This window comes from Suncus etruscus, chromosome 12, assembly GCF_024139225.1.
Source record: "Suncus etruscus isolate mSunEtr1 chromosome 12, mSunEtr1.pri.cur, whole genome shotgun sequence".
NCBI classification, from domain to species: Eukaryota; Metazoa; Chordata; class Mammalia; order Eulipotyphla; family Soricidae; genus Suncus; species Suncus etruscus.
The window spans coordinates 85,264,083-85,365,293 of NC_064859.1; the positions used below are offsets into that span (position 1 = coordinate 85,264,083).

A 101,211-nucleotide genomic window follows, 5' to 3' on the forward strand; every position below is an offset into this window, starting at 1 on the left:
GCCAACACCCTACTCACTGTGCTATCTCTCTTCAGCTCTTGCACCAATGTTTTCTGATTCCTATGCGTTCTGAAGCCCTCACTTTCCTGCTGCTTCTGCAGGACAGGTCTGTGCCCCTGGAAGACCTTTCCATACCTGGAAAGGGACGATGGATATGGACCATAAAAAAACAAAGCACCAACCAACCAACAAACAAAAAATAAATGTTTGCTTGACCTTGGTTAGCCAGCACACAGCCCGTTTGGCTGGTCAAAGAGAGGCTGTGATGATGGGGAACAGAGGGGCCATTGGCCTCTTTCTTTAGGATCGATCCCTTCATGGGGCTCAGAGAAAGGCAGTAGAGACAGAAAGAGAGTGAGTAAGGAGGGAGAGACAGGCCTGAGAGCTGAGGAAAACTGAGCTGGATAAAGAAAGGAGAGGACTGGGGCCAGAGAGATAGCACACTGGTAGGGTGTTTGCCTTGCACGCAGCTGATTCAGGACAGGCAGTTGTTTGAATCCTGGCATCCCATAAGATCCCCCCTGCCTGCCAAGAGCAATTTCTGAGAGCAGAACCAGGAGTAACCCCTGATTGCTGTCTTGTGGGGAAGAAAAAGAGAAAAAAATAAAAAAGAAAGGAAAGGACAGAAACTCGGATGGGTGAAGGAAGGAGAGGACAGAAACTGGGATGGATGAGGGAGAGGACGGATGTGACTTAGAAGCAACTGCCCGTCTGCTTGAAGAAGATGATCAGATTATCAGAGATGGTCCATTGGTGGGGGGCAGTGCTGATGTCAGACTGTGTCCTCCATCTGTGGCTTGTGACTCAGTTCTGGCCTCTGAGGAACAGCCTTCCTTGGATAGAAGCCTGGTAGGGATCTTTCCCAAAAGCAAAGGTGCCACTGCCAGCTACACCCTCCCAGGTGCCCGCAGGCTTATTGCTCCTGAGCCACTTCCTGGAGTGGAGTGACTGGTCCCTGACCCACGCAGCTGTCACTGCCGCCCTGGTGTCTGGGAAGCTCCTCCGTTCTGATTCAGCCTACGGTGGAAAGGGAAGCCGAGCTGGTCACACCCCCCTTCCCCACCCGTCCTCTCGCTTAGCCAGGCCCAACTTTCTTCTAAAGGTTCCTTGGGAGGGGGCAGAGAGGTAGTCCAGCGAGGAGGGCCCTTGTGTAGCTGATTCAGGTTTGGTCCCCACCATTTTATATGGTCCACTTAGCTTGCCAGGAGTGACTCTGTGCTCAGAGCCAGGACTAAATGTTGAATATAACAGAGTATGGCCCCAAAATTAAATAAAAAAGAAACAGAAGGGGCCAGAACGGTGGCGCAAGCGGGAGGGCGTTTGCCTTGCACGCGCTAACCTAGGACGAACTACAGTTCGATCCCCCGGCGTCCCTTATAGTCCCCCAAGCTAGGAGCGATTTCTGAGCACATAGCCAGGAGTAACCCCTGAGCATCGCCTGGTGTGGCCCAAAAACCAAACAAACAAAAAGAAATAGAAGCCTCTTGGCTCTAACAACTGCACTATGAACTGATGAACTGAGACTATACTACCAAAGACTACAGCGAGAAGAAAGCCATTGTCCCCCTAAACTTGACCCATGCATTAGTGACGCTAGAGACAATCCCTAGACCTGGGAGGCGACTTGCTACTGACCTGTTCCCAGGTGACCTGGTCCTACAGACTTGTTCCCAGGTGACCTGATCCTTTAAATATCCTGAATGCAGGTCTAGAGCACATGCTACATGGACATTTCAATCTCTGCCCCAGCACACTTGGGTCGCATACTACAGAGAGTCAGATGCCAAGGGAGATGACAAGTGCAGTGCTGTGTACAAACCCCTGTGTGGATCATGCGCACATTCACCCACATACCAGGTGAGTCTCTCCTCCAGCCTCAGGACACACAAAGTCAGACCCAGACAGAAGGTGGCTGGCATCCCCAATGACTGCACTGCACCTGGCCTGTAGAAGATTGTTTTGTTTTGTTGGATCCCACATAGCAGAGCTCAGGGCTTACTCCTGGCTCTTTGTTCAGGGATAATTTCTGGTGGGGCTTAGGGGAACTCCAAGGAGTGTTGGAGATCAAATCTGGGCTGGCCATCTGCAAAGCAAGCACTTGCCTTCTGTACTAGCTCTTCAGTATCACCATAGAAGGACTTAGTCCTCTGTGTTTCAATTTCTATTGGGAGGATTGCATGTCTGTTTTTATCCAGTTCATCATGAATAACATAGGAACAGTTCCCTTAAAAATAAATATCTATGGGCCAGAGAAGTAGAACAGTGAGTAAGACGTTTTCCTTGCACATGCCTGACCTGGGTTTGATCCCTGGCATTTCATAAGGTCCCCTGACCTCTGCCAGGAGTAATTCCTGAGTGCAGAGCCAGGAAAACCCCTGAGCATTGCCAGATGTGACCCCAAACCAAAAACAAACACAATGAAAAGGTAAATTAAAACAAATACATAATAAATAATAAAATACGTAATAAACAATAAAATTAAAAAATCCAAAAGATAGTATAAGGGTTAAGGTGCATGCCTTGCTTGCTTACATGCAGTTTACAAAAGTTTAGTCTCTACCACCATAAATGGTCCCCTGAACACTACCAGGAATAATTCTGAGCACAGAATCAGGAGGAAGCACTGAGCACCATTGGTTGTGACAACAAAACAAAACAAAAAACAAAAACCAAGCATGTGTATTTTTTGGGGGTTTTGGGCCACATCCGGCGGTGCTCAGGGGTTACTCCTGGCTGTCTGCTCAGAAATAGCTCCTGGCAGGCATGGGGGACCATATGGGACACCGGGATTTGAACCAACCACCTTTGGTCCTGGATCGGCTGCTTGCAAAGGCAAACGCCGCTGTGCTGTTTGCTTGTCATCATGAACTCAATTAGCACTAGCACCTGCATTAATATATAACTTAGGTGGCCAGAGCAGTGCACAAGCGGTAAGGCATCTGCCTTGCTCGAGCTAGCCTAGGACAGACCGTGGTTTGATCCCCAGCGTCCCATATGGTCCCCCAAGCCAGGAGTGATTTCTGAGTGTATAGCCAGGGGTAACCCTTGAGGGTCACTGAGTGTGGCTGAAAACAAACAAACAAAACTTGGTAGCTCCCTTTTCTTTAGCCCACAAGGACTCCTTAGGAGTTCCCACTATGCAGTTTGCTCTGGATCCTTCCAGATGTTTCCTATTTGCATATGCAATTGCAGGTAACAATGCTATTGACACAGATTGGGCCTGACTCTACATCAACATAGATTCATTACTATTTGTGTGTGATCTCCCCTGGTAGTTGGGAGACGGAGCCAGGGTCGGAAACATGCACACCAGCCCTTGCTAACTCTGTCACCCCAATCACGTTATTTTAGAATACAAACAGTGCTTGCCCACATTCAAGCTACAAAGAAGTCTAACAATGCAGAGATGAATGAGGAAGAAGTAAATAAGGAAGTAAAAAACCCCTTTCCCCTTAGTGAGGGGGAGCAGGATCATCCAGGCTTTTCCTATGTATTTAAATAATGCTATGACACATACATACAGCCATGTTCAGACAGCAGAGTGTATGTGTGTTTGTGTGTGTGTGTGTGTGTCCTTTTCCTTTATGAGTTGTCTTTGCTATGCTTGGGGTTGTACACCAGGCTGTGGTCCTGGCATTGGGGGGTTGCAATGCTTTCGGGGGGTGAGGTACTGACTTAGTGGTAGACCTTGATGACATTCTCCCACATGTACTTAGTGGGGCTCACATGTTGGTTGAGGTGCTCACCTCCCTGGTGTGCTCCAGAGACTGTGCAGTTCATGTGGCCGCAGAGGTCCAAGACTGTTGAGCTGTACTGCACAGGGCAAGCTCGGTACATGTGGGAAATGCTGGGAACTGAACTCAGAGCCTATTCCTTGCAAGGCAGAAGCTCTCTGCCAGGAGCCAGCTCCTGAATGAGCTTTTTGTTTTGGTTTTTGGGTTCTTTTTTTTGTTGTTGTTGTTCTTTTTTGGCCATACCCAGAGGTGCTCAGGAGGTACTCCTGGCTCTGTGCTCAAAAATCACTCTGGAAAGGCTCACAGGAACATGTGAGATGCTGAGAATCGAAACCAGCTTTGTCCCAGGTCAGCTGCATGCAAGGCAAATGCCCTACCGCTGTGCCATTGCTCCAGCCCCCTGAATGATCATTTTTGTTTTGTTTGTTTGTTTTTGGGCCACATCCCGTGACGCTCAGGGGTTACTCCTGGCTATGCGCTCAGAAATTGCTCCTGGCTTGGGGGACCATATGGGACAGTGGGGAATTGAACCATGGTTCGTCCTACGTTAGCTGAGTACAAGGCAAATGCCCTAACCCTACCACTAACGCCATCACTCTGGCCCCATTTTCAAGATCATTTTTAAGATCTTCTCATCACTTACCTTTGTGTCTAAACAGAGTGCTGAGAACTGCTGTGATCCATCATCACTCATGCAGTTTGTTTATTTCTATTTAGCTCCACCTTGAAGCTCAAAACATTCTCCTCCTTGGCTGGAGGGAAAGCACAGCAGGTAGAGAGGCCAACCCGGGTTCTATCCCCAGCATCCCATATAGTCCCCTAAGCCAGCAGTGATTTCTGAGTGCAGAGCCAGGAGTAACCTGAGCACCACCAGTGGGGCCCCAAAACAAAACAAAAAAACTCTTCTGTGAGGGCTCATTTTAAATATAAACCTGCAATGAGTGGGTTCCTCAGTGGTTCTTTTTAGGTCAGGGTGGTAGATGGGCCACATCCAGTGGTGCTCAGGGATCAACAGGTTGCTCCTGTTTTCTTGCTCAGGGATCAATCCTGATGGGGCTGAGGAAACCATGAGGTTCAGGGGATCAAATTGGAGTCAGTTACATACAAGGTACATGACTGAATTCTGTACTGTTTCTCTGACCCTCCCATAGGCTCTTCCTGTAGGCCTTTTGCAAACCTTCCTTGGGACACAGTGGACAACAGCCTAGGGGGACAGAAATTCTGAGAATGCTGCTAAATTGTTCTCTGCAAAACTGGTGATTACTGTTTCTCATCAGCTAATTACAGCTTTGGAGACAGCAGCATAGAAGATGAGCCTGGTATATTTTGCATTATTGTCATGTGTTTTACTTATCTTCTACAGTGAAAGAAAGCATTGGCTAAGCAGTGACTGGTTTTGTTTTATTTAGGTTTGTTTGGTTTTGCTGTTTAGTTTTAGGGTCATGCCCGGCAGTGCTTGGGGGCTACTCCTGGTTCTGTGCTCAGGGGACCATCCGGTATTGCGGATGGAACCCAGGTTTTCTGCATTTAAAGCATGGCTCAGCCTGTTGAGCTCTCTCTCCAGTCTTTGCTATTTTTTGGGAGAGAGTTATGTATAGTTTTTTTTTTTTTCTCTTAGATTAGCAAGAAGTATGGTAATGGCTGTTTGCCTGCCAGGGTGGCTGAAGACTGAGCTAAAAACAATCTAGGCACAGAATGGAACTTCCTAAATATCCACATGGCCTGTGGATGTTGCCCAAGGTTCCTCGCCCCTCCAAGAAGCTAGAGGTGAGGGAGAGACACCCTTTCCCCTGCAGTCAGTATGAGTCCCCGTGACTCTCCAAAGATCTCCGGCATAGATATTTGTTCCACAGATGTGGGGGCAGAAGTGGGTCCTGCAGTGGCCCTTCAAGGTCAGGGAGGCCTTTGCTCACTGTAAAAGATTATAGCAGATGATATCAGATGAGGGGTCAAAATGGGAGCTAGTTGCTCCATGCAGTATTTTGTTTATCCCAGTGTGCTGTGATTTGTGTATCAGCACCGGAAGGCAACTTTCCCCGTGACCCATGATCATGCTCCTAAGAGATTCGCCCTAGTGAGTTGAAAATATTTGCACAAAAACCCCACACACGGGTCTGTGAGATGGAGTTCACATGACTGGCATGTGGGAGGTCTTGAGTTCAACTCCATGGCTAGAAGTGGCCCAGCAGTCTAGAGCCCTGCAGTGGCATGGCCCATTCGCAAGTATTTATATTTATAAAGGGGCCCGGAGAGATAGCACAGCGGTGTTTGCCTTGCAAGCAGCCGATCCAGGACCAAAGGTGGTTGGTTCGAATCCCGGTGTCCCATATGGTCCCCCGTGCCTGCCAGGAGCTATTTCTGAGCAGACAGCCAGGAGGAACCCCTGAGCACCGCTGGGTGTGGCCCAAAAACAAAAAAACAAAAAACAAACAAACAAACAAAAAAACCCCAAGTATTTATAAAGACTTTTGTCCTAATTGCCAAAGCTTTGGGACTTCTCAAGCTGCCGTATAGGAGATGAATGGACAAATACAAAGACTTAGTCAGGTAATGAAATTTAATTCAGACCCAAAGAAATAAGCCATGAGGAAAAAGACATAGAACATCTAGAGCACTTGCCTGCCTCTCCTCTCTTGAGATGGCCCATTTCCATACTTGAGGGACATTTCTCCACTAGGGCAAATGACTGCACATCTCTTCTTGAGCTGTGTACTTTGCCTTTGTTAGGGAAGGGAGTTTGGGTCACACCCGGCCACACTCAGTTGTTACTCCTGGCTCTGTGCTCAGAAATCTCTCCTGGCAGTCTCGGGGGACCATATCGGATGCCGGGAATCAAACTGGGGTCCATCTGGGGTAGGCCTTGTGCAAGGCAAATGCCCTACCGCTGTGCTTGTGCTATCGCTCTGGCCCCTGTACTTTGCCTTTTGAAGCCCATGTTTTCTTGAGCATGTATCTTTCTCTCCTTACCTCCATTTATTTCCCAAATACATTTGTTCTTTAAAAAAGAAAGAAAGAAAAAAAAAAAAAAGCCAGGGCCTGCAGTGCATGTTTGTAAGCAAGAAGCCAACTAAAAAACATCCAGTGCAGTTCCAGCCGTGACCTCCAAAAAGGCTATGTGGGGCTGATGAAGAAAAAAAAAAAGGCAGTTAGCAGTTGAGGGTATGAGTCAGTGGAGCACAGCGTCCTAAGGCTGTGAAACTTTTGACTAAAACCTAGCTTCAAGTGTCCATCACCACCCTGTCTAAGTCACTGAGGGTGTGGGGATCAAGGCAAATTGGGTCCTAGTGAAAGATTTCTCAACATACAATGAATGACCCAGAATGAAATCAGATTCATCGTGGATCGGTGTTGCTGGCGGCACTCAGCCAGGCTGCATTTCTCTGGCAAAGGAGTCCAGAGGAGCGTGAGAAGACCAGCTCTGAAAGGACGGTGGGTGCACCGCATATTTGCCGTGTCCTGACTGTGCCACACCAAGAGCGCCCCCTGATGGAAGCCTTGGGCTTATGCTCTTGAGAATGCATCATTGATGCAACAGACTGGTCAGTTGACCATAAGGGACACTGGAGGGAGCAGAGGGGAACTCTCAGTGGTTTCTTGTTTTTCTGTAAACCTAAGTTGTTTTGTTTTGTGTTACACTTGGCAGTGCTCAGGGATCACTTGTGACAGGGGCTCTGAGAACCATATTTGGTGTCAGGGATTGAAGCAGATTCAAAGCAACCCTATACTTTTTTTTTTTTTTTTTTTGTGGTTTTTGGGTCACACCCGGCAGTGCTCAGGGGTTATTCCTGGCTCCAGGCTCAGAAATTGCTCCTGGCAGGCACGGGGGACCATATGGGATGCCGGGATTCGAACCGATGACCTCCTGCATGAAAGGCAAACGCTTTACCCCCATGCTATCTCTCCGGCCCCATATATACTCTTAACCCTTAGTGTTTTGTTGGGGGTGGGGGGGGCACAACCCCTGGTGCTCAGGGCTTACTCCTAGCTCTGCACTCAGGGATCACTCTTTTGGTTTTGGGGGCCACATCCAGCAATGCTCAGGGGTTACTCCTGCCTCTGCACTCAGAAATCGTTCCTGGCTCAGGGGACAGTATGGGATGCCGGGGACTGAACCCGTGTCCGTCCTGGAGCAGCCACATGCAAAGCAAATGCCTTACCACTGTGCTACCATTCCATCAGGGATCACTATTTGCAGCCTTGGAGAACCCTAAGTTGTGCTGGAAAATTGAACGTGGGTCAGATGCACGCAAGACCAACCCCTATCTGCTGTACTCTGGGCCCTAAACTTTTCCTTTTTTAATTAGAAATACTTTAAATATAGGGGGAAAAAAAACTGTTCAGGCTTGGTTCTTGGAGCATGCTAAGTGGATAGTATTATTCCCTCCACATATCCACCCTCATGACACCAGCTACATTTGTAGTACCCCCACCAGTTGCTGCTGACAGCCCAACCCCACTTCAGAAGCCTTCCTAGACCAGCCTGAAACTGGGACCTCCCAACCTCAGAGTTGGGGTTCCCTGAGTCACCCCATCAATGGACCCTAACATAATATCCCCACCCAGATCTGTCCCAGGAGCAGGTTAAGGGTGGGAGTTGAGCACCATCTGAGAACCCCTCTTGAAGAATATGGAGCCAGCTTTAGACTAGTCTGAACACCCCTGCAAACTGACTCCTGTTAGCCGAGAACCTTCGACACCAGTGTCCCATTCAGGAAATGTCTATATTTATCAGACTTTTCATTTATCATCTTCCAGTAATTATTTTTATAGCTTGTTACTAACACAAAAAGTCCAAAACTTTAAACAGGGGAGGGCCGACAGATTGTAGAGCTCAAGGCACTTGCTTTGCATATGGTGGTGCCCAAGCAAGGCCAACAGTGATCTCTGAGCAGAGCCAGGATTAAGCCCTGGCAAGCACTGTTGTGGCCTCAAAGCCAAATAAAATAAATGGATTCCCTGGGAGTCCTGAGAGAGGTCAATGTGTAGAGAACAGGTTCTGCAGTGAGGGGCTCTTATCAGTTCCAAGAACTATAGGATATTATCAGTGATTTTTAAAATGTTCCCGCTTACCATTTCATGTTGACAGATACTTAGAAAACCTTAAAAAAACGTTTAAAAATGATAGAATCAAAGGTTCCTATACTAGTTAGTGAAAATGATGCAAGGGAGAAATAGGAAAGCTCAAGGGGTGGGCTTGAATCACTTTCACAAAACCATAGCAGCTTCTCTCAATCTGTAAAACATGCTTTCCAAGTGCACTTAGGCATACGGAGGCATGCACGTATGATCACTTTTCTGTCCTGGCAGCTGTATGTACACATCAAGGCAAACATGTGACTTATCACCAGGACAAGAAATGAAAATGCTAAATCCCATAAATGTGTCTTAGCAGCTCCCCAAAATAGCACATTTTCTTCAACTTGAATTGAGCTCATTTGCAGAAACATAAGTGAGCTCCCAAAGAAATGTTTTCAGGATGTTGGTAGGCAAACTCAGGAAGTACACATGGCTTTAATTAAGCCACTGTCTACGCCATTCCCAGTCTTCAGAATTTTATGAGATGGTACCATTTCCTTCACTGGAACACCAGGAAACAAAGACTTAAAAGATGAAACTAATGTGAATCTAAAGGGTTTTTAAATATAGAGTCGAACATCCTGAATCATCATACTTGGATGATGTCCTGAACAAAATAATCCTACATCAACTTTTTAAAACCTGTTGAATATAGGACTCTAATCTTCCTTTTACTGAGCTAACCTGCCTAGGTCATAGTATCTCAGATGGTCTGGGAATTAGGGTATTATATATTGTAGTATCCAATTTAAGAGACCAAGAGGTCAGATTGGGCCAAGGTTGATCTGTCCACACAAAAACCTTCCCTGGCACACCTGCCTCTAAGGGGTCCCCCTAGGCCATGGCCCTCTGTTCCTCAGCAAGGAGATGGAAGGGTTGGAATCAATCACAGGTTGAACTGGATTCTTGTTGTTGGACCAGGGAGACCTTGCTACTGTTTGATTCCTTTGTGGCTCCTCTTCTGTCTTTAAGAAATCAATCAGGAGCACTGGAGGGAGAATAAACACTACTCAACAAACTTCAAAGGAACTGCTTTCTTGCAGGATGGCTCTAATCACTATGAAAGTGGGCTAAGTCAACAGTGCCACAAGGGTTACTTTTTCAGAATACAAACTGATAAAAAAAAGGGGGGGGGATAAACAATGTATAATCCCTACATAAGGAGTTATTTGTAGTATAGTTTTCTTTTGGGGGGATTGGGGTCAACACCCGGCGGTGCTCAGGGGACCATATGGGATACCAGGATTACCATTGGTCCTGGGTCTGCCACTGCAAGTTAAATGCCCTACCGCTGCATTATCTCTCTGGCCCTAATTTTGTTCCTTAAGAGAATAAAAGGGAGGGGGCGGTGAGGTGGCACTAGAGGTAAGGTGCCTGCCTTGCAAGCGCTAGCCAAGGAAGGACAGCAGTTCGATCCCCCGGCGTCCCATATGGTCCCCCCCCCAAGCCAGGGGCAATTTCTGAGTGCTTAGCCAGGAGTAACCCCTGAGCCAACGGGTGTGGCCGAAAAACCAAAAAAAAAAAAAAAACCAAAAACCCACAAAACCACTGAGCCACATCCCTGGCCCACAGGGATATATATAAATATAAATCTAGCGAGTCAATTCTCTCACCAATACAGATGAAACAACAGGATCTTCCATGACAAAGGTGAAGCTAAGATACAGGTTGACACCCCAAAACTTGAATGGCTTAATAGAGGTAAACTATTTTTATATTTTGGCCACACCCAATGGTGCTCAGGAGACAGTGCTGGGATTGCTACTACAGAACCAAGGACTTAACCTGGTCATCTTACTCAAAAAAAGCAGCACTCACTGTTTTGCTCTCTTCCTGATGAGCCTGCCAGGTAAACATTATATCTAGATCTTACTATAGGTTCTAGGAAACAATACCAAAGATGTGATTTCATTTGGTGAGGGGCTGGAGATAGCACAGTAATAGGGTGTTTGCCTTGCATGCCGCTGACCTAGGACGAACCTGGGTTTGATTCCTGAGCAATGAGCCAGGAATAACTCCTGAGCACCGCTGAGTGTGGCCCCAAAACAGACTAACAAAAAAACCCCCACAAAACAACCACCTTGGTGAAGTACCCACTTAAGAAGGAAATAGTCCATTTCACGCCGCGAAATGCAAAATAACTAAGTATTCTCAGTATTAGAGGGAACTTATATCATCAAAATGTTAGTGGTGTTAGAGTCCATGTGATTAAAAGTATTTTGTCCAAGTAAATATGCATCGACAATCTGAATTATAATAAGAGGGGTATTTTATCTAGAGAAAAACACAAGACCAGGTTTATTTCATACAATGTTATTCACACATTTCATTTTCTAATTTATACATAATATACAAAGAAATGAACACATTATTTCATATGAACCAATAGCCAGGACTTAAGACAAAATGGTCCAGAAACAATCCATACCAAAAGGAAATGCTTGAGAAAAGCCTAAGTGGTTCTACCTAATTAAACTTTATTTTAAAATGTAATTTTCAGATTTTACCAAAACTGCATGCCAGCTTACTAAAAAGTGGAACACTCAGTAAATGGGTACCAAAAATATCAGACCATAAATTTTCCATAATAGGCCCCAAAGTACTGTGACCACAGGACTAACTCTGGGAGCACTTGGGACCATCAGGATCCCAAGAAGAAGGTTCAGTTTCCCAACATACTATTTCCTAGGACTTTCTAAATTCGCAGAAAAATTTGCCTGTGCCAACAGAGGATTAAAAATAAAGGAAAACTAGAAATTAAAATTGTGCAAGTGCGAGAAAATCACTACACCCATCTTCAACAAGGATAGCTTTGATCCTGAAGCCATGAGTGGATGGATACTCAGAACTGAAGTTGCAAATGGGACCAGCCAGTGAGACTGGTAAACAAAGGTCAGGAGGGAAGAGAGCACCCCTGTGATGGGGGCATGCTGATGAAGCTGGGTGACTCTGAGATGGGACAATGGTTGAATTTTAATAGCCTCAACATGAAATGTTGGATTAGAAATGTAGAATAATGCAACATCAAACATGAGAAACTATGCCTGGCACCCCAAACCTCATGCCTTTATTTTTTAGATTCATGATATGAAGAGCTAAGTGATTTAATAAAAATAAAAACAAACCCTTCCTATTTAATATTGCCCCTAAAAGACAGAAGACTGCTTTTCTTCTGCAGATCTCTAATTAAAAAAAAAAATCCTTTACATATTCAATTAAGAGATAGCATGGTTCATTTTAGTCTTCAGCACTAAACGTAAGTGGGTCAACATAAATGTTTTATACAAAATACTGACTTCAACAAAATACAAAGCACTTTCTTTATCTTTCAGAAACTGAATATACAAAGCAAGTTTTTTTTTTCCAAAATATCTTCATAGGCAAAGGATTAAAAACGATTTTAATTATACACATATGGTCACAATTTTGCCTTAAAAAGATTGTTGGGAAATGTACATAAGGCCGCTTGTAAATGTACATCATGTTACTGTTATAATGTCTTATGTCCAGAAGAAAATGTTATCATACAGATTTGATCTTACTTGGGAGTAGGCTATTCAAAAATACAGTACTCTTCTGTACAAAAAAAAAAGTCAGATCACTATTAAGATGGAAAAAGCATTGGCCTCCATGGTGAAGTATCTTAGTCCAATACTTTCTATTATGCACAATACCCTGACTTCTTGAAAGCGATCCAAATCCTAGCATGTCCATATTAACAGAGTCAACTATGTTATAAAACAAAATGTTTCTCACAATAATAAAAAGAAAGCTGGTTCATACTTCTGAAACGATATAAAGATAAAAAATTTTAAAAAATCACTCTCGATTTGGAGAAATAAATTTACATTATACAACACTATATAGCAGGTCAAAGAGGGCAGGGATGTAAATGTACACTAAAATGCAATTGTTTTCCAAAGAGATAAAACAGATTCCATTTACAGCATGAAGGTTTACAAATGTACACCTGTACAACCAAGGAAAGCGTCACTACTAAATTAGCAAGGCTTTTATAATAAACATTGAAACAAGATTTGCTTTCAAAGTGTAAACTTACATCTATTACTACACACACACTGCATATATTTATAGGAAGCAAAAAAAGCTATCTGAATATGTAATCATGCTTAAATGTTGAGCTAACAAATTCACTTTCAGTGGCCCCTTTTCACCTGTTTCCTACTTTCTGAACCTATTATAAAAAAAGTAAAATAAAGCTCAACACTTCCTCAACATGTCCACGTAATTCTATAAGCAAAATACGAATATCCACTCTTTCCCATTGCAAATCAATCAGAAATGTTAAAAATGGGACTTCACTTTCATTTAGTGTACATAACTGGATGAAAATGTCACCATGATATTTTTTCCTATCTCTTACAACAATTACATATGTAAGTATATACAATGCTTCTGTACATTGCCAGATGTGAGAGGGCATTCAATATAAATCAAACTTTAAGTCCACTTCTTTTCCAATCATTTCATTCTTTTCTTGCTGAGATTTTGCTTGCATGATAATTGGTGAATTACCAAAGGACAACTAAACTTTCTTTTAAAATACTAATAATATTTATGCAGTTGATTGTTAATTTGTTATAAAAATTTCACACAAAGGAAAAAAAATAGGGACTATTTCTATATACATCTCTATAAACCTGTTGTGCTATGGGGTCCACAGACCTACCAGACCGCAAGCCAGTTTATTAAAAGAATACTGTACTTTTTCCTTTAAAAACTATTTTTGTGACTTTACAAGGTAAAAATTTACAAAATATGTGACAGCTTTTTGATACAGTTACATCATATACAGGCATTCTGTGCTTTGCCAGCAATTCAATCTGATAGGTCTCCACTCAGGGTTGAATATAATTTATAATCCATACTCCCACCCCCCAAATATACACAAGAACCTTAAAAAATTTACAAATGGATGAATAAAGTCAATAAATAGTTTTGCTTTAAAAAAAATGTGAAGATTCATAGTTGAGTTGTGTTTTGATAATTCACACCAAAAAAAAATCATTTCACGTGGTCAAATCATCTTCTTACAGCATTCCATTTGGTGGCCCTCCAATAGGTCCTAGATCTGGGCTATTTTTCAGGTAATATTTTTCCAACTTGGCCAGTATATGCTTCCCATATGTGTATTTGCGCAAAGTAGTAATGTGAGGTCGGATCTGGAAAATAAATATCGTTTAATAATTTTCAGTTTCTCATTTCTTAAAAAATACATTTCGGTGACTTACAAGAGTAACAGCAATCTAGTTGTATAAACAGTTCTGATGGACTCAATCCAAAGCTTGCTGGAGAGCATCACTAGTGAGTCATAAAATTCTTTTTTGGGGGGGAGGGGGGTGGGAGGTGCTGTATATACTTCATGCACCCTTGGGTCCTGAGCCTATCTATCTCCTGGTATCTAAATGTTATGGTTTAAAAAAATTTTTTTAAGTAAATCACTACAAGATGAAGATTTTTTATAAGTTGCTGATGTCTGAGTTTGGTCACGCAATGTTCCAACACTCATCTCTTTACCAGTGAGTGTTCATTTCCCGCCACCAATTTCCCCAGTTATCCTCTCTTCTTCCCATGCTCACCTGACTTTATAGCAAATTCATTCTTTCTTTTCTTTTCCTTCCTTCCTTCCTTCCTTCCTTCCTTCCTTCCTTCCTTCCTTCCTTCCTTCCTTTCTCTCACTCTCTCTTATCCTTCCTACCTTCCTTCCTTCCTTCCTTCCTTCCTTCCTTCCTTCCTTCCAACACTCATCTCTTTACCAGTGAGTGTTCATTTCCCGCCACCAATTTCCCCAGTTATCCTCTCTTCTTCCCATGCTCACCTGACTTTATAGCAAATTCATTCTTTCTTTTCTTTTCCTTCCTTCCTTCCTTCCTTCCTTCCTTCCTTCCTTCCTTCCTTCCTTCCTTTCTTTTTCTTTCTTTCTCTCTCTCTCTCTTTTCCTTCCTTCCTTCCTTCCTTCCTTCCTTCCTTCCTTCCTTCCTTCCTTCCTTCCTTCCTTCCCTCTCTCACCTGCCTGCATGGTGGTATGCAATACTGTTATTGAAGGGGCATCATGCATATCACTATTTTCTTTCAATTCCAAGTTCCTGTCCAGTGATAATCTCCAATTATTACAGTCATAGTGGTCTATTCTATGCCCTAACTGCACCTCCCACCCTTCATTTTTTTTTCTTTTTTTTTGGTTTTTGGGTCACACCCAGCAGTGCTCAGGGGTTATTCCTGGCTCCAGGCTCAGAAATTGCTCCTGGCAAGCATGGGGGACCATATGGGACGCCGGGATTCGAACCGATGACCTCCTGTATGAAAGGCAAACGCCTTACCTCCATGCTATCTCTCCGGCCCCCCACCCTTCATTTCTATTGTCTTTGGGTACTGTTCTCATTATACATTTTAAATATATCCCACATATGTGTGAAATGTTGTGGTCTTATCAGATCATTTTTTTCTCTACAAGCATTTAAAAGTTATAATTTGTAAAATAATACACTTTAAATATACAGCTTAACACTAGTGATTATATAAAAACATGTACAAGGCTGAAGAGATAGTTCACAAGGCTAGAGTATGCTTTATATGTCGTAGTCCAAGAGTCAATCTCTGGTACAAATGGCACAATGTGCCCCACCCCGCACTTTCAGGGGTTAACCCGAGAAAGGAGAAATGAAATGTTGTGTTACCCTCTGCCACCTCAGAATGTCAGCTAAGATCCTTTACAGACAGAATAACAACACATTTGCAATTTGAGGGGGTTATGAAAAGTCCAAATAAAGCCAGAAGAAAACACAAGTATTGAATAATTTCATTCATGTGTACAATATAAAGATGACAGACAAAATAAGTCTAAAGCCATGGACAAGGAAAACAGACTACATGAAAGGGAAGTATAGAAAAAGGGGGTAAAAAATGACAGGAAAAGAGAACTTTGTTCATTTGTACAATGGAAAAATATTGTGTACTTTTCCCTCTTCTTACATCAATTTAGAAAATTATTAAGTGCAAATATTCAAATATTTCTTCAATGTCATTACTCTTTGAGGGAGCACACCTAGGGTTGCTTCAGGAAACTATGCTATGAATCAACTCTTGGCCTCCTGCATGCAAACTATGTGCTCAGCCAGTTGTGAACGAACTTTCTGACCGTCCAGTGGTCTCTTAATAGTTTCCCTAAGAAAATGATTTCTTACGAGATCATCGGATTCTAGGAAGAAAAAACAACTTCAAAGAAGTTATTACTATAAGAAAAAAAATTTTCTTTTCTTTGTGTGTGGTTTTTTTGGGTCACACCGGCAGTGCTCAGGGGTTATTCCTGGCTCCAGGCAGGCACGGGGGACCATATGGGGCGCCGGGATTCGAACCGATGACCTCCTGCATGAAAGGCAAATGCCTTACCTCCATGCTATCTCTCCGGCCCCCAAGAAAAAAATTTTCTAAGAAAAAATACTTGGGGCATGGAGGTAAGGTGTTTGCTTTTCATGCAGAAGGATGGTGGTTCAAATCTCGGCATCCCCTATGGTCCCCCGTGCCTGCCAGGGGCGATTTCTGAGCATAGAGCCAGGAGTAACCCCTGAGCGCTCGGGTGTGACCCAGTGTAGTGGGAAAATGTAATGGGGCCTTAAATTAAGTGTTCACATTATATATTACGGCAAGTCAAACACACCTAAGGGAGAAAACAACGATCAAAGTGATCTGACTGAGTTAATATAAGAAAACACTGTACCAACCCTGTCTCCCCAACTGCCTTCACTTTTTTCCTTCAGCAATAATGTGAGAAAAGTAAAATCTAGGAAGTCAAGTACATAAAATAAAAGGTCTATATGTTGTATTACCTTGTGCATGATTATCTTTCTCTGAGCAGGTTCAGCCATATCAATCATCTTCTGAACTACATAATTGGCATATTGGTCCTTCATCATGGTGTATAAGGCACTGTGAGGACCATCATTCTGGCAGCAAACTTCATCTATCAGTAATGCTCTCTCAGCACGGGAAGCATGAGTAACACATTTTTCTACTACATTGCTAAAAAGTAAAGTATATACACAAAAATTATTTTTATATATTTTTCTATCAAGATCCCCAAACCTTTGGGGAAAATGACAAACTTAATAAACTCGCAAGAAGACATAAATAAACTTAAGAGAGCATACTCATAACTGACTTTTTAAAATTGGGAAGTGGGGAGTCCAGGAATTAAAAGCGATGGCTTCATACATGCAAGATATTCTTCATACACGGTAAGATATCCCTATCTTTTACACTTATAAAATAGTAACTGTAGCAATAGCATAGATGCCTTGCCACAAGGCCAACCTGGATTTGATCCCCAACACCCACCCGGTCACCTGTGCTCTGCTAGGAGTCACCCAAGTGCAGAACAATAAGCAACTCCTGAGTATCACTAGGTGTGGCCTAAAGAAAACAATAAAATTATTTATAAAAAAAATGTCACGTGAAAACCTGTACTTGAGTCTCGTAGATTAGTCGTTAGTTAGTGCCTTAAAATTAACATATACACCCACTTATAAAATAAATTTAGACCACCAATTAGGTCCAACAAATGAAAACATGCACTATGCAAATTTGTCAAAATTAAATAATAAAAGCAAAACTTAATATATACGCTTTTTACCTTTACTCAAAAAACATGATATCCTATATGCATTTCTGATGGAAAGACAAGAGTTCAAAAACTAGACCCACTGGCATACCTGGCAAATTTGTGTTGACTCAGGGCTAAGACTTTCCCTCTGATTTCAGAAACAATTTTGCTTTTGTCTTCAGGTCGACCATGTTCCAGGACATGCTGAATGACATAATTGCCATACTGATCCTAAGTGTAGATAGTTAAAATTAGTCACTAGAATGGTTCTTTAAAAAGGTGTTCATCATTTAACTGAAAATCTAGTAGTAGATTAGTGTTGTCTTTCTGAAGTGTTAACAAAGAAACAAATCAGAAGAATTACATTCAGAGGTATTTAAACATTTGAGACTAAAAGAGTTTATACCTGTACCAACTGTTCTGTATGTTGATGGAGTTCTTCCAGGATAGGCAATGTCTGTTCTGCAGTGCAATGCTCCAGGATGCGCTGGATTACTCTGCAGCCATAAGGATGGGTTGAAAGCACAAATACCTGAAAACAATTGGTAGAATAAAATGTCATTCTCCCCCCTGACATTTCTTCCCAAGTTGCATGAGGCTTGAAGATTTTTGTTTGTTTGCCATATCCTATCAATGCTCAGGGCTTACTCCTGACATGGGAAAATCCTAGCATAAATAAATTGGGGGACCATAGGTGGTGGCGAGGACCAAGTTCTGGTCAGCTGCATGGAGGACAAGTTTTCTTACCAGTGTTCTATCTCTCTAGCTCAGAGGCAGATAGGTTTTGAATGAGGTGCTGAATTATTTATAATAGAAGAATTTGAATATGACCAAACTAGTCAAGAATAAAAGGTAGGGTGGTTACATTTAGTAGTCAAGAATTGACAAAAGAAATCTAACTAGAAGATGGAGACATGTAAAAATGTAGAGGGGCCTGAGAGATAGTTTAAGGGGTTAAGGATCTTGCTTGACTTGCATACTACAGTTCTCATCACCACGCTGCAGAGTGTGACTCCTGCACAGAGAACCACCAGCAGCCTAGGAGCAACACCCAGTGTGGCCCAAACCCCTCCCTATGGGGGCAGTGCGTGTGAGAGGAGAGCAAAGTGCTCAAGTGTACATTATGATTAGAGGTTATTAGTTACTAATTATTATTTTGTCTTTTATTATACTTAGGAAGGCTCAATTAATTTCTCCTCCCTATTCTCAGGAAGTTTGCAAAACATTTTTCTAATAGTAGATATTTTTACTTCTGCCTCCAGGTAATTTTTACTTCTGCCTAATGTAATGAAACTCATTATGTTTTTAAACATTGAAAAATTAGTCTACTCTGTGAAAGAAGCAGAAATAGGCATTTACTATTCTGCCTACCTTTGTATAAAAGCACTGATGTAAGCTTGTGACTTATGAAAAATAATAAAAGAAAGTCACGTGGGTCTGAAGCAACAGCACAGTAGAGAGGGCACTGCCTTGTATGGGCTGATCCAGGTTCGATCCCCGGAATCCCATATGGTCCCGATTCTGCCAGGAGTAATTTTTGCGTACAAAACTAGGAGTAACTACACCCTCTGAGCACCGCTGGGAGTAGCCTAACCCCCATCCCCAGAAAGTCATGTTAACTTAGCACAAGAAGAAAGCATTCTCACCTGGCCTTTAAAAGCATCAATGATGAACTGCAGTGACTGTGGCTGAACACATTCAATACATTTTTGTACAACATGGTTTCCATTCTGATCTTTCACACATTTGAGTACATGACCATCTAGCTCCTTTACCATTTCACTCTGTAAGCAATGACATACAATTACAGCAAGCAACCCAAAAGGAATGAAAATGCTGATGAGAACTGTAGGCAATTAAAAAAATACAAATCAAAGTTTTACTGTGACCAGTATAACTAGCATAAGCAATTGAGGTAAGAATCACTAAAAATTTGTGTTGGGTTATAAGAATATTTGTTGATGTTGCTTAGTGATGCTAAATTTATTTCAACTGTCTCACCACGAAAATCTTCCACTCTTCTTTCTCAGCTGACAATGAACATCATTCAGAATGTCACAATTTCTCTAATGGCCGCATGCATTTTTCAAATATGAAAGGGAGGAAAATTAGTCCTTACAGGCAGATTTTTTATGTTAAATACCATGACTTTTCTCAACTTTAAAAAAAAATTAGACACTTTTATTCTTCTCATTAAGGGCCTGGTGGGCATTTAAGAGACAGACTCGCCTTGAGCCTTTGTGAAGCCCTGTGTTCAATCCTGGAAAAAAGCACATAAACACCTTGTCTCAACATAACTTTTCATTATGATTTAGAGACTAAGGTTTTTTTTGTTTGTTTTTGGGCCACACCCGGCGGTGTTCAGGGGTTACTCCTGGCTCTGTGCTCAGAAATCGCTTCTGGCAAGGCTCGAGGGATCCTTTGGGATGTCGAAAATCAAACCCGGCCTGTGCAAGACAAATGCTCTACCGTGTGCTATCTCTCCGACCCTGGTGACTAAATTGAGGTGTAACAGATATAGGAATATCTTACAATTCTTTCATTACTACAACCAAGATTCACAAGGACTACTAGGTATGGTCCCTAAAACTATGTAAAATACAATTTATCACTAAGTCTAAAGCCATATTCTGATAAAACTGTGGTTATCTTTATCTTTGGGTAAAATTACAAAATATACTAAAAAATCTAAGATATTACCATTACTCATAAAATGATTAATCTAAGATTTATTTCTAATGTTCTATTTTAGATATGAAATATCCTTATACTCTTCATAGAATTTACAGCAACTTCAAATTTATTACAGACAGGTTCTAAATTGCAAAGTAATGCTTACTGTTTCTGAACAAACAATGAGCTGTTACTGGGCTGGAAGTACAACTCAATTCCTTTTTTTGGGGGGTGGACACATCCAGCAGTGCTTAGGGGGTTACTCCTGGCTCTACACTCAGAAATCACTCCTGGGGGCCGGAGAGATAGCATGGAGGTAAGGTGTTTGCCTTGCGTGCAGAAGGACAGTGGTTCGAACCACGGCATCCCATACGGTCCCCCCAAGCCTGCCAGGAGTGATTTCTGAGTGTAGAGCCAGAAGTAACTCCTGAGCACTGCTGGGTGTGACCCAAAACCAAAAATAAAAAAATAAAAAAAAAAAAAGAAATCACTCCTGGCAGGCTCAGGGGACCATATGGGATGCCGGGATTTAAATCATCATTCTTCTGCATGCAAGGCAAACCCCTTACCTCCATGCTCTCTCTCTGGCCCCTCAACTTCAATTCTTAACACTGCCTGGACTCCTTCCCTAACGCTGCATTCCCAACCATCCTTGAAAGGAACCTGAATAACCTAACAGCGGCAGCATTTAGCTCTACTAGCTCTACTTTAAAATTCAGATGTGCAGGGCCAAGGCCAAGTACAGTGGGTGGAGTGCTTTCCTGCAAGTGATAACTCACCCAGGTTTGATCCTGGGCAACCCAAATGGTTCTGGGCCCAAGCACCGTCAGAAATGATCACGGACTATTGCTGAATGTGGCCCCAAAACAAGACAAAAAAATAAACAAAAAACCCCCAGATTTTTCTCTGAAAAAACAATGCTATCTTTCCAAAGATTTCCAAAGTTGTAGTTAGTGCATACCCATAACCATTCACATATATCATGGAGGGTGAGGTGTGTGTGTTGTGCGTGCTCCCTAGTGAAGTTCCTCAGTATAGTAGTACTTATGATACTGGAAAGTAATCTTTGAGAGTCATGTATGCAAGACATACACTACATCCCTTTGAACACTTTTCCCAGCCCTACATTTGCTTTTATTTGGGAAAGGGGTCACCCGGCAGTGCTCAGGGGACCATATGAAATGCCGGGTTTCGAACCACCTTCCTTCTGCGTGCAAGGCAAACGCCCTATCTCCACGCTGTCTCTCTGGTCCCTACATTTGCTTTTATTCTAGATTTGCTTCAATATGTATAGGTTGAGAGTTACAACAGATCTAATTTACTAATATGTTAACTCAGTCATACAAAAAACACTCCCTACTTGGGCTTATAGTAAAAGTCAATGTAATTTTATCCAAAATTTATACCAAACAGTGTTGTTTCACATTTTAAAAATCCTTATTCCTCATGCTTAATATTCTTGTCTATGTCAAGTAAAACAATATTTTCTTCGTCAGTTACTCCTTCAAAATTCAATGAATGTGACTGGAATTATAAAATCATTTCAAAATTCAAATATTTAATACTGGGACCTGTGTGATAGTGCAGTGGTACAGTGTTTGCCTTGCACACGGGTGACCCAGGACGGATCTCAGTTCAATCCATGGAGTCCCAAATAGACCCCCAAGCCAGGAGCAATTTCTGAGCACATAGCCAGAAGTAACCCCTGAGCATCACCAGGTGTGGCCCCAAAACCAAAAACAAACAAAATCAAATATTAATACTTTTCTAGTTCAGAGCATGCCATATTTACCAAGTAATTTAATGTTCCCTTTTCTCTTACCACCCCCCCTTTTGAAAATTTTAGGCTATACCTGGTGGTGCTTGGGGAACAGGCACTGTGGCCCTCTTTTTCTCATTTAAAGAACCAACCATAAATCCAAGGAGGTTGGAGGTTTTTAAGTCTATTAAGATAGTTAAGATAAAAATAGTAACTTTAGGGCCCGGAGAGTTAGCACAGTGGTGTTTGCCTTGCAAACAGCAGATCCAGGACCAAAGGTGGTTGGTTCAAATCCCGGTGTCCCATATGGTCCCCCGTGCCTGCCAGGAGCTATTTCTGAGCAGACAGCCAGGAGTAACCCCTGAGCACCACCGGGTGTGGCCCAAAAACCAAAAACCAAAAAAAAAAAAAAAAAAAAAAAAAGTAACTTTAATGATATATTTTAACAGCATTTGGAATGCAATTCATTTTCATTTTCTGATTTTTACGTGATAAAATTTATACTACTTAGTATTGGGATCGTAACATGCATACATACAGAATCATACAACAGAAAATAAAATAAGCAATAGCAAATACCACCTATTATTAGCAATTCACTCTGCTCACCACACAAAAGGCAATCAAATAAATGCTAAGGGCTACGCAGCTGATCCAGGTTCAATCCCCCGCATCCCATAGAATTCTGCAAACCCACCAGGAGCGATACCCGAGCACAGAGCTAGATGTAATCCCAGCACTGCCAAGTGTGGCCCCCCAAACCAAAAAAAAAAAAAAAAAAAAAAGGATGTTAAGGAGAAAGAACTCAGTAACTAACTGCTGTATAGCTTTTAATAACATACTATTTGAGGCATTAAAAAAACCACAGCAGTATGTGGAAACAATTTACTCCAAGGTTACTAAAAAATAGAGTAAGATACAAAAAATTCGTCTTAACTTACAATTACCTGCTGGTCAGATGAAATAGACTCTAATGCTTTCTGAATGACACGGCAGCCATACATCTGCAAGGCTAAGGGTAGTACATGACCACGAATACGAGTAGCCAAGGCTAATTTTTGATCCAAACTCCCAAACTAATAGAAAAGAAAAGGTTATTAGTAAAAATTCTTATTACTCACTAAGAACTCGTTTGCAATCTATTCAAATCTTAAAACACCACATGCAGAAGAAATTACTGAGGTAAAAATTAAAATACTCAGATGCTTAAAATCATTACTATACTTTTTAAAAAAGCCTCATTATCTAAAATTTCCTTAATTAACACGTTTTTATTCATGCCAAACTAGAAAACCAAACTCCAAAAAAAAAAAAAGAAAGAAAAAACCCCTCACAAACCAAACTGCATCCTCAATATAATAAACTTATGAGTCATGTATTTAAACCTTATGCTCATTTGTACTGATATAACTTTGAAAGAAATTCATTAAGTTTAGTTATAATACAGGTGTTCAATTATAAACTAAGTTAAGATGAATTTATAAAACACACACAACAAATCCAAGTAAAGGCTATGTTATTAATTTCTTCCTGAAGACTCAATCTCAATGCTTTATATTCTAAGGTCCTAAAAAAGATTAACATTAATCTCATTTAGTTTAAGCCTAGAGAACAATCATAGAACACAGCAATACCACTTTTGGCATTTACTCCCAAACACAAAGTCATTAATTTGAAAGGATCTAAGCATACATACGATGGCTGTGACATTAGTACAACAGCCAAGATACGGAGACAAACCAAACGCCCAACTACGGGTGAGTGGAATAAGAAGTTGTATACAGGGGGATGGAGCGCTAGTACAGCGTGCGTGTGTATGTGTGTGTTTGTGTGCTTGCTTGCTTGCATGGGGCCTAGGGTCCAATCCCAAACAGAGCTTGCAAAGCCCTGCAAAGCCCTGCACATAGCCAGCTCTAAACTTTCTTCCTCCAGCTTCTAGGTAAAGTTTAAACTACTCTCGTCTCTAATTCACACAAATGGAATCCTATGACTGTAAAAGTTTCTGGCTTTTTCATTCATGCTGTAGCATGTATCAGATCAGAACTTCATTCGCTCTTGTGGATGAGTAAAAATGCTATGCACAGACCACATTTTGATTTCCATTCACTTACTGGACACTTGCGTTATTTGTCTTTTTGCTTATTATGAACAATGCTAAAATTTACAATGGGGCTCTAAGGCTACTCCTGGCCTAGCATCTTTCAAACCCAGGATTTCTGCATGTGGAATAATAGAGTTCAGTCCATAGAAAAGCCTTTCCTATCCTTAAACCTGTTTTTAATTGTTTGGTCTAACTACCTGCTGGGCTGTATAAACTTCAGTTTTCAGAGAAACTGCCAAATGTACTTCACAGTGATTATACTTTACGTTCCCTATATAACAACAGAAAGCGTGTCCATTTTTTTCGCATCTCTAACAGCATTCATAATTTTCTTTCCTTTTCTGTTTTTGCTCCTGGTCTATGCCTGATAATGCTAAGAAGTTCATGCAGTGCCAGATTTTAAACATGGACTTCTCATGTGCAATGCATGCACACAGCCCATTTAATTCTCTCTTTCCAGCCTTCAACATTTGTGGCTTTCATTTCCTTGTTATAGTGGAATCTATGGTTCGGATTTGCATATCCCTAATGAGAAAGAATATTGTTATCATATCCTCAAATACTTTCTAACTAATTTTAGATGCAAAATTATCAACCCTTAGAGCTTTTTAAAGCATCAAGCAGAGTTGAATGGATACAAAACAAACCATGAAAGCTTGCTTACCTCAAAAAACTTCTGTATGACGTAGTTGCCAAAAACATCTGTCATTAATTGGTAGGCTGCTTGTAGAATTTCATTAAATACCATCTGCCGCTCAGCTGGAGTAGCTCTCTCTAGCTTTTGTTGTATGAATCTACGTGGGAAAAATTTTTAAACATTAAAACAAAACAAAAAAAAAACCTAAGGCTCCTGAAATATCTGTCTCTGACTTGAGTATTTACACACCCTCAGTCCCACATATGGACATGAAAAAAATCATTTCCAAAAATATTTTGTAATACTTCTACTACAAATAAATGACAAGTTTAAAATGAGGTCTCAAATCATACCTTTAAAGTACTGCATTTAAAAATAATGGCTAAGTAGACTGATAAAAAGAAATTTTGATATAAAGATGTTTTGTTTTTTTTGTTTTTGGGCCACACCCGGCGTTGCTCAGGGGTTACTCCTGGCTGTCTGCTCAGAAATAGCTCCTGGCAGGCACGGGGGACCACATGGGACACCGGGATTCGAACCAGTGACATAAAGATGTTTAATCCTACTAAAGCTAGTTTTAGTTGCATTGAAATCAACAAGGAAAATTAAAGGCTTTAAAAATTGGGTATTCTGGGGCTGGAGAGGTGGTGCTAGAGGTAAGGTGTCTGCCTTGCAAGCGCTAGCCAAGGAAGAACCAAAGGACCACGGTTCGATCCCCCAGCGTCCCATATGCCCCCCCACCCAAGCCAGGGGCAATTTCTGAGTGCTTAGGAGTAACCCCTGAGCATCAAACGGGTATGGCCCAAACCCCCCCTCAAAAAAAGGGGGTGTTAAAAAAATTGGGTTTTCTGGGGAAAGGAGAGATAGCACATCTTTAGGGCATTTGCCTTGAACGCAGCCGATTCAGGAGGAAAGATGGCTCGAATCCTGGCATCCCATATGCGCCCCCCCTGCCTGCTAGGAGCGATTTCTGAATGCAGAGCCAGGAGTAACCCCTGAACGCCGCTGGGTGTGACCCAAAAAACAAAAAACAAAACAACAACATCAAAAAAGGTATTCAGGGGCTGGAATGATAGCACAGCAGGTAGGCATTTGCTTTGCACACGGCTGAACCTGGTTTGGTCCCCAGAGCTTGCCAGGAGTAATTTCTGACTGCAGAACCATCAGTGTGAGTGCCATCAAGAGTAGCTCAACATCCCCCAAAGTATTTATTTAAAAAAATGTACAATACTGCTAAGTATTTTAGAACGTACACAATACACACACATTTACACAAACAACCCTCTTAAAACAGGGTGAAGTTTCTAAGCTAGCCACTATCGTGGCTAAGTGCTTGCATTTGTGGGGCCTAGGTTTTTGTCTCAGACCACATGAATCTCTGTGCAGAGCCAGTACTAGTTCCAAAAACCAACAAAACACAAATAAACCTAGAAAAGGGGAGGGGGGTCCTCAAATTTAATGTCAGACTTGTACTGTTGTCCTTCTAGAGCTCCCTTTAGAACACTCATGTCTACCTCAGCCATTATAGCTCCTCTCTCTCTCTTTCTTTTTCTTTCTTTCTTTTTTTTTTTTTGGTTTTTGGGTCACACCCGGCGGTGCTCAGGGGTTATTCCTGGCTGTCTGCTCAGAAATAGCTCCTGGCAGGCACGGGGGGACCATATGGGACACCGGGATTCAAACCAACCACCTTTGGTCCTGGATCGGCTGCTTGCAAGGCAAACACCGCTGTGCTATCTCTCTGGGCCCTATAGCTCCTCTCTATATATTCGTTGTTGTTGTTTTTGGGCCATACCCAGCAGTGATCAGGGGTTACTCCTGGCTCTGCTCAGAAATTGCTCCTGGCAGGCACAGGGGACCGACCATATGGGATGCGGGATTCGAACCACAGTTGGTCCTGGGTCAGCTGCTTGCAAGGCAAACACCCTACTGCTGTGCTATCTCTCTGGCCCTCATCTATATTTTAACATACAAAAGCATCAGATTTTCCTGTAAGTGAAATGTTTAGACTTAAGCCAAGTGACACTGAATAATAATGGATAAAGAAACACACACACAAAAAAAATCTTTTATTTTTGGTTTTTGGGTCATACCTGGTAGGACTCAGGGACCACTCCTGGCTCTACACTCAGAAATCGCTCCTGGCAGGCTCGGGGGACCACCTGGGATGCCAGGATTCGAACCACTGTCCTTTTGCATGCAAGGCAAACGGCTCCATGCTATCTCTCCAGCCCCCACAAAATTCATTTTTAAAAATTTTTTAGAAAAAGCATACAATAGGAGTAAGTTCACAAAAATAATTCAGACCTACCTAGAACCATGCTGGTCTTGAGAGAACTCCACTATGTGTCCAATCAAGTCTCTAAGTTGAAGGTTTGGGAAGCGGTTGTTTCTGAAATCTTCCAATAATCTACTTCTGCCAGAAGGCATAATATCGGACCTATTATAGCGGAGTCGAGAAGGAGGAAAGAGCTGGCTGCTGGAGCTAAAGAGACTGGAAGTGCTTGAGGCACTTCGATATTTTGCTTCTGCTCCAGGTGCTGCAGAGATATATCGACCACTACCATTTGTCAGTCCTCCTACAACAAAGCAGCTGTGGTCAGCAAGTCATTTGGACAAGGTCATTCTGCAAATAAGAGTTACTTCAACTAAAAACAGCACAGAAATAGTCATTCAAGAATTCCTAATTTGTTACAAGCGAAAACTAAAATCAGAGGGAAACTCAGGTATAACTTAATGTGTGTAGTTTATAGGGAGAGTAGGACGAAAACATGAGAAAAACAAAACTGTATTAATGCTATATCTAATGTCATATACAAAAACTGCTTCTTAGAAAGAAGACTGGTTCAAAACATAACATCTAATGCCATACATACAAATATCAGTAGCATAGTATCAGCAACAAAAATTTCAGTTATGCTCACAAGCAAATTAACAGCTAGCAAATGCAGTTATTTTTAAGTCATTAAAAAGTTTAACTGGTGTTAATATCATGTGCTACATCTGTAATTATTTTAAATACATTTTAAAGTGTATTAACATGTATACTGTGAAAAGAAAAAAAATCTTAGTTAACCCACTGATCAAGATTTGAAGTTAAAAGAACCCTATAGTATTAGACAATATAATCCAGATTAGTCACTTTAAATTATTAAAGAATTTTTAACTATTCATAAAAGAATTATTTTTTACAGTTTATGGCAATAAATAGCACTTATTCCTAGAGCTTGAGCCCTGATCACTGAATCAAGTACATAAAAAAAACTCTCACATATCCTATTCCAAATAAGATCATCCAAAGCCAGTCAACAGAAACAAAAATTTGTTACAAATAACAGCTTACAGGTACTTGACAGTGTCCTTTTAAAAAAGAAAAATGTATAGAAAATGGTACAAGTGAAGATTTTAGTCGTTCATATAAACAAAATCCATCGTTAGCTGTTTACTATTACATAAGCCATTTTTATGAAGAGTAGTGAAATGAATACAATACGATCCATGTCAGTGGGTACTGATGATGCCAGGACACACTGTCAGTGCAAGTTACAGAGGCACTGAGGCCAAAAGAGTTACAAACACAATGAGTTTAAGAACCTCAAGAGTGAGCTGAACGCAGTTCTCTTTTACTTTTTCTCCCTGCTGTCCTGTTTCTTTAATTTCCAAGAATCCAGTACAATGCACTTTATTATTAATCGAGTCCTCAGTCTTTTCTCCAATCTAAGTACCACAAAACATCACAACCACCTACATGCAAATTACATGGTGCCTAAAACAATGTCAGCTAGATAACAGGTACAAAATAAATATGCATGGAAAGACAAATAAGAGACCTAGAGATGACAAGTATCTATTTCTTAATAGTTCTGAGTCTTCCCAGCAGTGCCTTGAGGACCTGAAGACCACTCTTTACTAAAGTTGGTCCAGTTATAAGGATAAAATAGCTTTAATGCTTGGGGCCATGCAGTAAAGGACTCCACATACAATATGTATTACAATAAAGTATAATCTATTTCTTTAACCCAGAGTATGAGTATTTTTACATTCAGTTTTATACTTCTTGGTATGGTTCAACAAACTATTTTATACATTAAATTCAAAATTTCAAAATCATTCCAATGCTAGATTGTATTATCACTACTTCTATTTATCTAGTTCCATCAGTGTTTACAAGTATCAATCGAAAGGGTGCCCTGTTCACCACTTGTTTTCTTATAAACTGCAATTCTATTTCCCAGTTTAAATACCACTTTGAAAATGCTATGTTCCTCTCGACATTTCCAAACTTGTTTGGTCTACCACCCACTTGTTAAGGAGAGGGGAAAAATACACTCACTGTCCCCTGGAAATACCTTTTTATTGCAAATAAACAGAAAGGATCCCACCCAGCACTTGAGGTTACTACTTCCCCATCATCCCAGTGTGTCTTCTGTGGTAGACTGACCCATTCCCTCAATTTCTCAATAACTACTTCAAACCTATTCTCTTAAAATTTCCTATAAGCTAAGTTTTTACTACTTGTTATCATCTCTGCTCTATTGTTGATCTTTACCTCAAATATAAAGCCTAATTGTCTCTCTTTATCCTTAATGCACTAAATTTTTCCAACAAAATTCAAAATATGTTCCTCAGATAATCACTGTCTGTTTTATTTGGTATCTTGTAAGGAATCTTATCACAATGACACAAGAATTTCTTCCATGATAAGTTGTCTTTAATTATATTCCGCCAACTAACATCAAATTCAATGTACCCTGATAAATGATTTAAAAATAATTTCAGGGCCAGCGCAATTGCACAGCAGTAGGTTGGTTTTACCTTGCACGCAGCAGATCCAGGATGGACCTGGTTTGATTCCTGGCATCTCATATATATATACACACATATATATATACACATATATATATATATACACATATATATATATACACACATATATATATACACATAGCCAGGAGTAACCAACCCCTGAGCGTTACCGGGTATGGCCCAAAAACAAACAAAAAAAACAGAGATGGAAAGAATTCAGCAGGAAAGGTGTTTGCCTTGCATATGACCAATAATATTTCAATCTCCAGCACTCTATCTGATAGTGGAACCCTGAGCTCAAGTGAATACTGAGCTGGGAGTAATTCCTGAACATAGCCAGGGCTTGTTAATAGTGGCCCAATCTCCCTAGACTGCCTCAAATTCACCAGAATACCTTCCCTTACAAAGTAAATGAACATTAAAAACCCAGTTCATAATATACAGTAAATATCTACTTGTGAAAGAGGGCACACTTAAGCAGTTCATAGGAAGCCCGGACCTGGTTCAAAGCTGAGAATGTTACTGCTTGAGCACGTAAGCACCCAGGATCAAATCAAATCCGGGTCAGATGCATTCAGGCACATGCCCAACAACTGTACTGGCCCCACATATAGTAAATATTTTTAAATCGGTTGTCTAACATTGATTAGCATTCAAAATTTAATTGGAAGTTAAGTAGCATTCCTCAAAACAAAGAGTCAACACTTCAAACCAGTTATAATTATCAAAACACACAGTTCAAGATCAGCAATATAGTCTCAACTGAATGGAGCCCCTAATCAATTCATTCTCATTAAGAAAACAAACAAAACCAGGCTGGAGAGAGCACAGTGGTAGGGCATTTGCCTTGCAAGCAGTCGACCCAGGACTGGCGGCATTGGTTCGAATCCTGGCATCCCATATGGTCCTTCCATGCCTGCCAAGAGCGATTTCTGAGCAGAGAACCAGAAGTAACCCAAGTGCCACCGGGTATGGGCCAAAAAAAAAAAAAAAAACAAAACCAACCAAACAAACAGACAAAAAAAAAACCACTACCACCACCACCACCCTGGGGCCGGAGAGATAGCATGGAGGTAAGGGCATTTGCCTTGCATGCAGAAGGGCGGTGGTTCGAGTCCCAGCATCCCATATGGTCCCCTGAGCCTGCCAGGAGCGATTTCTGAGCGTAGAACCAGGAGTAACCTCTGAGCACTACTGGGTGTGACCCAAAAACCATTAGATAAATAAATAAAATAAATTAAAAAAAAACAAAACAAACAAAAACAACCAAATCAACAACAACAACACACCAACACTATTGAGGGGGCTGGAGAGATCGTATAATGAATAAGGCGGACCCAGGTTTGATCCTTGACAGCAGAACCAGGACTAAGCCCTAGGCATGGTCTCCACACCAAAACCAAGCATCAGTTACCTAAACCAGTCATGCAAGTGCAATCAGCTGATTTGACAGTTGTGTGCCATTATAAAGCTCCTAATCCTAATAATTATAGAAAAGAAATTTCGGCAATTATATCTAAGAGATACTGTGTTTACAAGTTCTTTACAAAAAATATGAATATAAAATGTGTATGAAAAAAGGAGAGGCAGAATGTGGCAAAATAACATGGGACACACATTTGTGTTTGTGTGCACATGCATGCGAGGGAGCTAGAGACCCAGGGAGATAAAACTAGTGTTCCTATCTGACACGCAGGAGGCCTGGGTTTAATCCCAAAAGCATGGCCCAGAGCGACCCCAGCAATGCTAATGTTCACTGCTAATGTGAATCAACAATTTCAAAAAAAAAAAAAAGGAGGGGGGGGGAATATGGGTGAAAGATACTCTGGAATTCTCATCACTATCTTGTTTCTTAATTTATTCCAACATTTAAAGCAAATATATAAACAGTTCAGCTATATTTGTACTGCAATTATGCTATTAACAGTAGGAATCAGGAACCCTTCAATTTAGCTCTTAATACGCTGTATCATAACCACATCAGTGGGCAGATTTGGGGCAGTGAAGGGGGCATTGCCTATAGGATGTGTGTGGCAGAACCAATTATGTTCTTGTCTCTGTATTCAGGAATCAATTTTGGTGGATCGCTATTAGAGTGATAAGACAAGAATTATCCCAAACCTCTAAAAGGCAAAGAGGAACAGACCTACAGTGAGGGGGGTTATCTAGATGCTATCTTGAGGTGACTTCCATTCTTCAGATTTTTTACCTCCTTCCCAAGATATGCTTTCCATTTTACTGTGACAAGTAGGATAAGAGAAGCTAAGTACCTTATGAAGGACTCATAGTTAATAAATTATCTATTTAAAAAAAACCTTAAATGTGAACTTTCCATTAGACTTCATGAGTACTTAATGCCACATATCAATCTTAAATCAGGGACAAATTTGATATTTCATAAAGGAATAAATACCACCAAACTTATCTGGTTACATTAACTATTTTTAATATGAAGAAACATTTTAGTGGGGGGGGGACTTGAGATTTTCATGAGCTTAAAAACCAAAGTGATGGATGCAGTTAGAGAAATAACTAAATTGACAACAAGACAATGTGAATGAATGAGGGAAGTAGAAAGCCTGTCTCAAAAAGGGGGGAGGGTTAGGGAGGTGTGAGATTCGGGGCAATGGTGTTGCACTGGTGAAGGGGGGTGTTTTTTTATATGACTGAAACCCAACTACAATTATGTTTGTAGTCAAATTATATAAAGATATTAATGAAATAAAAACAAAGGAAAACAAGTACAGGACACCAAGGCAGCATCTGCCTGTAAGAGTTAGTCACATCACAGATTACCAGTCCACATACAATGTGTGAATATAGGTCAACTAGGGCACAGATAGACTGGTAATAAAAGAGTGCTCTCGTGCACGCGCGCGCACACATGTACACACACACACACACACAGTCCACACACGAATGTGTGAATATAGGTCAACTAGGGCATAGCGAGACTCGTAATATAGAGCACGCGCACACACACACACACACACACACACACACACACTAACCCAAAATGATATTAGATAAAAAACAATCTTCCACATAACTAAAGTCTAATATATAAAGGTTGGCTGTATGCAAGGTAAATTAAACTGAGCAAGGTCTATCCTAAATATCCAGGGCCTCAAATCATTAATCTTTAGAGAAATTTAAAGAATCTTTGTGATGACTATATATTTAGATATCTACCCAGAAGAGCAATAGTGTAAGATCTATATGAGCCATGAAGCCATATTCAGCCATCCACATGGCCAGAAGACTTGCCCTGCATATATCAAATCAAGTCATCCTAGCAAAATTGTCCTTAGTTTTTTTGTTTGGTTTTGATTTTTTGGTCATACCCAGTAGTGCTCAGGGTTTACTCCGGGCAGGCATGGGGGACCATATGGATGCCAGGATTCGAATCACCATCTGTCCTGAATTGGATGCGTGCAAGGCAAATGCCCTACCACTGTGCTATCTCTCCAGCCCCTAGTTTTTGTGTTTGGGTGGGGAGGTGGTTTGATCATATTTGGCAGCATTCAGGGGTTACTCCTGACAGGCTCGGGGGACCATATGGGATAGTGGAGATCAAACCTGGGTCAGCAGTGTGCAAAACAAACATACTACCCGTTGTGCTAAGGCTTCAGTCCCTCTGCTATTCTTTCAATTATAACCATCAAACTATATCTGCATTTATTTTTGAATACTCTTGTGGAGATTTCATAGCCCTTCCTAACTGGGGTGAATAATAGGAAGAATTTATGTAATCCCAATATCTGCTTCCAGTTAAGAAATTGGGGAGATGGGGCCGGGCGGTGGCGCTAAAGGTAAGGTGCCTGCCTTGCCTGCGCTAGCCTTGGACGGACCGCGGTTCGATCCCCCGGTGTCCCATATGGTCCCCCAAGCCAGGGGCAACTTCTGAGCGCATAGCCAGGAGTAACCCCTGAGCGTTACCGGGTGTGGCCCAAAAACCAAAAACCAAAAAAAAAAAAAAAAAAAAGAAATTGGGGAGAACTTTGATGCTAGCCAAACTATATTATAAGCATCTTTATTTTTTCTCTTTTGAAGTGTTAAGTATTGTAACATACTGATTACAGAACAAAGTGACAACAGTCAAATAATACTTTAATATAAAATATCTTCTCTAAATTCTACTTTTTCTTCCTCCATCTCTAAAATATTTTTAAGAGTAGCAAACATTCATCAAAAACATAAGCAGATCACTTAAGCAAGTGCAATTCACTAGCAGTTAGTGAGCTCTGAAAACTTGTGAAGCCAGGGAAAAAGTCTTCTTTCCCCTAATCTAATGGATAAAATAAACAACAAAAAAAAAAAATCTCTGCTAAATTTGGCATGGGGGTAAGAAGAGACTAATGGGAGGGGGGTTTGTCTGGGTCATACCACTTGGTGCTCAGGGGTTACTCTTGGCTCTGTGCTCCAAAATCACTTCTGGCAGGCTGGGGGACCATATGGGATGCTGGGAATCGAACCAAGGTCTGTCCAGGGCTGGCTGCATGCAAGGCAAACACCCTACTGAAGTGCTATCACTTCAGCCCCAAGACTATAATATTTTTTTGGTCTCTAGCCACACCCAGTGGTGTAATCAGAGATTACTCCTAGCTTGCTCTGGAGACTATAGGGCAGGGGTCTCAAACTCAATTTACCTGGGGGCCGCAGGAAGCAAAGTCGGGGTGATCCTTGAGTGCAAAGTCAGTAGTAAGCCTTGAACACTGATTGGGAGGTGTGACCCAAACAACTAAAACAAAACAAAACAAGATTCCTCTAGGGCAGGGCCACAAAATGTTGTACGGAGGACTGCAAACGGCCCGTGGGCCGCAAGTTTGAGACCCTGCTATAGGGGATGCCAGGGATGGATAGAATCCAGATCAGCCATGTGCAAGTCAAGCACCCAAACCACATTACTATCACTCTGGCCCCAAACGATGGTAATTCTAATGTGGATAATGTAATTACTAAAAAGACTATAGTAAGGCAATAACAATCATATTGTAACTGCTAGTTTTTGTGTCTACTCATTTACCACAAAACCATAAATGATGATGGTGGGTAGGGATGGTATGTTTTTTCCCTCAACACTATCCCAGACAAGCAGAGAATTTGGCATGTAAGCATGCTATATGAACTAAACTTTGAGTAACACACAAATTCTAAAATGGAGTCAATAAAACTATATACAAAGTAAGGATCAGTCTAAATACAAGTGAAACATTCCTACTATTAGCTAAAAGAAATCTGTCTTGGTTTGTTTATGGGCCATACCAAACAACCTTCAAGGGCTACTCCTTTCTGCACTCAGGGGCCCATATGGGATGCTGGAGATCAAAACCCAGATGGCAATGCATAATCCCTATGTGCCCTACTATCACTCTGGCCCTGAGTTAAGTATTTTAAAATGTATCACGATGTACAGTCAGTTAATATAAAAACTAGTAGTAGGCACAGACAGGACTGGTATGCCATGTCCTGAATACTGCTGAGATGGTCAAGGACGAGTATTATAGTTGATGCCTGACCCAAGCAACATACCTCTTAGCTTGGTTATCAAGTACTGTTTAGGGCTGACTTTTTACCCTGAGCATTTACTTGGGAGTTCCCTTATCCTCAAAATAGTAATGAAATATTTTAAGAGGCCCTGGGGGTAAAATTTTGGGTTAAAAGGTAAATTTTATTAATTAGGAAGTGAAAACCATGAAGATATCAGTCTAGTGACAAACTTCCCCATCAACTCAACAACAGGCAACATTGAAATTGGTCCCTTTGAAAAAAATTCACAAATGTAAGCCAAGAGGAAAAGATCAGGAGCAAGCAGGAAAAGATCTTATTTGGCCACACCCTGTCTCAGCACTCAGGAAATCAATCATTTAGGATTCCAAGTTAAGTGCCCTACCTGCTGTTTCTATAGCCCTAACCCCAGGAAAAGATTCTTTGATCAGACAGAAAAAAAAATTAAGCATTCTGAGAGGCAGCAGTATTATTTCTTAGAATAATTAATATAAGGGGCTGGAGACAAAGTACAACAGATAGGGCTCTCTTGCCTTGCACACAGCCGACCCAGGTTGTGCAAGTGTGGAGAGGGGAGATTTGCTCAATCCAGGTAAATGACAGGAAATAACCTCACAAAATACATTTCATGATCAATTCCTGAGACTTCACAGTTCCACCGTCCTTCTGCATGCAAGGCAAACAACAAGCTAGGAATGCAAACAGACAAGACCCTAAAAACTAGGGCTGGAATGAAGCTCAAAAGTAGAGTGCTTGCACGAATGAGCCCTGGTCACCACACCCCCACCTCACAAAATATCCCAGTAATATTTTTCTTTCTTTTCTTGTTTATGGGACACATCCAACCATGCTCAAGGATAACTCCACTCCTACCCATAACCCCACTGCCATGTGTCAATGGCTAGAGACCAGCTCCCTGGACTTAGCCGGCTCGGAGAGGAAGCAAGACAAGTGAGGAGCAGGGTCTAGTGCTCACATCTCACAACAATGACATCTGCTGATGCTTCTAGCACATGGTGACAGGAATGGAGGTTTATTGGGCACGTGTCAGGAAACAGTGCTGGGAAAAAAGGGAAATTAAAAACAAAACAAAAAACCCACTCTGGCTCTATGCTCAGGAACCATATGGAGTAACGGGATAAAACCTGGGATGGGGGCTGGAGCGATAGATCAGTGGGTAGGGCGTTTGCTTTCATGTGGCTGACCCAGGCTTGATCTGCAGTATCCCATAAAGTTTCCCGAGCCTGCCAGGAGTGATCCCTAAGTGCTACTACTGGGCACTTAGGCCCAAAGGCCAAGAGTGTAAGTCAGTCACTCTCGTTCCCCAACACCCAATAACACCACATGCTGCCGGGTGTGACCCAAAAACCAAAAACCAAAAAAAAAAAAAAAAAAAGAATTAAGTAGTATACTTAGAAGGTGATTTACTAAAAGCACCCTCATTCCAGTGCGAGGACAAGAATTCATCACTAGTTCAGTCTGAATGCAGAAACCAAGACCCTAGCAGCTGTGAGATCTGTGATCCCAAACAATTTCTAACATTGCAGCCTGATGCTTGCCAGCACTACAGCTAAAGTTCACTTCTAGCAAGTCCCACAACTAAATGTTTGGACCACTTTTAACTGAATGCATACAAGCTCCAGTTATCACGAGAGTGAAAATAAGGTGATGAAGAATGGATGTATCACATTATCAATAAATGTGACCTTTTTGTTTGTTTGTTTGTTTGTTTGTTTTTGGGTCACACCCGGCAGCGCTCAGGGGTTACCATTCCTGGCTCTATTCTCAGAAATCATGCCTGGCAGGCTCGGGGGAATTATATGGGATTGCTGGGATTCGATCCACGGTAATTCTGCATGGAAGGTAAATGCTTTACCTCCATGCTATCTATCTCTCTGGCACCTAAATATGGGCTTTTTAAAATGCATAAGGAAATAGTCCCCACTTAATTAGTTCTAAGCAACTGTAATAATAACTTATGCACGCTAAGATTTTTAAAACGGATGTGCAATTTTATTTCCACAGGTGTGTGGATTATCTCTCAGCTGTCTTGATCCTATGACTCCTGAAGAAACCAGCTCCAAAGATATACAATCTAGCATATTTTAAACACCAGAAAGCATGTTAAATATTGTATAGACGCCGCCAAAGGAAAAGTACAGAATAAATTAATTTCATGAACAGCATGCAAAAATCAAGTCTAAAAATTTACTGTGGGACTATACTTGTTAACCATGTTATCCAACACTCACAAGAATTAAATAAAGTTAAAGAAAATTAAGATTGCTAAGTTTTTTTTTAATAATCTACATTTAATTACAGAGATATACTAAAATATTGGTTTTAAGTTATGGCCAAAATCAGGTATTATAGATACAAAATTATTAGGGCCTGCGGTCACAAACAGCACAATGGGCTGTAGCAGAGGGTTAAGTGCTGCATTTAGTAGACTAGTATTTCATCCCTGGCATACTCAGAAATCCACAAGCACTGAGCCAGGACTCATCCCTGAGTACTATGGGGTATGCCTCAAAGAAACCCCCCCTCCCCAAAAAAGAATTCAGGTTATAAGTATTGAAGTGCTGGTCCAAGTGATAATTCCCCGAAACTATTAAGAATCCTTCCTGAAGCACCTATATGCTAGATTCTACAGTCTGAAAATAAATATCTAGACTGCTGTTTAATTATTGAGATATCTAAAAAGCCATTTATAAACCAATATCTGAACAACACAGAATAATGCCTAACAACACAGGATGGCTCTAAAGCACAACATAAGCATCAAGAGTTGGCAGGATTCTGACCTAAAACTTACTTATGAAAAAAAATGACAAGACGTGACAAATATAATCTTAACAAATAAAACACAAAAACTTGATCAAAATCTATTCTTGGGTTAAGTGTTCCACATTTCTATGTTTATTTCCAAGTTGCAAAGGTATGTCTTTTATGGGGTGGTGGGAGTGAGTTTGAACACAAAATAACAGAAATCAGAAGCTGAGTAGCTCCTGTGACTAAGAACAAAAGATGAAAAATGAAGGACGGTGCTAGGCTAAATATGATTGTTTATGCAAATAGCAGACCTAAGTCCCCCCACACCAAAATAAGTTAATTGGTTTAGCTAATTGAGTGTGCCAGAAAACCAAAGGCACAAAATTTGTGGCTGAGAGTAGTGTTTAGAGAAAAGCCTAGCCACAAAGATACCTTTGTTACACATAAGCTAATTGAGCACTGGGAAAAAATAGACAGCAAAATTTTAGTTTTTGTGGAGGATTATAGAAATCCAAAATATAATTTACTTAATTTGATGTCTGAAGATTCATACACGTTTGATATCTAAAACCTTTAAAATATGCAGTAAATGACATGAATAAATACCTGGGGGGGGGGGAGAAGATACCCACCATTTCAATTAACTTGGGCGAAGTTTTAATATGCAGATATAAACCAAAGTTCTTGTCTTAAAATAGCCCAACTTTAAGTGTACAAGCCTAGAACATTTTTGCCCCCTTACATGTAGAACATGTTCAAAGGTAAGAGAGTAGATGGAACAAATTTATAAGAGTCTCTAATTAAATTCACATACCCTGATAAAAATGCCTGGTAAAATGATCAAGCTTTCCAAGGCCAGAAAACCTGTAAACTAAAATTGTCTAAGTTCAACTATGTGACTTTTAAAAAATGGTGTGCAAAAACTTTTGATAGTGAAATTTCATTGGCATGTATAAATTGACTTTTCAGATGACCTAAAACACACACAAATCAAAATCACAGACAAGAGAAAACACACCACTGTTATTTCATAAAAGAACATAAGTAGAATAGGGTCTTTACCTCACTGTACATTAGACCCTCACTTAGAATTTTCACAACACAGAACTTTTAAAAAAGGCAAATTATCTAAAAGCAAAAGCAATTTGGCATGTTTTATCCAACATCAAATATTTTACACATAATATAAACACACAAAAAACACACTTACATGTATACATACAAATAAAAAGGGTTTTGGTTGTTTTTTTTTACCTAAATGCAAACTGGATGAGGATCCATGTGATGAAAGTGATGGCGGTGGCGTAAGTGAATGTCCTGGCGTTTGGCTTGGCAGAGGCATGCCTATTGGACTTGGAGAGGAGGAAAATCCCAGACTATTGTAAAATGGTTGCCCTATGGGTGCTAGGCTGCTACTAGATCTTTTGTACAAGTCAGAGCTAGTAGATAGAGACTCTCTCCTTGTGGCACTACTACTTGCAGAACTGCCAACTGAAGAAGAAATAAAAAAAACCCTAATTACATACAGTGTTAACTGAATAAAACCTATCCCCAACTCTTGCTGGGAAATAACAGAAGTGATCACAATAATTATTTTGAGAAACACTGGAGAAGATAATTACTGTGATAACTATACATACTAGCTTATTAATCATAAAAGGGTATAAATGCACCCCAAATAAAGTAACCAAATACTTAACAGCGTCATATTTTCATTATTTCACACAGATTTATCACTGACACATGATTACTGTGCTTTAATACCCTGGTATGATTTTTAACCTAGAATTTTAATTGTTTTCATTAGGACATACTAGAGATAAATTTCAAGAAAGTTAAAAGTTTGGTAATATTCTAGTCTCTGGAACTAGGTTTTTTGACTTCAACTCAATGTTGAAAAGATCATTCTGATAAACACTAATATATTGCCCTCACCATTCTTACTGATTTAGAGGCTTCAGTTTTGTGTTCAAATCATAGTCCATTAAGCTCATATTGGCCCGAATATTAGTTAACTGTGAACTATAGATGGTAGCTTACTCCTTAGCACCTTTTGCACTATATTGTCCCTCTTCACCAACTGAAATGCTATACAAAATTTTTTTGAAAATAAGCTTTTGCTTATCCCTCGGCTCTCTAAGTAAGATTGTTCTTTTTTGGAAGAGGGGAGGGGGCTTGGGGGTAATAACAAGTGATGCTCAGGGATTACTCCTGGCAGTGCTTGGGGACCATATGGGATGCCAGATATTGAATCCAGCCAGGTCCAAGGTTGTGTGCAAGCAAGTGCCTAAACCCCTGTACTGTTGCTTTGTCCTTTCTATACCTAAAATTCCTAACACTCCCTAATCTAATTAAAAACTCCCCTAATTGGCCCGGAGAGATAGCACAATGGCATTTGCCTTGCAAGCAGCCGATCCAGGACCAAAGGTGGTTGGTTCGAATCCCGGTGTCCCATATGGTCCCCCATGCCTGCCAGGAGCTATTTCTGAGCAGACAGCCAGGAGTAACCCCTGAGCACCGCTGGGTGTGGCCCAAAAACCAAAAAAAAGAAAAAAAAACAGAAAAAAAAACTCCCCTAATTAAGACTGGTCAGCAACTCCCCCCCACCCCACAAACAACTCTCTAACAATTCCTTACTGCCCTACACTGTAAATTTACTGTAAATTTTTATTTAATCTCAAATTACAGTATTAATCTTCTAGCACTTTTATGGTTCACAAAATTCACAAGAAAAATATGGTAGAATTACATTACCATGTAGTTATGTTTGCTCAAAAGTGCAACCCAAGACTTGACTATCAACATAAGCATCAAATTATTTACCAGGTGTTAAAAAGGGCTGTTCAAACTCCCAATTCTTCCCTCTCACTTTTCCTCCCTTTGGCTTTTTAGTTCATACCCAGTGTGCTCAGGGCTTACTCCTGATAGGACTTGGGATAATATGGAGTACATACATACTAGGGGTGAAGTTCAGGTCAGTTGCATGGAAGGCAAGAAAGAGTCTTTCTTGTTTTACTACCTCTCCAGCCCTTCTTCCCTCTCACGTTTAGTCAAGTAAGCTCAGTTAGACCACACTGTTAGGCATGCTTCTTTCCTTTCCTAAGCACTGGCCTCTCTCTTTTTGTACTGAATTTTGTACTGAAGGGAATTTCTCACTACATGTCTTAACTTTTCAATATTTTATAGGACAAGCTCTATATTCGGACCAATATGGTAATTCTTTTTTTAAAAAAATTTAAAGCTTCTGTCTGGTCTTAGTTTTCTAAACACAGGTCAATTTTAAGTAAGTCATACAAGTTAAAGAGAAAATTAGGTAGAGCACATGATGGGTAGAACAAGTTGAACTTGCAATACAGATAGGAAATAATTACAATGATTATGTCCAATTAAAAATTCTGTACAAAACAAAACAAAAACCAGGCTTACACAACTACACTAAACAAAATTGATAATGCTATTCAACCTTTTATTCAAGTCAATCTGTGAATTCTGAAAGAATGGCTTTACTGAAATTTTCACACATCTTTTAAGGTATATTATGAAAGTAGTAGGAAGCTACATGCATTTTAATAGCAAAGACAAATATAAACACCAATGTAGTAAAAATAGCTCTTTTTGAATTTGGCAATACTGTCAATGTATACATTAACTAAGCTCATTTAAAAGGACACTGTCAAACTAATTTTTCTAAAGCACAGCTCTATTTTAAATTGCTATTTATTTCAGAAAACATTTTAATTGACAAGGAAAAAACATCAGCTCTCCAACAAGAGCAGCGACATTATCATTCCCCTAGCAAATAACCAAAGAAACAAGAATTTTGACACGAGATTATTTTCCTCCGGAAGGGAAAAAACAAGTCAAATATTTAAAAATAATCCATAACAGTTCTTTTTTTTTTTTTTTTTTTTTTTTGTGGTTTTTGGGTCACACCCGGCAGTGCTCAGTATTACTCCTGGCTCCATGCTCAGAAATTGCTCCTGGCAGGCACGGGGGACCATATGGGACGCTGGGATTCGAACCGATGACCTCTTGCATGAAAGGCAAACGCCTTACCTCCATGCTATCTCTCCAGCCCCATCCATAACAGTTCTACTCTGAACATAAGCTGGTTCGTGTTTTTATAGATGCCTAAATAATTTGCAACAGTCTATGAAATAGAAAGTACAACTAAAATATCTAAGAGGCTAGACAGACAATGAAGTCATAATCACTATCAGTTGTAAAATATTAAGTTACAAGCTTTCAAGTAGAACATGATTAGTCATATAAAAGGATGAGTGAATCACTATATTGCAGTGGCTAAGTTTCCTAGACAGCTGTACTACAGACTAGGGTCTTTGATAATTTAATTATATGGAGATGGGAATAATGTACTGTGTGCATATAATCAGATTTCAGATTTCCTATCATTTTGGAATTATGATGTAAAATGGAAACAAGTAGACTTCTAAGACTAGCATAAGCTAAATGCTCACAAAATGTCCAAGAGGAGAGTGATTATAGACTATTTACTTGCAGTCAGTGGTGGCAAATAATGCCCTCTGAAGCAAGATAAAAACAAGATACATACTTGACAAAAGAATGAATAAGGAAGGCATGAAGAGGACCAATCTTTGAAAAAGAGGCAGGTTATTTATATAAGGAAATATACCTTTCATGCCAACCTGTTTCTGGATATTGAGGGGTGGGATATTATTAATAAAGAACAGGGGCTGGTGAGGTGGCGCTAGAGGTAAGGTATCTGTCTTGAAAGCGCTAACCAAGGAAGGACCGCAGTTCGATCCCCCGGCCTCCCATATGGTCCCCCCAAGCCAGGGGCGATTTCTGAGCGCTTAGACATGAGTAACCACTGAGCATCAAACGGGTGTGGTCCAAAAGACCAAAAAAGAAATAAAGACCATTTGAAAAATAACTATGGGGCTTATCAGAGATCTCTATTTTTTCTAGATTACATTTATTGATAATTTACAGTGCCCTATTTACTTTAAGTTTGGAGGTTTTTTATTTTTTTTAAAGAAACTATCCATTCTTTATTGCCTCAAAAATCTGTGTACAACCTTTTCAAAATTTTATGTTGAGTATGTTATTTCCCTATTATTATTTCATTAAAACTACAACTCATTCTGCATCTAAAGGTATACTGTCATTTTATTCCATTCCTCGATTATAAATATGTTAACAGAAACTGTACCAGGGCAAAGGATATAGCTCGGTGGTAGAGCACATTCCTTAAATGTGTGAAGACCTAGGTTCTGTGCCTGGAACTATCAAAAATGGGGTGGGGGGGAGGGAATTGGTAACTGATATATATTGCCAATCTCCACACCAGAAAATTGATGAGTGGGAGACTTTCTACATAGTTAAATAGAAAATTTCTCGAGGTCTTAATAAACAGCCTATACCTTAAGAAGAAAGGTCAATTTTGTCAACAGTACTAGGGTAAACTATTTTTTTCCTTAATGCATCCCGAATGCTCTAGGTATCTTTAAAAAATGGTAACACAATTGTCAATACGGAGCCAACATGGATCGTTTGCTTTCACTCAGCTCTTCCTCAGCTAAAAAATTAGTTTGTAGAGCCAGAGATATAATAGCAGGTAAAGTGTTTGACTTGTATAAGGCTGATCTGGCTTCTATCCCCAAGCATAGAGCCAAGACTAAGCCATATGCACCACTAGATATGGCCCAAAAGCAAATTATCAGGTTGTGTGGCTATCCTTTTATTTGGTGAAGCTTTAGATTTAGGTATTAACTTCACTATGTAATAATATGTCAAGCTATTAATTTTTTTGGCAGAAAAGTGGGATGCAACCATCATTTGAGGCTTTATAAAATTACGGTATTGTTTAAAAATAGGGTATGACAATTATATAGTGGCTAGGATTCTACACTGAAATATGTTAGACTTATAAAAATGGGGATATGAAAAATCCTTTTGTGTAAATTTTAGCAGTAAAATCCAAACTGTTAGATTATAAAGTGTATACTAGTACTTTAGAGATATATTTTACTTATATTGCAAAACTAAAAAACATAACCACTAACACTAAAATACTAGAATGAAATACTTGATAAAGACAGAGATCGTTAGTTTAAATTAGAAATTTATGTGAATATTTACTTCTTTAAACATTATTTTTAAACAAGGAAGACCTTACTAATTAGAGCACAACACAGCTTCCAATACCTTAGTTATAGGTATTATATAGGATATGTATAATATAGGATATATATATAGTTAGATATTCTATAACTTAGGAAGTTGTAGCCATGTAACTCTTGAAGTCAAGGGAAATATTTAAATATAAAGAATTTAAGTATGTGAAATTAGTAGGAAATAGTTTTCCTTTGATATAATTAAACCAATTAATGAATAAATCCTTCCTGTCTTTCCTAGACTACAAACTGCTGTTTATCTTAATATTAAACACATACACATATCAACGTCCACTTGTATACTGCCTTAAAAAGCTTACCTGACGAACCAAATCCACTCAGGGCTGAGCCTATAGCAGCACCCAAAGAGCTGCTGCTTCCAAAGCCAAGAGATGTACTTCCAGGCTGGCCAGGTCCATGAGAAAATAAAGAACTGCTCTGGGAGCTATTAGTCAAAGAAGTGCTCCCGTAAAATGAATTAGACTGTAGATTAGTGCTTGGTGGCTGCTGCTGCTGTTGCTGCTGTGGTGGCTGAGTGCCAATTGGCCGAAAAAGACCATTTGTGCTGCCTGTAAGACTATTTGCAGTTCCTCCAGCTGCTGCTGCTGCTGCTGCTGTAAAGTAAGTTTCAGGTGCTTAAAATTATACCGAAAAGTAGTGCCTATTTAAAATACATCCAAAATAAATCCAGAAAACCAGTAGTATCCCCTACACAACTTCGTGTGCACTTACCAGCTTGTGCTGCGGCTGAACTAATTAGAACAGGTGTTGGAGCCATTAATCGAACTGGAGCTCCAAGGCCAGTTCTTGCTCCAGGGCCAACCACTAAGGCACCAGTCTGATCATAATAGGCAGTTGGAGCCAGTACTTGATAACCTAGATAGCATTAAAAGGAAAGATTTTGAAGAAAAATAATTACCTTAGAAAGCATGTTTATTTTCACTATTATCTGTATTTTTGCCAATTTTAAAAAAGTGATAGCTATTAATATAAAACTTGAGTTATCATAGCAAAAGCAAACACTTCAGAAGGTATTATATCAAATGTATGAAAACATCACATTAAGGTATACATGTAGATACAGATGGCATTTACTTTAAGAACTTCAAAACAGGAATTTTCTGAAACAGAAAAGTACAGCCTACCAGGGGTTGATATTTAAAGTACACTACCATCTTGTCAATTGAGAGATATGAAAGACTAAAATATGTCTTCAAAAATGTAAATTATGGTTTTAAAAAGACTATAGTAACATCATAATGTAAATAGTATTATTTAACATAGCTGGAATTATCAAAATAAATCAACAAAATAATCATAAAGAGATTAGATTTAATTGGGGCTGGAGAGATAGCACAGCGGTAGGGCGTTTGCCTTGAACGCAGGTGGAAGGTGGTTGGAATCCCGGCATTCCAAATGGCCCCCTATGTCTGCCAGAAGCAATTTCTGAGTAGAGAGTTAGGAGTAACCCCTAAGCACCGCCGGGTATGGCCCAAAACCTCCCCACCCCCCAAAGAAGGAAATTGTTTTGGGCTGGAGCAACAGCACAGGAGCTAGGGCTGATCCTCTGCACACCAGAAGGTCTTCTGAGCTTGCCAGGAGAGATTCTGGAGTTCAAAGCCAGGAGGGACCAGAGCACAGATAGTTGTGGCCCAAAATCAATCAAACAAACAAAGAAATAAAAAATAAATTAGTTTTATTATAACCCTGAGCTCAAAATAGGGAGGAATGTGCATTTTTCAGAACAACAGGTACAAGATTATGAAGCTCACCACAAAGAGTGGTGAGTGCAGTTAGAGAAATAACTACGCTGAGAACTGTCATCATAACAATGTCAGTGAGGGATGTAGAAAGTCCGTCTCGAATACAGGCAAGGGTGGGGGAGGGAAGAGATGGAGGCATTGGTGATGGGAAGGTTGCACCGTGAAGGGGGATGTTCTTGTTAGGACTGAAACCCAACAACAATTATGTTTGTAATCACGGTGTTTAAATAAAGAAATTATTAAAAAAAAAAAAAAGGCACAGTACATGAACTAAATAAAGGTACTTTACCTTAAGCTAGAGACTAGCACGAGATACAGTTCAAAGCAGAAAGTAAAAGATGAAAGCTTGAGAGAGAGTATTCCACCTCTCAAAACCCCGTTTTTAAGACATACCAGGCAGTTCTCAGGGCTTACCCATGACTCTATGTCATGGGATCACTCCTGATGGGTTTTGGGGATAGAACCTGGGTGCAGGGCCCAGAGACATAGCACAGCAGCGTTTGCCTTGCAAGCAGCTGATCTAGGACCAAAGGTGGTTGGTTCGAATCCCGGTGTCCCATATGGTCCCCCATACCTGCCAGGAGCTATTTCTGAGCAGACAGCCAGGAGTGACCCCTGAGCACTGCCGGGTGTGGCCCAAAAAAAAAGAACCTGGGTGCAAAGCAAACACCTTATCCCACTATACTACCTTCTCAATGGCCCCAGTATTTTTCTTAATCAGAAAGCTATTTTACTTAGCCAATTTTTATAGGAGCAATTTACAAGTATTTGAAGTTACTCTGAGAAAATGAATGTGTAGAGTACAAAAAAACAAAGGTAGTTATAGAGTACGGTCAAAAGCAAAAAAAAAACCCTGCTTTCTATCCTTCAAATGTTCCTGCTCCTCAATCACCTTCTCTTTCCATGTGTTAAACACTATTATCCATAAATGTCTCTAAAGCTTTAAATATTAAAATAAATAAATTTTTGGTGATACCTGGTAGTCCAAAAGTTACTGCCAGAAGTTACTCCTGGCAGGCTCAGGGGACCATATGGTGTGCCGGGGATCAAACTAGGGTCAGCCACGTGCAAGGCAAACACCCTATCCACGTTGCTATCTCTCCAGCCCAAATGTCTGTCTCTGAACAATTATTTGGTAAGTAAAAGGGATCAGGCACCTGCTTTGCATGTTATCAATCCCAGTATAATCCCTGCCACTGCATATGGCCATGGGATCCCTGAGCAGAGTATAGAGTGTGCCTCCACAAAGTACTATTGATTTTTAAAATTCATATATTTATCAGGGCTGGAGTGATTAACACAGCACTATAGCATTTGCCTTCTACATGGCTGACCTAGGATGGACCTTGGTTTGATCCCCAGCATCCCATATGGTCCCTGAGTCAGGAGAGATTTTTGAGTGCAGAGCGATATATACCGTATTTTCCAGCATATAAGACGACCCCCTAATTTTGCAGTTAAAACATAGGTTTAGGCCTATATTCGCTGTATCAGACAGAACGTTCATGTGCTGCATGTGTTCCTGTGCTGATGTACCAGTGAGCCAATCACAACAAGCAAAGGTTCAAAGGTTATACTGTAATAAACTTCCTCTCTGACTCAGGCCAATCTGAGCAGGCTTTTGACAGTGTAGATTGGGGTGCAGAACATTGTCTAATTTGCATTCTTTTTTTCTTTTTTTTTGGTTTTTGGTTTTTGGGCCATGCCCTGCGGTGCTCAGGGATTACTCCTGGCTGTCTGCTCAGAAATAGCTCCTGGCAGGCACGGGGGATCATATGGGACACCGGGATTCGAACCAACCACCTTAGGTCTCGGATCAGCTGTTTGCAAGGCAAACACTGCCGTGCTATCTCTCCAAGCCCTAATTTGCATTCTTAAAAAAAAAAAGGCAGTCTAGGGGCCTAAGAGATAGCACGGAGATAGGGCATTTGCCTTGCATGCAGGACAGTGGTTCAAACCCCAGCATCCATATGGTCCCCAGAAACAGTCAGGGGTGATTTCTGAGCATAAAGCCAGGAGTAATCCCTGAGCTCTGCCAGGTATGACCCCCTGCCCCCCCAATCTCTGCCCAAAGGGCAGTCTTCAGGAGTTCAGAGAATTAAGTATTATCTACTGATATTCAAATGAAACTTTATAAATTATAGAAGGGCTTTTTTTTTTTAAGCTTAAAAAGTGAACTCCCATGTTCAGCATCTTGCTGAATTCACAGCACTATACCAGGGGACACATGTGAGCAGAAACTGGCTCCTGAGCACAGCAAGATGCTCCCTTGCCTCACCCCCAAAGCTTCCTTCTATCATTATTCAGCAGTAATTTTTATATCATCCATTAAAACCTATCAGACATGCAAAACTCTCTTTGCAGACTGACTAAAAGTATACCATGGCGATGGGTTATTTAAAATTTTTCTCTACATTAGATTTTTTTTTTTGGGGGGGGGGGGGCCACACCCGGTGGTGCTCAGGGGCTACTCCTGGCTATCTGCTCAGAAATAGCTCCTGGCAGGCACAGGGGACCATATGGGACGTCGGGATTCGAACCAACCACCTTAGGTCCTGGATCGGCTGCTTGCAAGGCAAACACCGCTGTATTATCTCTCCAACCCCTCTACATTAGATTTTAATGAACATATTACTAAAGATATTATTACATTAATAAATATCTATAGTTTAAAATAGTATAACCAGCTGGGTGTGTCTCCCCCACTCTAATCACAGCAAAGCATTCTTCTTGGGTCAGGGAGAGTTTACATGTGTTCCATTTGGGAGGCCTGGGCTAGATCCCTGGCACTGCATGATCACCTGGGCATCTCAAAGGTGCACCCGCTTAAGCAGAGCTAGAGTTTCTGAACAATGTTGGAATGTGCCCTGACACCCCCAAAAGCAAATAAACAAATTAATATAACTGGGCTAACCAAGACTGAAAAATAAATGTCCAAAGTAGACAATGCCAGATGCATTCTTCTTGGCATTAACTACATGATCACTTGTTTAGCTGTGAAATGACAAAATAGGCTTTTGTCATTTCTAATGAACAAGCTAAAACCTACTGATTCTACTTTAATGTTCTTGAATTGAGAATTCCAAATATAGTAAGAATAAATAGCTGTGTGCCCAATTCTATTAATTTGTTATATCATAACAGTCTCACACAATTATTGATTTTAACTATTGGTATCCTAGCTCTAAATAATTTATCCTAAATAGGTAAGATTTTAAAGACATTTCTTGGTGTTTCCCATTCTTCAACGTTGAGTCTACATTCAGCACTTTAAATCTAATCAGATTTTAATATTAATCAACTAATATTAATATACCTGGCATGCCGGTAGCAAGACCCTGACCAAAAGCCAAAGTTGGATTTGCTGCTGCAAGTGATTCTGCTTGCTGCCCTTGCTGGCCCTGATTGGGAGTAAGAGGGCGCTGGCCTGCTCCAGCACGAAGAACCTATAAAGTACAAATGATTTCCTTAAAAATAAATAATATACACTTATATAAATAAATAGTCTTTGGATATTCTTGAAACATTCAATGAAATGTAGACTTAAGCAGGAAATAAAAAATATTTAACATAAACAATTACTTATAATAACCATAGGAATCTATTAAGAGGTTCTACAGAGCCTGGGAAAAAATACTGTAACAATTATATTCTAACTTCTCAAAGTAGAATTAAAAAAAAAGAATTATTTTGGGATAAAAAAGGCTGATGGAAGCAAATACTCAGATGAAGAAAAAACATTTATATTTATTATTTTTTAAGATTGAATGATAAGGGAATAAATTATGATTCTTTAGTCTGTGATGAGATGTGTGGGCCGGAAGTGAAAGCTCAAATTAAACTAAAATTTCAGAATGAAGATGCTGTTTTTTAAAATAAAACTTTAGGGGTGTGTGAGTGTGCGTGTGCGTGTGCGTGTGTGTGTGTGTGTGTGTGTGTGTGTGTGTGTGTGTGTACGTACACACACACCTTAGGGGTCATATATTCGAATCAAAACACAAGAGTACAACCTTGAAAAGGTGAAAACTCTGTAGGCTGGTCATTTGATTACTTGTGATACACTGATTATATACAGGCTATGGTACTCATTACACTAGTGTGATAGACATTTCACAAAGAAATATACCAAACAATTTCGGATAAGGGAGAGGTGAATTTTAATTACATCTGTCTGTCTGTCTGTCTATATACTATCATAATAGTGTGATTTATTTTTTCCATATGGGTACAGTTGAAAAGAAAAACTGCTGATACTGTAGTGAAATCTAGAAACAAATGGAGAACTTTAACAATAACACCGTATTATACATTAAAGAAAAATCAAAATATTAAAGAACATTCAGAAAAGATAATTGCACTCAGCACTACAATATGACAAATTAGGAAGCCAGAATTCTGGTTATTTATCAAAATGACTCTACGAGATGAACTTAAGAGATTTCATGAAATTTTAATTTAAAAATAAAGGCAATCTTTTTTTTTTTTTTTTTTTTTTTGGTTTTTCAGGCCACAACCGTTTGATGCTCAGGGGGTTACTCCTGGCTAAGCGCTCAGAAATTGACCCCGGCTTGAGGGGGGCCATATGGGACACCGGGAGATTGAACCGCAGTCCTTCCTCTGCTAGTGCTTGCAAGGCAGGCACCTTACCTCTAGCGCCACCTTGCCGGCCCCAATAAAGGCAATCTTCTGTCAAAAAAATAAATTTCTCCTTAAAGAAACCAGTCAGTAGTATATTTAAGTTAAAATTCTGAATTGTGATGTAAATACTAAGGGAAAATGAACTAACAATCACTTTGTTATGGACAGTTTCAGCATACTTTAATACATTAAAATCTTTCAAGATTATCAAACTATTTCAGTAAGACAAAACATGAAAACAATTCTTATTTAGTTAACACTCTCCACTCCCACATCATGATCTAGGAATAGCCCAGGGATTTATGATTAAGATGGCCCGGGGCAGTGACCAGGTTGTTAGGAATCATATCTAGGACTCTCACAAGCAAATCAAGAATCTGGCCTTCTGAGTCATCTTCCCAGCTCTACTTTTTATCTTTATAGTTGTCAAACCTGGAAGTTCTGGGGACCTAGTGCTACTCCAGGCAGAGCAGTGGTTCATAGGAAGCTGTGCTGGGGAACCACCAGTGCCACACCCTATAATGCTTCAGGAAACCATGTCTGCACCAGGTGATGTTCAGGACTATGTGGTGCTCGGATCAAACCCAATGTCTTGCACATGATAGAAAGATGCTCTAATACTTGAGCTATCTCCTTAACCCCAATCAAAAATTTTAACTGGCATAGGACTCATTAGAAAAAAAGTCCAACTTACTTAATGCTTAGGTACCAATCTTATGTTAAGTATAGAGACATGAATCGTGAACCCAAGTTGCTCACGGAATATCAAGGCCCCATACGGTACTACTAAATGAAGGCGGGTCTATACCTGTTGCTGTCCAGGCTGAGCTTGTGATGCGGCTTGCTGATTTGCTGTGTTGTTTGCCGCAGCTGCAGCTTGTTGCTGAAATAAATTGGCTGGATACACCCCCCAAGGAACTCCGTAATACTGAGGTGGAACCACTGCGGGACCTAAATCCACCCAATCAAACAAAAACAAAGTGTCAGTAAATTTGACAGATAACAGAGATCAGTTATATCCGGCTAAATTAAACATTACTAAAAACTATTTTCATCCATTTTCTACTCTTATAAAGTGACCACTAACATTCTTTTTTGTGTTTACTTATATTTCTACTTTACAGTACTTTGTGTCCAGCCATTAGACCTTTTTTGTACAAAACTCTACCCAATTTACACCTTTCTGTTTTTCCTGATTCTGAAAAATAGGTTTCATTTAGGTATTCATTTATCCATGTATTTCTGCATTGCCAAGGATCAAATTCAGGACTCCAATATATAAGGAAAAAGTTCTACCCCAACCCAAGTATTATTTATAGACAAAATATTCAAAAGTACAGTGATGGAAAATAGTGAAAATCCAAGAGAATCAATTAACTGAATGGGTACTTAACCAGCTATCCAACAGTAAATGTATGGATACTGGCAAACACATATTCAACAACTATTAGACACAATCAAACTCTTTAAGATTTATAATGACTGATTTATAATTATCCTTTTAAAAAGATTTTATTTTGGTTTGCTCTTCAAGCCTGTGTTCTCCCTTGTCTCCAGTTTCTTTGCTTGTTTATTTCTAATCTCAGAAGTCTTTTTTTTTTGGTTTTTGGTTCACACCCGGCAGCGCTCAGGGGCTACTCTAGGCTCCATGCTCAGAAATTGCTCCTGGCAGGCTCAGGGGACCATATGGAATGCCGGGATTCGAACCAATGATCTTCTGCATGAAAGGCAAACGCCTTACCTCCATGCTATCTCTCCGGCCCCAGAAGTCTTTTTAAGTTTCAATAAAAACGACCTGTTTCACCAAAGAAGTTACTTCAATTATTGAAAATTACCAAATAAATAAAAATAAAACCTCATGTTTTTGCCTTGCAACTGCTAACATACAACTAACATTCTTATTTTGTTAGTTTTTTATTTTTGGGCCACACTTGGTGTTGGTGGTGCTCACGAGTTACACCCTGGCAGGCTCGAGGACCCTATTGAGATACCAGGGATGGAAGAGAGGATGGCCGCATGCAAGGCAAAAGTCCTATCCACTATGCTATCTTTCCAGTCCCATGAATATTCTTATGCCAAGTTTGCTAGAATTGTGTTTGAGCTGCAAGCTCAAATATATAGTTATTCTTTTTTTTTCCGGCCACACCAGTTTGATGCTCAGGGGTTACTACTAGCTAAACGCTTAGAAATTGCTCCTGGCTTGGGGGGACTATATGGGGCGCTGGGGGGATCGAACCGCGGTCCTTCCTTGGCTAGTGCTTGCAAGGCAGACACCTTAACTCTAGCGCCACCTCGCCGGCCCCATATAGTTATTCTTTATGAAACGGAATTATATAAAGTTATTCTTTATATAGGGCCCGGAGAGATAGCACAGCAGCGTTTGCCTTGCAAGCAGCCGATCCAGGACCAAAGGTGGTTGGTTCGAATCCCGATGTCCCTTATGGTCCCTGGTGCCTGCCAGGAGCTATTTCTGAGCAGATAGCCAGGAGTAACCCCTGAGCAGCGCCGGGTGTGACCCAAAAACCAAAAATAAATTAAATAAAATAAAGTTATTCTTTATATATATGAGAAAAAGAATCACAATTTTCATAAAGTAACTTTAAAAAAAAATCACACAGCAAACATCAATGTGCCAAGAAATGAAGTTAGTGTGTCTATAGCAATGAAAGCGAACATATTTAAGAATTGAAATTATAGGGCCAGAGAGATAGCATGTATGTAGAGCATTTGCCTTGTATGAAGAAGGATGGTGGTTCGAATTCCGGATTTCTGAGCATAGCCAGGAGTAACCCCTGAGTGCTGCCAGGTGTGACCCAATAACCAAAAACCAAAAACCAAAAAAAAAAAAAAAGAGCTGGAATTATAGCAGTTGCAGCGATAGCACAGCGATAAGGCATTTCCCTTGCACATGGCCCACAAAAGATGGACCCCAGTTCAAATCCCAGCACTCTATATAGTCCCCGAACCTTAAGGAGAGACTTTTGAGCGCAGAGCCAGAAGTAGGCCTGAGTGCCACTGGGTGTGACACAAAAATGAAAGAAAAAAAAAAAGAAAAAAAAGAATTGGAATTGTGAGCATAGAGGAATGAAGGCATAAAATAAGCTAGGAAATATTGATAGATTAATCTTGCTCAATTCTAAAAAAAGTTTAATTCATAAAGACTAAAATAGCATCAAATGTAAACAAACTTCATTAATGACAAGACATCATGATTTCTGACAGATTCAACACCTAATTTATGTTTTTTTGTTTGTTTTGGGGGAAATCACACCCAGCAGTGCTCAGGGGACCATATGGAATGGCATATTCAAACCATCATTGGTCCTGGATTGGCTGTAAGACAAACGCCTTACTGCTGTGCTATCTTTCCGGCCCTCTGATTTAGTATATCTGATTTGAATGCCCGAAAAAGTTAATTTCTTAAGTTTCAAAACATGACAATTTAGGCATAGTCTGCAGGGAGCATTCTAAAATACAGTAAAAGAGGCCAGAGCAGGGGGCCGGGCAGTGGCGCTAAAGGTAAGGTGCCTGCCTTGCCTGCGCTAGCCTTGGACGGACCGCGGTTCGATCCCCCGGTGTCCCATATGGTCCCCCAAGCCAGGAGCAACTTCTGAATACATAGCCAGGAGTAACCCCTGAGCGTTACCGGGTGTGGCCCAAAAACCAAAAACCAAAAAAAAAAAAAAAAAAAAAGAGGCCAGAGCAATAGCACATTATAGGGCATTTGTCTTGCACGCGGCTGACCTAGAACAAACCCTGGCTCGATTCTCAGCATCCCATATGGTAGTCCCCCGAGCTGCTGGAATTGATTTCTGAGCACAGAGCTAGGAGTAATCCCTGAGCATCACCTAGTATGGCCCCAAATCTTTTCCCCAAAACCAAAAACCACAGTAAAGGAATTATGAAGAAAGGATACACTGTCAGAAAAAACGAACAAAAAAACACTACTCGAATTATTCCCTCTCTAATATAAACTTTCACTGTCCAACCAGCAGCCAACAAAACATAACTGAAGTGGGCTCTAAGTATAAAATACAGGATTTTGAAAACTTAGCAGGAAAAAAGGGCGCACTCAGTTAATTTTTAAAAAACTGATAGCACGTGACAACATTTATAAAAGAAATGGATGAAAATAGTTTTAGTAAAAGTGGCCACTAACATAATCGTGTTTACTTATATTTCTACTTCATAGTACTTTAAGTCCAGAATTTATCCAGAATTTTATTTCAGAACTGCCTAAATGTTATAAAATTTCTAACTTGACTAAATAATTTATGATACCTCTTTAAACACATTTCTGAAAGATAAAGGTGGGGGGGGGGGGGGGAAACAGTCCTAAGATGTCAGACTTCAGTCTAACTGAAGGGACTAACGATTCCTTTCTTGCTCCAATTAATCCACATGCTTTAAAGTAATACCTAAAACTAATCTGTTTTTATCCCTGTAAGCAATAATGATCAGCATCCAACTTTCCCTGAAGTGGCTTCAATTTGGGAGAAAAGAAAAAATTTTTTTAACTGAGAAGCAACTAATATATAACATCTTATAAATCTTAGGAGAAGGTGAGGAATTTTGGGGTCACATTCAGCAGTGCTCACATTACTCTAAGTTCCTACCTCAGGGCCTGACTTTAGATTTTTTCCTTTAGATTCCTTGAGTTATGAAGCGAGAAGTTTTAAATAAGCAGAGTGCAAGAAAATACATCATGCACCAACAGGAGAGGCCCTGAGCAACACTCGATGTGGCCCCAGTGAACAAAAAACATTTTGGTATAGTCTTGTTCATTGATAGTTTTCCCCATCTTTTTGATTTTTTGTTCATGCATTCATTTTAGTATTATTAACTGAACTTTACTTTCCCTCAAGAGACTGTACAAGCTCTTTAGCTAACACTATCCTTTAACAGCAACTACACCTCATTTTGAGAAATAACTTTGCACTATTTTTATGGGTAATGGGATTGGTCACAATGCAGTGATAGTATTTCTTAAAAATAAGATGTAAACCATGTAAATATAAAATAAAACAACTATCATGCTTAGGCTTTCTCTGATAGTATTACAACTGAAGTTTCTCTGGATAGATTTTTTTTTTTCCTGAGGAACATCAAGTTGCTCAAACAGACAAAAATAAACCTGAAGCCAAATAAAACAAATCCATACCATGGAGCAACAAGGATGAAGAGTTCAGTTACCTGCTAATGTTGCTGCTGCGGCCAATCCTGCTGCAGTATATGGATCAGTCCCTGGAGGAGCAGCACTGATAATATATGGATTGGGCACAAACGCAGCTGGAGCAAGGCCTGCTGAGAATACACCAGCTGTTAAAAAGGGGAGAAATCATGAATAAAAGTGTAGAGTATAATTTTCCTTATTAGGTATGAACATCTAAATTCTTTTGGGGGTGGGAGAGCATAATGTGTGTAAGCATTCAAAATCTTTTACTGGGGGAGGGCTGGGATGGGGTGCTCACAACCAGTTGTGCTCAGAGATCACTCTTCAAAGGGCCCTACCTACAGTAAAATCAATCTCAGGTCCCAGCATTCAAAATCTTTTTTTTTTTTTTTTTTTTTTGTTTTTGGTTTTTGGGCCACACCCTGTGACGCTCAGGGGTTACTCCTGGCTATGCGCTCAGAAGTTGCTCCTGGCTTCTTAGGGGACCATATGGGATGCCGGGGGATCGAACCGTGGTCTGTCCTAGGCTAGCGCAGGCAAGGCTTACCTTACCTCCAGCGCCACCGCCCGGCCCCTACATTCAAAATCTTAAAGGGCATTGAAGATTCAACTACACAACAGGCTTATCAACCAATTGCCTTTCAAGATTTTGGCAGAAATTAATGCTGCTGCAAAACCCCTAAATATTGAAAAAAATTTCAAAGTTTAATAAGGAGCTACATACTTTTTAAATTCTAATGCAAGCATGATTTATGTATTAAAACATTCAAAACCAGGGGGATAGCTCAGAGATCAGAGTATGTGCTTTGCATACAGAAACCCTGGGTTCAATTGCCAGCAACCACAGCATTGCATGATCTCCCAAACACTCGTAGGTATAACTCAAAGATGAGTAAAAAGAGGGGGGGAAGCATTAGCCCCCCCCCTTTGTTTTGTGGTCAACCCAGGGGTGCTCAGGAATTACTCCTGGCCCTGCATTCAGAACATTCCTGGTGATGCTCAAGGGACCATCTGAGATGGGAATTGAACCCAGGTAAGCCAAATGGAAGGCAAGCACCCTACTCGTTGTACTCTCCCAAATCGTTAAATCAATCTCTCGTATCTGCTTCCCTCTTCACCCCTCCAGCACCCCAAGAGTTCCTAAGCCCCACTAGGAGCGATTCCTCAGTAGTAAGCTCTGAGCACCCTTGCCTCAAAAGAGAGAAACACTTTAGAATATATGTACATGCACATAACACAAAAGAAGATAAAGCTTTTTCAAAAGTTCAGAAATAACTTTTTTTTTCCCTTTTTAATTTTTTTTGTGTTAAGCGGGCGGTACTCAGGGGTTACTCCTGGCTCTGCACTCAGAAATCGTTCATGGCAGGCTTGGGGGAGCATGAGATGCCAGAAATTGAACCCAGGTCCATTAGGGTTGGCTGTGTGAAGGCAAACACCCTATGCTCCAGTCCCCACAAGCTTCATTTCTAGAAACTGATTAAGCAGATCCTTGTGTTCATTTGAAATATCAAACAAAACTTATAGGTTCAAAATAGAAACTATAATGGGTATACAAGATTGCCAAATGGAGACAAACTACAAAGTCCAAAGAAATAAAAACAATCATATTGATCTATGTAAAAACTGGCATAGGTAAATTCTAATAATGTACTGAGAGAACTACAGAGAGAAAGGAGATTGAGAAAATGAGAACTGAAACAAGTTCAGAGAACATGCTTCTGTGAGAAGTAATCGAGAAACATGTGTTAATCTTTGCATAAAACAAAGAAAAATATAGTAATCTTGGAACCTCTATGAAATGATTACAAAATGTAGGTTAAAAGTAATCACCAGGGGGCCGGAGAGATAGCATGGAGGTAAGGCTTTCATGAAGGAGGATGGTGGTTCGAATCCCGGCATCCCATCGGGTCCCCTGTGCCTGCCAGGGGCGATTTCTGAGCGTAGAGCCAGGAGTAGGCCCTGAGCGCTGCTGGGTGTGACCCAAAAACCAAAAAAAAAAAAAAAAAAAAAAGGAGTAATCACCAGTTTTCTTAAAGGAAATAAATCTAGGCAAAATCAAACAGTAAAAAATTTCATAAATCTATACATGAAATTATGTGATAATAGAACTACACATACAAAATTTACTACTAATAAATCTAGTTTGAATTAGTAGTAAAAATTACTTAAGATTTTTCATTAGAATAAACCAGAAGAATGTTAAACACAGGATGATGTCACTTATATGTGGTATTTAGAATAACTGTATGAGGGAATACAGTGGTTCAAAGGAGAGGATTTGCTCCCTGGCACCACATAAATTCCAGAGCCCACTGAGTAATTCCTGGGGCCAGAGCAGTGGTGCAGAGGTAGGGCATTTGCCCTGCATGCAGCTGACCCAGGACGGACCACAGTTCGAACCCCTGGCATTCCAGATGGTCCCCCCAAGCCAGAAGCAATGTCTGAGAGCATAGCCAGGAGTAACCCCTGAGCATCACCAGGAGTGGCCCAAAAACCAAAAAAACAAACAAAAAAAGAGAGATCCCTGAGCACAAAGTCAGAAGGATGGCCTTAGCACTGCTGCGAATAGCTCAAAAACAAAAATTAAGCCTTTTGACTTCTAATAAATACAATAACTACATTAGAATTTTTTTTTTTTTTTGGTTTTTGGGCCACACCCGGTAATGCTCAGGGGTTACTCCTGGCTATGCGCTCAGAAGTCGCTCCTGGCTTGGGGGACCATATGGGACGCCGGGGGATCGAACCGCGGTCCGTCCTAGGCTAGCGCAGGTAAGGCAGGCACCTTACCTTTAGCGCCACCGCCCGGCCCCTACATTAGAATTTTTAAGTATTTAATTTGACATGGAAGGACAATGCTCATGTTGATAGCTTTCAATGAATTTATAGGTTGTTTTTCATAACCAAAGACACAAACATCATCAAAAATAATATTTCACTAGTTATTATGCCCTTATCAGCATCTCTCAGGGAGGTATTTTAGAAATAAGAATACTAACATTTAGTAAAAAGAAAATGAAAGGGCCCGGAGAGATAGCACAGCGGCGTTTGCCTTGCAAGCAGCCAATCCAGGACCAAAGGTGGTTGGTTCGAATCCCGGTGTCCCATATGGTCCCCCGTGCCTGCCAGAAGCTATTTCTGAGCAGACAGCCAGGAGTAACCCCTGAGCACCGCTGGGTGTGGCCCAAAAACGGAAGAAAAAAAAAAAAAAAGAAAAAGGAAAAAAAGAAAATGAAAGACGCTTATCAAGTCTAATTAAAGTTGATTAACCCAGACTCACCGATATGTGGCTGCTGAGCTGCGGCTAATGCATACTGCTGCTGCTGGGCTGCAGTTAACTGCTGAACCGTTAATGCATTCGTCCTCTGAAAGAGCTATCAAAAAAAATAAACATGGAGATTAGTCTCAAGGCACTTGTTCCTAATTAGAAAGCTGGAAACTTTTTTTTTTTTTTTTGGTTTTTGGGCCACACCCGTTTGACGCTCAGGGGTTACTCCTGGCTATGTGCTCAGAAATCGCCCCTGGCTTGGGGGGACCATATGGGACGCCCGGGGATCGAACCGCAGTCGGTCCGTTCCTTGGCTAGCGCTTGTAAGGCAGACACCTTACCTCTAGCGCCACCTTCCCGGCCCCAAAAAGCTGGAAACTTTTTAAGCTTTTACTTGAACCCACTCTTTCAATTATATTTTATTTAGACTATAACGTAATAGTTGTACAGTTCTGAGAAACTTCTTTAAAGGTGCATGCTTTACCTGCTGCTGGGAATTGTAGTCAAAAAGGCCTACAGTAGCTCCTGAAGAGTCCATTGGTACCTGATTACCAGGATAATCAAATTGTAAGGAATCCAGACCAACTTGTTCCATGGCATCCAGATTCTGTGTTTCAGGATTTGAAAATTCTTCAAGTGGTTTATTAGCTGTAGGATTAGGAAGAGGCCCCAATCCTTCCGGGGAATTAGTACTGGGGCCTAGACGCTCAACTACTTCAGTTGGAGAGGCCTGACGACTTCCTGGAGTTCGACTATGTAAAGAAAATAGAAAGTAGAAATAAAAAGTCTAAATAGGAAAGCAGAAAATCTTTTTTGTTTGTTTTTTGTTTTCGGTCACACCTGGCAGCGCGCAGGGGTTACTCTTGGTTCTATGCTCAGGAATCGCTCCTGGCAGGCTCAGGGGACCATATGGGATGCCAGGATTAGAACTACCGTCTTTCTGCATGAAAGGCAAACGCCTTACCTCCATGCAATCTCTCCGGCTCCTCAGGGATCAGAAAATCTTAATGATTTTCAAATACAAAAAATAAGTGGCCTTCATCACTATTTCACTTTAGTAATTTTTTTTCTAATGTAACTTAGAAGGTGGACAGGACTTTGGGTTGTATTTTATATGTACTTTGGGTCCACACCTGAACAGTACTTAGGGGTTACTCTTGGCAGTGCTGAGTTCATATGAGATGCCAAAGATCAAACCCAAGTTAGTGGCCTGCAATTCAAATGTCTATATAAGGGGTTGTAGCATTAACACAGTGGCAGGGTGTTTACCTTGCATACTGCTGACCCAGGATACACCCAGAATCCCTATGGTCCCCGAGGATGTCAGCAGCAATTTCTGAGCAGAGCCAGGAGTAACCCCTGAGTGATGCTGGGTGTGCTCCCATCCCCCCCGAAAAAAAAAATAAAATAAAAAACCAAAAAGACTGGGGCTGGAGCGATGACGTAGCGGTAGGGCATTTGTCTCGCACATGGCTGACCAAGGACAGACCTCAGTTGGAACTCCCAGCATCCTACATGGTCCCCAATTTCTGAGTGCATTGCCAGGAGTAACCAGGAATGTCACCTGGTATGGCCCAAAAAATCCAAAATAAATAAAGGGCACAACAATTTAATCTTAAATCAGAGACAAGAGGGACTGGAAAGTGATAGCACAGCAGATAGGGCATCTGCCTCCCACCAGGGTTCAATTCCCAGCATTCCTTATCATCCCTGGTATCACCTACCAAGGGTGATTTCTGAGTGCAGAACCAGGAGTGTCATCAGGTGTGGCCCCCATACAAAACAAAGAGGAATAGCAAAGTCTGACTAGCAAACTACCAAGTGATAAATGAGAGATGCCTCAAAATGAAATCCAGCTCAGGCTATCTGGCCTATCAAACATGGTATGTGATAACACCTTGCTTTATCAGTGTAGCAGATAAAAACTAGCCATAGGTTGGGAAAGCAGATAAGGGGCTGGAACATACACTTTTCATAGGAAAACTTCAGTTTCCATCCCTTATACTGCAAATGCATGGTCCTCCCAAGCACCACACCAAAGGTTTAGAAGTATCCTCTTAAAGCACTATGCCAAGAGTAGTCCCCAAGTACTTCTCAGGTGGGTCTCACACAAAATTCCCTAAAGTCAGAGAGAGAGGCACAGGGGTAGAGTTTGTATTTTAGCCCTGGCACACATGGCACCACATGTTAAAAAAAAATGTTAAGGGGCTGGAGAGAGAGCATGGAAGTAAGGCATTTGCCTTGCATGCGGAAGGATGATGGTTCGAATCCCGGCATCCCATATGGTCTCCTGAGCCTGCCAGGAGCGATTTCTGAGCATAGAGCCAGGAGTGACCCCTGAGCACTGCTGGGTGTGACCCAAAACCCAAAACCCAAAACCAAAAAAAAAAAAAAAAAAAAAAAAGTTAAATAACATGGAGCCAAAGAGACAGTACAGCACTAGGGCGTTTGCCTTGCAAGCAGCCAATTCAGGGCAGACGGTGGCTTGAATCCCAGCAACCCAAAAGGTACCCTGTGCTCGTGCTCGCCAGGAGCAATTTCTGAGCACAGAGCCAAAAACAAAACAAACAAACAAAAAACCAATTAACAGGAACCGGCCTTGCAAGCAGCCGATCCAGGACCGAAATTGGTTGGTTCAAATCCTGGTGTCCCATATGGTACCCCGTGCCTGCCAGACAGCAGGAGTAACCCCTGAGCACCGCCGGGTGTAGCCCAAAAACCAAACCAAACAAAAACAAAAACAAAAACAAAAAACCCAACTAACAATCAATTAAAGTTATCAGAACTGAAGACTTTGTAGATGAGCTTAATGGGGGATAAGGGAGATGGGAGGAGGAACCTGAGACTGGTGGAGGAAAGCAGACTCTAGTGGTGGGGTGTGATTAAAATGATATATTCAGTTGGTCCGATGGCAGTGGTTTATCAGAACTTATTAACGTTAGTATCACAAAAGTTGGTATATAACACCCCCACTGCTCAATCTGACTGGCTTTAAAAAAAAGAATGATATATTTATGAGAAGTCTGAGTAACAAAATTTTAAATACTGCTATCTCATAAAGTTTTAAAAGTAAAGGAATGTATTGGAGGCCTAACAAAGCTGTGTTCGCTTAAACAATAATTTAGTTTTTACCTTATTTATAATTGCTATAGCTGTATAGTATTTATTGAACATTTTCAAAATAAATTTTACTGTCTTATATTTTATAAATTTGAAAAATTTACACTATCTTTCCCAATAAAAAACAAAATTATCCATAAACACCATGGCCATCATAATATAAGGAAGACAGTACCTGGGACAGCATGCCTGTTCTGCAAATAACCCACCTCAGTTTGAGCCCCAGCACCACACATGGTTGGTTCCCTGAACACTATAAGGAATGATCCATGAGCATTGCACAGCATCCCAACCCAAAAGTTTGAATCTTATCTTTTAAGTATGCTTTTCCATTTTTTTTTTTGGTGTCACATCCGGTGACAGGGGTTACTCCTGGGGTTCTGCGATCAGAAGTCACACCCATCAGGCTCGGGGAACCTGATGGGATACCGGGATTCGAACCAGGGTCCGTCCTGTGTTAAATGTGTTAAATGTCCTACCTACTCCAGCCCCTTAAAGTGTACTTTAAAGATCATTACTTGTGCCAGAGAGATAGTACAGGGGGTAAGGTAATTTTTCCTTGCATGCAGCTGACCCTGGTTCAATCCTTAGTACCACATAAGGTCATCCAAGGAGTGAACACTGAGTATAGCCAACAAGTTCTGACCACAGCAGTATGGCCCCCAAAACAAATAAAAAGAAAACCTCACAAATTATTGTTGTACTTTAAAACAACTAAAATTGTGTTAAAGTAGAGGCCAAAGAGATGGAATAGCAGGTAAGGCATTTGTCTAGCCCGCAGTGATTGGGTTTGATTGGTGACATCCCATATAGTCCCCCCAAGCTCACCAAGGAGTGATTTCTGAGTGCAGAGCCAGGAGTAATGCAGGAGTAACAACTGAGCACCACAGGTATGGCCCACAAACCAGACACTATGGCTAAAATGTAGTTCATTCTACATGCTCAAATACATCCCTAATCAGACTCTGGACAAATAACAGCTACTGAGCTCCTGAGGGATTGAGTTGTCTCTTCTTCCCAAACCCAATCCTCCCTCCTATACAAACAATAAAAGAAAATGGGAGAAGAGGTGTCATTTGGGAGTGAAAGAATATTTCTCAGTTAAAACAAAGGAAAATAGGTCCGGAGAGATAGCATGGAGGTAAGGCGTTTGCCTTTCATGCTGAAGGTTGGTGATTCAAATCCCAGAATCCCATATGGTCCCGAGTTTGCCAGGAGCGATTTCTGAGCATAGAGCCAGGAGTAACCCCTGAGCGCTCCCGGGTGTAACCCCACCCCCCACCAAAAAAATCCAAAACCCAGCAACAACAACAATGGAAAATAAACTACACACTAAGTTGACAAAATGTCGGCTGGAGAAATAGCAGAGCAGTAGGACGTTTGCCTTGCAAGCAGCCGCCCCGGACCAACGGCGATTTAAATATCCCGGCATCCCATATGGTCCCCCTATGCCTACCAGGAGCAATTTCTGAGCACAGAGCCAAGAGTAACAACCCCTGAGTGCTGCCAGGTGTGGACCCCCCCCCCCCCCGCAAAAAAAGAAAGAAAAATGTCAACATCAGTCACATCAATTAATACTAAGAACCCTTAAAGAAATGTTATTTTCCCTCAAGAATGTTAAAATCTTACTTAAAATCTTTGCAATCGGCATCCATTCCATTTGGCAAACCTCTGCCATTTATTTTAGAATCATCATCCTCTCCTTGTTTAAGGTCTCTATTTTGGTCCTCCTCAAATGGAGAAGCCTTGCCTTTTTGATCTCCTTTCTCAGGTCCATCTGTTTCAGCATCTCTAGTACCCTGAAAAAGGAGACTTTATTTGATTCTGACCTAACACTACATTATGATGCATAGATATGATAAAAGATCTTATTTTAATTTCAATCAACAATTTTTGAAGGTCAAAATAACCAAGTTCAATAGTGAATGACAATAGAACTAAGGCAATCTTAACTACAGCAGTGACAAAAATATTAATACCACAATCATGTTAAAACTATTTAATGAAGTTAAAGATTTTGTTTAATCACTTCCATATCATGTACTGTTTAATAAGCAACTTTAAACTTGCAAAATATTTTTAAAATATCTGATTTTTTAAAACGTTCAATATCTCCCCAAATATCGAATATTTTATAATTTTAAGGGGCCAAGGAAAGAAAACAACGGAACTGACAGCTACTCAATGTCCTTTGACTTTAGGAAAAAACAGAAAAAGAGATTGACTTAAAGATAAATAACAAGAGCAGTTACCAAATCTTTATTAATACTTACAAAAGTTCCTTTCCTAAATCGAGAATCCAATTTATCAGCTGGAGAAGAACTTAATACATATTCTACCATGCTCACGCCAAGACCTCCACTTTCTGATCGCGGAGACAGTATTGCATTTACTTCACTGTTTCCATGAAAACCCTGTCCAGATCTTCTCTGTACCATAATAGGCTGGGACATTGAATGGTCTGTTTGGAAGAAGGACAGAATTATCTATTTGGGCAATCAAACCAAACAGGATGTTCTTGTACAAACTGACATACTAAAGAAAATCAACAATTACAAAAATTTTAAATGCTACTGAATTTCATTGAAATGCAAACTCTTTATCTACCTATTTCTTGAGAAGAAACAAAGTCATATGGCAACAAATGAATAAAAGACTAGGTGAAGAATTAACAAGCCAGAGACCAGAGAAATAGCACAGTGGTAGGGCATTTGCCTTGCACGGGGCCAACCTGGGACAGACCTGGGTTTGATCCCCGGCATCCCATATGGTCTTCCGAGCCCTCCAGGAGTGATTTCTGAGCACAGAGCCAGGAGTAAGTAACCCCCAAGCGCCAACACCAAAACCAAACAAACAAAAATGAATTAACAAGTCAAAAACTGTTCCTGGAGACAAAAACCTGAAGGCTCAATTGCCTATTTTACTATGCTTTGGAATGCTTTACATGTCTCAATCCAAACAAACAATTAAATTACCGGGCCGGAGAGATAGCACAGCGGTGTTTGCCTTGCAAGCAGCAGATCCAGGACCCAAGGTGGTTGGTTCGAATCCCTGCGTCCCATATGTCCCCTGTGCCTGCCAAGAGCTATTTCTGAGCAGATAAGCCAGGAGTAACCCCTGAGCACTGCCAGGTGTGGCCCAAAAACCAAAAAAAAAAAAAAAAATTAAATTACAAGTGATTCAAAAAAATAGTTTAGTAGGGGCCGGAGAGATAGCACAGTGGTGGTATGGCATTTGCCTTGCACACAGTCGATCCAGGATGGATAGTGCCTCAAATCCCGACAGCGGTGTTTGCCTTGCAAGCAGCAGATCCAGGACCCAAGGTGGTTGGTTCGAATCCCTGCGTCCCATATGGTCCCCAGTGCCTGCCAGGAATGATTTCTGAACACAGAGCCAAGAGTAACCCAAGCCATGGGAGATGTGACCCAAAATTCAAAGGAAAAAAAAAAGTTTAGTTCAAAGAAAGTTTTAAAGCCCCTCCTAAGAGGCTTGGTATATTGCTTTGCATTTTTGAGTTCAAAGGAAACACGGAAGTATTTTATTTGTTGGAGATCACACACAATAGATGCTCAGCTGACCATCTGTGATACCAAGGATCAAACCCCCGTATTTTCTCCAAAATTCAAGAAATCTGGGGCTGGAGAGGTGGCGCTAGAGGTAAGGTGTTTGCCTTGTAAGCACTAGCCTAGGACAGACCGCGGTTTGATCCCCCAGGGTCCCATATGATCCCCCCTCAAGCCAGGAGCTATTTTTGAGCCCATAAGCCAGGAGTAAACCCTATAGGTGTGGCCCCCAAAAAAACAAAAACAGAAAACAAAACAAGGGGGCCGGTGAGATAGCATGGAGGTAAGGCCTTTGCCTTCCATGCAGAGGACGGTGGTTTGAATCCCAGCATCCCATCTGGTACCCCGAGCCTTCCAGGGGCAATTTCTGAACATAGAGCCAGGAGTAACCCCTGAGCACTGCCCGGTGTGACCCAAAAACAAACAAAAAACAAAAAACAAAAACAAAAACAAATCAAAATTCAAGAAATTTCAACCAAGTTTCTATCTTCTTAAATTCTGACTATAAATACTCCTATAATTTTCTAACTCCTTGAGTTTTATCTTTGTGGCAATTATTTCAGTCTTAATAACATAGTTTAGAAATATGGGGCCAAAGTTATAGCACAGTGGGTAGGGTATTTGCCTTGCACATGGACTAGCTGGGTTCGATCCCCAGCATCCCATATGGTCCTAATACCTGCCAGGAGTGATTTCTAATGCAAAGCCAACTCTGCTAGGTGTGGCCCAAAAACCAAAACCACCCCCCCCCCCCAAAAAAAGAAGAATTTTAAAATCTTTTTAACAGGCACACAAAATTGGCAATATCAGGTTAGGACAAAAAGTAATTTTTTAAGTAATTAATTTTAAGGGGCTGGAGCCATAGCTCTGTGGTAGGGCATTTGCCTTGCATGCAGCCAAGTGGGGTCAGCCCAGGTTCAAACCCCAGGCATCCCATATGGTCACCTTAGTCTGCCAGTACTGATTTCTGAGCGCAGAGCCAGGAGTAACCCCTCAGCACGGCCAGGCCAAAAAAAAAAAAAAAAGGTAGTTAGTTAAATAAATTGTCTTAGTATATTTTAATGGTTTGGAAATACCTGATAATTTGCAAACAAAATATAAGGCCAATCTAATAATGATCATTTTGAAGTGCCTGTATGTTACTATTGTCATTTTGTATAGTTTAAATCAAACTGCATTACACTGTTATAAAATGGGAAAACTTACCCAAAAAAATACTGTCACATGTCTTAAAATACTATTTCACTTTCTTTTAACAGCATTTTTCTTTATTTACTATAGATACCAAAAATGTCCAACTTCCACTCCCTTTCTGAGATTTCTACCATCTGAGACATGGTAGAGACATGGTGCAACACAACCAACCTCAGTTCCCTCTGGCATAACATGTGACTGCCAGGGGTCATTCCAGAGCAGTGACAAGAATAGTCCCTGAACATGGCCTAGAGAACCAACCCTGTCCAGAAATTTCCTTCCCTTTTTGGGTTTGGCGAATGTTGAAGCTGGAGTAAGGTATAATTAGATAAAACAGCCACTGAAATATGATATTTAGAGAGGTTTTGAGCCACACCTGGCAGTAGTCAGAGGACCACATATAGGGCCATGGAAGCAAACAAGAGTCAGGCAAGTGTATTAACACCTTGCTCTATCTTCCCACCCCCCACATATTAGAGTTTAATATAGAAAAATTTCCCAGGTTTGATCTCCAACACAATATATAGTCTCCAGTCCTTCTAGGTGAGATCTCTGGGAGCAGGGCCAAGTAAACTCTGAGAACCATGGATAGGAGCCCTCATGCAAACAAAACAACAAAAATTAAGTAAGTGGAGCCAAGGTAATTTAAAACGAAACAGTAAAATAAGCAATTAGAGTTAATTTAAATAAGAAAATATGTATATGACAATTTATGAATTCCAAAGACAACACCATTTCCTTCCCAGTATCATGTGGAGGTAAAAGGGTTTAAGAAAAATTTCTCATATTTATACCAACTTACGAGAAGTTCCCCATGCAGTCTCTCTCCATTCATCATCCCCAAGAAATATGCCTTTTTGTCCATCTTTTGTTGACTCATCAGGTTCCCAAAACTTTTTGGTAGGCAAAAGCTATTTAGAGTAGGAAAAAAAATTATATTGAAAATTTGTTACTTACAAACAGTATATTAAAAGAAGCAAACTTACCACAGATACGTGACAATTTAGCTTTTCAATGCTACTGAAAATTCAGCTTATTTTAATCTAACAGTTTCTACTTTGAATACTAATAATTTAGTCTGGATGTTCAAAGTTCACCTGATTTTTCGCATTTCACAACGTTAATGCTATGCGATATTTTTTATAAATAAAATTGTTTAAAAGACACACTAAATGTCTTGCTCCAGATAATACAATGAAATCTACCAAATGTCTGCAGTTTTCCTTTTTTACTTCCAAGTATTACCTTTATATCACTTTCGATCCTACAGTGGCAAAATATATGCTTTTGTTCTTACTGCATTTTAATGGTACAACCCTTTCACTGTTCTGAATTCACACACACGCACACACTCCAATTCCAAAGCTGGAAGAAGAGACAAATCAGTCAAACATGTTGGAAATAAAAATCCTGCACTATGCTCTACACCTATCCTATGTGCCACAACACCTAAGGACAGTGTTGATATAACCATTCACTGATTATTCAAATGGCAGATTCCTAATCTTATTTTAATTTCATGAAGGACTTTCTACTTACAGAAATCCTGACACTTAAGAGGGAGCAGACTAAAGACAAATGTAGTGAGCATTTGGTATTTTAAAGAAGCATCTGTAGGCTACTCAACCCTTAACTCCATAAGATTGCCCACTCATTGCTCAGTCAAATCTAAATACATTTATCTATTTCTACTATTACATTTAACACAACGAATAAACAATGTTTGCTTAAGTGTATGATGATCTTATTTTTAGACAACTCATACATATAACCTATGGTAAAGTAACTTAACACCTAAAGAGGGACAAAGTTTTGGTAGCATGCAGGTTTGGGATTTCAGTTTGCGTGAAGATGAGGATTAACAATAAATCAGCAGCTAACACACCACTGAGAAAATGCAGTGTATATTATCAGGGTTTGGCGGTGGTGCTGGGCTTGAAGATGAGATGGAGCAACAGATGTGAGAACATCAAAAATGATGTTGCTAAAGAGTATGATGAGACCTATTAAGGACATGCTAAAGAAACTGCAACTACACGGAAGCAACAGGAAATCAAGACTGACATTTTAGAAAACACAAATTTGTAAATGTAGAGTAATGGATACTCTAGAGCCACAAAGGCAAACCTATGGCACGCGTGCCAGCGGTAGCACGTGAAGGCCTTGCAGTTGGCACGCAATTAAGATATGCGGTGAGTGCTGCTTAGTTTTTAGATACCAAAATCTTGTTATTAAGGTTTAATTTATGTGCTGGCACTTTTGAGGAAATTCTGTGGTTTTGTGCACCTGGTTCTATGGTTTGGGCACTCGGGCTCAAAAAGGTTAGACATCACTGCTAGACTAAAGACAAGCAAATCAGTTTAAGAAAATCACAGGATCAGGGCCAGAGTGCACAACCAACCCAAGTTTCAGTCCCTGGTATCCTATACGGTTCCCCAGGGCACAGGCAGGAGTAATTCCCAAGTGTGAAAACAGAAACTTCAGCATCACTATGGTGTGGCCCCCCAAAAAAACATGAGAGGGGAGAGAGAAAGGAGGGAGAGAAGTAAGAGGGGGGAGGGTGAGAGAGAGAGAGAGAGAGAGAGAGAGAGAGAGAGAGAGAGAGAGAGAGAGAGAGAGAGAGAGAGAGAGAGAGAGAGAGAGAGAAGGGAGAGAGGAGAGATCACTGAAGCAGGGTACTAAAAGAACCAAGGAAAAAAATTAAGTAGATTGAGACAATTAAAAATCGAGAAAGTATAAAAACAAACAAGGCAGGTAGACAAAACGGATGTAAAAATAATCTCTATAAAACTTGCATTAACTGGAAAAATGAGTCAGTATTTTAAAAATGCCATACTTGACAATTAAATTGAACATTTATTCACAGTAAGCCTCAAGCTAATCTCTTTAAAGTATGGTTTTCTGTATTAAGTAAATAATTTCAGGCACAGAATAATGGTTCCTGAAAGAATATAAAAATATTTTTATCCTATAATTCACGAAAAAAGTTATTAAGAGTAACAATAAATGGGCAATAAAATTTGGCAAGAGCCAGAGACGTAGTAACAGTAGGTAAAGCACTTCCCTTGCATGCAGCCCACCAATCTGACTTGATCCCTGGCATCCCATATGGTCAGTCCCCGAAGCATGCCATGAGTGATCCCGGAACTTCAAGGGTATAGTCCCCCTCCTCTAATAGTCATCACAGACCCAGAACTCGATGATCTATGCTAATCATTTGAGATAATCAAATTCCAGAACCTCTTTGAGGTAACTTACTTCAGAACCTAAGTCTTCTGAAGTAAAATTCTGTGTGGTGCCTGAACTGCCTACTGTTTTAAAATACAAACTGCATGACTGGGGGGGGGGGGGGGACTGAAAAGCATTTTACTAACTGTGCTTCACATACAATTTACCTTACACAGAAAATAATTTCATTATTGAAAAAAGCGGATTTCCTTTCAAAGCCTGTGCTAATGTTCTTAAAACAGTTTCCTGTGATGGGCTCATCCACAATAATTACACTTTTAAAGAAAGCTACAAACACGATCAGGACTAAGTAAAATGGATTAAATTCAAGATAAACAGTTAAAAAATACATAAAAGCAGGGCCAAAGTGATGGCACAGCAGTAGAGCATTTACCTTGCCAAGGCTGACCCAGGACAGACTGTGGTTTGATCCCCTGGCATCCCATATGATCCCCCAACCCAGGGGCGATTTATGAGCTCCTAAGCATCACCTGTGTGACCCCAAAACCAAAACATAAAAACATTTCACTGTACATTTGCTGGGACTGGAGCAAATTTACAGCAGGAAGTCACTGGCCTTGCATGTGTTTAACACACTGAATATGGTTCCCTAGGGCCCTCCATGAATGATCGCTTCAGCACAGCTGTGTGAGCCAAAACCTAAAAAAATTAAAATTAAGAGATTTGGGGGACCGGAGCAATAGCACAGCCGTAGGACGTTTGTCTTGCATGCGGTTGAACTGGGATGGGCTCAGGTTCGATCCCCAGCATTCCATATGGTCCCCCCTGAGCCTTTGAGAGATGAGAGAGAGGACAAAGAGGAGAAAAGAGAGAGGGAGAGAGAGAAGAAAAAGGAGAGGAGAGGAGAGGAGAGGAGAGGAGAGGAGAGGAGAGGAGAGGAGAGAGAGAGAGAGAGAGAGAGAGAGAGAGAGAGAGAGAGAGAGAGAGAGAGAGAGAGAGAGAGAGATATTGATTCTTGTCTCCAGACTCTTACAGTAGAAATAGGGAAGTACGTTTCGCTTATGAACAAGGGGAAGAACTTAAAAATCTGTGAAATAGAAGTTAGATATAGCACAGCGGTAGGGCACTTGCCTTGCAAGTGGCCAATACAGGACCAACAGTGGTTCAAATTCTGACATTCCATGTGGTCCCCCATGCCTGCCAGAAAAAATTTCTGAGCAGAAAGCCAGAAGTAACCCCTGAGCGCTGCCAAGTATGGCCCAAAAACAAACAAAAAAAAAAAAATTGTGAAATACACCACCTACTGCTATGTAGTTTCTTTAAAAAAAAATAAATAAGGTCCTAAACCAAAACAAGCAACTATATTTCCAGTCAACCCATTTGGTTCTCCCAGCTCTGCAAACATTATGTGGACAGGCACCACCACACATAACTGCCCATTCTTCATTAGCTTCTCACTTCAAACAGCATTTACAGCTTGTCTTCTCCATCTCCAAATGATTGATCAAAAAAAGAATGACCTCAAAATTAATCCTAGGTCAGAATTTATTAACTTCTGTCTTTTGTAATATAAACTGTTAATGCAAAGTTACCAAGTCAAATGCACAAAATACTAGAAATTAAAAAGACTTACAAGCAGAAGACAGGGATCACTGGCAGAAACACGTTTCAAATACCTGAATGGACCCCCACCCCCATTCCTTACCCTGGAGTGCAGGAAAATAATTGGCTATACTTCCAATTATGTTTTTAAATTAACTCCTTACATAATATACCAAACTTAGGATGCTTTTAAAAAGGGGGGTATTAGAAATTATGCCATAATTTGGGGCAGGGGAGAGCTCAAAGGACGAAGCATTTGACCTGTGAAGCCTACGGATTCTGGCACTGCAGGCCTGACCTGAGTGTCATAAGGATGACTGCTGGGTTTCAGAAACGCCAGTCCAAATCTGTAAGGAGTAGCCCCAAAGCACCCTGAGCAGTACATATGAGACTGTTCACCCTTCTCAAAATTATGCCAGGATAACAGATTGTATCTTTATTGTCTTGGAAAAATCAAGATTTTTGCCAGTTGGTTGGAGGTCATTCCTGGCAGTGCTTGGGGATATCCCAGGAATCAGCCATATGCAAGGCAACACCCTTACTATTAGTTCTGAACTATCAATAGCTCTTGCACTTGGGCAAATCAAGATGTAAGGTATCTGATAATAGGAATTCATAGAGACAAGCATAAATGCTAGTTAGTGTATAAAAGGTACAAATTCCCTAGAATACACAGAATTGTGCTTTCCTAAACATTTTCTATTAATAATATCACTATGTATTAATTTCCAAATCACCATTTCCCTAAATTTTATCAATTCCTAGTATCCCTTTAAATCATCAGGAAATATTAGATAATATTACTTCCATTTGGAAGTATTTCTGTAAAGTCAAATCATTCATGAGTTCAAGCACTATTTGTGGTCTTGAGCTAGTTTATGAATTACTATAAATGAGAATCTGCAGATTGAGAACAAAGTTGCTATCAGTTTCTAAAATGAAAACAAACTACCTGGAAGAATGCCTATTATGCCTATTATAATATCAAACATGGGAATTTTACTTAGTTTCACTATCAGAAGTACGAATTCTTTAATATTGTGAAATACAAGTAACAAGACTGGAGAGAGAGCACAAAGGTCTGGAGCACATACTTTGCATACAGAAGGTCCAGGCTCCATGCAAAAAACACAAATAGTACAGTAACATGTAAGCAGCTAATAAAAACTAAGGTATCTCAACATTATTCATCACAAAATCTTTTATCTAGAGTTGTTAGCTTTCTTCTTTGAAGTCTGAGTATCTTAGGAGGACCACAAGCCCTCGCTTCTTAAGAAGAACAGTTGCCTAATAGGTGCCACATTTTGCCTAATAGGTGCCACATTTTGTATAAACAAACAGAATTAGGGAAGTGGTAACAGAACAGGGTTAGGGACCCTATCTTGAATTTACCTACTACCCCAGACTCAATCCCTAACTCCGGAAACTTCGAACACAGCATCTGGGGGCTCTAGCTCTTGACTATAGGTAGACCAGTTAGCTGAAAATAAGCCATAGCGGCCCCTGGACCCTCAAGAGTATTGCTTGGGAACTCCGTCCTACCCCAAGAACAAAAACCCCAACAAAATGGGAAACAGAATTAAGTGCATTGTCTGAATTTACAAAGAAAGTTAGTAAATGGCAATATTAAGATGAATCCCTATTGAATTCTTAAACCCCATTTTCCTCTTACAGGCATCCAAAATTCAGATCAGGACTGGATGCAGTATACAATTAACGTGCTTGTCTAGCATGTAGCTGTGGCTATGCCCCACCTCAAACCCGGGTACAGCATATGATCCCTGAACACCACTGAGTACTGCCCAAAAGAGCAAAATTAAAAACGAGACATAATAGGGACCGAAGGAATTACACAGTGGGCAGGGCATTTGCCTTGCACATGGCCCAACCTGGTTCATCCATGGCATCCTATATGTTCCCTGAGCCTACCAGTAGTAACCCTCAGCGCTGCCAGGTGTGACCCAAAGCAAAACAAAAAAATGATAGTCTAAAACAACATATTTCTGAAAGTATTAGGGCCTATTAGAAACTAAGAAAAACTGGATAAGGAACGTTCATTAATTCAATGGCAGAGAACTTAACTTGGGATACATGAGGCCCTGGGTTTGATCCCTGATATCATAAAAGACAGTTTAGTTTTAGATATAATATTTATCCTTTAAGGAAAAAGTTTGGTGTCATATTCAACTCATTAAAAAATGTGGGTTTTGGGGGCCGGAGCAGTGGCACAGACGGTAAGGCCTTGTATGCAGCTAACCTAGGATGGACCTCGGTTCAATTCCCCAACGTTCCATATCGTCCCCCAAGCCAGGAGCGATTTCTGAGCACATAGCCAAGAGTAACCCCTGAGCGTCACCAGGTGTGGCCTACCCCCACCAAAGTGGGTCTTTATTTAGCAGATAGTTTAAGATTATAAGGATTTACACGGGCAAAACTAAATTTAAATCGCATTTGAAACAGCTGGTTTCCATTTCAGTTATCTTTAGTAGCTAAAGATCAAAGTTAGAGCACTTGGGCCCCAAGAAGACAGAAGAGCAAATAAGGCACTTGGCCTTATAAAGTAGCTGGTCCTGGTTTGATTACTGGCACCAAATATGGTCTGCAGCGCTACTGGGTATTTGATCTCCACCCCAAAGCTAGAGATTTGAGGTAACTGATTCATTAAAAAGGTGAACTCTCATTACTGTCTTCAAAAATACCAACTTAAAATCATAGGACTGGAGACATGTAAGAATAAAAAACAGTCTTTTTTATCCTTTCCTACCATGTTTACCACTTCAAGCTATCCGAGACTACGGTAAACAAATTTTCTTTGAATACTTTATAAGTAAAGGAAAGAAGGTAGGAGAGCTAGTTATCAATCTAATGTTATAAAATATTCTCAAAGGGCCGGAGCGGTGGCACAAGCATTTGCCTTGCACGTGCTAACCTAGGACAAACCACTGTTCGATCCCCTGGCAGTCCCATATGGTCCCACCCTCCTCCTGCCCCCCCCCAAAAAAAACCTCAAATAAGTCTGTCTTTAAGCAGGTGCCTCATTCCTATTAATGAAAAAACAACCAACACAGTTCTGTGTGCCCACAACAACCTGGACAATAGGTGGGTGCCTTTGCAGTATAATATTAAAACATAAATGAATCAAAGTCCAACATGCTATAGATTAGCTTTGATTTTTTTCAGCTGGATGATGTAAGGCAAATCAGTATGTCTTTTGACAAAAATGACCTATCAAAGGAAAGATGGAAAGGATGAGTTTATGAATGGATGAATCTGTTCCTCTTTTCAGATGGACAACTAGAAGAGTGCCTTCTAAAGATAGTCAATTTATTATGATCTACAAAAACAGTACATTTGTATAGTCCAATGTGTAAATGCAGTGCTTTTATACATTAGTTACATAATTCAAGATATAATTAAGAAAACTTTGTATTTAAAGAAAAAGTCAAGAGTAGGGCAGTTCATTATTAAAAAAAAAAAAAAGTTTGCGTTAAAAAAAATAAATGTTTTTTAAAAACCCAGGATCCAGAAACTCAAGGCTGCTTTTTAATTTACTAAAATGAATGAATTCTGGGATACAACAAAAACCAAAAAAAACCTCACCTGTCAGGAAAGGAGGAGAAGACTGGTGAGAGAGAGACAGGCAAAGAAGGAAATCCCAGAAGGTTCCCTGCTGCCTGTGAGATGAGGAGAGATAGAAAGGCTGGTGGGAGAGAGAACCCAGAAAGAGAAACCCAAGTAGATTTCCTAGCTAGCTCTTAGAGGTAATAGTGTTAGTAAACAATTCAGAATAAAACTTAGTGAATAACAGTTTACTTTAAAAATACACTTCGAATAGGGTGAGGCAGCAGGCCCAGCAATCTGTTGTCACCCCCTCAAAAAGCAGCCAGTCTAGACTGGCACAGGGAGGGCACGCACATCCAGCATTTCCATTAAGAAACCTAGATTGAAGTTATTTTGATCCATTTAACTCAGACTCTTCTCTTTCCTGAAAACTTCAGACACCCCTCCCAAGCCCCAAATAAATAACTAAACTCAACTGTTTCTGATCTTTTTGAATTACAAGATTAAAACAATCTTGGGATTATCAAATTCCAAGAGAAGGAGGAGGGAAGAGTCCATTATAAATATATCTATAATGTAGATTTAGGTAGTTAAGTGTTGAGAGGGGGTCTAAAGAGAATTAAGGTAACAGTTGTAACTTTACTCATTCTTAAAAAAATAAAAAATCAAGCCTGTTACAGAGTAGGCTGAAAATTTATCCAAATATGTATATAAAAATGTCTTTCTACTTTCCAAACACCAAAGAAAACGGCAGTGGAGGAAAAGCAGAAACATTCTTGACTGTTTTTCATTTACACATAAATTAATATTTATAAGTGGCCATTGAATTGCAATGAGGGCTGGAGTTTTTGTTTTTGTTGTTTCGTTCAACAAAAAAATTCCCTCTCAAAATTTTTCTGAGGGCCCAGAAATGTATCTTATGCACTGGACTAACCAATTTATTTTGTCAATACTTAAGCTTAAGCACCTTAACTCACCCTTAAATCAGTCCTCTGAAAATGACAAACTCTTTGGAAAACGCTGTTCTGGAGGAGGGGAGGGTTAGCTAGCTGCAGGGTGCCCTCTTGTGGCCCAGAAGAATGACTGGACTCTTTTTCTGCATCTGAAGAGCACAGCATTGGATGGAGTGAGTCTCATGAAGGTCTCTATCTACTAAAGTAAAATAATCTCCAGGAGTAAGTAGTTAAATTGCATGTTTTAGGTCTGTTCACCATGAATTTCTATTATCAAAAGTCCACACTATGTTAGCAGTTTAGAGCATAAAGAAAAAGATGTGACCACAAGGGTTTAATGTTTTCTAAATATTCAATAAGTTATATGGAAAACTAAAATACTTGATGCCTTAAAATGCTATGCTGGTTAGGTTAAATGGGATGCCCTAGATGCAAATCATAGATTAACAAGAACGATAAATCCACTTTTTGCTAGTCATTAAACACAACCTGCAGAGGAAACTGATATAAAACGGATAACCAGAAATAAAAGCATGTATAAAGAGCTGAGATGTCAGATGAAGAATTAATCATTACTTCTCCTGCAGATAACAATGGGACAATAGTAGAGTTTTAAAAGTTTTAACTAAGCAAACAGTAAACAGAGATTTTTGGAAGAGAATAATGATCAAGTGACTAGAACAAACAGCATACATATATAAAACAGGACAGAAATATAGAAATGTTCTCTTCTGAGCAACTGTGGTTCATGATCAGAACCAGTAGTTATTTAACCAAGTCAAAATCTGGTAGATTTATTAGACATAATAGTTGCACTTAACACTAAAAACTGTTTAAAATTTAATTGGAGAACTACCAAAACTACAGAATTATATAACCGGGTATAATATTACAATTCACATTATCACTTGAAAGTCTCTAAAGTAAACTTTATTAATTTCCAGTTAATAAAACCAATCTCAAATAAGCTGAGTTTATAGTCTAATATTAATAAATATTTACCTCTCCCATTCCCCGAGATTCTAATGCAAGAGCTTGAAAATCATGATTCATTTCATCCACAAATCAAACCTGTTAAAAAACAGAAACAAGAATCAGAAGAACAAAATTTTTTTTATTTTTAAAGTGACAGATTCAACAACTTTTATAATATATTGCTTATTTCTGACATTAGAAGAAATTGATAAATAAGAATCTGTTCCTATTAACTGGCCAAAGGCAACAGAGCATGAAAATTGGTCTGCAGAACTGAATTTACATACTGTAGGCAGGGAATGAGGTGAATTGAGTGACAAGGTGTTAGAATTGTGTGTACATAAACCGTTGTCATACACAACATTTAAACCATGTGCCTATTAAAGTTAAAAAAAATTCCCTTTAGGGGCTGGAGCAGTGGCACAGCATTAAGGTGTCTGCTTTGCCCGTGCTAGCCTAGGATGGACCACAGTTTAATCCCCGGCGTCCCATATGGTCCCCCAAATGAGGAGTGATTTCTGAGCTCATAGCCAGAAGTAACCCTTGAGTCACCGGGTGTGGCCCAAAAACCAAAACATAAATAATTTTTAAAATTCCTATAAAGAATAAAACGTTGGTGGGAGGAGCCAGAGTGGTAGCACAGCAAGGAGAGCATTTACCTTACATGAGACCGACCTAGATCCAATCCCCAGCGTCCCATATGGTCCCCTGAGCTTGCCAAGAGTGATTCCTGACCAAAGAGCCAGGAGTGAGCCCTGAATGGTGCCAGGCAAAATTGGGTGGGGATGAGGAGAGTGGTGAAGAGAATGGTTTAGAGTTCATGATTTGCAAACAGGAGCCCAGGTTGGATCCCTGGAAGTACATGGACCCAACAACTGCTCAAAGTGACTCTTGAGCACTGATAAAGGAGTAGCCCCCAATACCACCAGGTACTGCCCTCTAAACAAAATAAAAACTGGTAGGGTACACATTCAAGGGGACAGTTATGCAATGGCTGTAAGCTGCAGCCTTTTCCAAAGTATATCAAGTTTGTTCTTACTAGGCTGACAATTGTTAACTGCCTCATGTTGTCCAGAATCAATATTCAAAGTTACCATGAATGTCCACACTGAATATCCACTGAACCAGGAGCATGTAACTAAGATCTAGGTAGAAACGATGTTCTCTGGCTGCAAATGATCAGTTCACAATCCCCAGAAGCAGGGCATTACCAAGTTTAATGGAAATGAGTCTGAAAGCATAGTTGCAGGCAAGAGGCTCATCTTAGATGACACATCCCAAATGACAGAGCCCTGGATAAACGGCAGGCACTGCATTCCACAAAGCATCCGAGCTGCCCCATGCCCACCCCCAAATTCATGTCCCACCCCTACGCCACTCCAACCCTGCTTTTCATCCAAACAAAGATTGTGGGAAAACAGGCTCCAGAATCTTGGGTTATTCTGTATGTCAAAAGAAACCTTTATTGATTTCTAACCCCTTCTCCCTCAAAAAGGGAAAATAAAGAACAGAAGCTAAACTTTTGATGTTGCAGTTCTCACAAAATCTTTGCATCACCTATTACATTTAAAATTTTTCAAGTTGGAAAGTAAAACCCAAGATTTGATTTCAATATGGAAATTTTAATTCTAATGCTTATGTCATGCATGTATTTAGCTGGAAAACTGTCACTTATAAAGATAAAGCTATCTGGGGCCGAAGAGACAGCATGAAGGTAGGGTGTTTGCCTTACATGCAGAAGGACAGTGGTTCGAACCCCAGCATCCCATATGGTCCCTGAGCCTGCCAGGAGCGATTTCTGAGCACAGAGCCAAGAGTAACCCCTGAGTGCTGCCGGTGTAGCCCCACCCCCCCCAAAAAAATATAAAGGCTATTTTTCATCAAACATGTAAACATAAAAGTGATGTACATTAAGAGCTGCGAGAGGCTTCCAAGAGCAGCTGGTTAGGGTGAGTGATTAATTGGACCACTAGAGGGAGACAAAGTGCCTCTGTGTCCCCTAGCAGGCAGTAAGAGGGGATCACTAGTTCCTGAAGACGGAATGTTTCAGCATGCCGTATACTGGGCGTATATAACCCCTGTAGTATATGAAAAAGTTTCCATAAGATTATCCTTGGAATTGTTGTATATAAAAGTGTTTCCTTAGGATTGTTCTGTGACTATTGCCCCACCTAGCCCTTCCAGGTGGGGCGCTGTGGAGTTGGCAATAAATAGCTTGATGGACAGGGGAGAGGGGCTTTCTGTGAAAGCTGCCGGCTGCAGGAGGATTCTCTGGCTCTCTTTGCCCAATCTTTTACACCCTATCCTTCTTGTCTGTGTGGATTATTATTTGCTGCGGATAAATATTACCAAGGTCTTCCCCCGAAAGGGGACAAAGGGATGGGAAGTAATTTCTCATTCTGGGGACTGTTCTTGGATTCACAAATACCCAGCAAAGTTAACAGCGAAGATACATAGCAAACCCCGACTTTTTGTTTTGTTTTGTTTTGTTTCTGGGTTACACCCAGCAGCGCTCAGGGGTTACTCCTGGTTCTACACTCAGAAATCGCTCCTGGCAGGCTCAGGGGACCATATGGGATTCGAACCACCGTCCTTCTGCATGCAAGGCAAATGCCCTATCTCCATGCTCTCTCTCAGGCCCAACGGCCCCCAACTTTTAATTAGTTTTTCATGGGTTAAAAAGTCGTCTTAGGGGGCCCGGAGAGATAGCACAGTGGTGTTTGCCTTGCAAGCAGCCGACCCAGGACCTAAGGTGGTTGGTTCAAATCCTGGTGTCCCATACGGTCCCCCGTGCCTGCCAGGAGCTATTTCTGAGCAGACAGCCAGGAGTAACCCCTGAGCAACACCGGGTGTGGCCCCCCAAAACAAAACAAAACAAAACAAAAAGTCGTCTTTTTTTTTTTTTTTTTTGGTTTTTGGGCCACACCCAGTAACGCTCAGGGGTTACTCCTGGCTATGCGCTCAGAAGTTGCTCCTGGCTTGGGGGACCATATGGGACACCGGGGGATCGAACCGCGGTCCGTCCAAGGCTAGCGCAGGCAAGGCAGGCACCTTACCTTTAGCGCCACCGCCCGGCCCCTACAAAAAGTCGTCTTAGGGGCCGAAGAGATAGCATGGAGGTAAGGCGTTTGCCTTTCATGCAGGAGGTCATCGGTTCAAATCCCAGCACCCCATATGGTCCCCCTGTGCCTGCCAGGAGCAATTTCTGAGGAGCCTGGAACCACAAATAACCCCTGAGCCCTGTCGGGTGTGACCCAAAAAACCACACACACACCAAAAAAGTCATCTTAAATGCCAGAAAATACAGTATATTGAGCCAAAGAAAGTAGGCTGGAGTGAATGCTTTGTGAAGCCAGGTCCAGATTTGATTGCTAGTACCTCAAAGTCCCCTGTATTGCTGAGATATAGCCCCCAAGGACTCGACTGACAGCATCGGGTGTAAATTCCCCTCTCCCCGCAAAAAATCTAAAGAAAATTTCTGATAGGGTGGGCAGGAGATGACTCAGTGCCTCCTGCCCTGAAAGTCCAAGGCCTTGAGTTTGATTTTTGGTTTCTTTGATTTATGGCTGCCTATGTTTGAACACAATACTGGCAGCTCTGCTATTTGTGATCCCTAGTACCAATTGTTGTACACCAAAACTAGGAAAGATGTGTGAACACCAGGCCAGGAATGAAATCCTGCAAGCACTGCAACGGGGGGGGGGGGGGGGGGGGAGAGAGGAGAGAGGAGAGAGGAAGAGTGGGAGAGAGGGAGAGAGGGGGGGGGGGAGAGAGAGAGAGAGAGAGAGAGAGAAATCCTGCAAGCACTGCAACAGGGGAGAGAGAGAGAGAGAGAGAGAGAGAGAGAGAGAGAGAGAGAGAGAGTGTGTGTGTGTGTGTGTGTGTGTGTGTGTGTGTGTGTGTGTGTGTGTGTGTGTGTGTGTGTGTTCCTGCTCTTATAATTACAACATTAAGGGAGAGAAGAAAATGAAGAGAGTAAAAATAAGGACCAGTTTCTTTACCCTATAGCAGAGGAAAGTGATGTGTGTGTGTTTGTTGGTGTGTGTGTGTTCCTGCTCTTACAACTACAACATCAAGGGAGAGAAGAAAATGGAGAAAAGAGGGGCCGGGCGGTGGCGCTGGAGGTAAGGTGCCTGCCTTGCCTGCGCTAGCCTAGGACGGACCGCGGTTCGATCCCCCGGTGTCCCATATGGTCCCCCAAGAAGCCAGGAGCAACTTCTGAGCGCATAGCCAGGAGTAACCCCTGAGCGGCACAGGGTGTGGCCCAAAAACCAAAAAAAAAAAAAAAATGGAGAAAAGAGTAAAAATAAGGACCAGTTTCTTTACCCTATAGCAGTGGTGGGCAACCTTTTTTTTTCAACTGAGCCAAATCTCCCCAAAACCACGACTGAAATTTATTTTGAGAGCCACATTTTTAAAACCGAAAATACATAGGATGGTACACTGTTTTTAGTTTCAGTAAGTTTTTATTGAGAATATTCTACATGCAAGTATCCACATAGGTCGGGAGGATACGAATAACACAACTAATAAAACAAAAACTTTAGGGCCCGGAGAGATAGCACAGCGTTTGCCTTGCAAGCAGCGATCCAGGACCAAAGGTGGTTGGTTCGAATCCCGGTGTCCTATATGGTCCCCTATGCCTGCCAGGAGCTATTTCTGAGCAGACAGCCAGGAGTAACCCCTGAGCACCGCCGGGTATGGCCCAAAAACCAAAACAAAAAAAAAAAAAAAAAAAAACTTTAGAACGACATTATTTATCGATAACGCTAAATTCCGTAAAATTTGCCTTACAATGTAGAGAAAATTACATCCTGACGATGACTGATAAAGTCACAAACTTTAATGTGAACTTGGCCTTGGTTCTGATCAGAGCTGTGTGGAGCCGGCCGCCAGGCCTGCACACAGGACGCGCACTGACAGGCTAGGAGCAGAGTCCTGACTCCTGGAGTGGCCGCACCGCACACAGAAGGCATTAAAAAGTAGAGAGTCGAGGCCAGAGAGGTGGCGCTAGAGGTAAGATGTCTGCCTTGCAAGCACTAGCCAAGGAAAGGACCACGGTTCGATTCCCCTGGCGTCCCAGATGGTCCCCCCAAGCCAGGGGCAATTTCTGAGCATGTAGCCAGGAATAACCCCTGAGCATCAAACGGGTGTGGCCCCCCCCCCAAAAAAAGTATAAAGAGCCACATGTGGCTTGCCGACCACTGCCCTATAGCATATTTTGCACAAAAGTTTAAATTACTTTTTCATCAGTGACCAAAGTCACTACAGGCACACATGTGCTCCTTAGGCCATGCACATGGTACCCACATACACATGTCACTGCATCTTCCCTGATTTAAAGGCTGGGTTGTGTACCAGGGCTCTCCCCACCTTTGAAGAAGTCCGCGCTTTCTCTCCCAACCATCACTTCCGCTGGATTTCCAAATAAAGCTTATTTTTATTTGCAATAAAAACTAAAAGGGGCTGGAGCAATGGCACAAGCGGTAAGGCATCTGCTTTGCACACACTTGCCTAGGATGGTCTGCAATTTGATCCCCTGGCATCCTATATGGTCACCCCTTCCCCAACCCAGAAGATCTCTGAGCGTGTATCCAGGAGTAACCCCTGGGCATCACCAGGTATGGTCCAAAATCTAAAACAAAACAAAACAAATAACTAATTTGGTCTTTTCTTTTTTTGGGGGGGGGCCACATCTGGTGACACTCAGGGGTTACCCCTGGCTATGCACTCAGAAATCACTCCTGGCTTGGGGGACCACATGGGATGCTGGGGATAGAACCCAGGTCCATCCTGGGTCAGTCGTGTGCAAGGCAAACACTACCACGGCCCTGCATCTTTCCTTTCTAACACTAATACCCAATAACTTAATTCAACCTCTTATCTCACTTATAATCTCCCTCAGTCTTATTTCATTCTACAATCTAATCCCCCACATCCAGTCACTTTTCTGCCTGGTATTATAGCCACACACCATCCCCTGCCGCCACCTAACTTAGTTTTGAGATAGGTTCTAGAATCCTGTTAAGTTCCTAAAATCTAGGACTGTACTGATCCCTATTCTGCTGTTTTCTCTATATGTACACACCAATAATAAAGTAGAATTTAAAGTAAAGATTACCAGCAAGTTACAGCATTTAACAATATGTTAAAAATGAGTTTCATAGAATTGGAAGAGTAGCTGCTATAAGACCAAAACATCCTTCAGGTTACCTATAAACTCCAAATAAAATCGAAATACAAATGGGGGGGGGGGGCGCAACACAGATAGTACAAAGGTTAAGGCACTTGGCTGACCTATGCTTGAGTTCAGTCCCCCAAGCACTAGTCATGAGCGATCCCTGGGCAGAAAGTCATGAGTAAGCCATGTGCACTGCTGAGTGCGCTCCCAAAACAAAAAATACATACATTAAAACAAGGCAATGGCTAACAAAATACATAAGGAAGGCCTGGAGAGATAGCACAGCGGCGTTTGCCTTGCAAGCAGCCGATCCAGGACCAAGGGTGGTTGGTTCGAATCCTGGTGTCCCATATGGTCCCCCGTGCCTGCCAGGAGCTATTTCTGAGCAGACAGCCAGGAGTAACCCCTGAGCACCGCCGGGTGTGACCCAAAAAACAAACAATACAAACAAACAAACAAACAAAAAAACATAAGGAAAACACTTAAAAAGACTGGCACTTTTTTAATATTAAGGATATGCTCATCAGGAGGTATGGCTGTATCCAAAATACTGCCTAGACAGGACAGTTTTAGAGATTAGAGGCTTAAACAAGGACAATGTGGGGAAACAGACATGCTAACTAAAACTGAGGAACAATCTCAGAGACAATAAAATTCTGTTCACAACTTCTGCACAGATATTTAGACAACCTCCATGATGGCACATAAAAGGAGCAAACCTCAAAATTAAGTAAACAGAAATATCTGAGGACCACTAGTGTTTTAGGAGTTTAGATATCTGTCTCATGAAAACAGAATAAAATAAAAATAAAACCAGTATTTACCATAGAACAGAAAAGAATCTAAATCTTATCGATGTGTCCAGGACACAATTCCAACCAATCATATGCAGACACAAGAACATAAACATACTTTATTATTTTCTAAAGGGCCAGGGCTGAGAGGGCTGAGCACGTGTTTAACATCTAAGAGCCCAAGGATCAATCCCCAGAACCATTGGATTAGGCCCGAACAAAGAAAATAAACCCTAAAGCAGGAGAGAAAACATGACAGGCTTAAGTCATGCTCTGCTTACAAGAAGCCAAGAGGCCTACCCTAGCCACATGCAGTTCCCCCAAGAATAGGGTTAACACCTTAGTATGGCCCAAAAACAAAAAGATGATTTATCAAAACACCTAATACTCTCCCCCTTAGCCCTGATTATAAAGAGGTTACATGATTCAAATTCTCCATTGTGGCCAGGAAAATGGGAGGCTGCAAAATACTACTCCTCTGGTGTAAAATGGCAACCCCTGGGGGCCTCTGGTTCAACATAGGGGCCAACAGTAGCCTGGGATGCAGTATTAAGTGGGATATGCTTTCTGCTTATTCCCTTCGGAAGACAGACTGGGAGAGGAGAGCAATAAAGGACCAGTGTAGTGTATCTGAAGACAGATCAGCAGTGTTCCAATCTGAGCAAGGTGGGGGGAAATCATCTATGGCACAACACTAAAAAGTTTCACTTAACTGAAGTCCTAGAAAGGAGACAGAATGGGAAAGAAAATGTATTAAGACATGTCAGAAATTCCCTCAAAGTAGAAAACATACATAAATTGTACAGATGTGAACATCAGACAAGACGAACGAGATGGCAGGTGGTCCCCTATCAACACACACAATAAAAGTGCTAAATAATAATAATAATAATAATAATAATAATAATAATAGCAGGTAAAAGAAAGATACCAATATAAATGACTACTAAATTTTCACTATGGGGACCAGACCAGATTTACAGGGCCAGAGCCAGAATACAAAGCAGTGAAAAAGATGCCAACCTAGAAATTTATATAAGGTGAAAATATCCTCTGTGACTACAGGCTAAGATTTTTTTGTTTTTGTTTGGTTTTTGGGTCACACCTGGAAGTGCTCAGGGATTACTCCTTGCTCTATGCTCAGAAATCGCTCCTAGCAGGTTCAGGGGACCATATGGGATGCTGGAATTTGAACCACCCTCCTTCTTCATACAAGACAAACGCCCTACCTCCATGCTATCTCTCAGGCCCTAAGTGAAAGTTTTTTTTTTGCTTTTGGGTCACACCCGGCGCAGCTCAGAGGTTACTCCTGGCTCTCTGCTCAGAAATAGTTCCTGGCAGGCACAGGGGACCATATGGGACACTGGGATTCGAACCAACCACCTTTGGTCCTGGATCGGCTGCTTGCAAGGCAAACGCCGCTGTGCTATCTATCTCTCCGGGCCCAAGTGAAAGGTTTTTATTTTTTGTTCTGGGGCCACATCCAACAGTGCTAGGGAACATGTGGCGCTGAGGGTTGAACCTGGGTCAGCCTCATGCAAGGCAAGCACCTATCCACTGTACTATCTCTTTGGCTCAATATTTTTATTTTAGGGTCTTTTCCGGAAGAGCCAGACCTAGTAGTGCTAAGGGGCTACTCCTGGCTCTATGCTAAGGGACCATATGTGATGCTAGGATTAAACTTGGGTCAAACTCATACAAGGCAAAGCACCTCACCTGCTGTATTCTCTTTGGCCCAGTATTTTTATTTCTGGGTTTTTTAGCAGGGAGGGAACAACATGGAATGAGGGACCAAACCCTGGCTGGCCCATGCAAGCTAAGCGCTTTATCTATTGTACTATCTGGCCCACTACAGTATCACTTCAGTCCTGATATGCTTAAAAATAATTCTTTAGGGCCGAAGAGATAGCATGGAGGTAGGGTGTTTGCCTTTCATGCAGAAGGTCATCAGTTCAAATCCGGCTTCCCATATGGTCCCCCGTGCCTGCCAGAGGCAATTTCTGAGCATGGAGCCAGTAGTTTCCCCTGAGCACTGCCTGGTGTGACCCAAAACCACAAAAAAAGTAAATACATAAATAAATAAATAAAATAATAATAATAATAATAATTCTTTAGAAGCCAGAGCAATAGGACAGGAGTAGGGCATTTGCCTTAAATGCAGCCAACCCCCACAGACCTCAGTTCGATTCCCAGCAGCCCATATGGTCCCCCAAGCCTGGCAGGGGCGATTTCTGAGTGCACAGACAGGAGTAACCCCTGAGCACTGCTGAGTGTGACCCAAAAACAAACAAACAAACAAAAAACATTCTTTAGGTTAATAAGAACAGATGGAAATCCAGATTATCACCTAGGAATCATAATATCAGAAATGCTAAGTGTACATAAATACAAAGAACTTTCTCTTAATTCTCCAAAACAGGCCCAGAGAAGTAGTGTGAGGGTTGGAGGCAATGGCCTTGCAAGGGATCTAGTCATGAATTCAGATCCCAATGTTCCACATGAACCAAATGTGATCCTATGGTCTGTGATCCCCATCACCTAAAGCAATTTCTAGCAGCACCACAGCCAAGTGTGGGCATCACAGGGAGGGATACAAGACACCTGAGTGCCATGGCCAGGACGTGCAAACCCTGAAAAGCAGGACTGAAGAATGTGCAAGCACCACGTTCAAGTGTGTGCATGCAATTCCCGGTCATTGAAACAATAGAAAGGGATAAGGAGAAGGGAAAATATTTTTATTTAATCTTAAATATTTTTCAAATCACAATTCAAATGAACCATTTCTACACTGTATTATGGACTTTACATGCAGAGGAACTCATCTACATGCACCTACTTATTATTCAGTCACCATGACACTTAATTTTAAAGCAGAATCTAGTTTGAGGTCAAAATATCATGGACTTCTGAAAATGATTAAATGAGACTATAACTTGTAGGCATGCATCATTGAATTCATTTGGGTGGTAAAAAAAAAAAAAAAAAAAGAACCAACAAAACAATCAAACAAAACCCTTATAAACTTTTGGTGGTGATTGGGGAAAAGCTAGAGCCCATCCCAAGCAAAACAAGAGCTCTACATCAAGCTACACTCCACCATCCCCATACATATAGTTAAGTAGATTTCTGCCTAGGTTTTTAATGCCCAGCAATACATGTGGTCTCTAATATGCTGCCAGGTCTGGTTTCAAGTCCAAAATAATAATGCATCCAAGTAAGACTCAAATAAGACTTAAGAGTATCAATTCTGAGGTTCTTAGGGACTTGATCTGAGCTGAATGCCTGTTAGCCTTTAGACCTCCCACCTTGATCTGAACATCTGTATGCTATATCCTGACTTTTTAATTCACAATACCTACAGATACCCAAATGTGACCGACAATTAAAAGTAAACAGCGGAGCCAGAGCGGTGGTGCAAGTGGTAAGGCATCTGTCTTGCCCACTCTAGCCTAGGAGGGAACTCAGTTCGATCCCCCATGTCCCATATAGTTCCCCAAGCCAGGGGCGATTTCTGAGTGCAGAGCCAGGAGTAACCCAAGTGTCACCAGGTGTGACCCAAAACTCCAAAAAAAAAAAAAAAAAGTAAACAGCCTTTCATAGAAGAAAATTGCCTTTAACAAATATAGAAATAAATGGTAAAGTTTCTTAGGAAAGAAATTAAAACACGGTTCTCTTCCTCTCACAGATCTGCTTTTTTGTTAAACCAGTTTGCCCTACCAGTGGGACTCAATCCCAAGCACAAAACCTAAATATCAAAAAACTTTATGTAGGAAGATGTTCAAAGTGCTTCTTGCATATCCTGAAATGATAAACTGCTTAACTTCCACAGTATGTGATATAACATATGGAATATCACATAAGCTATTAAATTTTTGTGGGGCTGCAAAGATAGATCAGTGTATAGGGTGTTTGTTTGCCTTGAACACTGTCAACCTGGGTTCAATCTCCGGCATTCCGTAAGGTCCCCCATACCCTGTCGAGAGTGATTCTTGAGTACAGAGCCAGGAGTTATTGAGTATCACCAATTGTGGCCAAAAAACAACAAAACAAGATGTTTGTAACTAAGAAAATGTTTGTTAATGTAAAGAAACTGAAAATTGATATAATAAAAGTATGTATCATTCATAATATATTTACACATCATACATTTGGCAAAGGTCTAGTATTCAAACTACATCAAGCACTTAAAAAAAAAAATAAAAGCACAGGGCCGGGCGGTGGTACTAGAGGTAAGGTGTCTGCCTTGCCAGTGCTAGCCTAGGACGGACCGGCATCCCATATGGCCCCCCAAGCCAGGAGTGACTTCTGAGCGCATAGACAGGAGTAACCCCTGAGCGTCACCGGGTGTGGCCCAAAATAACAAAATAAATAAAAGCACAGGGACCAGAGTGGTGGCACAAGCGGTAAGGCGTCTGCCTTGCCCGCCATAGCCTAGAATGGACCTCAGTTTGATCCCCGGTGTTCCATATGGTCCCCCAAACCAGGGGTGATTTCTGAGCACACAGCCAGAGGTAACCCCTGAGCATCACCAGGTATGGCCCAAAAACTAAAAAATAAAAAAAAGCCCATAATGCTAACAAATAAAACCTATTCAGAATGAGAAAAGCTTTACAGTCGTATCTCCAAAGATGAAAATATATCACTAGTTATGAAAAAATGCAAATCAAAATGGCATTGACATTCAACATACGCCATTAAGAATCGTTTATATCAAACAAACTGAAAACGAGGCCAGAGACATTTTGACAAAGTGCTGAAGTGCAAACTTGTGGGGACCTGATTGTGGTGCACAGCGCAATGTAGGTTCTCTGAGCACCACTGGGCCCAAGTAACACAGGATTCAAAGTATTGAACTGTCTGGTCTGCATAGTTGAACCAAGTAACACAGAGTGACCTGAATATCCTAAAACATTCTTAGGAATGAACTTTATTCTAAAAAATCAAAAAGCCAGAAACATGCTGGGATGCAATGCAAAAGGATCCCTCACATACTTAACAAGACTGACAGGTTCTGCCTCTATAAAAAATAGTATCAAGATTTTCTCAAAATAGGGGCCGGAGAGATAGCATGGAGGTAAGGCATTTGCCTTGCATGCAGAAGGTCAGTGGTTCAAATCCCGGCATCCCATATGGTCCCCCGAGCCTGCCAGGAGCGATTTCTGAGCGTAGAGCCAGGAGTAACCCCTGAGCACTGCCGGGTGTGACCCAAAAACCAAAAAAAAAAAAAAAAAAGATTTTCTCAAAATATTCAAAACTGGGCTCAAGCACAAGGCCCAAGTTCAATCTAAGGGATCCACAAAGTACCAAGGGAAGCTCCTCAAAACTGGAGCCTGATGAGAAAGAGTATAGCAGGTAAGGCTCCTTCCTGCCGTGTACAGGCTGATCCAAGTTTGATAGTTTGATATCCAGGACTGCATTTTTACAATTCCACCCGGGGTGATCTGAGTCTGAGCACAGGAGTAACTACACCACTCCCCCATCAAAAAAAATCAGGGGCTGGAACAGTGGCACAAGCAGTAGGGCATTTGCCTTGTATGCACTGACCTAGGACAGACCTCGGCTTAATCCTACGGCATCCCACAACAGGAGCAATTTCTGAGCGCATAGCCAGGAGTAACCCGAGTGCTACCAGGTGTGGCCCAAAAATAAAAAAAGAAGAAGAAATGCATGGGCCAGAGAGACAATATGACAGGTAGAGTGCCTGCCTTGCCTGAGATCAACCTGGCATACCAAAATTAGAACTACAGCATTTTAACTATATATGTATGACATTTAATCTGTATTAACATTGTAATATTATAATTTCCATATTGAAATTAAATTTTATGGGGCCAGAAAGATAGCATAAAGGTAAGGCGTTTGCCTTTCATGCAGAAGGTCAGTGGTTCAAATCCCGGCATCCCATATGGTCCCCCGAGCTTGCCAAGAGCAATTTTTGAGTGCAGAGCCAGGAGTAACTCCTGAGCGCTGCTGGGTATGACCCAAAAAACAAAAAACTACGGCTATTAAATACACAATAGTGAACAAATTATTTTGCTTTACAAAATGTAAATTCAAATCATGAGATCAACTAATATCTAAATAATAACTATTTGTAAATGCCTTTATAAGTATATATGTTGGTCTTTTTTTTTTTTTTTTTTTTGGTTTTTGGGCCACACCCGGCCGGCGGTGCTCAGGGGTTACTCCTGGCTGTCTGCTCAGAAATAGCTCCTGGCAGGAAGGGGGGACCATATGGTACACCGGGATTCGAACCAACCACCTTTGGTCCTGGATCGGCTGCTTGCAAGGCAAACGCCGCTGTGCTATCTCTCCGGGCCTAATATGTTGGTCATTTTATTTATCATTGTGGTAGCCACAATGGAACTGGGAATCAAACTCAGGGCTTCATGAAGACAGGCATGTGTCATACCACTTGATTCCAATCCAGGTCACACATGCTCATTTTAACAGAAAATGGGCAAAGTTCATGTGACTGTTTTGTACTGTTGGAGGTATTTGCCAACATAACACAAATATGAGCCAAAGATAACTGAAAGGGTCTGTAGCTCATGCAGGAGGCCCAGGTTCAATAGCCAACAAACATCACGTGGGCTAGAAAAGGGGCCTGAGCATTAGCACTAGAGATAAGGTGTCTGTATCTGCCTTGCAAGCGCTAACTTAGGACAGACCACGGTTTGAACCCCTGGCATCCCATATGTCCCATATGGTCCCCCGTGCCTGCCAGGAGCAAATTCTGAGCACACAGCCAGGAGTAACCCCTGAGTGTCAATGGGCGTGGCCCAAAAAAACAAACAAAAAATAAAAGATGGGCCAGCATATCCTTGGCCAACCCTGGAGCAATAACCCAGGAGTGACTCAAGCACTGCCAAGTGTATTCCAACAAGACCCTCAAAAAGAATCATCATATATACTAAGTCCTTCAGATTCTCTCAAATTACAAAGCATTTCAGTAATTTTTTTTTTTTTTTTTTTTTTGGTTTTTGGGCCACACCCGGCAGTGCTCAGGGGTTACTCCTGGCTGTCTGCTCAGAAATAGCTCCTGGCAGGCACGGGGGGACCATATGGGACACCGGGATTCGAACCAACCACCTTTTGGTCCTGGATCGGCTGCTTGCAAGGCAAACGCCGCTGTGCTATCTCTCCGGGCCCAGTAATTTTTTTTTTTGACTTTTGGGTCACACCTGGCAGCGCTCAGGGGTTACTCCTGGCTCTACACTCAGAAATCACCCCTGGCAGGTACGGGGGACGAAATGGGATGCCAGGATTCGAACCACCATCCTTCAGCATGGAAGGCAGATGCCTTACCTCCAGGCAATCTCTCTGGTCCCCAGTTCAGTAATTTTTAATTCTGTAATAAAGCATTCTCTCAAATGGTTTCTTCTGGGAAATAAAATAAATGTTTAGAGAAGATCTACACGAAAAAAAAAATTAAAAAAATTAAAAAATAAAAAAAGGGGACTGGCCGGGGGGGAAAAAAAAAGATCTACATGTGAAAACCTCAAACGAGTCTTTTGATGCTTTTAGATATTACCTAAGCAAACAAAATAGCTTAGAAAGAAATGAAAAATAACAAAACTTTAGAAAACTTAAACAATATAAAGGAGCTTTGAAAATATAAAGGACATATATTAAATAAGCCTCCTTTCAAAATCAGTTCTTCTAAGTAAACATTTTTATGATTTAATTTGCTATCCTAAAAGTAGAACAAGCAGATGTAATATGCTTCATGATGTAGTATAATATGAAACAGCACCACCACTGACAAAATTTACTGCTTTAGTGGGTGGAGCACTCAACTTCAATCTAATAAAGCCATTAAGTTGGGAAACTGGCATATTAGAAATATGAGAGCTAGGAGAACAGAGCCATTAAGTAGCACAAGGAAGAACCGGAGAGATAGCATGGAGGTAGTGTGTTTGCCTTGCATGCAGAAGGATGGTGGTTCGAAGCCCGGCATCCCATATGGTCCCCCGAACCTGCCAGGAAGAGATTTCTGAGCACAGAGCCAGGAGTAACCCCTAAGCGCTGCCAGGTGTGACCCAACCCCCCTCCCCAAATAACACAAGGAAATATTCTGGGCTGGAGATCAAGTACAAAAGGATAAAGAGTGCATACCTTGCATGCAGCTAATCCAGTTCAATCCCCAGCACCAGTTATGGGCCCCCAAATCCTGCCAGGTGTGATTCCATAGAGGCAGAACCAGGAGTGAGCCCTGAGCACCACTGAGTGTGCTGACCCTAACCCCTCAAAAGACATCATCTATCTTCTCAAACTAGAGATTCACCAATTTATTTGTCCTGACTTCCTTAAAAAAAAAAAACAAAAAAACAACAAACAAAAAAAAAAACAGTGCCTCATGAACATCTATTTTCTTCTCTCCTCCCTCTCCCCCCTCTCTCTCTCCCTCTTCCCCCCTCTCCTCCTCTCCCCCTCCCTCCCTCCCTCCCCCCCTCTCTCTCTCCCTCTTCCCCCCTCTCCTCCTCTCCCCCCTCCCTCCCTCCCTCCCCCCCCCTCTCTCTCCCTCCCTCCCCGCCCCCCTCTCTTTGGTTTCTGGGCCACACCTGGTGACACTAAGGGCATACTCCTGACTAAGAGCTCAGAAATTGCTCCTGGCTTGAGGCACCATACGGGACATTAGGTATCCATCCTGGATCAGCTGTGTGAAATCAGACAAATGTCCTACTGCTGTGCTATTGCCCCAGCCCCCTGAACATCTATTTTCTTTAAGTAAACAAATATAAAAGAAAATTCCAACTGAAAAGGCTACTTACTTAGCACCTTCCCCACTGAGTTGTTCCAGGAGGCAGTGTCGCTCGGGTTGGAAAATATTTCTAATGAATGAGAAATTTTTAAAGGGAAACTATTAGTTAATAGTATAACCATTAAAATTTCAAATGTGCAAAAGGTTAACACGCATGCCTTACATGCAACTGATCCAACTAGATTCCCAAGTATCAGTCACGGGTACCACCCAATGCACATACACACTGTCAGGGTAACCCTAGTGATCTCTAGCATGGACCACAGGGCTTTCAGCAGTAATGCATTCTCAGGCCCTCACACTGAACCACAGGCCGAGTTGACCAAGAATCTCAGAAACTTTCCCACCACCACCATCACAAAATACCTTGGAAAAAAAATAACCTGGGGGAAATCTAATATCGACTGGGTATTAAATGATATTAAGTGTTTTTAATTGCCACATTATGAGACTTTCCCCCCCCCCTTTTTTTTTTTTTGGTTTTTTGGGCCACACCCATTTGATGCTCAGGGGTTACTCCTGGCTAAGCGCTCAGAAATTGCCCCTGGCTTGGGGGGACCATATGGGACACCGGAGGATCGAAACATGGTCCTTCCTTGGCTAGCGCTTGCAAGGCAGACACCTTACCTCTAGCGCCACCTCTCCGCCCCCCCCCCCCTTTTATGGTTTTTGGGTCACACCCGGTGGCACTCAAGGTTACTCCTGGCTCTGCACTCAGAAATCGCTCCTGGCGGGCAAGGGGGACAATACGGGATGCTGGGATTCGAACCACGTTAGGTCCTGGGTCGGCTGCATGCAAGGCAAACGCCCTACTGCCATGCTATCTCTGGCCCAGGAAGACATTTTTAATGTCTATCATGAAGACAATTTATGTTTAAGTTGATGTTTTCTAGTATATGAATTAAGAATTTCCATGTTGTTTGTGAATGACCATGAGGATACACAGTATCATTTTGTTTAGTAATTTATACAATTAAATGCACATAAGAATAATGCAGAGGGCCATATGAAATACATAGCATTTAAGAACTAGAACAATTTAAACAAACTCCCTTAAAATTTGTAAAAGGGGGCCTGATGGATAGTACAGCAGGTAGGGCACTTGCCCAGCACACAAGCTAATGTAGAATTAATCCTCTGCATCCCATATGGACCCATGAGCCCCACCAGAGTAATTCCTGAGTGCAGAACAAGGCAGCCCTGATTGAACACTGCCAGTATGGCCAGCTCTCCCCACTCTGAAATTATAAAAGGTGTCTTGGCGACTAGTTTATTTGATATAGGATACAATCTGCTGTATAGAATTTACGTATTACTTCCCCAAGCATTACTTCCCTACCCACCCACCTCCGAAAACCTGACTTTCAAGTGAAAACCTCTGAACTAATACAACAGAATATATTTGGCATAATTCAGTCTTTGAACTAAGATCATGTAGGTACACTGCATCAAATTCTCACTACAACACTACAAAACAGATTGAGTTTTCTACTTTACAAGTAAGCAAATTATGGTCAATTCTACCTTTACAGAAAATAACACTCAAGAAGCAGGGATGCAATGTTTAATAAAATGCAAATCTTAAAAAAGACTACACAGAAAGTTACTGTTCTTTTCCCTATTAACAAAATATAAATCACAAGCCAGCAGAGATCAATTACACATACAATCAAATATGGTGATCTAAATGCCCTTGTCCCCAATCTTCCTTTTCTTCACAAATAGGACAAAATCCTCAGCCTGGCTCAAATATTGTTTCCTCAATAAAATCCACTTTAATACTGTTTAATGCTACAATGTATCATACCAAATTCAGGCGTGAGCCACCAATGATAAAGGCCTTGTCAATGTGTTAAGAAATCCTTTTTATTCTGTGGCATTTGTTTTTCAGTATACTAGTATCTTCCCACTGAACTACGATTCATCTCTAAATCGAAAAAATGAGGAGTCTGTCTAATAATTTTGCAGATTATTTTTGATTATGCCAGTATTCCATTAAATGTTAATAGTTGAGGCCAAAAGAAAAACAGTCAGGATACTGTAAGAAAAAGAAAAACTGATAAAATTATAAATTGTCATTCATTAAGAAGCATGAATTGAAAGCCAAGGAGAAAGCTGAAAGGGCTGGAGTGCATGCTTTATTCCAGGAGCCAGATTGGCCCCTGCCACTATATGGTTGTCAAAAGCAGTTAAGGTTTTGCACAAAAAGAAAAGGAAATAGGGAGTGGGTAGGTGGGTGGGTGGGGAGAAGAGTCCAGGATAATAACTGAAAAGGCTAATGAAAACTGTTAATAGTCATGTGAAATGGGGCATTTATTATTATTATTATTATTATTATTATTATTATTATTATTATTTTGGTTTTTGGGCCACACCCGGCGGTGCTCAGGGGTTACTCCTGGCCCTCTGCTCAGAAATAGCTCCTGGCAGGCACTGGGACTCGAACCAACCACCTTTGGTCCTGGATCGGCTGCTTGCAAGGCAAACACCTCTGTGCTATCTCTCCCGGCCCCGCATTTATTATTATTTTTTGTTTGTTTGTTTTTGGGTCACACCCGGCAGTGCTCAGGGGTTACTACCTGGCTGTCTGCTCAGAAATAGCTCCTGGCAGGCACGGGGGACCATATGGGACACCGGGATTCGAACCAACCACCTTTGGTCCTGGATCGGCTGCTTGCAAGGCAAACACCGCTGTGCTATCTCTCCGGGCCCCACATTTATTATTTTTATTTTACCTATTATTTGCATCGCATACAAGATACCTATATTTAATATCCAGCACCATTTGGCCCTTAAGGCAACTACAGCAATCTAGCCAGGAATAGCTAAGTAAAGTCAGGTGTGGCCCCAAAAGCAGCGGCACAAGCGGTAGGGCGTTTGCCTTGCACGCGCTGACCTAGGACGGACCTTGATCCCCAGGCGTCCCATATGGTCCCCCAAGCAGGAACGATTTCTGAGCGTTTGCCAGGAATAACCCAAGTGTCGCCAGTTATGGCCCCCAAAAATACAAACTGATACAAACCCTAGCAGTCGGGGGGGGGGGGGGGGGGGCAAAGGATGCTGGGAACTGAGGTGGAAGGAGAACAACACTGGTGGTGGATACTCCTGATTCAATGCCACCATGTATCATAAATATTACTGTGAAAGATTTGTAATTCACATTGGTCACAATGTGTATGCCTTGTATGCAACTGAAGCAGGCTCAATCCTTGTACCAAATATGTCACTAGGCCCCCCCAAACACAGACCCAGGAGTTAAGTCCCAAGCCCTGCTGGATGTGGACCAAAAACCAAATAAAAACATTAGAGGAGGGGGCCAGCCAGATAGCATTGCCTTCCATGCAGAAGGACGGTGGTTCGAATCCTGGCATCCCACATGGTCCCCCCGTGCCTACCAGGGGCAATTTCTGAGTGTAGAGCCAGGAGTAACCTCCGAGTGCTGCCAGGTGTGACCCCCCCCCCAAAAAAAAAAACAAAAACAAAACATTAGAGGCTTTACCACAAAATAAATAATCTTGCTTTATTTTCAAATTATAATCAAGACTGGGTGAAATGATTAACAATGAAAACAAATCTTTAAAAACTAGCTTGTAATTTTCAATTAAGTTACACATTGCCAATGAAAAGGAACAGGCACAAAGGGCCAGAAAATTAGTACATGGGTTCAGGCACTTGCCTTGCTATCTGTAGACCAAGTTTGACCACAATTTATGCCAGGCACTAAGGTCCTGAAACACTGACAGGAGATATCCTGACTGGAGATAGTACAGTATGTAGGGTACAAATCTGCATAGCACAGGCAGACCTGAGTTTGCTCTTTAGCTCCCTAGAGCATATCAAGGATTAATTACTAAATTCAGGGCAAGGAGTAATCCCTGAGCATCAGTGGATGTAGCCCCCCACCCACCCAAGAAAACTCACCAAAAACATGTTAATTAGGTTGTAGCTGAGAACTTAAGAAGGTCATCTGAATACAAAGATAACTGGGCTAATAAAAAACATTTTAGCAGCATACTCTGAAGTGATTCCTCATTCCTTAGACTAAAATTTTCCAGAGCATGACTTGATTTTGAGTGGATGGAGGATTGTGAATGTGGTGGAACACACCCATCAGTAACCATGGGCCAATTCCCAGTTCTGTGCTCAGATCCTGGTGGGCACAGAGAACCACATAGGCAGTGTGGGAGATTGAACCCAGGATTCCAAGGATTCCCAGGATTCTAGCCACCAAAATGTGTTCTCTGACCATCATCTTTGTTGTCTGAAACAAGGTTCCTTGTCCAATATATTAAAGTTTTGCTTTCCAAAAACAACTACTTAATTTATTTGTAAGCTCAGGCCATATGGGGGCCCATTTTGTATCATCAGTACAGTCAAAGTTCCACATCCACAAAGTTGCTAAATTTTCTTGTCATTAAAATAAATTTCAAGGGGCCAAAGCCGTGGAGCAGCGATTGGGCATTTGCCCTGCATGTGGCTGACCTAGGATGGACTGTGGTTTGGTCCCCCAAAGCATGGAGTGATTTCTGAGCGTGCAGCCAGTAGTAACCCTAAGTGTCACCAGGTGTGCCCCCTCCAAAAAAAAGTCAATCCTCGAAAAATAAGCAAATATTGAAAACAAAAATAGTAAGCTCAAACTTCTAAAGATAAAGGAAAACAGTAAATTGTAGAATCCTCACCAATAAAAATTGGAGGCAGGGCCCAGAGATAGCACAGCGTAGTTTGCCTTGCAAGCAACCAATCCTGGACCAAAGGTGGTTGGTTCGAATCCCAGTGTCCCATATGGTCCCCCGTGCCTGCCAGGAGCTATTTCTGAGCAGACAGCCAGGAGTAACCCCTGAGCAACACTGGGCATGGCCCAAAAACCAAAAAAAAAAAAAAATGGAGGCAATGTTTTTTTCTAGCACTAAAAGATTTGTCTTTTAAGTATTAGAGAAGACCAAGTTAAAGAAAACATCCTCAGTGATAACCTCTTAACAGATAAGGCTTTGTCTCCATTTTTTACAGTTGGCCCCTCAAGAAAGTCACATACCCAATTCCTACAATCCAAGAAAAGCAACCCCACAGTAATTCTATTGAGGTTTCAATTTGATCTTGGATTTCCAGTCTTTGGGACTCTCCACAGTTGACAGATTTTATTTAGGGTTACTTCTCAAATGGAACCTTTCGATTCTCCTTACCCCACATTCTCTTCAGTGCACCTAAAGGTCTAATAGTTTAACTTGATAGAAAGTTACAAATGGACTAAATGTTCTTCAAACAATACACCATAAATTTCTTCCCAACCAGACTTACAAGTAATTTATCTTTGGCAAGATCCCCAAATTTCTGAATTTTTGCTAAGTGCTGGAGCCACATGATTTAGAGATTAAATGTAGGTACCTAAGATTTCCTTGGATGAAAAGCTACCAATTAACTGCAAGGCAGTCTAGGAAAATGCCTGCAGGCTAAACTAGAAACTATTATCCCCTCTAAACTTTATAGCTGCAATTGGTTCTAACCACCACCCAAACTTCATAACACTTTACATTTAATCATGATAAATACAGATAAAATATCTTGTAGATGTTAACGTAACATCGACTTGCTCCTATATATGCCTATCTTTCTTGTTTTTTTGTTTTTTGGGTCAGACCCGGCAGCACTCAAAGGTTTCTCTGCGCTCAGAAATGGCTCCTAGCAGGCTTGGGGGACCATATGGGATGTTGGGAATCGAACCCAGGTCTGTCTTTAGTCTGCTGCATGTCAGGCAAACACCCTAGGCCCGCGATGGTGAACCTATGGCACTCGGGAAGGTCCACAATTAAGATACTCGGCGCGTGCCGCATAGTTTTTAGATACTAAAATCTTGTTATTAGGTTTAATAAAGTGCTGGCACTTTTGAGGCAATTCTTTGGTTTTGTGCGGCAGTTTGGGCATTCGGGCTCAAGAAGGTTAGCCTTAGCCATCACTGCTAGGCCCTTCTTTCTTAACAAACCCTACACAGTCTCTTTTTATCTTATGATTTGCCTCATCTAACAGGTAGGAAAAAACCTACACAAGACATTTAGCTTCTTCAACAAAAGGGGGAATAGAGTAGATAGAACTGAGGGATTGCGCTTGCCCTGTGAGGGAGTCAGGTCCACCATGTCCTGTGAAGTCCTATGAGGAGTGATTTCTGAGCAGAGGAGTCACCAAGAATAGCCCTGCATGGCTTAAAAAAACCTAGGGGCCGGAGAGATAGCATGGATGTAAGGCGTTTGCCTTTCATGTAGATGGACGGTAGTTCGAATCCCGGCATCCCAAGTGGTCCCCCGAGCCTGCCAGGAGTAACCCGAGAGCTGCCGGATGTGACCAAAACAAAAACAAACAAAATATCTTAAGTGGTGACCAAAACAAAAACAAACAAAAAATCTTAAGTGGTGGTGTAGGGACTGAAGTGATGGCACAACAGTAGTATTTGCCTTGCAGGTGGCCAATCCAGGTCAATCCCCAGCATCCCATATGGTCCCCCAAGCCTACCAGGAGTGATTTCTGAGCTCAGAACCAGGAGAAACTCCTGAGCTCCACCGGGTGTGGCCCAAACGCCCCTCCCCCCCAAGAAAAAAGAAAAAGAAAAAAATGGCGTATATATGAAAAACAGGTTAAATTTACCTTTTTTCAATTCATGAAGTTATAACCACTGATCCGTAATAGGTGCTTGAGAGAATAGTAGAAATTATCCCTTCAAGACCTAGAAACTTATCCCCAGCATCCCATATGGTTTTCCAGAAGTACCACTATGAATGACCACTGAGCAAAGAGCCAAGAGTAACTAACCCCTGAACACCACAGGCTGTGCCCCAAAAACAAAACAAAAACACCCTATAGACAGAAACTTCCTAACACTTGTTAAAATAACAATCACAAAGATATTTCTAGGGGCAGGAGAGATAGCAAGCACAGCAGTAAGGCATTTGGACGTAGGACAGTGGTTCGAATCCTGGCATCCCATATGGTCCCCGAGCCTGCCAGGAGCGATTTCTGAGTGTAGAGCCAGAAGAAACCCCTGAGCGTTGCTGGGTGTGGGCCCCCCCCAAAAAAAAAACAAAAACAAACAAACAAAAAAGATATTTCTAAACTAGATTCTCTACTTGTGTTTTAATACTAAAAAATATGTAATCCTGGGGGCAGAAGCAATAGTACAACGTGCCAGGAGTAATTTTTGAACACAGAAGTAAACCGTGACCATCACTGGGTGTGCCCCCTCCAAAGTGCTCACTTGCCCCACTCATACATTATGTACCTACCTTGGCAGCTTCAGATTTTATTCTCCTAAACTGGTGCTGAATATATGATTGCAATATATTAGCAAACTCACCAAATTCATTGCAGGAAGACAGATTTTTGGAGCAAACTTTTGGGGTGCAAATACCCATTTCATCCTGGGTAGGTGGTAACATATGCCTCTTTTCTTTGTCCTATTTGCATTCAAAGGGTTCTGACAAGACATTACAACTACCCTTTCTCTTAGTGCTTCTTTCATTATGCAATTTTAGTGAAAGAATACAATGAAATTCTGGAATATGCACATCTGGATGTTTTCCAGTACTCAGAAATCTTTTATCTCACCACAAGAGAATATTAAGAGAACAAAAACTAAGTGAAAGCATGATATGTAAACTGAAAATTGCTGGAATTACATTAGCTAAATTTGCAGAGGTGAAATTGAACTGAAGAAAGTGTTCTTTTGCCGATACGCTTGAATAATCAATTTTTTAAAGCACTTTGGAAAAAGAGCCAAGAAAGGGTTAAGAAAATTAATTTAATGAATACTAATGCAATTCCACTAAGGATTAAAATGTCTCTGAAATGTGGCCGGCGAGATGGCACTAGAGGTAAGGTGTCTGCCTTGAAAGCTAGCCAAGGAAGGACCATGGTTCTATCCCCCAGCGTCCCATATGGTCCCCTCAAGCCAGGAGCGATTTCTGAGTGCTTAGCCAGGAGTAACCCCTGAGCATCAAATGGGTGTGGCCCGAAAAACAAAACAAACAAAAAAAAATGTCTCTGAAGCAGGAATGGAGTTCAGTGGCAGAAATTGTATGCTTCATGTGTATTAGCCTCAAGTTAGGACACCCCCCCCAAAACCATCCCCTAAACACTCACACACAATTCTGATAGATGACACTGATGTTTACAAGTCTTAATTTTCCATTTATACAGAAGTTGGGGCCAGAGAAAAAACTAAAGTCATGAGGGAGACCCAGGTTCAATTCTAGGCAACAGACGGTCTCTGCCCCACATCCAAAGGTGGGGTGTGGAAAAAGGATTTCCCTTTGAAAAAAGGATTTTCCATTCACTGGAAGAAAATGACTAAGAAAGGTTATTCACCAGCTGTATAGTCCAGAAGTTAAGGCACTTGCCTCGCATGAAGAAGTATCAGGATCAAACACCTCTGACCCCCACCAAATATCAAATATCTATTCCTCCCTGTTCCAAGAGTGATTCTTGAATATAGATACAGGAGTTAAACCCTGAGCACTGACAGTAATGTCCTACTGCTCTTCAAATAAAAGAACACCCACTCCCATTTCACCTTTTGTTCCTAAAAACAGTTACCTAAAACTCAAAAAAAAGGCACTGCTATAAAGCCAAATCTCTACACAATGTTTCACAG

General features: G+C 41.1%; 1 protein-coding gene across 9 annotated transcripts; it reads right to left on the reverse strand.

Moving 5' to 3' along the window:
* Nucleotides 1-11,078: 11,078 nt before the first annotated feature.
* PUM2 (pumilio RNA binding family member 2) lies at nucleotides 11,079-92,605 on the reverse strand. Of its 9 annotated transcripts, none has more exons than XM_049784813.1 (22): nucleotides 92,587-92,605; nucleotides 76,865-76,933; nucleotides 67,360-67,468; nucleotides 64,074-64,261; nucleotides 63,430-63,599; nucleotides 59,165-59,432; nucleotides 58,693-58,786; nucleotides 55,436-55,561; nucleotides 51,051-51,193; nucleotides 48,921-49,050; nucleotides 44,574-44,717; nucleotides 44,162-44,455; nucleotides 38,938-39,174; nucleotides 38,498-38,554; nucleotides 26,909-27,176; nucleotides 24,628-24,757; nucleotides 22,804-22,938; nucleotides 19,077-19,214; nucleotides 17,837-17,962; nucleotides 17,540-17,661; nucleotides 16,658-16,850; nucleotides 11,079-13,993 (listed from the first exon to the last, which is right to left on the reverse strand). In XM_049784813.1, exons 2-22 carry the CDS (start codon nucleotides 76,913-76,915, stop codon nucleotides 13,862-13,864), a joined length of 3,255 nt encoding a protein of 1,084 aa, XP_049640770.1. In that variant the 5' UTR covers nucleotides 76,916-76,933; nucleotides 92,587-92,605; the 3' UTR covers nucleotides 11,079-13,861. The 9 variants fall into 9 exon arrangements, with proteins under 9 accessions (XP_049640770.1, XP_049640772.1, XP_049640771.1 ...); XM_049784815.1 differs by having other exon boundaries at nucleotides 55,436-55,543; nucleotides 92,587-92,604; XM_049784814.1 differs by having other exon boundaries at nucleotides 22,810-22,938; nucleotides 92,587-92,604.
* Between the last annotated feature and the right edge of the window lie 8,606 nt (nucleotides 92,606-101,211).

Excerpts from the sequence above, each read along its gene's own strand:
- PUM2 (XM_049784813.1), bottom strand. The coding sequence starts at position 76,915 with ATGAATCATGATTTTCAAGCTCTTGCATTAGAATCTCGGGGAATGGGA. Across the intron at positions 67,469-76,864 it reads AATCTCGGGGAATGGGAGAG|CTTTTGCCTACCAAAAAGTT; the intron begins GTAAATATTTAT and ends TACTCTAAATAG. Across the intron at positions 64,262-67,359 it reads GACTGCATGGGGAACTTCTC|ACCATTCAATGTCCCAGCCT; the intron begins GTAAGTTGGTAT and ends TCTTCCAAACAG.